General features: G+C 35.8%; 13 protein-coding genes and 2 long non-coding RNA genes across 21 annotated transcripts; 6 read left to right on the forward strand and 9 right to left on the reverse strand.

The window, feature by feature from the left end:
• Positions 1-7,170: 7,170 nt before the first annotated feature.
• On the reverse strand, positions 7,171-10,080 carry LOC144552390 (uncharacterized). 4 transcript variants are annotated; one of them, XM_078300399.1, is made up of 3 exons: positions 9,941-10,080; positions 9,337-9,448; positions 7,171-8,256 (listed from the first exon to the last, which is right to left on the reverse strand). In XM_078300399.1, the coding sequence occupies exons 2-3, from the start codon at positions 9,427-9,429 to the stop codon at positions 7,372-7,374; spliced, it is 978 nt and encodes a 325-aa protein (XP_078156525.1). In that variant the 5' UTR covers positions 9,430-9,448; positions 9,941-10,080; the 3' UTR covers positions 7,171-7,371. The 4 variants fall into 4 exon arrangements, with proteins under 4 accessions (XP_078156525.1, XP_078156523.1, XP_078156524.1 ...); XM_078300397.1 differs by having other exon boundaries at positions 9,199-9,448; XM_078300398.1 differs by lacking the exon at positions 9,941-10,080 and having other exon boundaries at positions 9,337-9,931.
• A 12,440-nt stretch (positions 10,081-22,520) lies between these two features.
• Positions 22,521-24,402, forward strand: LOC144553038 (cytochrome P450 77A4-like). Its single transcript, XM_078301109.1, has one exon. The coding sequence runs from the start codon at positions 22,638-22,640 to the stop codon at positions 24,180-24,182; it is 1,545 nt and encodes a 514-aa protein (XP_078157235.1). The 5' UTR covers positions 22,521-22,637; the 3' UTR covers positions 24,183-24,402.
• A 7,118-nt stretch (positions 24,403-31,520) lies between these two features.
• On the reverse strand, positions 31,521-36,654 carry LOC144552829 (uncharacterized). Of its 2 annotated transcripts, none has more exons than XR_013511246.1 (7): positions 36,512-36,654; positions 36,249-36,344; positions 35,596-36,118; positions 33,547-35,263; positions 33,037-33,250; positions 32,378-32,457; positions 31,521-31,784 (listed from the first exon to the last, which is right to left on the reverse strand). It is a non-coding gene; the product is annotated as an uncharacterized LOC144552829 (long non-coding RNA). The 2 variants fall into 2 exon arrangements; XR_013511247.1 differs by having other exon boundaries at positions 36,465-36,603.
• Positions 36,655-39,619: 2,965 nt separating this feature from the next.
• Positions 39,620-45,021, forward strand: LOC144553049 (putative protein phosphatase 2C 45). The gene is made up of 8 exons (XM_078301121.1): positions 39,620-39,917; positions 40,428-40,555; positions 41,109-41,207; positions 41,758-41,916; positions 42,015-42,101; positions 42,575-42,666; positions 44,071-44,145; positions 44,643-45,021. Exons 1-8 carry the CDS (start codon positions 39,850-39,852, stop codon positions 44,790-44,792), a joined length of 858 nt encoding a protein of 285 aa, XP_078157247.1. The 5' UTR covers positions 39,620-39,849; the 3' UTR covers positions 44,793-45,021.
• A 1,147-nt stretch (positions 45,022-46,168) lies between these two features.
• Positions 46,169-49,173, forward strand: LOC144552752 (cytochrome P450 77A2-like). The gene has a single exon (XM_078300748.1). The coding sequence runs from the start codon at positions 46,434-46,436 to the stop codon at positions 48,102-48,104; it is 1,671 nt and encodes a 556-aa protein (XP_078156874.1). The 5' UTR covers positions 46,169-46,433; the 3' UTR covers positions 48,105-49,173.
• Positions 49,174-52,430: 3,257 nt separating this feature from the next.
• Positions 52,431-53,809, reverse strand: LOC144553039 (uncharacterized). The gene is made up of 4 exons (XM_078301110.1): positions 53,436-53,809; positions 53,204-53,314; positions 52,910-52,990; positions 52,431-52,801 (listed from the first exon to the last, which is right to left on the reverse strand). The coding sequence occupies exons 1-4, from the start codon at positions 53,685-53,687 to the stop codon at positions 52,727-52,729; spliced, it is 519 nt and encodes a 172-aa protein (XP_078157236.1). The 5' UTR covers positions 53,688-53,809; the 3' UTR covers positions 52,431-52,726.
• Positions 53,810-54,768: 959 nt separating this feature from the next.
• On the reverse strand, positions 54,769-60,526 carry SBE2.2 (starch branching enzyme 2.2). Its single transcript, XM_078301118.1, has 21 exons — positions 59,951-60,526; positions 59,396-59,553; positions 58,917-59,167; positions 58,725-58,823; positions 58,583-58,625; positions 58,444-58,503; positions 58,268-58,348; positions 58,040-58,156; positions 57,846-57,929; positions 57,634-57,755; positions 57,415-57,534; positions 57,141-57,270; positions 56,888-56,998; positions 56,646-56,774; positions 56,438-56,541; positions 56,035-56,327; positions 55,833-55,933; positions 55,605-55,682; positions 55,366-55,521; positions 55,199-55,273; positions 54,769-55,102 (listed from the first exon to the last, which is right to left on the reverse strand). The coding sequence occupies exons 1-21, from the start codon at positions 60,084-60,086 to the stop codon at positions 55,016-55,018; spliced, it is 2,535 nt and encodes an 844-aa protein (XP_078157244.1). The 5' UTR covers positions 60,087-60,526; the 3' UTR covers positions 54,769-55,015.
• A 3,895-nt stretch (positions 60,527-64,421) lies between these two features.
• Positions 64,422-67,227, reverse strand: LOC144553370 (tyrosine-protein phosphatase RLPH2-like). The gene is made up of 4 exons (XM_078301501.1): positions 66,601-67,227; positions 65,937-66,004; positions 65,662-65,841; positions 64,422-64,961 (listed from the first exon to the last, which is right to left on the reverse strand). The coding sequence occupies exons 1-4, from the start codon at positions 67,160-67,162 to the stop codon at positions 64,800-64,802; spliced, it is 972 nt and encodes a 323-aa protein (XP_078157627.1). The 5' UTR covers positions 67,163-67,227; the 3' UTR covers positions 64,422-64,799.
• An 8,649-nt stretch (positions 67,228-75,876) lies between these two features.
• Positions 75,877-81,266, forward strand: HDA9 (histone deacetylase 9). 3 transcript variants are annotated; one of them, XR_013511308.1, is made up of 16 exons: positions 75,877-75,933; positions 76,974-77,076; positions 77,719-77,831; positions 77,928-78,045; positions 78,216-78,290; positions 78,367-78,586; positions 78,666-78,729; positions 79,306-79,398; positions 79,479-79,587; positions 79,685-79,734; positions 80,257-80,347; positions 80,440-80,510; positions 80,596-80,694; positions 80,821-80,887; positions 80,988-81,150; positions 81,187-81,266. XR_013511308.1 is itself a non-coding variant. In XM_078301119.1 (15 exons), exons 2-15 carry the CDS (start codon positions 77,040-77,042, stop codon positions 81,074-81,076), a joined length of 1,296 nt encoding a protein of 431 aa, XP_078157245.1. In that variant the 5' UTR covers positions 75,877-75,933; positions 76,974-77,039; the 3' UTR covers positions 81,077-81,266. The 3 variants fall into 3 exon arrangements, 2 of the variants coding, with proteins under 2 accessions (XP_078157245.1, XP_078157246.1); XM_078301119.1 differs by having other exon boundaries at positions 80,988-81,266; XM_078301120.1 differs by lacking the exons at positions 77,719-77,831; positions 77,928-78,045 and having other exon boundaries at positions 80,988-81,266.
• An 8,740-nt stretch (positions 81,267-90,006) lies between these two features.
• Positions 90,007-95,108, forward strand: LOC144553050 (neutral/alkaline invertase 3, chloroplastic-like). Its single transcript, XM_078301122.1, has 7 exons — positions 90,007-90,234; positions 90,754-91,431; positions 93,062-93,227; positions 93,560-93,771; positions 93,853-94,346; positions 94,426-94,474; positions 94,583-95,108. The coding sequence occupies exons 2-7, from the start codon at positions 90,787-90,789 to the stop codon at positions 94,910-94,912; spliced, it is 1,896 nt and encodes a 631-aa protein (XP_078157248.1). The 5' UTR covers positions 90,007-90,234; positions 90,754-90,786; the 3' UTR covers positions 94,913-95,108.
• A 1,211-nt stretch (positions 95,109-96,319) lies between these two features.
• LOC144553051 (serine/threonine-protein kinase D6PK-like) lies at positions 96,320-99,262 on the reverse strand. Its single transcript, XM_078301123.1, has 2 exons — positions 97,501-99,262; positions 96,320-97,348 (listed from the first exon to the last, which is right to left on the reverse strand). The coding sequence occupies exons 1-2, from the start codon at positions 98,958-98,960 to the stop codon at positions 96,496-96,498; spliced, it is 2,313 nt and encodes a 770-aa protein (XP_078157249.1). The 5' UTR covers positions 98,961-99,262; the 3' UTR covers positions 96,320-96,495.
• On the forward strand, positions 98,969-99,497 carry LOC144553052 (uncharacterized). The gene is made up of 2 exons (XR_013511309.1): positions 98,969-99,092; positions 99,417-99,497. It is a non-coding gene; the product is annotated as an uncharacterized LOC144553052 (long non-coding RNA).
• Positions 99,498-111,950: 12,453 nt separating this feature from the next.
• LOC144553053 (putative glycosyltransferase 2) lies at positions 111,951-113,791 on the reverse strand. The gene has a single exon (XM_078301125.1). The coding sequence runs from the start codon at positions 113,580-113,582 to the stop codon at positions 112,272-112,274; it is 1,311 nt and encodes a 436-aa protein (XP_078157251.1). The 5' UTR covers positions 113,583-113,791; the 3' UTR covers positions 111,951-112,271.
• Positions 113,792-115,132: 1,341 nt separating this feature from the next.
• On the reverse strand, positions 115,133-116,908 carry LOC144553054 (large ribosomal subunit protein P2B-like). Its single transcript, XM_078301126.1, has 4 exons — positions 116,751-116,908; positions 116,121-116,209; positions 115,802-116,028; positions 115,133-115,383 (listed from the first exon to the last, which is right to left on the reverse strand). The coding sequence occupies exons 2-4, from the start codon at positions 116,206-116,208 to the stop codon at positions 115,357-115,359; spliced, it is 342 nt and encodes a 113-aa protein (XP_078157252.1). The 5' UTR covers position 116,209; positions 116,751-116,908; the 3' UTR covers positions 115,133-115,356.
• Positions 116,909-120,536: 3,628 nt separating this feature from the next.
• On the reverse strand, positions 120,537-125,089 carry LOC144553040 (IQ domain-containing protein IQM3-like). Its single transcript, XM_078301111.1, has 9 exons — positions 124,647-125,089; positions 124,241-124,355; positions 122,752-122,817; positions 122,385-122,473; positions 122,138-122,225; positions 121,878-122,024; positions 121,687-121,779; positions 121,151-121,252; positions 120,537-121,062 (listed from the first exon to the last, which is right to left on the reverse strand). The coding sequence occupies exons 1-9, from the start codon at positions 124,868-124,870 to the stop codon at positions 120,676-120,678; spliced, it is 1,311 nt and encodes a 436-aa protein (XP_078157237.1). The 5' UTR covers positions 124,871-125,089; the 3' UTR covers positions 120,537-120,675.
• Between the last annotated feature and the right edge of the window lie 12,170 nt (positions 125,090-137,259).

Raw genomic sequence — 137,259 nt, forward strand, 5'->3', positions numbered from 1 at the left:
CAGGCCCTTAGTGTTTTGAACCTGATCCCAAAGTTCATTTCTAAGGTTCTCTCAAATAGGCTAAGGAAAGTGCTTCCGGATTTATCTCCTCAAATCAGACCGCCTTTGTGTAAGAAATGTTCTATAGGTCAAATAATATGGGCTGAATTAATATATTAAGTCTTATTGGGCTAGGCCCGAATTCTTGATCTTATATGATCTGATCAGATCAGATAACGTTTTCTGAAGAGATGCAACTAGATGGTGCGACTGAATTGATGCATAAGCATTATAAATATACATGCAGCAATTCGATTTTCATAGTTCCAGAAATTCTGTAATATACACATTAGAAAACGTAAGCCAAAGGAAAGAGAAAAATGGGGTTGTTGATTTGGTACTAGCATACCGAATTACAGAAGATTATCAACCTGTTCATGTGGATACTAATAGAGGCGTGACTGCTGGACTTTTGCATAAATCTGACACGAGAAGGAAATGAGAAGAAGGCTACTGCTAGACTAAACTTGAAGTTTCCGCTGCGCTGCACGTCTAGTGGTAAACTCTATTTAATCCTAGAATTAATTTTATACATGGATTCTGATTTTCAGGTAGTGAACAAATCTTAAACTATTACAAATTGTTGCACTATAACCTACCCGAAATCTTAACACTTTGTGCATGGCCATCAGATCTCAGAAAACTTCGTCACTACGAGAGAATTGCTGCATCATATCTCTTTGCAAAAGTTGACTTCAGGAAAGCCTTTTACACCGTGGAATGGGAGTTCTTAATAATGGTAATGCGTGCAAGGAGCTTTCCGAGTCGATGGATTGATTGGATAAAACAAATCTGGTACACTTCATCTTCCAAAGTGTGTGTCAATAGGGATTCTTCATATCTGTTCTTTCATCGACGAGGTCTGCAACAAGGGGACCCACTTTCCCCTATACTATTCAACCAAGCTGTTGAAGTGTATTTTCAGAGAATGATTCAGGTAGTCAATTCCTTGCTACAGCAGTTACTCTCTAACAGGATCTCGGATGCCATAATTGCGCTTCAATACGCAGATGACACGGCAATAATTGCAAGCGCACAGGTGGACACCTTAACTCCTTTAAATCGGTGCTATGCCTATTCTCAACAATCTCGAGCCTTCAAGTGAACTTTGAGAAAAGTATTTTTGTTCCACTAAATATCACAGCAGAGAGTATTCCTGGGGTCAAAGCAGTCATGGGTTTCACTCAAAAAAAATTTCCTGTTTCCTATCTCGGAATGCCTCTGACTCTAAAGAGGCCGACAAAAGACATGTATATCCCGTTAATTGAGAAAATTGAGAAAAGGTTAGAGGGTTGGAAATCCAGACTTATCTCAAGAGGAGGGAGGCTAGTGTTGGTACAAACTGTGCTATCTTCGATACTAATTTACCATATGCACTGCTTTCTCCTACCCAAATGGGTCATTGCAATGATTGACAAAGCCAGAAGATCATTTCTATGGGTAATGCTAGAAGGCAAGAAAGAGGAATATACCTTAATATTGGGAACTGGCATGTCTTCCAAAGGAATGGAGGGGGGGGGGGGGGGGAGGCTTGCCAGATCTGCATGTCAGGAACATTGCCTTACTACTAAGATGGTGGTGGAAATGTTACACGCAACCTGACTCGATAGGGGATGGCACTAAAATTTTGTTTTGGTACGACAATTGGGGAGCCGGTATCCTAGCAAAGCCGGGCACAAGACAGGTTCATCACTCACTCTCAATCTGAGAAGTATAGTTAACAATTTGGTTGCCGATCTCTCAACCTTAGTTTCACTGACAATGAGGATATGCTTAAGTGAAGATGGTCCCCAAATGGAACATACAGTGCCAAGTCAGTGTATGCTACACTATTAGGTGGGGTAGAGTAAAATGGGTTTTCAGGAAACTCTGGAAATATCCTATACCTCCCACTGTCAGGATTTATATCAACCTTCTACTACACGATAAAATTTTAACTAGGGATGTCATGGTGGAGAGGAATTTCAATTTCCCTTCACAGTGTGTGATGTGCGATAACTGTTATCTAGAATCAGCCTATCACTTGTTCTTCAAATGCAAATTTGGGGGAAATTTTCTGCTACAGTGGGTTACACACCGCTAGCTAAAGGAGGCACAATTCAGTCCACCTGGATGCTATCTTCTGAGATTGTTGTATTAGTTAATGCAAGAAGGAGATGGGAGAGTCTATTCTCAAGTGTGTGCTGGGCCATATGGAAACAAATGAATCTTAAAATTTTTGAGGGGGAAAGAAGCACATTTGGATGTAATTGTAGCATGGTTGATACATGAAACAACCCTCTGGGAAAGGCATTGCAAGTGAATATGCTAGTGAATGGTCTTTTCTGATTCTGGTTTATCCTTTGACAGCAAAATAGGTTGTAGAAGAGATGGGAAGGGTTCTTTGTATTTTGGTATGGTTTGGTTGTTTTTTACATGAATGATTTATCTGATGTAACCTATCTTTTTAGTTTTAATAAGAATTCTGGTAGCCACTGCCTGAATTGGCTCAAAAAAAAGAGTGGGTTTAAGAATATGAATTTGAGTCTTGCACGTGATCAGGATGGATGCGGAATAGATTCAACGCCCTTAATTTAGACCAAATTTCGTCCGAAGGACTCATAAATTGTCAGATTCAGTGATCAAGTAATAATAGGAAATTATCCTTTCACATCCGTCTAAATCAAATAAAGGCAACTATTTGTTTCTTGTTTGAATACTAGTTAAGCTTAACACTAAATAAATGGTCTCTGTTGCCTCTCAGATTCGTTTTTGATCTTTTTATTATAAAATACAATTGTTAATTGGTGATAATTTTATTTCAAAAATAAATGAATGAAAATATAAAGATAGAGATAACAAATAAAAATCTAATTTGTGCTTCTGATAGTTTCTAATTAACATCTGTTTTATAATTAATATTATATGCTACTCTAATTATCAATTAACCAACATGGTAGTTAATTAATATTATATCGCATGTTTTACACTAATATTTAAGTATTGAAGGAATGGACGGTTCTGTTTTAGTATAAAAATTTCTCCAATAAAAAGACGGAAATAATTAAAATCATATATCACCACCTCTGTTATTCTGAATTCGGATCACCCCAGGTTAAATCCATACCGTTCTTTTAACCATACACAAATCTTAAAGCAGATTCCCTTCAATTGTCTATTTTGCTCGCCAACCTATTCCTAGAGGCGATTTGGATTTGTTCAAGCAAACCTCTTCGCACAAACTCTAATCGGCGTTGTCTCTCTTTTTTTGAAAATGACTTGGTAGAGGCTACCAAGTTTTAATATATTAAAGTAAACAAATCAGTACACATGCACACTACATTCACACTACATCTGGACAAGCCAGTGCACGGCCACGTTCCTACAAAACGATACAATCATCTACAGCCCTCACTACATCTGTCACATAGTTATACCACACACCACATAAAGGAAAGAAATAATAAAACAAGAACAAAGACAAAACAAAACAGTAGAGCTTATGCATATTTGAGCCACAACTGACTGTCTAGATGTGCCCTGTTTGCTAGAATTGTTGGGGTCAATGGTACCCCCCAAACACCACACTGTTTCGATACTTCCAGAGTGTCCACAATGTTGCTACAAAGTGCACTACCCATTCTTTCTTCTTCCTCCGACCGCGTAATGCTCTGGAGTTCTCCCATATATCCCATGTTGTCCGTTGTGCCTGCATGAGTCTGTAGCCGAGTGAGTCAGACATGAGGAACCATACGTGCGTTGCGAATGGGCAATGGAAAAATAGGTGTATAGCAGATTCCCTAGGGCAGTTATTGCATAAAATACAATGCGGTTGACAGTGCATTTTTCCTTTTTCCCATTACATCATGTGTGAGAAGCTTGTTCCTCAAGAGCATAATCGCAAATCGGCGTTGTCTCTCTCTCTCTCTCCCTCTCTCTCTGGCACGCAGATAACTCAGAATTGCAAAAATGTTGAAATGCCAGAACTATTGGAATAGTTATGTGAAGGACTTGGAGACTTACGAGTTAGAAGAATATTATTGCGTGATAATAGGCATGCTAAACAAGATGGGCGGGCTCATAAGCTTTGAGCTGGGCTCTTGAATGAGCCGAATTGAGATGGTAGTGCGGTGATTGTTCCTAGTTTGGAGGATTGGAATGTGGCGGTAGAGATAGAAAAGTTTTTGCAGATATTTCTGGATACAACAAAGATTTTTTCAACTTTTAGGCGACCTTCTTCACATGCGTACTGTAAGAATTTCGGGTAGGTTATAGTGCAACAATTTGATTCAATTCAAGATTTGTTCACTACCTGAAAACCAAAATCCAAGTATAAAACTAATTCCATGATTAAAACAGAGTTTACCACTAGACGCGCAGCGGAAACTTCAAGTCTAGTCTAGCGGTAGCCTTCTTCTCATTTCCTTCTTCTCCTTTCCTTCCGTGTCAGATTCACATAACAGTCCAGCAGTCATGCCTCTATCAGTATCCACACGAACAGATCAAAAATCAACAATCAGTCAGTATGCTAGTATCGATCTCAATCTGAAAGCCTCGTCTTTTTCTCTTTCTTTCTCTCTTCCGTTTTCTGATATCTGTGGAACAGAATTTCTAGAACCAACCAAAAGCCGAACTGCTGCATGTATATTTATAATACTTATGCATCCATTCAGTCGCACCATCTGGCTACATCTCTTCAGATCAGATGAGATCAAGAATTCGGGCCTTAACCCAATAAGACTTAATATATTATTTTAGCCCATTTTATTTGGCCTGTAGAACATTTCTTGCACGTACTTGAAGGAGGTGTGAACTATTCGTAGCACTTTGTTGGAAGATTATACAAATCCCATTTTGCAAAGCTTATCAAAGGAGATGCTAAGAAATTCCACAAATATTGAAAAAAACCAAACGAGATACTAACATTAGTTTGTATTTTTGATCCTCGACACAAGTAAGAATGGGTGGAATTTTGCTTTGGTATTGTATATGGAGAAGGCACTGATGCGTACAAAGAAAGAATAGAATGTGTGGAGAAGTCGCTTAAAAAATGGTATAAAAAGTATGAGAGTACAACTGGCCAAACGACAACTAGTATGTCACCGCAAATGGAATGTTAAAATGAGAAACAAAAGAAGCTTGAGATCAGTTTTTAAGAATTTCGTTCTCAAAACCGTTGATCGTGACAAAAGAGATCCGAGTTGGATAAATATCTGGAAAATGTCGTGGTGTTAGAGTCGGATAAAGAATTTGATTTTTTGCAATGGTAGAGAAAAAATTCAGAATTGTATCCGACTTTGGCACAGATGGTAAGATATTTTTTAGCGGTTCAAGTGTCAATCGTTGCATCTAAGTCAGGTTTTAATGCAGCGGGTCGGTTGATAGATCACTTGCGGAGTTCTATTACACCGGAGACAATCGAGGCACTCCTTTGTTCAAAGGATTGGTTTGCCTCTATTGATGTGAGCTTCAACTTGGATCAATTTCGTCCATTCATGCCGAATTCTTAATTAGTGTTAGAGGTAAATACTTTATTTGTAATTTTCTTTAAGATTTAAAGAATTTTCTATAAATATTTTCTCTGCTTTCTTGATTGCTTTCTTTCTACTGACATGTGTATTATATGTGATCTGTATCTCCTGTTTAGTACGAACATGGATGACCAATTGGCTGTGCTGATATGTTGAAGCTTGAAGGTAAAAGAGGGCATCCATCTTTAAATGGTGTTAGTGGAGAATTATAAGTTTTAAGAGTCTTTATTGCTTAATTGTCTGTTTTAGTATTTTCGCTTTTTGTAGGGACATATTTGCACTTTGTGATTAAACTTGTTTTGTCAGATCAGATTTTTGTCAGGGGAATTAAATTTTAGTGGATTTTACTGGATTTAAATTTTACTGGATTTAAATTTTACTGGATTTAATTTTTAGTGACTTATTGCTTTTTGCTATTTGTCATTCATGTGCTTAATTTTTGAATTTTAGTGGATTTTACAACTCGAATTAAATTTGAACTTTTTCTTCATTAACCAAACTCGTTATCTTCTTTCATCTCTTTTGGATGCAATTACCATCCACATATCAATGTTTATTCACTCTTAAGAGAACCACAATATATTCTGGGCTACTGAAATTTTTTATCATATATAAGGTATGACTAAAGAACAAATTATCTTCGACTAAAGAAAAGAAAATGATGATGGCAATCTGAATGCACTCGCTCTTGTAAATTTTGTGGATAATCACATGAAAGAAACTATATTGTAAGAAAACATAAGGGAAGACGGAGTTTTAGGACTGATATGTAAATTAGACAAAGTTTAGGAGGAAGTAATTCTATTTGGGAAAAAAAATCTCTATAGAAATAAGGATAATTTGCATTAATTTTTTGGGTCCCACCCGGTTTAAATTAGGCTGAGATTCTCAAAAAATTGGGTTCGGGCCTTCGAAATATACATGCCTTTGAAATATACTACAATCAATTGGGTTTGAGCTGAGTTCGGACCGAGCCTAAAGAGTTCAATGGACCGAGCCAGTAGGGGCATTTAAAAAGATGTGGAGGGAGATCGAGAATTTTTATTTTTCTTAGGATATGAACAAAAAATCAGGAATTCTCTTCATACACTTGCCTTGTACGTACCAACATCCTTTCCAAATACTCTTATATGTGTCAATAATAGAAACAAAAATATTAAAAATATATAATTATCTGAGATGCTGGTTACAATCACTAATAGTGAGGCCAATGCAGATATTAGGTGGTGGCATTTATGTTGTTGACAATTAAAACCAATTAACTTCTAATTTCTTTAATTTTATATCTGGTTTGTGAAATTTTTGTAATTGTTTATAAGATTTTCATTTAATAGAAGTTATAGGTTGATAATTGTAAATTGTTTATTCTTTTACAAATAACAGAGAGATGAAATAAACGTTGCCAATTGCCAAAGCGTGGAATTCATAAATTGGCACGTGTTGATTCTTAAACATCCAGGTGAACAAATAGAAGTTAATATGAAGCCCAGCTGGAGAAGAATGAGCAGATAACGTTATGCAATTCTAGCCCATTCTAAAATATTTGGGCCTAGTTTCTCTTATCAGCCCATCAGAAATGGGTCGAGGGTCAACATGTTCTCATACATCTTTACGGCCCATATAAAGCCTAGCAAAACACAAATTTAATTTCTAATTTCGCAATTACAAGCAAAGGACAAGAAGCGCAGCACCAACAAGTTTCCTATATAAAAACATACACAAAACTTTCCTAGCTAGTGACACCGATGCATAACCAAAAAAAAGGATCAACTAGGAACAAGGACGGCGCTTTGACACATGCTATCCATTCCACTTGAACCCCTTATTGCGGCATCAGATCTTCAATGCTTAATTCAGACCAAATGACATCAACAAATAGTTTTGCAGGGCCATTATCATGGACAACGAAGCGGTAATAAGGACAATGCTGATTGGTGATCTCCAGAGTTGTCTTGACAAACCATTCTGATGGAGGGACCTTGTGGCCTATAAACTCATCCGGATGCATGTTGCGGGGCACATACCTGAGATCTATATCGAGTAGAAGGGATGATTTACGGGGGAAAGCCACAAAAGTTTTTGAGAAGGGAATGAGATCGCCAAGCTTAATCATGAAAAACTCATCAGACGTCTTGCCAAAGAGAGTGGTAGTAGCATCCGGATGAGTGAGTAAAGTGTTGCGAGCTGTCACTTGCCCAAAAACATGCATCCCATCTGACATGTCAATGTCAGGGTGAGGTTGGTAGAAGGTATTGGCACCTCGGCTTGTCCTTTGCCCTCTTGAACTCCCAGCGAAATAACTACGGTTCCAACCGGCAAACGTGACTTCCACACTAACTGACCTCCCATCCTCATACACTGCATACATGATCTCTAAAGAGCAACACTGGGTGGTGAGCTTCGTGCGCAACAGCTTATCAGTGGACATGTAGAAAACATCATTTTCATCCCAAAGATTAGTTATCTTACGTACTTCTGCTAGCTCAGCGGCTGTCATCTCTTCACTCTCAGATTCGCTGTCTTCCTCTTCTTCTTCTTCTTCTTCTTCTTCTTCTTCTTTTCCCTCCTCCTTTCCTATTTTTTCATCACCAAAATTCCGTTCCAACTCCAAGTTTCCATAGGATTTGTCAATCAGATCCAACTTGATGTCAACAGGACCAATCGCAGTTATAGGTAGTTCTGTTTCTCCACTCACTTCTGTAAATTTCTGTGGCATCAAACGAAAGAGGTGCTTTAATTAAATAATGGAATTAAAATTCTATGGAACTTGTAATTTTTAGTTCCATATATCATTATGTGTGATCCCCATATTTATATGTAATAATAAGAGTGGGTGAAAGATATAAAAAGCCTCATGCAACTCAGATAATTTGGACACAGCAGTAGCCATCTCAATCTAAAAAATGAGATATTACAAACTCTCAAGACAATTGTCTTGAATCCTCCATTTGAACTAGATTTACATCAAGAGGAACTATCACAACAAATACTAATGAAGATATTACCTAATCTTATTATACTCAGAAAATCATGGTCAAAAGGAACTCCATCTATTACTTTTCTTTATCATGTGGGAACTAGAATTAATTCCCATTTACTTACTTTTATCCATGTGGGGGGTGGGGGGTAAGAAGCGTCTTTACTCGGCTACTAAATTCATTTTATACACAGCAGGAGGATATATCTTTTTATTAACTGGAGTTCTAGGTATGGGTTTGTATGCTTCCAATAAACCAGTACTAGATTTTGAATGATTAATTAATCAATCATATCCTACCGTATTAGAAATCACATTTTATATCGGCTTATTATTGCATATGCTATCAAATTGCCAATTATACCCTTGCATACATGGTTACCTGATATTCACGGAGAAGCACATTATACTACATGTATGCTCTTAGCTGGGATTTTATTGAAAATGGGAGCATATGGATTAATTTGGATTAATATGGAATTATTACCCCATGCTCATTCTATATTTTCTCCTTGGTTGGTAATAATAGGAACGATACAACCTCAGGTTAGGCATCCCATTCCCCCCTGTTGATCTATTCCTCAAGCATGTGACTGCAGGTGTGTGACTGAGGATGCTACAAGTGTGTGAGTAAAATAAAGCATAAAACGGAAACTGGCTATAGATTTGTACCCCTGAATCCATTACAAGGAAGCCTTGGTCAGTTGATGTGCTAAAGATCGTGTGCACATCAGGATAGTCCATAATTGTTATCTTACCCAAAATTTCTGCTTTTTTTCTTGGACTAAAATCAAACTTAAGTGCAAATACCTCCATGAGGGGTATCCGACAATAATATTCTTCTAACTCGTAAGGCTCGAAGTCCTTCACATAACTATTCCAATCGTACTGGCATTTCACCATTTTTGCAATTCTGAGATACCTGCACATGACATAGCAACAAAGTCTAACATTTTGCAATTAAACAAAAGAGATGGATCAGGTGTGGCTTACGTACAGCAATAGTACAGTTTCGTGCTTCTGAGTTAAACCTATACTGAAGGCAGGCCTCTAAAAACTTTTCATTTATAAAAAAAACAAACGAATAAGTAAAAAACAGAATACAAATTGAACGGTGAATTTCAAAGGGGCTTAAATTGAAATCATGACCACCGTGAATCAACACGCACCAGATAAAAAGGTACTAACAAATTGCATATGATTGTGAAAATTTCTTAATCTTCTAAATTGATTTGGCACAACAAAAATGACAGACTATCTATCAGTGGTGAAACTGTTAGAGGAAGCTAAACGGAGAAACCGATGATTATCCTGGAACAACGCCCGAACAATCCTCATCACGCAAGAGCTTCAGTTTGTGGAAGAGCGCGCTCGTGCGCCAGAGAGAGACAGAGAGAAAGAGATAGAGAGAGACCTGTAGGCGGAGACGCCGATTAGAGTTTGCGGGAAGAGGTTTGCTTGGACAAATCGCCTCTAGGGTTAGGTTGGCGAGCAAAATCGATCGACCACGAGAGTTGGGACTTGGGAGTGAGTCCACGAGAACAGATTTAATCCCTGCCGCTCAATAGATTCGGTGCCTATCGAAGATGTAGAGAAACCGCTTTAAAATACGTGTGAGATTAAAATAACAGAATTTAATAATTCTACCTTGCGCTATCAAAGGATGGATCAAATTCAGGATAAAATAGCTGGTCATATATGATTTTACAGTGATGCTTTCATGGATATCAAGTTATCAACTATTTAACAAAAAAAATGTTTGAATCAATTACACCCTTTGATTTCTGGAAGGGCAATTTTAGTATAATATTTTGTGTTAATCTATCTATTGCGAAATTTTATAAAGTACTCTTCTTTTTTAAAACGTAGAACAAAATATCTTTCTTCTAAAATTCTTAACAAAATGTCCTTATGGACCCACTTATTTCCTCTCTCTTTCTTCTTCCTATTTACTCTTATCTATTATTTGTTTATGTAAAATATACAATTGTGATTTTATTTATATTTTGAATAATTTTTATTTTTTATGTGTATAAATGATTTAAAATAAAAAATTAAGTGGGAAATTTTATTTGCTAAAATCATAAAGTATAGTATTAGTGTATATACATGTACTAAGTGAATTTAAAACTTTAAATTTTTTGCATGTACATACATCACTCACGAAATACTTGAATTTTAACAATTTGGATTCGTAGATCAAAATCAATCCTATAGTCTTTTGGAGGTGTGCTCACTAACTCCTCTTGGTAAGCACATCACACCTTAGTTTTTCTCTAAACACATTATTCGTGAAATAGATCAGTTTCAACATATTGAATATTTGCAGTCGATTAACTATGTTTTTAGTTAAGCTCAACAACCATCTTAATAAGATTAAGTTCATATGGACTTTTAACCTCTTAAATTCATCCCGTATTTTAGGATGGAGACTAGCCAGTTTATCGCAATTAAAAGAAAATTAAACTTCAGTTTCAATGTATTTTGAGAGGATTTAACTGGAGTAGTGCCTTCATAATTTCAATTTTTTATGACCTCAAAAAAGATATAACAGCAGAAATGAGAATGATTTGAGCAACCCAAAAATAAGCCTATAATCACTTCCACAAAAGCTATGTAAATTTTTTTGTATGAGACGATCCTTTTGTTCGCTCCGTAACGGCCCTTATGATTTAAACATGTACATTGTTGGATCTTTCGGCCTAGTGTTGTGCTCGACTTTATTATATTTGATTTCCCTTCTTTTTGTAGTGAATTTTACGCCTATGATTTTTTGAAAATTAAATTGGGCCTTGACGGGCTGACAGTTCTCTTTGTTTCAAAACTTGAAATCTGGACGGGCTGACGATCTAGCTTAACTTGACCATTGAGGTTGTTCCTAAAGTTGTGGTGGTTTCGTTGATTGTCGGTTGATTTATAGTTCCGGTTTAGTTTGATTTAGTGTCTTCTGCACTATATATATCTTTGATTGGTGTCGACTTTGAAAAATAAAAGATGGTTCATGCACCTGAAGGGTTTGATCTGGTGTCATCTGTTAGCAGGAATATGACAGACTATGCGCACGGAGAAAATCACTAGGTTCTTATTCATTACAATCAAGCAATGATAATTAAATTTGTGTCCACATAATATATATATCCCGTGTGTTTTTAGTTAGTTTATAGCTGAATATTTTCAAAAACACTCGTTATCTCATTTTATGTCTCAACTTAATATTCTGATGATACATACTGTAAACACTACGATGTAACTTTTCAGATGTAAAACTCTTATACTCTTATATACTTACGGGCGGTTTGACCCAAACAAAAGTTTAGTTGGTTGTGTTCATGTCATGATGAAGACATGATTTTATTATTTTTATTAAAATTAAAAATAATTAATCATAAATTGCTGGAAACGGAAATCAAATTTGAGACGTCCAAATTGAATATCAAGCACACTTACATTACATAGATACATAAAAATATTAAATCCGACCGCTAAAAGATCCAGTAGGCAAAGTCCACATAAATAGCTTGCTGAATTTTGCCCACGTAAATAGCTCGTTGAATTATCTAGCAGACCAAGTCATGCATTTAATTTCGAAACAATGTTATATATTTAATTTTAATTTTTTTTTTCAGAGTATGGATATGTGAATATTTAATAGTTTGATGAATCGAGTTCTGTTAAAAAAAAATAAAAAATATAATAGCAATCTAGAAAAACACAATGTAAGAACTCTGCGTCTCTGCCTGTTCACCGCTTCAGCTTGTACTGTTGTACGAAATTCGTCATCTGGTCCCAGTCACATCTTAACGCCCTCCAAATTACACGATACAAATCACTGATCAATACCTCTAAACTACATCAATTAATTTAAGATATCAGTAAATCAGGTACAGGCAGCAAGAATAAACATAACCTCGTGAACCCAATCAAATCTGACAGAAGAGAAGAAGTGCAGAGATGTTCAGATCTGAATCCCAGAATCGAATTGCAGAGCTGTCAGTAGGGATAAAATTAAATAATACCCTGGATTCTATGCTACACATCTCTTTAGTACTCTGTAGATATCCATGTGTGATGTGTCCCTCACACACTTGACAATTGCCACTTCGGAAAATATGAATTGTGATAAAATGGTAAAAGCAATAATTGTAGATAGTAGTTGTAAACCAGTTAAAATTTCCGTGACATTTATTGAATTATGGTTGTAATAATGATGTAAAAGACTATATAAGCCAGGTGGCTCAACAGTAACCAGACTGCATCTCCCACCTTCTGAGTTTGGGCAGTATTATCTCTTCTTGCTTTATTTACATTTATGCAATATATTGTTTAGCACGTGCTTCGAGGTTAATCGGGTGTTAGACACTTATTTTACATATTGCCTGCCATTGAGTAACTAATCAATATGCAATTAATTCAGGTAAATTTTTACAAACAAATATATGCTCGGTTAATCTCTGTATAACATTTTTTTTGGTGGAATGTAAATATCTTTGTCTTATCTCAATGGTAATGTGTATTATAAATATGCAATTAATTATTGTGATTTTTTACAAACAATTATATGTTCGGTTAATCTCAATGGTAATGTGTATTATAATTGAGGAGGGATCCAATTACACTATTTTATAGTGACGTCACATCTTGATACCACATGTTTGTAAGTCATTTTTGCGATTTTAAAATTTAAACAGTCGATCCGAACCATTCTACATGATCTTCATATTAAGAAGTGTTTGGAGACCAAATTTTATATTTTTTAAAATTTGTTTAGTATTTATTAAGATGTGTACAAAATTGTTATTTTTAGACAATTCTGGACCATTAAAGAATATTTTTTTATCAAAAATTCTAAATAAATACTAAGAAGTTTTCAAAAATATAAAATTTGGCCTCCAAGCACATTTTGATATGGAGATCACGTTGAATGGTTCGGATCGACTATTTGGATTATAAAATCATAGAAATAACTTATAAACATATGATGTCAAGATGTGACACTATAAAATGGTGTAATTGAATCCCTCCTCATTATAATTATGCAAAGAATAAAAATTATATAAATTAACAAGAGATACTTTGAATATTAAAAATATTATAAAAGTTGAAAGTGAAACTACACAATCATTTTAATATTCAGAAGAATTTACTATGAGTATGAAAAATATTGCGTACCGCGAGTTGTTATCCATGCACGCATTAAAATTTTAAAACAATTGTACATCAAAACTATCAAATACGTTTATTTTACATTCTAAGTGCAAAATACTTAATGGTCCATATTTAACCGTATAATGATAAAATTGCAAGACTTAAACAAATACTAGATATCCACACTTCATATATATTACAACCATACGATATTCCAAAACTATAAAATCCAAATATGAAAACAAAATACTACCAGAAAATTAAAAAAGAACCTGAAAAATCTTGTTATTTCTTTCGAGAGCAAATTCACCACCAACTCTTTTTATTATCTTATTAATATATTTAATCTATCGATCGGTAATCTGTAACTCCAAAACTTAAGACTAACTAATTGGTCTTAATATATTCGACTTGATTGTAATTTGATTTTTATATTCGTAAAATATCTCACCGAATACCATTTATTGACACGTGGGTTCCACATATGGTACGAACCCATACATGAACCATGATTCCATCAATTCCATGAATCACGACCAGTCTACTAAACAAAAATAAATACACAAAAGAAAACGCGATCAGGTAAAAGGAAAGAACACGTAGGGCCCGTTAGAAAATTCCAGAGGTGCCCACCGTTTCAGTTTCAAGTCTTTGGGTTTTTTTTTTTTTTACCTTGACAAAAGCTTTTAAAGCCTGTAACTGTGAGCCCAGTTTGTACTTGTTACGCTCGAGAGAATTACTGTACTTCACATGGGCCGTTTAATTCTGCTGGGGCAAATAAATGTGGTGTCGGAAATCAATGTTTCCAGAGAGAGGTAGTTGGCGACTTGGCGCTGGCCGTTGGGACACAGCAGCGCTCATCTTACACCCTGTTTGGATGGAGAGTAGAGGAAGAAGAGGTGAAGAATAGAAGAGGATGGAATGACATAGAAATGAAGATTAATATTTTTTTTTTTGTGTTTGAATGATTAATGAAAGAAAATAAATTTAATTTTTTTTTCCTTCTCATTTCTTGTTTGATTGATTAAAATTTAAAAGGTTAATGAGAAATTTGATAGTTGTTGTAAGTTTGTGTAAAAAACTTGTATGAAAATTATATTAGTAAGATATAGATTTGGACATTTGTGTTATTTTTTTTAGAAATTGCAACAATTTTTTTTTTCCATCCATTACATTTCAAATTGGGAGGGAAACCAATTATATTAATTACAATGATATAAGATTAAACCTTTCACAGTTTCATCTCCTGTACTCTTCATCTCCGATATAATTTTATCAACCAAACATAATTCGACGAAAAGTTCTCTTTTCTTTCCATTCCGTCCCTTCCTCTACTCTCTATCCAAAGACCAGACTTCTTTTCCCAACCCTTGTTATTTTGGTAAATACAAACTCTTACTGCTAGAAATGACCTATTCCTAGAACTAGTAGTACAACAAGCCTATCCTCCCATCTAGTTTTTCTCAAGTAGTAGTAGTTTCCGGGCACTCTATGTAAGAACAGAAGTATTGCATCCGATAGCACTAGTTATTTATTAGAAAGGTACAGTTGAACAGAGCAAAGCTATTCCCCACCGACCTCAATCCAAAAAATGCTATCCTGGCACCGTAATTATTCTCCCTCAAATTTAAGGCCCGCGATTGATATCGCTTACTTTTTCAACTCTGCTATTGTAAATTGAATCATATAATTGAAATGAATGGATCGATTTATATAAAACAAAAGCTCCTAAATTCTAAATTAGATCGATGCGGTCCTTTCTAGGGGTGTCAATGACACCCGTTTACCCGTTTACCCGTTTACCCTACCCGTATCGTATTTGATAAGACGGGTATGGATAATTTTTTTTTTTTTTCATTAGTTTATTGGGTATGGGTAAATATTTTTTTTCGTTAGATAAACAGGTATGGGAACGGGTAAAGGTTATTTCGTACCCGTTGGATAATGGGTAATTATATGAAATATATTATATATAAATATATCAATATTATATTCAATTTATTTTTTTTTATTTTTTTCATATTGTTGTATGCCTGTATCAACGCTAGAGACATATATATCAACGAATTCATTTCCTTGTTTTCTTCCTTATTCATTGTTATTGTCTTTTTCTCAATTCTACAAATGAAAATATTCCATGTTTCAAAGAAAATATATCCTCACCTTATTTTCTGGCAATAATGTATTGTTTGGTCTAAATAAGTAATCCATTAATGTCAGCTCAGGTGTTAGCGTCTGAATTTTGCATTACATGTTAGCTTTCTCAAGGTTATACTATGAATATATATATTTAATAATTGAATGAGATGAAATGAAATGTTAGAAGAAAGAATGTAACAAATGACAAAATTGACCATATGCTTTCCGAACCATTATATTGGTATTTTCGTTATTCGCTCACTACCGTTTCGTTACCCGTTAATCATAACGTGTATGGGTAGGGTAGGGTAAGACAAATTCTTAACGGACGTGGGTAAGGTCAATTCTTAGTGGGTATGGGTATGAAAATGGTTCCACCCTCCCCGTATCGTACCCATTGACACCCCTAGTCCTTTCTTTTTTAAAAGGAAATAGCAATTAAAAACTCAACATCTGACTAACTTAGAAGTGACAAAAGAGTAGTTATTTTTTTGAAACCTTGACAGTGACTATCAAGTATAATTTTTATTAATTTAAACGTAAAATACACCCATTGTTCTATATTCAAAACATCATCCAAACTATATCAACATCTAAAAAACATCCACATCTAAACATCAACATCTAACAACACAAACACTAAAAAAAAACAAAAAAAAACAAACCATATCTTTTAGTGGTAGACACCGATAACCTTCAGTATTGGCTGGCTAGCGACAAAAAAGTAGTTATTGAAAAAGAAAAAATATTGGCAATCATAATTATTAGCAATTAAACTAGGAACTTGGCACAATAACACAAATTTGTCTCTCTACACAAAAGTGCTGGTTTAATTCTTGAAAGAACATCTAAAAGAATGCCGGACTGTATGACCTTTAATAAAAAATGAATAATAAATTCGCAATTGGGGCAACATAATGAATATTTAATGAATAAATTTAATTATTCATATGTTGTCTATAATTTAAATATGTTGTTTATCACATTTAATGTAATTTGACAATCATTTGGAGATTGATTGTATGCTAATAATTTGAACCTTTAAAGAAGTTTCTTGGAAATATTTTTTTTTAATAAAAAGTTTAATGGATTGTTATCGTTGTTAAATTAATTTATCTTCAATATAATATAATATTTTATTGGTTAGATTGGATACTTATTGACAGGGGCGGTCCCAGGATTTTCGTCAGGGGGTAAAAAAATATCGAATCGGGTTTAAATAGTTTATCGGATTTAAATCCATTAACTAATTAGGTACTTGATAAAAAAACAATGTTTTGACTTATATTTTCTAATACCTCAACTTATAATTTATGATCCTATAACTTATAATTAATATTACAAATCAAAATTCAAGAAATTTATTTTGACTAAAACTCAAAATTCAGGGAAAGGCGGCTGCCCTCCCCTGTGCTACAGTAGATCCTCCACTGCTTATTAAAGTAGGGAAGAAAAAGTTGATATTTCTATGGACTGCCAGATTTATTCTTAAATTTTCATATTGTAATAAACTTACTCCGTTACTAGAGCCAATATTTAAAAATGTGGTTTAGTTCAGGAACCAAATCCTCTGCCCCTGGGGGCAAGAATTTTCTACCTCCAGAGTCACTATGTGTCGGTCCAAGGTGGGCCCCAGTTCAAAAATTAAAAGTGATCGACCCCCTTTAACAGTGACCGGCCCCACACGCAGTGACTGAGGGGGTAGAAAATTCCTGCACCCAGGGAGGCAGAGGATTCAGAGTCTTTAGTTCATGCACGCGAAATGTTACTGTATCGCATATGCGGATTTTAATGCGAACTTATATATGCGAATGTTTGAATGAATTGTTATTGGACTCTAAATAGTATAGAAATATGTCTAAGGAATTTACCACATTATTTTCTTGGAAATTAGATGAGAAAAATATCCTAAAATTCAAATTTCTTGAAAGTCACTAATAATGGACAATAATTTTCATGATAAAATTCTACATAAAAAAAATCATAAATTTTGATTTAAAAGAACCTAAAAACTAAAAAAAGGTGAATTTATATGAATTTTTGAAGTTTTGGAGACAATTCTGAATGTACAAAATGTGGTACCCTAACAAAAATCATAATCTAACTTCTAAATATCTGCATGACTGTATATTCAAATCCGTATATAAATAACTGTATAACATTTTAAACACGGCAACAGACTGCATAGTGCATACACATCTATGATTCATGCGGAGTAATAGATGTGTATAAAAGAGCTTTAGGTTGTGGACTAAAGTTAATGAGACCTAACTTGGTTATTCCAACTTAGGTTGATTTAAATTATTCGTATTTGATTGATATCTAAAGTTATACCTTGACTTAAATTATTTCTAGTTTGATAAGAATTTGATAGCTTAAGACATGATTTAATATTACAAATTATTTTGTCCTACAAAATTTGTAATAACAACAATAAAACTATTCTTTGTATTTTTTTTTTCTTTTCATTTTGATTGAAAGAAATTGTACAAGAAAACGAGTTATGTATAAATTAATTCTATATCTTAGAAAAACACATTGTATTTAATGAATCTTATTTAATTAATGTTATATGTGTACTAATTTTATTTGTCAAAAATGTGTTAGGTTGATGGACAAAAAAATTATTATTTTGTAGTACAATTTAAAAAATATTTTATTTATTTATTTTTTAGATTACATATTTTGTTGATTTAGAAAGTTATGCCATTTTAAAAAAATTATTGATTCTATAATTGATAAAGTTATAAGTTTTCTTATACGCAAATGAAAAAAAAATTGCTTATTTTATATTTCTTAAAAAGTGATTAAAAATAATAAAAATAATGAAAAATTAGGTCTCATACTCAATTAAAATTAAACCACTTAAAGAGGTGGTTTAGTTTAGGCCAATTTAGTTCGGCCTAAAGATCGGCTTATTCCGTCTTAATTCGGCTCAATTAAACCACGTTTAGTGGAATAAGTGAGACCTAAAGCCCTTATTCCACTGTTTAGTCCACAACCAAACATGACCTGTGCGAATTTCACAATTATCCCTAACATATCCCAAATTAACTAAAACCATGGCTTTTCCTTTCTTTTCGCCTTACAGGCAAGTAAATGCCATGTAATGGAAATAATTAATTATTTATGGGTTTCTATCATTTACGAAGAATGAACCGAATCTTGCTTTGATAGGAAAGAAATAATTAAAAGGGTCTAAGCCATTGGGCTCATCATGCGAGGAACAAATAAATTTGAAATTTTCGAAAATTGGACCCGTAATTTCTCTGTACCATTTTGTTTGGTTCGAACTTCGAAATGAATTAATTGTTGTGTAATTCGTCATAACAAATTATGCAGATAACTATTGATCCAAATAAAAAATAATACTTTTACCAATCTCTTTCTTTAAAAAAAAAAAATGACGTCATAACAAATTATGCAGATAACTTCTATTTTATAACAACCACAACTCTAAAGTAATGCATTCACGTCAAAAATCGTAAAGTAATATTTTTATATTCTCATTTTTAAAATAATGTATTTACGTCAAATCGTAAAATTTTGAATTTATTTTGTAAAATATAAAAAAGTAAAAAAAAAACTAACAATTTAAATAACATAAACCGGTGATCTTTTGACTTCTTAATCTTACGGAGAACAAATTACTCGAATTTTCTAATTTTCAATGCAAATGCATATTATTATAAAATTTTCTTGCTTGCAATTTATATTTGAATTAATAATGAAAAAAATGAGTTGTGTTCGTAATTTGACATCAAACTCGCTTCTTCTAATAGGACCCCTCGTACATTTTTACTCATTATTAATTTTGCGCATAAGGAGCTTTTTGTTTATCGTTTAGTAATTTATTGTTTATACTTCTAATTAAACTATAGTTTAGGCAAAAGTAGCCAAAATATTTTCAAATTGAATTAAATATCCACTAAAACTGTTAAACGTGAAGAACTCATCAACTACTTAAATACAATGTGGGTTGGTGGTTTTAAACTTAAATGCTTAACTAATTGTGGGCTAAAAAAATTAAGAATCCTACTACTTTTGGACGGGATACAAAACATATAGCACAAAACCAACACGACCTACACCACACCACTCATTATCCAATTAAATGTCTTTATGTGTAGACTCATTACAGTTAGTTACAAATAGTAATTATTTCCACTAATTATCGGATATATAAATCAAGAGCTATATTAATTATTATTAAACTTGCATTATTAGTGGGAAGGTGACGTGTGTATTAGAACCATATATATATATATATATATTTTTTTTTTTTTTGAAAGAAGAATAGGGGTCATGCAGTCATGCCCCTATTTGCTTAATTGATTGATAAATAAAACAAAGTTCGGTCTTTATAGAAACATAAATTTTAATCTGTGGTATATAATAGTGGGGGCAAGTAATTAAATTAAATAAGATAGAGAGATTCATGCAAGTTTATATATGCTGCTGATTTCTTCGATCTTTCCTTGTGTTAAAGAAAGAAAGAAGAAATGAGAAGAGTGCATTTAGTTTGCAAACCAAAACAAGTATTCTCATAAATGTTGTAGGTCCCCTTTTGTTTCTGCACTGCAGCTAGCTCATTCTTCTTTGCTGTCGGTAGTCAGATACTTACCAGTTACAGTCAAACAGCAATAGTAATTAGGATTATATATATAATTTTATGAACTGCAGAGTTATAATATTTTTTTTGGAAACCTGCTAATAATTAATCATTGAGGATATTGTTTTCGTCATGAATTTGGCCGTCGATATATAGTGTTCTATGGATCTCTAACATTACCAGCTAACAGTTGATTCAAAATTTCACTAACATCTGATATATTACTAATTGTTATTTAATTATTTTATTTTTGTACATGATTCACATTTTTTACAATACATACTTCACAGTTTTAAAGTAATAAACTGCCAGTGATTTGTGCGAGCGAAATTTCTCTGGTGAGAAGAATCACTGTTCTAAATTGCGACTAATTTTGTGCTAGCGAATTCTACACGAAATTTCTATGACGAGAAGAATAACTCTAAAATCTAATTAATTTGAATAATTTCAAATTTGGATTAAATTGGACATGCATTGTTCAAATCTAACATATTATATTCAAGTTTTCTCTTCAATCTTCTACTATTATCCCAACTAAATGACACGGTCTCTTTAGCTGAAATGTATTGAGCTCGCATTTGTTTCTTATTTTACCAGTAAGTTACCGGCTCTATGTAACTTTCTTATTTCAATAGAATGTGGGAATGACCCCCATTTTTTCTCAAAAAAAAAAAAAAAATGATACTGTCTCAATGTCACCACTGGAGATCGCAGGTGAATAAAATATTAAATTAAGACACACTACGTCTCAGCGGGGATGCTGGTTTAATTAGGTACCAGCTGTGACTGGTTTGTCTGTGTGACTGTGTTGGGATTGCCTACAGATTAATTTGTTTAGAAAAAAATATTGTACCAATTAATCACTTAGAGGTACTCAGGATCACCATAAAAAGTACAAGTGAAAACTACAACATCTGAGCATGCATAGTTCTATGTAACATATTTCCCTGCTGAGATGGAAAATGCTATACCCTACTAATTTATTAGAAGGGTTATGACTTAATTATGAGCAATCTTGCTAGCAGCCGTTCCAATAACTTAGCCCACAGATCCAGCAGACATTTTAATGTTACACAACTACTATTTTGCGGTGATCTCTTCATAATGAAACGCATATAATTTCTCAATATATATCAAATGTTAGATGACTAGTATTTTGTTCAAAATTAAAGATTGCTTATGCAAGATTTTATAGACCCAGCCAAATGTTATTTTGATCAGACAAAATAGTAAATTCTTCATGGAAAAGTTAGTAATTATGAGCGTCTTTGCAGTACGCACGAATTATATACAATTTATTCATTGTTATTGGAAACTTTTAAAATTTTGCATTTGTTTGAAAAGATATATATTTATTATTTATATAAATAAATTTTATTTAAAAAATGAATTATTGTCGTATTATATTCAAATCACAAATTTTACAAATTACCAAATTATTCTCGCTATAAATAATTCTTACTATTCCAGTGTGGTTTAATTTCTTCATGAATGTTGTAATTGCAAAACTTTAATGTTTCTTTAGCAGGTAGATCTTACCGTTCTTTTATTTATTTATTTGCTAATTAGTGTGCTTTTCTATGCATGTGATTACTATACTATGGGAATAAATCTGCTGTTATTCCTTTGAGATAACAGGAACCTGTTATTCTTCATCCAGCCATTCAAATTTTTTCATGTGCCAATCTCAATAAAGATACTTTATCATATACAAATCTCAACGAAATTAAACGGCCAGATAAGGAATAACAGGTCCTGTTATCTCAAAGGATTAACAGCAGATTTATTTCCACTGTACTATATCTGTTACTGGCAAATGGAGACCTAACTATGACTAGCAAAAGATCTATTAGGCTATCCTAAATATAGAATTAGTTGTAAAGTACATGGAATTATGGGTATGATTTCTTTTAAATTATACAGTGCATTTGCTATTTTGCTGCCAAGTTGGTGTTGGTGCCGTTCAGCAATAAAAAATATGGCACTGCTTTTGTCTTCCCGTGGGTGGAGCATTTAATGAGACCGGTAGTAGATGCGCTACTGAGTACTGAACCAGACCTCCTAGTAACTCACCTGCCCTTCTATTTAAACCGCTTAACAACGATCTTTCATGCCTCAATTACTCACTCCACCTCCCCTCCACATACACTGACTCCAACCCACCTACACACACACACACACATTCAATTCTCATCTCCACCACTTTGATCACATTATGGCTGTTTCCTTTCTCTCGGTAATTGCATCCCTAGTTGCCACCTTTCTCACTATCATTCTAGTTCAAATTTTACGTTATAACCTCCGGTACAGGGGTCTCCGTCTCCCCCCCGGCCCACCGGGATGGCCCATCATAGGCAACCTCTTTCATGTCGCCTTTTCTGGCAAGCATTTCATCCACTACATCCGAGACGTCCGTAAAGAATATGGTCCGATCGTGACCCTCCGTATGGGGGTCAAAACTCTGATCGTGATAAGCAGCCCCGAGCTTGCTTACGAGGCGTTAATTGAGAAGGGTCAACAATTCGCTAACCGGCCAGCTGAGAACTACACCAGAAATATATTCAGCTCCAACAAATTCACTGTCAATTCGTCTGTGTATGGACCTGAATGGCGGGGTCTTCGCCGAAACATGGTATCCGGTATGCTAAGTGTCACACGACTGAAGGAGTTCAGCCCTGTAAGGGCCCGTGCCATGGACCGGTTCATTGCACGTATCCGATCTGATGCAGCTGGGTCACCCGACGGTAAGTCAGTTTGGGTTTTGCGCAATGCCCGTTTCGCGGTGTTCTGCATTCTGTTAGACATGACATTTGGTCTTTTGGACCTAGACGAGTCGCATATCGTGCACATCGATTCGGTCATGAAGCAAGTCCTGCTCTCTATCGGGGCTGGCATGGATGACTACCTGCCATTCCTCCGTCCCTTCTTTTATAAGAACCAGGCCAAGGTGCTAGCAACCAGAAAAGAACAGGTCAAAACCATACTGCCACTAATCAACCGGCGGCGTGCAATCCTTAAGGACTGCTCAGTGGACCCCAGTGCCGCACCATTCTCATACCTCGACTCGCTTATTGACCTGCAAGTTGACGGACGCGATAAACCCCCCACAGATGATGAACTTGTTACCCTCTGTTCTGAATTACTCAATGGAGGCACTGATACTACCGCGACCGCCATTGAATGGGCAGTTGCACGAATTATCGATAACCCATCGATCCAGTCTCGTCTGTACGAAGAGATCCAAACACAAGTCGGCCAATCTCGTCCGGTTGATGAGAGGGATACAGAGAACATGCATTTCCTACAGGCATTTGTCAAGGAGCTTTTACGAAAGCATCCTCCAACCTACTTCTCTCTGACTCACGCCGCAGTTAAGGCAGGATCTACACTTGGTGGTTATGATGTTCCCACAGATGCAAATCTGGACATCTTTTACCCTACAATTGCCGAAGACCCAAAATTGTGGGCCAAGCCCAATGAGTTTAACCCGGACCGGTTCTTGACAGGTGGCGAAACTGCTGACATAACTGGGTCAGCTGGGATCCGAATGATACCATTTGGTGCAGGGAGAAGGATTTGTCCTGGGCTGGCAATGGGGACCACACATATTGCATTGCTTGTGGCAAGAATGGTGCAGGCGTTTGAGTGGGGGAACCACCCGTCACAGCCACCACTGGATTTCAAGGATAAGGTTGAGTTCACAGTTGTTATGAACACCCCACTTCTTGCTATGGTGAAGCCTAGGGTATGTTGTTTTTGATTGATTGTATGGTATGTATGTAAGAGAAATAAGTGTGGTTAATTATATTAGGGGATCAACTGGAAACAGTTCCTAATATCCCCATAAAGTACTTGTTTGCAGTTTTTCTTTTTGGCTAATTAATTAAGCCTGTAGTTTAGTTTAAGAATGTAAAAGGATATGGTGTAGATTGGTATTTAGTTTCTTAGTAAATTAAGGATGTCTGTTTGGTTTATTGGCATTGTTTGTTTTTGTTTATATCACTTAATTATGTCTGATACTAAATGGAGTTACGAGAGTTGCACAAAGTGAATCTAGCTAGGTGCAAATGAAAACGGGGAAACACAATGAAGAAAGAACGCATTAGGATTTCAGTGGTACTGGTACCGGCCACATTTTCGTTTTTCTTTTTTAAATTACTGGGGGTTTGGGGGGCTTTCTTTTCTGAGCTTTTTCGCTCAGTAACTTTTCAGCTTGGGTTTTGGATTTAGTATTTTATTTTGTTAGTTTCTACTTTTATTTTCCTTTCTGTAGTTTCTTTCTTTTTGTGTCCTTTTTTGCACTCTGGTACATATCTTATTGCAACAAAACCTTTTCTATCAATTAAATGAAGGCTTGACCTCTATTTTTGCTCAAAAAAAAAATTAGGATTTCATTGTCGGTGCTTGTTACCTTTGGTACAGTAAACACCCGATTCTTCAACGAAATTTATTGATTGCCGAGCTGTCATGATTTTATTGTCTGTTGATTTCAAGATAAGCTAAATTGAGTCATGTTGAAGAGAAAAAATGAATCATGAATCATGAGAAATATATATATTGAAGAAACTGCATGGCTGTATGGCTGTATGCCCACCAATTTTATTGGAAACAAATAAAGAGTTTAGATCTGAACATAACTCCAAACTATTGGAGTTAAATCAGATGATTACAGTCAGAATTACATCAAGTAAAAGTTTTAGAGCCCTAACAAGTAGCAACACAAGTACAACCCACCAAACATAAAATCACAAAACCAATAAACACAAACATTAATGCATACACTGATACACAAAGGTCAGATGCAACTGGCAAAGACAGAAACTGGTAAAGCAGCTACAGGGAGTCGAGCAGTCTGTTCAAGGATTTGGTTCTCATATCATGCGAAATCTGATTAAGGTATTTGTTACAAGTGTAAAATTGTTCTTTTAAACTCGACCACAAAACGGTAATTTCATCAGATTGTGTATCTTTCATTTTCAATATTCCTTTTGTCAAATAAGAATGATATCACATGAAAATACTAATGCTACGTCTATCTATGTTTTGAATTTTGAGAAAAGAGTAAAATTGTCAAGGTAATTAACGAATAAGATTTTTACATATTATTTGTATAGAATAACGATATATATATATATATATGGGTCCGGCTAATTTGCTGCCGGCAGCATTTTAGCCGGAGGTGCTGCCCCCTTTTTTTTAATTTTGTGATGTTCAAACAACACATCCAAACCGTTAGATGTTTAATCTATATTATAATCTACTTGGAGACCAAATTTTACATTTTTTGAATTTTTTTACTATTTATTAAGCTGGTTTGAAAACCGCTGATTTCAATGTTGCAGAAATTTACTGAAATCAGCGGTTTTCAAACCAGCTTAATAAATAGTAAAAAAATTCCAAAAAATGTAAAATTTGGTCTCCAAGTAGATTATAATATAAATTAAACATCTAATAGTTTGGATTTGTTGTTTGGACATCACAAAAAAAAGGGGCGGCAACACCTCCGGCTAAAATGTTGCCGGCAGCAAATTAGCCGGACTATATATATATATATATATATATATGTAGTAGTGTTGGAGTATAATTCAATCAACCAATGGTATTGGATGATTCAGAATTAAAAAAAAATAGTAAATTATAAGAGATGAGGAAATTTGATTTATAACAAGATATCAAAATATAAATCACATTCATGTATTATGAGTAATTGAGTATAACTAGTTATCTCGTTGCGGCTCCGCCGCAATTTGTTCTTTGGTGTTATATAGGGGTGGCAACGAACCGAACCGAACCGAACTTACCTTAGGTTTGAGTTTGGTTTGAATTAATTTTGAACTGAACCTGGTTTGATTCGTTTTGAACCGAACCCATTTCGAATCGAATTAATTGCGAACTACACATTTTTCGAATTGAACCCGAATCGAATCACGAACTAAATTATTTTTAGTAGCCCTAGTTATACCGGTAGTTTATACATTAATTTTTTCTCGCGAGACAAAATTCACATGGCTTCCTTTTACCGGTATGAACTATGAAATAAGTGTTTTTAAGTTGAAAAATTGTTCATGAAAAAATATATCAGAGATGGCTTTCCTGGTATGAACTATAAGAGACGACCGAAGAGAGAGGAAAGACAGTCATCTAGGCCGGAGAGAGAAGTGACAGCCGGAGAGACAGCCAGTCGCCGAGAGTGTCGGCTAGATTTTAGAGCTAGAGGGAGAGTGAGTTAGAGAGAACTTAGTTATTGAGATTTGAGAGCGAGGGAGTGTCGGCTAAGTTAAATTATGACTCTCTATCTTGGATTTTAATTTCATCAGATAAATGGATGGCCGGTGATTTTATGAGATTCGAACCACAAAAAAATCACGAACCTATTTCGATCGAACCAGGCTAGGTTTGAGTTTGGTTTGAATTAATTCTGAACCGAACCTGGTTTGGTTTGTTTCAATTCGAACCCATTTCGAATCGAATTAAACTCAAATCAAACCCGAATCGAATCACAAACCTCGAATTTTTTTGCCAGCCCTAGTGTTATATGCCACAACTGTTTTGTTGGATTGTGCATCAATTTAGTGCAATTTTAGGATATTGTTGGATATTCCGTTTTTTTTGTACCACTCTGAAAAATCGGAATAAAATAAACACCATCCGAAAATTCCGAATTGAGATTCCGCCACGTTCGCGTAGTGGATCTGCGAACGGATCCGCGGACTGACCCGCCAGCGCCATGACTCGCCAGACTGACCCGTCCGCGTGGTGGATCCGCGCACCGACCCGTGCGCACGGTGGATCTGCGCACGTGGTAGAAATGCATAAATCCGGCTCCGCAGGCCATTTTCCCTGTCCCTGTCTCCGCAAAACACAGGTATTTTTCTTTTTTTTTTAATTAAAATTTGTTATTTAATTTTTTATTTAGTAGTAGTAATTGTATAAATATTTGTGTAGTTTTAGTTTTAGTTTAGAATATCAAATATTTGTGTAGTTTTAGTTTTAATTTAGAATACCAAATATTTGTGTAGTTTTAGTTTTAGTTTAGAATACTAAATATTTGTTTAGTTTTAGTTTAGAATACCAAATATTTGTGTAGTTTTTAGTTGGTATATTTTTGTGTAATATTTGTATAGTTATTTTATTTAAGTAGTATATTTTTTAGTAGACAAAAATAGTAGAAATGGATCAATTTAGACAAAAATAATATTTATGTAGTTTTTAGTTGGTACATTTTTTATTTAGTTTAATTTAGTTGTGTACCAATTTAGAAATGGATCAATTTAGGAATGTCAAAAAATGGTAATATATTATTAGACCAAAATTGTTATATTTAGACCAAAAATGGATCACATTGTTATATTTAGACCAAAATTGAGTAGAAATGCATCAAATCATAAATTTATCGTTATGCACTATTGTATGGTTTTACCAATTCATCCAAGAATGATATATTATTGGTAATTACCATAAATATTTGTATTATTGTTAGATTTGTACTGTTCCTGAAATTATTGATAGAGGCCAAAACTGACAAAATTGATAAATTTAATGTTAGTATGGCGTCAACCAGCGGTAGTAATGAAAACCGTACGCAAGATGATTTACAGCTGAATTTATCACTGGCCCGTACCATATTTCCAAATATGACGAAAGAGAGTATCAGCCCTCTTTGCTGGTATAAATTCGAGGAGCACAAGATGAGAAACGCATATGTAAGTTTACGTTTTGAGAAATGCAAATAATTTTCATTTTCATTTAGATAAAAATAAGTAAGTTATATATTTGTTTGTTTTGAAATTAAATGCAGACTCATACCATGACGGGGACGCGGAACAATCAGATGAGTATCCTCTATGACGAGCGATACGCTCCTGCGTTGAAGAGTTTGGGTTTGTGGCATGTTTCACAGCTGACCCCCATTGTTGCATATGCCGCTCTTCTATCTGCGTTGGTCGAGAGGTGGCGGCCGGAGACACACACATTCCACCTGCCCGTTGGAGAGATTACGGTGTCTCTTTAGGATGTCAGTTGTCTATGGGGACTGCCTATTACTGGACAGGCTGTGACGGGTGTGGAGTACGGGGACTTCACAAAGGACGTTGAGGAACTGTTGGGACCCAACCTGATGAAAGAAAGGTCTCTCAAGAGGTCGAAGGTTGCATCAAAAAACGACATCAGTATCCCGCGTTTGCGGGCGGCATTCAAGTAAGTTGCATTTTTTTAATAGTAAGTATTTGATTGTGATGCTTTAGACTCTGTACTAAATTAGTTCGTATTTTGTAGTGGAAAATTGGAAGAAGAGGCAGATGAGGAGAAGATAGATCGGTGGACACGGGCTTACATCATGGAGCTGTTCTCTTGCTGGTTGTTCCCAGATTCCTCTGGGAACACCGTCCCTGCTTGTATGTTGCAGTGGCTGAGGGACTTGGCAGACCCTCCACAGATGAATTGGGGTGCGGCAGTTTTGGCATGTCTATACCGAGCCTTATGCATTGCGTGCCGGGTATACATTACTCTCTATTCTTTTTGTAAATAAATTGTTTTCTCTTATTACATTGCAAATAACCGCAACTTGTATGAAAATAGGTCGAAAAAGCTGGTCTGTATGGACCGATTGGTCTACTTCAACATTGGTCGTGGACGAGATTTCCATTTGGTCGTCCGCAACCACAAGAGGATGGTTGGGCTCCAAACTGGGGTCATCCGGACCGGGAGACCTGTCCTGCGTATGCTCAGAGATTCTGTGCTAAAAAGACCTTTGTCGCCACCCCTCACGACAAGCCTTCTGGAGTTTGGTTTTTCAGGACTCAGTTCGAGCAGATGACTCCAGATCTACATGTTGAGTGGAGGCCGTATGATTTTCGCGTTGAGGTTTTCGAAGAAGATGAAGAACCTTACTCTTTCCTCACAAAACTTCCTTCGATCTGCAGTCGTGAGCGAGAATACTGGTTTGCTCAGGTGCGAGTTATTTTTCTATTTTGTAGTTTACAATTTCATAATCCTACTGTAGTTTAAAATTGAAACTTAGACTATGAAAATATTTGCAGGTACCGCTTATCTACTACCAGGTTGTTGAGCATTATTACCCTGGACGGGTAATGAGACAGTTTGGTATGGCCCAGTATCTTCCAGTCCCGGATCCTATCACAAAGGACAGCTGGTATGAGCTTCACCAACCGTTATGCACTGCGGTGGGGAAGAATTGGCGGACGGAGCACGCCTTGCATGTACAGCGACTGGAGGATATGAGTCAGGATGACATGGTTCCTTATATGTATCAGGTATATGCTTTCGAGGAGTGGGACCAGCAGTATCGACAGTGGTATCAAGAAAATTGTGCATTCACAGTGTACATGTTCGGTCAGATGTCAGAGATCAACAAGAAGCCGCTTCATGTACCACGCGACTCGACATCTCCTTTTCTAGGTTTCATCCCTAACGGTGGTCCGGCTGCACAGATTGTAAGTTTTTTATATTATTTTATATTTATTTCAGTACATGTACGGTAATCATCTTTTGAAATATTGATCAAATGATTTATTCGCAGGTACTTATGAATATCAAGCAAGTTTTGAGAGCTACAAGATATGGGATCACAAGAGGCTGGAAGAAGATAGGTAAGATTTTGTTGTGCACATCTGCACCTCCGGTAGTCGTCGCTGGGTACAAAGACCAACTAGACAAGATATTGAGGCTAGCGGATCTTCCAAAATACGAGGATTTACACGAAATGGATGACAAAGATTCTGCAGAGCAGATGAGCACACCAGAGCCGGATTTTTCAGAGATCTTGTCCGCACCGACGCCTGAGGCAGCATTTGAGCAATTTGGAGATCGAGTGGTACGTGTTCTTCTAATAACTTACATATTGAGAAATGAGTCCCGGATTTTATTAACTATCTATTTTCAGGGATATGAGCCCCGGTTTGAGCAGACTCAGACATCGCAGGATTTCGAGTTCAATTTTGGGACCCAGTACACTCAGGATTACCCATCTCCTCAGTTTTTCACACAGGATGAGCCACCACCACAGGACGATGCAGTTCCATCCTATGCAGAGACGTTCGCAGATTCTATTTTCGATCCTACCATTCCACCTTGTTCATCTGAGGAGCCTTTGTTTGGACATATACCAGAGGAGACCCCACCACAGCCATCGCGGCAGTATACTCGGCTAGAGGACGAAGATGGAATCTGAGGTCGACCCCTGTCAGATTGAACTCTACTAGGACCCGCTACACATGGGGGCCGACTAGGACCCGCTACAGATGGGGTCCGGCTAGGACTCGTTACAGATTGCTCGAGCCCTAAACCCTGAGTCAAGTGCAACAATTGTCTGGTATTCTGTCTGGAGTTCTGTCTAGAATTTTGTCTGGGGTTGGCTACCACATATAACTCTAGAAACTTGAAAGGAGTGGCCATATTCATTGTCATTTGGAGATATAACTCCCAACTGCTATCGTCTTGTACCGGAAACTGTTGGAACCAGGTTTGGTTGCCTTGACCAATATTGATCATTGCGTTAATTACCAGTTCATAATTACGGTGGTCAATATCGAGTTGTTGGTACACTTCCCTATTTATACTTCTAAAATCCAAACCTAAGCCGATATTGAACATTTTCGGCATTTGGTGGCTATAATAAGCGCCATTTGGTCCTTGTAATACTTCACCACCAAAATAACAAGCAATTCCAATCATAATTGGTTGAATGAACCTAATATTACAAAAAATATTATAAAATAATGCACTAAATTAAATAATACTACAGAAAATATTTTTTTTGAAAAAAATAATGGAAATAAAACGCACCTTGGCGGCTGTCTTTGGTGAACAATTGAAACAGAAGCAATCTGATTTGTATACAGCAAACCTAATGAGTGCGCAGATCCACCGTGCGCACGGGTCGGTGCGCAAATCCACCACGCGGACGGGTCAGTCTGGCGGGTCATGGCGCTGGCGGGTCAGTCCGCGGATCCGTTACGCGAACGGGTCGGCGATCCGTTCGCATAGTGGCGGAATCTCAATTCGGAATTTTCGGATGGTGTTTATTTTATTCCGATTTTTCAGAGTGGTACAAAAAAAAAAAAAAGGTTGGATATTTCAACAAAAGCCAATGGATAATATTCTAAACATTGGGTTATGAAATTAAAAGTTATTTTTTACAGTACTCAAGATTGTCAAGGTAAATCTGTTGTAAACAAATCTCAACTATATAATGAATTAATACATTTATACAAACAAAAAATTATTTTTTTGCAGTAAACATATTTGAAACAACACCGAATATATTTATGTTAGCGCTAAGCCGGTAAATACTCTTTTCTTCAAGTTATTCCTCTACTGAATCAACCTCCTTGAAATGAGCTTCCTATTACACCAAAAGCAAAACTAAACATTAAAATTTAGAGCTAATACTCATTTTGGGGTGAGGCTACGGTACTATGCATAGTGCACATTGGTTCGGGCTATGGTACCATATTTTGTTTTCCAAAGTACAAACAATCAATTTGAATTGATCAACATGATCTCCATATAAAATATGTACTTGTAGATAAAAAATTTCACGTTTTTACTTTCCTTTTAGATAGGTAGAAAATCACTTGATTTGAATATTCTATAGGCCAATCGGAAGTAGTGGTTTTCTACATATCTTAAAAAATAGTTAAAAAATTGTAAAAAAATGAAATTTTTTAGTCTTCAAGTACATTTTCATATGAAGATCATGTTGAACAATTCAGATCGATTATTTGGTCTCCAAAAACAAAAACATTGATCGGTAGTACGGACCAATTTGTGCTATGCATTGTACTGTAGCATCCCTCTTCATTTGGAGGTAACAACAATGGCAAGAACAATTCAACATGGCCAAAAGATGGAAATTGACTGGATCAAAATAATTACAAGACTAGAAATAAAGACTAAAGAATACTAAAGAAAATGAACAAAAAAAATAGAAAAAACCTTGGAGGCGGCATTGTCTCATCAGATAAAATCTTCTCAAGTCTCTCTTCAAATATAGCATGCCACTTTACCTGTTGATCCTGTATAATTTAAAAATGTAAGGTCTAGCAGTGACAAGTAAAAAATAGTATACATTTAATTTGGGATCCAACATATGCTTATTTTCGTTAATTTTTTTTATATAGAAATTATTATTAGATATTAAAGAAAAACAGAAAATAATATGTATCGAGTTTTCCAGTGGCATGAATGGATCCGAGAAAAAATTTCAGCTCCAAAAGAGCTGAATTTTTTTTTATTGAAAACAGATTTCTTTGTGGCCGTTGGAGTGTGAAGCTATGGGCATTATGAAAAAAAATAAAAAAAACTTGGGATCTCAAACAAAATTACGGCTTCAAACTTTTAAAATGAAATTCTCTTTCAGATCCATCTATGCCATCGAAGATCCAAGGTACTCTTTTTGGTTCCCTATATTATTTAATGATTATTTCTAGAAATGAGATATTTTCCTTAATTTCAGCATACATACTGGCTGTAACAGGATGTACCAGGTAAGTCTCATACCAACTGATCACTGTGGAAATTGGTGTACGTACCGGTACCAATCTCGTTATACGTATTAAATTTAAAACCAATCACATGAGAAGTGGGGGTTGAACCTTTTCCTCCTGACGTCAGTGCTTGATATAAAAAGTGGGGTTGAACCTTTTTCTCCTACCATCTCATCTTCTTTTCTCCTGGGCTCATGAAGTCACGGAGGAACTGTTACATAGGTTGTTTGAAAAGGGTGCAAGCAAGTGATCCGAAAGCGGAATTCCTGCGCCATTGCTGACCTGGGTCTGATCCAATTTGCAATCTCTCGTCTCTTCAGAACTATTGCGATTATCAAAAAGATAAATTATAATCTTTTTTCCCTCTCCAACTGCTACCAGTACCACATTTACAAATTAAATCATAACTGCAAATTAGGGTTTTATGTACCGTTTAAGGTATTTACATTACACTAACATACTTTGAGACATTTGCAAATGACAACCAACTATTTGATTACACGGTTGTTTTATGTACTTGTTCCCATACGGATAAAAACTGGATAAATATTTCACAAAAAGTGTAATTTAAATTATAATTTTTGTACTAAATTATATGTATCCTGTGAAATTTTTTACCTTTCAGTGCCAGGGATGCTCTGATGAGAAGTTGAGTTTTCCTTGCCTAGACTTGGTGTACTCATTATTGCTTGGTCAGCGCTGTTTTCTTGCTCACAATGTGCCACCGACTGGATCTTCTTATTGGACAAGTTATGAGCAAACTTTGAAGACTGATCCGCCCCGTTAAGCTCTTGGGAAGCTACCTTTTTTTCCAAATGAAAATTTTCCATTGCGGTTTTGTGTTTCTCATCGCATGACTTTAATTCCTTGGCCATTTTTAAAAAAAATATGGTAATTATTTTTGTATACTTTTTTTTTAATATGACAATGGAACCTAATACCAGTATAACAAAAATGCATGGGTTTGTTGTTACTAGTAAAAGGTAGTCATTTACCTTTTGCATTTTTCATTTTTTTATTTATTTATTTTGACACTATTGGCTGGATGTGGAATATGTTCATGACAAGCACAACGTAATCAGATTGCACAAATAAAAACCGAAAGAAAATCCGAGTTCTCTAAATTTTTTTTAACACTAAAACTGAATTGATCTAAAAAGAAAAATTGAAATGGAAATTATACATTTTGCCATCATGGAAAATTGAACTCCAATTAAATAATCACTTGCATTAAAAAAAGGAAACTGAGTAGAAAATTAAACTCCAAAAAGGGAATTGAAGTAGGAACTGGACATTTTTCCATTGTAAAAAAATCAGTTGCCTTGATAAGTCTGATTTAGCTATAATTCCTCAACCAAACAACACCTTAGAAAAATAAAAATTATAGTTAAAAGACATACCTCTTGTGTAAGCTTTCCTAAACTCTCATGCAATAAAAGTATAACAAAAATTATTATTTATCATTTTGTTTTAAGAACAAATCAAGTAGAACTGAAATTAAAGAAAACCTAATCAGGTCATCATAAGAATCTAAGTTAGCGCGAGTAGGAGGCCTTAATTCAATCTTCTTCTCTTGATCCTTGCTTTCAAAGCATGAGAGAAAACATCCCATGAAAGCTGAGAACTGATAGTACGAAACCTAAATGTTCCTCTCTCAATCCTTTTCATGGTGCTCTTCTGTTGTTACTTTGTTGTTAATGTAGCAGTTCATATTTAACAATAATGATACATTGGCAATACCATGAGATTGAGGCATACCTTTCAATAGGCACGACAAACAATACATGTAGATGTATAAACATGAACATGTGCAGAAAATAGTAATAATTTGAAAGCTACAAGAAACTTCTATGGTATTTGTCTATTACTGCAACAATGGAGACCTTTTTCTATTTTTTTTTTTTAAAAAAAAAATTCCACTGGTGCTGTAGTGGTTAGTTATTTACCAATAAGTGTTCTCTGGTATGATAAAGAGGTCACTCAGAGAGGAGAATATATGTTCAAAAGATGTGATGTAAACTCTGTGTGTAAGAAATACATGAGAGTAATGTGTACGGAAAAGTAAATTATATTGATATTCGACCATATAGTATATTACATTATGCAAAATGTGGTCACAAAAAAGGTGTTTACATCTCCGGAAGTAGTAAGAAGCCAACACAGCAGTGCAACTGCAGGAGAGGTAAAGCTTTAAAAAAAAGGGGGGGAAAAGAAGGAAAAAATATTCAAAGCTTAAAAGGGCAGAGGTTGTCAGACTTTCAGGTGAGGTCAAAAGCAAACATGGCATCTTTTGAAAAGGCTGTTGGTAAAAGATCTTTAATTTTTAGGAGAAGTCCTGAAAATTACAATTAACAGTTAGGTTAGTGACATAGAAAAGGCATATTCGGTTGAATTTTCAGACATTATCATTTTATCAATTGAGTGTAACTTCCAAATTAAATTTCATTACTATTGTCTAAGTGGCAATTTCACGACATATTTCTTAAGATCACCTCACAACTCACGTAATACTAATGCTTATCGACCTTGTCCAGTAACACTGTAGCAGAATGTAATATATGTGGCAGTATGGAAAAATTTGAGTAACTACAAATCATGGTTTATCAGTTGGTACGCAGCAAAAATTGATGTTGTTGAACTTTATACAAAAAGAAAATAAGATATTACCAGATTCTTAACTGCCGTATGACCAGCTAGCTGCGGCAACACAGCTATCTAAGCTAAGAAATCAACTCCTAGTCTTGCAAAAAACATTGATTTATGTACTAAATGTGATCAAATCTGACTTTATGTTTCTTCTCATCATCTCTTGACGCGAAACTTTGATCTCCCCTTGTTTGCAATGCCCATCAATCAATGCAATCAAAGTCACAGTATTAGGAACCAACCCACTAAGGAGCATTTCAGCAAACAGTTGACTTGTGTGACTTAGACTCCCAAATTTATATAAACCCTTGATCAAATGCGTACGAGCAAACACATCAGACCAGATTCCTTGATCGGCCATTGTTAATTAGAACTCTAACCCATAACCCAAATTTCACCAAACAACCGACTCAGCAAAAAAGAAATTAAAAAGGAAAGATAAAAAATAAGAGATTAAATCCAAACCTTTCTCGACAATTAATGAGTCATCCTATGCAACAATGCACTGCTTTACTTGGATCGAACGGAACAGCTCAGTAGCTCACTTCAATTAAAGCCAAAGAAATTATCAATTCTTATAATTTGAACCCCCCTCGAAGCCCTCATGCCAAGGAAACCCTAAACAGAGAATTAAGAATCCAAAAAATCAAGAAAATCAAAGGATTGTAAATTACTCGAGTGTACTTCAAGTTGGTCCAGATGCAGGTTGGCCCCTTCCATCCCGATTGGCCGGTGCGAAACGACCTCGCTACTTGACAGTCTGGACGGGGCTGTAGCAGCGGTGCAGAATAGCGGGGGAGAAAGATGAGGCAAAGGGAAGAGAATACAGATTAGCAACTGTTGTTAAATGAGAAGAGAACAATCGATAAGGTAAAGGGGAAAACACCGACCAAAGAGAAGAGAAGGAGGCGCGGAGCGAGGGAGGAGAGACACGTACCGGGGGAGCTTACGACGTGGCGATAGCAGAGATGGGTCATACTGCGAGCAGCGGCATCTGTTGCGCTATCTTGAGCAAAATCGCAGGATCTGTAGAGGCTGTTGTCGGTGGTCTGAAGATGACGGGAGGCGGCGCCTTAAAACAATCTCACTCATGGAAATCACATCAGATGGTACAAAGAGGTGGTTAGACTGTTCATTGCTGACCTCACAGCTCATTGAAAATTAAGGTAGTATAGTTTCCAAACACATATTAATATGGAGAACAAGATAAACGGTTCGGATCGACCGTTAGAATTTGAAAACTCGAATATAGAGCCGTAACACGGTAACAACCCGTGATATACATAGTACCATATACTCACTCATAGTATAATGTATAGTTGCTTAACCCACTGTAAGATAAAATATTTATGGGCCATTGAGATGGGAGAGCCCAAAATAGCTTCGTTTTTTGACCTCTTCCCTCTTGTAATAGAGACTCGTAATATATCCAAGAAACATGTTATTGATTCTCAGACCACAACAAAATTTGGCCCTTTTGTCTTGCATAGAGATATATCTTATATGGGTTTAAAATGTCATTAAGAATGGCATTAAAATGTCATAAATAAGTAGAGATAATTCCTTCATCGATTAAATATATAAGATTGGACTTTGCCAAAGACACTTTGGAGGATGTGTAACACCTACTTAAAGCAATACAACAAACCCGAGTTTTAGCGTCCATAGTAGGGGTGAGTAAATCGCTCATAACTCATGAGCCGCTTATAACTCACTCATTAAATGCTTATTTAAACTCGCTCATTTATCAACTCGCTTAAACTCGCTCATTTATTAAATGAGCAAGCATGAGCATGCCCCAATTCGCTCATAACTCGCTCATTTAGGATTTGCCACATCTAATTCCTGCCACATTCAATCCCAAATAAATTTCTGCCACACCAGCCTTGCCTCATTAAATCCTATGTAATATTCATAATTTCTGCCACGATAGCTGTTGAATTTTTACTAGTGCTGTTGTTAGTTTCTGTTGAATTATTCTATTTTTGTAATATGTTAATTGTTGTCTATTGATGCTATTTTGAAAGTATTACACTTTGTTGGATGATACTATTAATTTTTGTTATATTCTATTGTTGTTTGTAGGACGATAGCTGTGAAAGTATCATTGTTGAAGTATTGACGACACTGTTGATTTTTGTAATATGATTATATTTTTGTTGGATTTTTATTATATTTTATATAAATGAATGAGTGAGTCTATGGTACTATGCATATTACGATTTGGCACTGTGCTATGGCTTTATATTCGAGTTTTCAAATCCTAACGGTCGATCCGAACCGTTCATCTTGTTCTCCATATTAATATGTGTTTGGAGACCAAATTTTACATTTTTTTGAAATTTTTTTACTATTTTTTAAAATTTATTGAAAATCACTGTTTTTGGATGGTCCAAAATTTTCAGATCAAGTGATTTTCTAAATATCTAAAAAAATAGTAAATTTTTTAAAAAAAATATAAAATTTGGTCTCCAAAAACATATTAATATGGAGAACAGGATGAACGGTTCGGATTGACCGTTAGGATTTGAAAACTCAAATATAGAGCCGTAGCACGGTGCCAAATCGTAATATGCATAGTACCATAGACTCACTCTAAATGAATTATGACAATTTATTAAATTTTAGTACTCATAACTCATAATTCGCTCATTTATCAACTCGCTTAAACTCACTCATTTAGTAAATGAGCGAGCATGAACATACTCTAATTCGCTCATGCTCGCTCATTAATTACCCCTAGCCCATAATAATAGTTCACATGGTATATTTTTCTTTGCTCGGATTCAATGAAACTCGCCCCTTGCTCTTTTTGTGGCCTTGAATTAAAAATACAAGAAAAAGTAGTCTTTCAGTTGTAGAAAAATACTTGCATTATGTTTAATTGAATTATGATCATTCATTATATCAATATTGAAGTTTTCGTAATTGTATGACAGTTGCATTTTTAGTTCTTAGAAAGTACTTGAGAGTATCTACATCTCTAGTATTATTAGAATTTATAATATAATGTAGTTTCAGAAATGTGACAGAGTTTATTATTTAGTAACTATATATGAAATTTTTTTATTAAGAAACTATTTATAAACTCTATACTGACCAAATAATTAGTTCAAATTATTCCTTATTTTCAATTTACCGCTGATATAGTTTAAATAGAAATTTTAAAATTAATTTCAGATATGTGAGAGTTTAGAAATTTAGCGACATTAAATTTTAAAAAGTGATTAACAATTATTTAGAAATTCATTTGAGTTGTTGGAATGTAAATATTCTAATGTCTCAAATCGTACTCATGCTAAATTGGACGCCTCCAATTGATTTTTCTTTCTTTCAAATTTCGATAATCACTTTGTTATTGCTTCGGATTTACCATCATAATTTTAGTATGCATTATGTATTCAGGTTTTTTTTTTTTGTAACTTGAAAATAATAATCAAGAATATGAATAAAATTGTTTTAATTTAGTACAGATTTTAATAATAAAAACCGTATTTTGTTTCAGTAAAATAAAACTGAGCCTCGGCATTTTTAATAAATAATAATAAAAAGTGTAGTATTGTCATGATTTTTTTTTTTTTTTAAAATGTATAAACCTGTGCCATTAACCTCAGAGAGAAGTCTCTGCTTTCGAATTCGTATGATCGTATCGTATCCTTTCCTCTCCACCGCTGATCGATCGATGGATCGATCTCTTATTAGAGTTTTGAATATTGTATTTATTTAATAAATGAAATGAAAGGAATGAATAATGTATTTGATTAAGCTTCTTGTATTTGACTACTACGAGTATCGACAGTGTTAACTTTTGTTACTTTTGAAAATAAAATTGATTAAATATTTTTTTTTTTTTTGAAGGTCAGCTGGCTTCTTATTAAATATTTATAAATTACCTTTGATTTAAGAATGAAATACTAAGTGATTGTTGTCGAAGAAGAGAAAAATATTTGTTCTCTTCTATTCGGCCAAAAAAGCTAATCAGCAGAATTGGTCAATTAAAGAAATAATTATCAATTGATTATACTTCAATTAATGAGGTGTTAAGGAGTAAATGGTCATTTCTAAAAAGTTTTTTTCGCTGTTAAAATCTACGCCCATCATTTCGATCAGCGGTGGAGAGGAGAGGAGATGATACGATGATGCGAATTGGATAGCGGAGACTTTTCTCTTTACTATTTTTCGTCAAACTTGACAAACCTCTCTCTCTCTCTCTCTTAATTCCCCAGTATTACAGTAACCCTCTCCATCTCTGGATCCGTTGTCTCGAAGATATTGATGGGGCACTTGACCTCAATCTCTGGAGTTCATGTTGATGGGTCACCCGTTAGTGGTGGTGGTCTCAGGTGCTTTGCTTTACTTTACCTTTTTTTTGTTAAATTAAATTTAAGTTTCTTGCTATTTAGATTTAGGCTTACTGGTAGATATGTTCATCTCAACACAACACACTTGGTGTTTCTTACTTCTTTAAATTAATTTAATTAGTTAGTTCATTTTCTTTTTTAGATTATTTAGCTGATCTACTTTAATCTTTGCTCTATGTAAAGAACTAAACTAATCTTAAGATCAGTATGGTGCAAAAAGAGTTTTTTCTGATAGCCAATTCATCTATGTACCAGACCTGTTTGTAAAAAAAAAATACTGATTACTGTGGTATTGAATTCATTTTGTCAGGTTCTGACCTAAAATGACCTGCTGTCAAAGGTCAAGGCAAATTTAGCCTGATCTAAACCCAAATTCACTCAACAGGAAACAGAGCAAAGTATTTTTATTTTTCGAGCCCCTTTGTTTGTTGTCTCAAGCTATCATGAACTTACATCCTACCTCTATTCTTGTTATTGTTTTTTTTTTTTCAGTGAAAACGGCAAGTTCTCTTATGGATATGCCAGCTCAACTGGAAAAAGGTCTTCTATGGAGGATTTCTATGAAACTAGAATTGCTTCTGTTGATAATCAAATTGTTGGTTTGTTTGGCGTGTTTGACGGTATTGTACTTCAAATTTCATTTGTAATCCAGTTAAAAAGTTGTTGAAATATCTATATTTCTTACTACGAGAATCATTATACGAATTGGGTTTTGTATCTTGAGATTTATCTATTGTGGGTTTATTTGAGGCCATCATGTCTGGTAAGGTTCCATAGTTGTCAGATATGGCACCTCAGTTGCTGGCATCAACTATTGTTCCCATGTTATCATAATCATAATCTTAATCAGAATCAAGTAACTACTATATTGCTTGATCAAACCAGCAAAAAACTAAAATGTGTCTTCACACTGTGTTCATATAATTGTTTGTGGAATATAACTATACTTTGATTCTAGCATTTAGAGATTCGAAATTTGCTAATTGTGGCAATAAACAGTACTGTGAGTTATATATAAGTTTCCTTTGCCATACCACTTGTCCTTGTAATTGAACAAAGCTTACTTCATGGGTTACCTACTGGTTTTAAAAGGTCCTTTTTTGTTTTCAAAATCTGAGAGAGCATAGAGGGTTCATTAAAATTATGTTATTTGTTTGTTATATACATATATAGGTCATGGAGGTGCAAGAGTGGCAGAGTATGTAAAGGAGCACTTAATAAGCAACTTGATAAGGCACCCTAATTTCATTAGCGATACCAAGAAGGCTATAGGTGATCTTTAATTATTTTGTTATTTAATTATCTTCCATATTCTTTTTCTTTTTGACTTTTTTTTAAAGGTGTATTTGTAGTTTTGTGCCACCTATTTCCTTCGCTTAAAATGACAAACCCTCCCTAAGGACCCTACCTAAAACCAATTTGAACCAACATATATAGAAAATGGCTTAGACGCTTTGTTTATATTAGAAGAATAACAGTGCTGACCAAGTTAATAGGAGCAAACAAGATTTGACCAATTCAAACTGGAGCAAGCAAGATTGATTAGGACTGTTAACAGTAGTTAGTTAGATTAAATAGTTTGTTACAGGATTGTTATACTTGTAAACCATGGCTATAAATACATGATGTATATGTACTAAATATTGAATAAATGAAAATACAATTCCATTCTCCCTCTTCCTAAAATCCTGTATGGTATCAGAGCTGGAATAAGGCTAACGCCTATTCCAGGAATTATGCCTCAAATCCTTTAGTTAATCAAGAAGATAAAATAGAGAGGCAGTGGTTTTTAAGCTAGACCCCTTGATGGTTTTTGTTACAGCGGATGCATACAAGCAGACAGATCAGGACTTCCTTGCAGCAGACAACAGCCAGAACAGGGATGCGGGGTCCACTGCTTCAACAGCCGTGCTGGTTGGGAACCGCCTTGTTGTTGCTAATGTGGGGGATTCCCGGGTCGTCATATGCAGGGGAGGAGATGGTCAGTAAAACCTAATGCTAATGCTTCACAAATTAACTCTAGTACATGACTATATGTGGGGCACACTTGAACATGATTTTGTGTTGTGCGCAATGCAGCAATAGCAGTGTCAAGGGACCACAAGCCAGACCAGACTGACGAGCGTCAGAGAATTGAGGAGGCAGGGGGATTTGTCATGTGGGCTGGTATGTTCCTTTTTCCTCATCTTATTTCAATTATTTGGTGGTGCTTACTGGTGTTTACTGGTAATTTGAGTTATTCTCCTACCAAGAAAAAAGAAGAAGATAAAATAAGTACTTTCTGGTGCTTACAAAAAGGGATTGTTGCCTGTAGATATTTCATGCATAAGCTTCTCTTTTTCGGTGATAAGAGAGTTTTTAATTCCTATATATCCCATACATAGATTTTTAGGGCACAATTTTGTCCCAGAAAAGACAAGTCCAGAGTCAAATAGGACATTATTGTTGTTTATTCCTTATTATATGTGCAGCATTGTTACTTTGCTGAACAAAGTATTATTGTTATACTCGTTGCAAAAGAACAATTAAAAATAGAGTGGAAATTGCAACTCAGCAATTTAAATTGCTAATTACTTATAACTTCAGTTGTACTTTTTTTACCCTAAAATCTAACTCTACTGCTGGAAAAAATAAACTAGGCACATGGCGTGTTGGAGGTGTACTTGCAGTTTCTAGAGCATTTGGTGATAAGCTCCTCAAGCAATATGTTGTTGTCGATCCTGAGATACGGGTACACATTTGACCTGTTATATATATATATATTTTTTTGGATTTAGTGGTGCATGGTTTTCCTTTTTTGAGGGTTAGTGGTTAAATACCACTAACAAATATATTGATAAAGAAAAATGTTATATACAAGTTCCTAATTTCTAACCCCTCGCCTTACAGAAAGCTATTTACATCACTCTTAAATTGTGAAAAGGGTTTCCAAAAGCGTGACAAACACATTGGCCTGATCAAGACCCCCTTTTCTTCCTCTATTCCTAACAGAATAGCAACCAGTTGTGTACATCCATGGCTGTGTCATTTATAAGGCAGTGCAGCGGCTTGTTCTGCTGAGAGAATGTCCTCCTATTTCTTTCTCTCCAGATGACCAATGAGCCTTCTGCACAGGCCATGTCCCATTGCGTTCTCAGCCACAGGGGCATGTTGGCACATCCCTTCCACCAGATGTCCCGTATGTTGGTACCCACTATCATTGGGATATTGATCTGAGCACAAAAACCTCTCAACCTAGACGCATACATGCATTCCAGAATTAAGTGGTCCCTTGTCTCCAGGAGCCCATTGTTCCAAAGGAACACCCATGCGCCACCGTACATCCCCTTGCTGCTAGAATCTCTTGTGTCAGGATCTTGTTGTCCTTCAAAAGCCACACAAATATTTTAACTTTCATGGGAGTTGTGCATGGTTTTCAGTTTCACTGTTTTTTTTATTGTTCAATAATTTGGGTTTTCCGTACCGTCGAGAGCATGGTTTGCGAAATCGGAATAAGAATCAGTCACTTGATCGTGGAATCAGAGGTGAATCGGTTGGAATCGGCAGAATCGGAAACTCGGATTTTTTTGGCAGAAGCTTGTTTTGTACTAAAAAAGGAAAAAAACTTGAAAAAAAATATTAATTTGTCAAAAAAATATATTCAAATAATCACTTACCCTAATCTCACAGGTGAACTGTAAACCAAGTAGAGAGCTTTATATAATAGGAATTTGTATCAATACTAAAATTGTGCTCATTGGCCCGCTGTTGGCCCAATAATGAGCTAAGACTCTAAGAGTTAATCTGCTGAAATTTTCAAAATTGGTTCAATTCAACCGATTCCATTCCGATTCAACCGATTTTCAATGAAAAAATCATCCAGCATGTAACTCTGTCCAAATTCGGCTTGCCATGGACCGATTCCGGTCCGAATCGGCCGATTTTGCATACCATGGTTGAGAGTGCATATAGAGGTTTGACCATAGAATAATTCTGAAAAGATCGATTAGCAAACTTAGTTACTAATTATCCCACTTATTTCTATTAAAATATGATACTGCCTTGTTTTGGTCTGTCAAATTTCCAAAAGTTTACTTCTTTCTGGAAAGTTCTGAAGCTTTTTTTTGATTGATTAGAAAAACTTTTTTTCGTGTAGGAAGAGGTGATTGACAATACTCTTGAGTTCCTCATTCTCGCTAGTGATGGCCTTTGGGATGTCGTCTCAAACGAGGTATGTGCTTAAAATTCTATGTTTACCTTTCTAAATTCATTTATCGTCTCAAAATATTACTCTTTTAGCATGGTGATCATGGTGAATCTTTTTGCAGGGTATATATAAATTATGTTAACACATGGGTAAATGGGTAGTTTTAACATAGGCATATCCGACACGATATAGGCATATGAATAAGCACATTATTTTATAAAAGATTATGGAGAACAACAACTCATTTGTAGACTGTAGACAAACAAGGATAAAAGAGGGGGAGTATTACTTGAACAAATTAGGAGAGGACTTGACAGCCCTAAGTGATATTCTCCTGATTTGGGGTTCTCCTTTTTGTTGAACTTAATAGGGGTATTCATGAACTAATTCAAAAGGGTTATGCCAAATTAAAAAGTTTATTTTATAGACAGGATTAATTTCTGTGCTTCTTTCAATTAGTAACTTGCCAGATGGAAAATGGGGGAAAGTAGAAAATTTACTATGATTATTAACAACCTCAGGAAGCGGTTAAAATGGTGAGGCCTGTGGCAGACCCAGAACAGGCGGCAAAGATGCTTCTAGAAGAGGCATACAAGAGAGAGAGCTCTGACAACATTACATGTGTTGTTGTGCGCTTTATATATGGCCAAAATAGTACCAACTCTGGCTAAACAGATCGCGATCTTAATTTCTTGGACATATGTTGTACATATATGTGTAAAGGAAATCCAATAATCCATGCTTAGTATTTTTATTCTGGAAGGAATTTTTAATTTGATGAACTTGTGATCAAATGGATATGGTATGGTATTATTGTATGAACCTATGGAGTAATCGAGTCACAAAAGGCTCGTCGCGCTATTATATTAAATTCCAAGATCAATTTGAGTAACACTATAATCATGCGCGGGCTTATAAATTAGATATGGTGTTTATTTTGTAATGCTGATTATTGGTCTGTATGCAGATTTATCTAAACTGTTTTTTATTTTTATTTTTGGCATAGTACGTGCCTTTTTACCGTAATCCATGTCAACTGTCAACTGCATCCACATGTATATGCCATGTAGTTTGATAAAGGTATCCTCTTTGGCTCCTAAAGTGGCTAAAGTGGACAAGGAAAGAACAAATCTTGATCAATACTTGAAAAGTTCAATGATTGGTTGTTTTTCACTGAAAATTCTAAAAATTTATTTGCCGATAGCTTTAAATTGTTATCAAATTTCCTGTTCTCATCTTTTTAAGTTCCGCTTTTCAAATTGTCAAATAGCAGAAATTGATGGACTTCGATCACTTTTTTTTAACTTCTAGAGCATATCTTTCGGATGAAATTCGCAGTATAATGTGATGAGTTGGCAACGCAAATGAACAAGTTTGAAGTCCATCTTGATGTATCATCACATCTCAAATGTTTTGATTAATAAAACCATCTGGGCCAGAGGATTACAAAATAATACTACTTTATTTAATATCTTAAAATACAAAAAGCTGTTTTAAAATTGTTGTCGTTTCATTGTTATAGTACCTAATAACTCGAGAAATAATATATTCTAAATATAATAGCTCGTAATAAATCCTGATAATAATAAATTATATGTTTTTAAGTATAATATGATCAAACACCTTAACTCTATTTATCTCTAGGGGTCCGCTTTGAGATTCATGCCAAGTTAAAAGAACGGTCCGGATTTACTTATTGCTCCTCAGGTACCTGGGAGGACCCGAATTCACTTGAAGCAATACAGTCATGCAACAATCCTGAGTTTTAGCGCCCCTAATAATAGTTCACATGGTATCTTTTCTTTGCTCGGATTCATTGAATTTGTAACTCACTTGTAGAAAAATACTTGCATTATGTTTTATTGAATTACGATCATTCATTACATCGACATTGAACTTTTTGTAACTGTACTAGTATGTGTATTGGTTGGAAATTCCATTTTAGTTCTCACAAGTACTCGGCGTAACAAAGAATGCATTAATGTCTCATCTCAATTCTACATATATTTAATGAGTCAGGTAACAGATGAGCTACTGGTCTAGCCAGCCTAGTAAGTAGTAAACTACTTCATGCTCCTTTTGGTAACCTATTTAAAATATAAAATGGCTTCCCAACCATTTATTCAGGGCCCCCATTTATGCAAGCAAGTGCACATCTTGTGCTATTCAAGTTGAGAAAGCTGGATATAGCTTTTTTGAATTTGAACCATTTACTATCATATCAATCCAACGGCTAAGATCAATCAGGTTAGAAACCAATATGGTTTGGTCTTTTCAATCAATTTAATTGAAGAGTCCGAATTTGGGATAGCATGGGCCTGCTACACAGGCAAAGAGAATCAAATCCTATTTATACAACTCCACAGTCTTTTCACTGTATTGCCACTGTTTCTCTATCCAATTCATTACTTTTTTCTCATATTATCTATCATCACATCATGTCTGGTTCCCTTCTCGCCATTTTCACAGCTCTTCTAGTCACTGTGATTACCATCATTCTTGTTCAAATTATACGGTACAACCACAGATACACCAGCCTTCACCTTCCCCCGGGCCCATCAGGCTGGCCCATTGTAGGCAACCTATTTGAAGTAGCATTTTCTGGTAAACACTTCATCCACTACATGCGAGACCTTCGCAAAGAGTACGGTCCAATCTTAACCCTTCGTATGGGTGTCAAAACTATTATCGTCATAAGCAGTCCCGATCTTGCATATGAGGCATTGATTGACAAAAGTCAACAATTCGCTAGCCGGCCGGCTGAGAGCTATGCTAGAAGGTTATTTAGTTCCAACAAATTCACCGTGAACTCGTCTCTTTATGGACCAGAATGGCGATCACTACGCCGCAACATGGTCTCTGGCATGCTTAGTATGGTGCGAATAAAGGAGTTGAGGCCCACCCGGTCCCGCGCCATGGACCGGTTTATTGAACGTATCCGCTCTGAAGCTGCCGCATCACCAGATGGTAACTCTGTTTGGGTTCTGCGGAACACCCGTTTTGCAGTGTTTTGTATTCTTTTGGACATGACCTTTGGTGTTTTAGACATAACTGAAGAACATATTGCGCAGATAGATGCGGTCATGAAGCGGGTCCTGCTCTCGACAGGATCCCGCATCGATGACTACCTGCCATTTCTCCGGCCATTTTTCTATTGGCACCAGGCCAAGGTTTTAGCAGTCAGAAAAGAACAGATCAATACGTTAATGCCTCTAATCAACCGTCGGCGTGCTATTTTGAAAGACTGCTCTGCTGATCCAAATGCCGCACCATTCTCGTACCTCGACTCGCTTCTTGACCTGCGAGTAGACGGTCGGGATAAGCCACCGACAGATGATGAACTTGTTTCTCTATGCTCTGAGTTCATAAATGGAGGCACTGATACCACTGCCACTGCTATTGAATGGGCTATCGCACGAATTGCCAACGACCCATCAATCCAGTCCAGACTCTATAAGGAGATCCTAACACATGTCGGTCAATCCCGGCCGGTAGATGAGAAGGATACAGAGAGCATGCCTTATTTGCAGGCATTTATCAAGGAGGTTTTAAGAAAGCACCCTCCGACGCACTTTTCTTTGACTCATGCACCGGTACAACCGGTTTCTAAACTAGCTGGCTATGACTTTCCGGCAGATGCAGGTCTGGAAATCTTTCTCCCTGCAATATCAGAAGACCCTAAACTGTGGGCCCGTCCCAACGAGTTTGACCCAGACCGGTTCTTGACCGGTGGGGAAATTGCTGATATAACTGGCTCAGCTGGGATCCGAATGATACCATTTGGCGCAGGGAGAAGGATATGTCCTGGGCTGTCAGTAGGAACCATGCACATTTCTTTGCTTGTGGCCAGAATGGTGCAGTCTTTCGTGTGGTGGAACCACCCGTCACAGCCACCTCTTGATTTCAAGGATAAGTTCGAGTTCACTGTTGTCATGAAAACACCACTTCTAGCTATGATCAAGCCTCGGGTATGTTCCTTTTGATAGTATGGTATGTATGGTATGATAAATAATGCTGTGCTAGCTCCTTAAAATATATTATGTTTAGTTGGTACCATTTTTTCTTGATTTTTACCATGTGCTTCAAATTAGATGCTAGTTTAGAGCAGTATGAAGTGTTCCAGCTTATTGTGATGTATAGTTATGACAATATTGTATCTATAGTAATAAGTCAATTAAAAAATAATAAAGAATGTTTAGTTGTGCAAATTTCTCGTGGAGAGTAAAGAAACTTGATGTGGAATTAATACCATGCTTATTATGCAAAACCAAACTAAGTTATTTTGCCACATTTTAGGTTCCTTGACGAGTTCTATGTATATCTACTTCAATCCCTTTAATGCCAATCCAAATTTACCAACTTTACTAGAACCAGATCATAAGCTAATGTAGGGAGTAGCACACACTGCTCTACTGATGGGTAAAAGAACAGTAAAATTAAATGAATCATGCCTGAACCTAAGTACAACTAGAATGAAAGAAGTTTTTTAATAATTCAATATCACATGCCCAGTGATAGTGTACCGCTATGTACCAGACCCGAGACCTCAACTAACAATTCTCAGCACTGAAGGAGCCATATTTCACCCTTGTCTTCCCCTTCAAATTTCAGTCAATAATTACTTCTTCTTCTTTTTTTTTAAATTGTCAGCACTGAAGGAACAATTGGCTCACTAATTCCCATGATAAAGGTTAAATGCTTCAAAAAAATAGCTGAATGTTCAAGTAAAAACTCAGTTGGGCTCACTACCATGCATTGGTGAAATTAGAAATCAGGCAAAGCTGAACTTAGATATAATAGCTGAAAGCAATTAAGATGACCAAATTAGGACCACGAGTTGTTACAGGTCAGAACACATAATGTTCGTCGTTAGTTAAATTTGCAAATATTTGGCAACCATTATCATATCATTATCACTGATTAAATAATTTATGAAAGTAGATGGGACTGCACAAGAAAATTACTAAGGTAGTCATGACTGCAGCTAACTATTTATAATCTTTAGATAATAAAAAAAATATACAAAATCAATGCTGACATCAATTGAAGTAGAAGCATGTTGAGTGTTGCTTTAACCACTGGTCTATGCACCCAAGGTGAAAATGTGTGAGCACAACTACTAAGGATGCAAAACATGTCTTCCTCCTTGGAATCTGTAAGACAAACGGTATACCTACATGGAACAAGCCTATGAGTGAGTGAACAAGGCAATTAATGTGATTATGCAAAGAATTACCTTTCAAATAATTACAATTGATGGATTAGTGGAGCATGATTACTGGTCATGAAAAAACGACCCAGAAATGTTGTGCAGCATCTGAGATTTGATCGACTTAGTTGCTAATACTAGTAGATAATAAAAGCCATAACTGTACTAAAGTGCCTTATTTTTGCAGTTGCATAAGCAGCAAGGCACAATGTCGTACAACCAGAAATAAGGTTTTTCTTGTCTGGTCCTTTAATTTCACTTCTCTTGGAGCACTTTAAGAAAGTTACCATGAATGAACAGAACAGAACTTTCACCTAGGGCTGCTAATGAGTTGAGCCGGCTCGCGAATCAATGAGTTGAGCGACTCAATATTTTATAACGAATCGGACTCGAAACTAAAAAATGTTCTAACTCGACTTGACTCATTTTTGAAAGAAAAAAGCTCGGCTCGGCTCGACTCATGTAAACACTTGACTCGACTCGGCTCGACTCGTGAGCTCGTGAGCCGGCTCATATTACATGTTAAAAAAATGATCATTTAATTATTTTAAAGAAATGATTGAAGTGGGATAGAGATATTCTTGTGACTTTAAATTACATGTTGAAAAACTTTGATTATTTTTTAAAGAAATTTGAAAAAAAATCATTTCTTTAAAATAATTTCAAAATGCCGGGTCATATTACATGTTGAAAAACTTTGAAATTTGAAATCTGAAAAATTTAAAATCTGAAAAAATTTGAAATTTCAAAAAAAATTGGAATTTGAACTTTTTTCAAATTTCAATTTTTTTTTAAATTTCAAATTTTTTCAGATTTCAAATTTTTTTTAGATTTCAAATTTTTTTTAGATTTCAAATTTTTTGAGATTTCAATTTTTTTCAAATTTCAAATTTTTCCTTTTTAAAATTTTAAAGTTTTTCAACATGTAATATGAGCCGTCATTTTGAAATTATTTTAAAGAAATGATCTTTTTTTCAAATTTTTTTAAATCATTTTTTTTAAAAATAATCAAAGTTTTTCAACATGTAATTTAAATTCACAAGAATATCTCTATCCCACTTCGATCATTTCTTTAAAATAGTTAAGTGATCATTTTTTCAACATGTAATATGAGTCAGCTCGCGAGCTCACGAACCGAGTCGAGCCAAGTGTTTACATGAGCCAAACCGAGTTGAGCCAAGTGCTTACATGAGCTGAGCCGAGCTGATCTTTTTTCTTTTAAAAGTGAGCTGAGTTAGAGCCGAATCATATTGCTTCTCATTGAGCTGAGCCGAGTTTGAGCCGAACCTTAATCATTAGCAGCCCTACTTTCACCAGGGACCTAAATGCAAATTAATAGAGTTTACAAGGGCCGAAAACTTAACTGGGAGAGCGAAAGACTATTGAGAAGACGCTGATAGCGAATTCGATCAGAGTGCTTATCATATTTATCTCCGCTGCCGTTTCCTCTCACTCAGTCACTCAACAACTCCAACAAATTGCTTTTACGACAAGAAAACAATAAATATATATATATATTAATGTAAAAGCCCTTCCCTGCGCAAGCACGGCTCCACAATAACTGTTTGGCTTTGTTTGTGAACTTAGATTCTCTGTACAGATTTCTACTTTAAAATTTGTATCGGGTCGTGAATGGGGGCGTAAAAAAGAGTGAGAAAATGGGGTGTGTTTAGTTGTGCGGAGGATTTAGACTGTGAAAGATAGTGGGAGTGAGTATGAGTGCGTATCCTCTGAGATATCTCACATTTTGCGGTGAAAATTTCCAAAAAGTCACGCAAAATATGATATATGAGGATGCGAATTCGAGTATTCCCTCGGAACCGTACGAATACGACTATATGAGTACGTACGTATATATGAAGAATTTAGATGCACTAGAATCTTTAAGATTCGTATCAGATTAAAATAAATAGTTCAGATATATATATTTTTGTTTTGCTTTCAATAGTTCAGATATTATTCTATCAGATTAGGACGATAAATTTTTTTTTTTTTTTTTGAAAACTTGACAGAAGCTGTCAAGTGATTAATATATACCCTATGAGTTACATCACAGCTATTCCCGGCACCTCAATGTACCAGGTTGTAATTCAACAGAAAAACAACCACAATTTCATTTCATCTATACATCTCTTAGCTATTACTAGAGCAGCAGTCTCTATGTTGTTGAACACCACATTGTTCCTTTGTTTCCAAATGTGCCACGCTACGCATGAGAACTTGACCACCCATTCTTTCATCGACAGATAGCCTCTCTGTTTGATCATTTCCCATGATGCATTCCATATCTCCTTCACATTTTCCATTGGTTTCATTATCGGGTATCCAAGCAGAGTTGCAACATGGAACCATACCGATACGGCATATGGGCATAGGTATAGAAGAACTATGGCCAATGGAAGATTACACTATAGGGCGTTTTTCAATTGTAGAGAAAGGTGGAAAGAAAAGAGAGGAGACGCGCAGAGGAGTCCACCTTTCTCTACACCTCTGATTCAAGGACGAATAAAATTTTTACACTGAACTCATGTCTGCTCTCCTTCACTGATTCACTCTCTTTACACCTTGTTTGGATGGAGAGTAGAGGACGGGAGGTAATGAAAAGAAAAAAAAAAAATTCATTGAATTGTATTTTGTTGATAAAATTATATCGAAAGTGAATGATACACGAGGTGAAAGATTTAACCTTATATCATTATAATTTATAGAATTAGTTCTCCTTCTAATTTGAAATGTAATGGATGAAAAAAAAATTGTTACAATAAATACTTTTAGAAAAAATAATACAAATATCCAATACTATATCTTACTTCTATAATATTAATATAAATTTTTTATCACAATCCTATAACAGTCATTGAATTTCTCATTAATCTTCTAAACTTTAATCAACTAAACAGAAAATAAAACATAAAAAAATTAAATTTATTAACCATTCAAACACAAAAAAATTAAATATATTAATCTTTCTTTCTATTACATTTCATTCCCTTCTATTCTTCATCTCCCCTTTCTCTATAAACCAACCATAGGTTATAAATCAAACGATTTAAAAATTATGATACAAGACAATATTAATTAGACAAGAAAATACTGAAACTTAGTAAACCCAACACTTTAGCTTTATAAAAAAAAATCCATAATATATATTAATTACAGAAACACATTACGTGCATAGAGATATTTAATCTAGTACTCTACATCTCTACTACACAGAAACCTGATTGAGGAAATGCATTTTCATTTCCTTGTTGCAGAGCATTAAAGGTGATTCATACATTATGCACGCCACGCAAAGAAAAAATTTAAATCAACACAGATAGATCATCAAGTAGAATGAAAGGCAATAGAATTAAAAACATAAAGACAAATAATTTGGTGACAACATATGAAGTTTTAGCCAAGCGAGTCGATGGTTTTGCACAATTCTTCCAGCTTTTTCATCCTTAATCTTTCGCTTTCAGCAACCAACTGTTTAGATTAAGCATAAAGATAAAGTAAATATAGATGTTAGTTTAAATTGCACATAATTTTACAAAATCCCTTGAATATTTGTCATATTGAAAATATGTGTATCACCTCCCTGAGCCTGTTGACCAGTAAAGCCTTCTCCTTGGTTTTTTCATTAAAAGCCTCAAGTGCTTCTTTGTATTCTTTCTCCTATACATAGCAAACAACTAATTATTAATGACCTATTGACCTTTCCTCTTATTTTTTTTTTCAAATGGGGGAAAAAAAAGGCAGGCTTCCTAGCTTTCAAATTTACTTTTCAAACAATCGAGGGCTTAAAATCATTTATCAACAGAGTTATTTTCTTAAAAAAAAGTTTTCACTTTAATATTAGATAATTCATTTTTTGATTTTTTTTTTAACCTTCTTTATGCAGCTTTGTCCAAGAGGCTTTAGCTGACGGTTTACCGAGTCAATTCTCTTACGGGTGGACTCAATTTCTTTTCTTGTCGGATCCGCCATTCCTTCAAGTTCCTGCAATTCAACTTGCAGCTCAATTAATGCAGTCAAATTTATAATCTTTCTTTCATCAATATGTATTAATATTTGAAATTACTTAAAATTTCTTTCATATAGAGCTTATATTATTGCTTACTTGCTTAACAATGGACAATCGCTTGGATTCTTCTTCGACACGGCCTAATTGTGCAAAAACTTTCTCCCTCACTTCCAACTTCTTTCTCTCAATTTGTTCTTCCTTGGCACGAAACACGGAAAGAGCCGACCTAGCCGAATCATCATCTTCTCTTTCCTCTTGATCGACCGAAGTGCCCCTGTTATTATGCGAAGTGTTATTGACTCGCATCAACTGGAGTTGCTGCTCTCTCGCTTGTGTTTCGTTCTGCATCTCTACTTGTGCTTACTCTGTCACTCAACAATCCACCAATCTCTTTGTATCTACCTAATTGGTTAAATAAGAGATGGCTTTCTTCCAACAAAAGAATGATAGTGACTTCAGCTGGTAAAATGGAAGTGTGAAAATGCAGCATCCTGGTAAAATAGTTGTATCCCACAAAGGTTCAGGTCCAACATCATTGCCTCACATGTGGTTCCTCACAGGTACAGCTAGTTAATTGATTTACATAAAGATAAACTAATTAAAACGGCCCCCAATTAATTAATGCTATATTTCATATAGATAGTAACATTAGCTTGGTGTCCAATATAAGCTTATGATTAGGTGGTATTCCCATCACCATCCTTAGCCCTTATCAAAATTGTTCTACAAGTTTTACTTCTTTTGAAAAATCTTACACATAAAATTTTAAAATTATATAAAGCTTTTGCAAAGAAAGGCTGTTCTACGCGATAGGTCTCAGTTGCAAAGTCATATGGAAAGTTTTGGTAGAGAATGTGATGTGAGGCAAGTGCTTTCAGGTAAAGAGTAGAGAGAGAGTAGCCAGAAAGGGAGCCTTGATGTATGCAGATTACAGGATAGACGTAGTCTTCAAGGTATAGAGAACTGTATAAATATTACTGTACATTGGCAACCACCACCTTATCGCAATAAAAAAAAATTGTTATAAAGTACAGCCCAACTCAAGTTAATGGCAAATATCTTGTATTTTTATAGTAAATAATATATTAAGATAGCCTTTGTTGATTGCAATCAGATCTTTCCCCGAAAGAGAGATATCATTTGCATTTTGCTTACATCTCAAGGCACGTGTCAGACAATAGCTCAGACACTTCTAAAACCATGCTCTGTCCATGCCCGACACAATACTAGCACTCGAATCTCAATTAAAATTCAATCTAAAAGGACACGTTATAGCGTATTGTATCAGAGACACCTGTGTCCATATTCGTGCTACAAAGGCTCAAAGTGATATCAGCAAAGACACCTACGATGTCATCTAAACAAAATATCATCTAAGCTAACAACAAGCATTAAGCATCAAAATGCTAGCTTATTCTCTATAAGCAGCTTTATTAGTCAACTAAGAAAATATATTAATCATAGTTAATACACACTAGTGCTTAAGTTTTAACAATTTTAGAACTACAAAAGGTTGGAATTTACAAACCGCTAAAGCAGTTGCGGAATGTTAAACCAGTTCGGCTCAGAATAGAACCTTAAATCTCACTAAAGGAGGCTGCACAACAGATGAATAATCTCAATTTCTCCACCTTTTTATCACAAATTCTCTAGCTTTTTATAGTCAGTTTCCAAAATCACTCCTCACAGAGAGCATAAACAACAGCAGTTCTGCTAGGAGCATACACTAAGAAAGAGTTAGGCCTGTTGTCATAATGCCCTTCCTGCAATAGTAAAAAATGAAAAAATAATGATAAATAAATAATTCATCTTTTGTTTTTGGTCAAGGATAAATGGAATATCCATAAACAAATGCTTACAATGGAAAAGAACTCTGCATTGTGATCTATACGGCTAAATCCACCAAACAGCGGGTCATCCGAGTCCAAAACCACCTGAAAAGGTAAAAAGAAAAAAAATTGCATACATGATTACCATTTCATCATCCACTTACTCTTGATTTGTATTTAAAGAAGAAAAAAAATACCTTGTATTTGCCAGGCTTAAGGCAGCCAACACGATAGTCAAAATAACTGCTGTTCCAGTGGAAGTTGAAAACAAAGACGAGATCGCCCCTCTCAAAAACTATCATCTTGTCACCTTCATCTTTTCTTGAGACATATTGGTGAGGGGATGTCATGAACTGCACATATTGTATATAATCAACAATGCATCCTTCAAAATCAAATTGCAAAATCCATCGAGAGAGAGAGAAACAGTACGTACACCATATTTTTCCTCGAGATGCTGCATTGCCTGATCAAACTCTTGCAGTCCACGATATCTCAGATAATTAGCATCGCCCTAATCAAGTGGATTGAAACAAAAAATAATAATTAACAACTTGAAATACCTCAAATATTGCGGGACTGAAACAAGAGCCACTATGAACTTACAAAAAGAAACTTTAGTATTCTTAGAGACTAGAGATATAAACTGAATTATGGTACTTACAAGATCAAACCTGCGACGACACTTGTCATAACTGTTATTATTACCGGGGACGAATTTACCGTCTGGAAGGAACTGTTCACTTCTAGGGAAGTCTATCCATTCTGTCATCATAAGAACAAAAATACATATCAACATCAATCATATCATGCCAGTAGCATGGGATAGAGAGAGAAAACAAACAAAAAATAAATGAAGCAAATACCAGGATGACCAAACTCATTGCCCATGAAATTGAGGTACCCTTCACCACCCAAACCCATGGTTACAAGCCTGATCATTTTATGAAGAGCAATGCCACGATCAATTCGAGGTGTAGAGGGGCGATCAAGGGCCATGAAGTCATACATGTCCTTGTCCATCAGCCAGAAGGCAATAGTTTTGTCACCTACAAGGGCCTGATCATGACTCTCTGCGTAGGCGACACATTTCTCTGACCACCTCCTGTTTGTCATTGTGTGCACAATGTCTCCCATCTTCCATGACTCATCTGGCTGCCTGTATTTTTTTTTTATATTGCAAAATTCAAAACAGCTCAAAAACAAGAGAAACAATAATATTACACCATAAGCACAATAGTGTTATATATGTCGCTTAAAAATGCTCACTTGAGAAGCTCAATCCATTTGTCGGCAATTGCCATTTGAAGGCGATAGTCAAAACCCACACCCCCGTCTTGAACTGGAATGCAGAATGTTGGCATGCCACTCACCTGGAAATAAACACACACACAAAATCACAAAAAATTTCAATTTGTTTGCATTCAATATTTTTAAAATCAACATATAAACCAAACAAGAATGAATATATGCATACATCTTCACCAATTGAGACAGCCTCAGGGTAAAGACCATGAATCATGTCATTGACCAGCATGAGGTACACAACTGCATCGACATCAGTTGCAAATCCAAAATACTCATTGTAGTTGCCAGTAAACGCGACCTACATTTGCAATGCAGCAATTCACAATCACACAAGGGCAAAAAAGAGAATGCCTCAAGTTGCTCTTGGGTAATATTATCTCGTAAGGAAAATGGAATCAGATGCTTAATTACTTGTAAACCATGGTGTGTATACATCATAGAAGTGACGCCATCAAAACGGAAACCATCAAACTTGTACTCCTCGAGCCACCATCTTGCATTTGACAGTAGGAACCTCAGCACCTATAAGTAGATCAGAAAACATTGGAACTTTTCAATCAACAGATAGTGCTCAGAAAATATTTTTTTCTTATATTTTCCTATAAAGAAAGAAGATTTAAATTGAAAAATTGCACAGACAGTTTGGACAGGTTTAAAATTGTACCTCCCAACTACCGTAGTTGAAAAGGCGGGAATCCCACATCCAGTGATAGCCACGTGCACCGGAGTGGAAGTAATGGGCATCTGTCCCATCAAACCCATTCAATCCATCCAATGTATTGTTTGATGAATGGCTGGATATACAACAAAAATGCCTCAACAAAAGCCCTTTAATTTATTTAGATCTATTTAGGAAAGAAACTAAATAGTCAACAGCACAGCAATATAATAAAAGATCAATTATAATCAACATCTATTGACAGAAAATTTGGAATAACCTGTGTACAATATCCATGAGAACAAGTATACCAAGCTCGTGAGCCCGATCAATGAGTGACTTGAGATCTTCTGGAGTACCAAATCGGCTGCTTGGTGCAAAGAAATTTGTGACATGGTACCTGAAAAAATAAGTAAAAAGAAAAATTAAGTTAAAAATGGAATTATGGCCATTGCAAAACACACTCAAACAAAATATAGTGGAGGGAACAAGAATTTACCCAAAGCTAGCATAGTAAGAGTGCTCCTGTATCGCCATAATCTGAACAGCATTATATCCAAGTTTTTTTATCCGAGGCAACACATCATCCCTAAAACTAGCATAGGTGTTTATCTTGGGCTCCTGTTAAAGCATAATTTCATCACCACCTCAGATCAAATTTCATAAACTTCAAGGGATCGATATAAAAAATTTGTTAAGTTAGGTACTAACAGGGCTGCTCATGCCAACATGAGACTCATAAATACGCAGTGAGTTTGGTCTTTTTGGTTGAGGGTGCTGGAATACATACTTTTCCTGCAAAATCATGCACATATTATAAGTACGAGAACAGTAAGTTTCTTGATTTGTGAAATAATGATCGAAAAAATGAATGCAAGCACATGAGAGAGAGAGAGAGAGAGTACATCTTCAGGAGGATCATAATAGATGGCAGTGTAAGGAATTTCTCCTGGGTACTGCACTGAGTACTTTATCCATGCAGGAATAGAGTCTTTCAAACCAGAAGGGGTATCCATCCTTATCTGCAACAGATTGAACAAATTTTGACAATAAAGCACACATTTATTCCACTAAACCAAAGAAAGGGAAACTAGCTAAATGGAAAAGTGCTACAGTATAAGTTAAATGGTTACCTTCACACGTGATCCGTGTGCAATTGGCGGTGACCCATCAGCATTGTTAGGCAAAAATATTTCCCAGACACCAAATTCATTCTGTAAGTTCATTAAATATTAGAATTACATAAAAGTAAATCTATCATTCCTATATTACCAAATTAATTTGTCTAATAAATGAGGAATCAACATACTCGAGTCATAACGTCAGCATTTGGATTCCAATTGTTAAAGTCTCCTACCAATGATGCAGCCTGAAACAAAATCAAGTTGTCAAACCCATAGCAGGCAATTATTCAAACTATGTACAAACAAAGAGGGGAATATACATACATTTGCTCCAGGAGCCCATTCCCGGTATGTAATACCCTCAGCACTGTAATTAAAAAAGGGAGCAATTTGAGTTTACTTTAATAAATAATTGCACACTAAAGCTCTTTTATTATTAATGTTCTTGAAGTAGAGTAAATTGTACCTGCGAGTAAATCCAAGTTTTTCATAACCACGCGAGAATGCATCCAAGCCACCTTCATGCTGATCAATGAGCGACCGCATTTCCCTGTACCGGCTATACCTGCTTTCACCCAATTAAGTACAACAAACTTCACTACTTGCTATAGCAAAGATCTCTCTGCGGCATTTAATAAACAGTAAACTAGAAAGTAACCTGTATTCAAGATGTGTTCTGTGACCTTCTAACATGGGATCGATTTCATAAATTCTCTGGCCATTGCCAGGCGGTGGAACCTCTCTGGGTTTATCAGTCATACTTTCCTCTGCAGTGGTCACTACTTTTGTACCAGTTGTTCCTTCGATGCTGCTATCAGTTTTGTCAACTTCAGTTGTAGCTTCTTCTACAGGTGCAGTTGTCTCTATTGTTTCAACCTTACTCTCGTCTTCTACAGTTTCACTTGTTTCCTGGGATTAAGATGATAATGTGATTTAATAACGGCAATCCTTTTAATTTATTATGTTGTTAGAGAACTCCTTTGAAAAAAAATGAGTTCTCCAACAAGCTCTTTACAAGAAATATGCATAATCCATTACCATTTATTTGTATTTTGGAAATGCATTAGTTGCATTTTGGCAGATTAAATTAATTAAAATTAGATGTCATAAAATCTGCTGGTAAAATTTGATATAAACCTGGGGATTTTCGGTTTGAACTTCGGTACTTGAAACAGAATCAGAAGAGGGTGACCAGCCGTCGCTTTCACTGCCAGGAATAAGAACCTTTCCCGATGCAGCAACAATTTTTGATGTAGAAATGCTCTCATTTGATGTATTAACAGACAGTATAGTCCCTATCGAAGGAAAGTTATCAGTTAATCAGATAACAAGTCCAATTTTTTAGCAGAATATTGTTAGCTCTGTAGTTTGAACGCATATTTTTAATTATTTAGATATCAAAAGTAAGTTCTTCTCAAGCATAGAACAAAATTTAGGATGAATTTGAGGATACAGAATTCACCGGATCAACAAATCATAATAACCAGCATTTAATTCCCAATCAAAGTTTTTCCGTTTGCTATCTTAAATTCTTGTTTCAAACATTTAGTCTACAACAACACAAACTGTTGCTACGTTCAAACAAAAAACTAGAAATTCAGCTAATTTTGAAAGACCTTAAAAATCAATAAAAAAAAATGAGAAAGAATTGAGAATTAACCCTAAAAGAAAAGGAATAGTAAAAAAACATACTCGGAAAGGAATCCTTTCTGAGAAGGAGAGAGAGATCAAGAGAGCTCCTCCGATCAGCCTGGCCACCTGATCGAGCCCCTGGGGCCCGCGCAACTCCGCCAAATCGAATCCCCGATCCCGATAGCGCGAATGCCATCCTTTTAGCAAGAGGTTTTAATAGGGTATAATAAATAAGGAAGAAGAAAAGAAATAGAAGAAGAAGAAGAAACAATTTTTCGAGATCACCGACAAAGAAGGGAGGAGAGAAGTAAATATGGGAGAGGTGGGTTTTGTTTGGGGTGCTCTCAATCGTAAGTCAGTAATTCTAATTCAGGCCAGGGACAAGCTGAAACGTGTCCGGCGGAGACGCATGGCTATATTTGGGATGGGACCCATGAATTATGTCGTTTTCAGAAATAGCACGAGAGAGAGAGAGAGAGACTAGAGGTGATGGAGAATGGAAGATATTCAAGGAAATATAAGAGAGATGTTAAAATAAGGAGGAGATGGAAAATAGAAGTAGAGAGAGTGAGGTGGTGGGAGAGTGTGTGTAATAGTGTATGTGGTAGGGGGAGATCAGGAACGAACGGCCAAACCTTTTCTGCTGGCGCTGCCCAAGGCCGTTACCAATTCCCACCTCTTTTTTCATTTTTCTAAAGCCCCCTTGAACATTTTTAATTTCACATTATCAAATCTCCTATTTATTTACATCAGGTGAGATTATAATAAAGCTAGGGTGTGATGTGCTCACTAAGAGAGTTTGGTGAGCACAACTTCAAAAGCACATCAGATCGACTTCAAACACTGAATCTAAACTGTTGAAATTCATGTACTTCATGAGTGATGCATGTCCACGCAAAATTTTGAAAGTTTAGAGTTTGTTTGCTACAAGGTTAAATGGTCAAAGGAATGAACATTTTATAAATTAATTTATAAGTTGTTTTATATATTCAATTTTTGTCATTTCTTTGACCGCTTGATTTTGTAGCAAATAAACTCAAAACTTTCAAAATTTTGCATGTACATGCATCACTCATAAAGTACATGAATTTCAATGGTTTGAATTCAACGTTTGAAGTCGATCCGATATATTTTTGAAGTTGTGCTCATCAAACCCTCTTGGTGAGCACATCACACCCTACCTTTAATATATTCATACTTAAAATTTGTAATATGATATAATCCGGATTCTTCGTCTTACTAAACATCCAATTTTGTGAAGAGGAGAGATTCACAACTATCTATATTTGATCAGACTTATAAAAGATAAATTTATATATATTATATTCAAATCTATATTTGATCAGACTTAAAAAAAGGTAAATTTATATAAATTGTAATTCAATCTGATCAGCAATCAAGTGTATAAAATTTAACTATTATTTTTCAAACCAGATCACTTATTAATTCTTAAATTAAATCAAATATAAACACAATCTATCTAAAATTTTTAAATTCTAAAATTTTACATTTTGAATATAAATAACTATATAATTGATTGTTAAGTCTCAACTATCAAATAAGTTCATTGTCAATATAATCGAGAAAAAAAAAAGTCCAGCAAATTTAAATCTCAAATTTGCAATTTAAATTGTCGATTCAGACCAGCCCAATATGATTTATATATTAGCATTGGAAAATATCTATATATTAACATTGGAGATCAAATTTTATATCTTGTACTATTTTTCTAATAGATAGAAAATTATTTCTATTGGACGGTGCATAAACGATTTTAATAAAATAATGTATAAATCACATTGAATGGAATGTCTCGTTATTTTGGTTCCTAAATTGTGCCCTGCATTTTTTTTTTCTTTTCATTTTTAAGGTCCAAATTTTCAATTCGAATCGCTCATATGATCTTCATTATAAAATGTGCTTGAAGACCAAATTTTATATATATATTTTTAAAAAAAAATTGTTATATTATTAGATAGGTATAAAATTATTTTTCAAGTATAGTATGATAATACGAAAATGTTGCTTGCAAGAATTATAAGCACAAATATAAATGTTTAGAAGGTTGAGATGCAAAAGTATTAAATCTTTTGGTTTTTCTCATGAAACGGGGAAAGGCCCTCCTCTTTTTGGCGCTAATGCAAAGTTTACAGGTCGTATATAGGACACTTTATATTGTCCTCTCCATGAACCAACGAAATTGCGAGAAAATTCTCGTAAGAAAAACCGTCCGATTCATTTTAACTGACGCAGATCGTACCAATCCAAGCACTTGAGGATCAATGATATCTCCAGTACTAAAAACTGGAGAGGAAGGAAGTCTTCGTCGTGGGAGTGACGAGAGACTTTCGCCTTTGCGTGAGTGCCTGGAATTTCTCACTAGCTAAGTACAATATTCCTCACGCCGTTTCATTTCACCAAAACGGTGTTCTCCAAAAAGGCCCAGATAAACATTCTAATTTTTTGTGTGATTCATCTCCGATTTTTTTGTTTGTTTGTAGCGTTTTAAAAAAATAATTTAAACTTGTGACAATGTATTTAAAAAAAATAATTACATTTTCACTATATGTGTGCTGAATATTTTTTTATAAATAAACCAATTGGCAATGTATATAAAGCTAAATACGATAATACAGTGCTACAATATTTTACTAAATAATTATAAAATTACAAACAATGAAAATATCCTAATTTGGATTCACTAAAAGATAATACAACACTACAATTAGCAAAATCTACATTTCACTAATTATCATGCTGCAATGCGCTATAAAAAAAATTAATTTGATATGCACGTTTTGTAATTAAAGTAGGTTACAATACACACACATGTAAACTCTTAGTAGATTTGGTCTATACAAACTACAACTTCATTAAATTATAAACAAGATTCTAAATAGCGCGCGATAGCGTCGCTATAACGATTTCGGACCATAAAAGCTATAGCGCTATCAGCGCTATATGGCCATAGTGCCATTTTTTTAACCATGCCGTTATGACACGATAAACGCTATTTAAACCTTTTATTATAAAGATGTAATTGGATCCCTCCTCAATTATAAATTGTATATTCATAAATTTTAATCAGTATCTGGTCTATATAATTTTAATTTAAAATCTAAATTTAAGGTAAAAAACAATGTCTGAGCTGCATTTGTTCTATGTAATCCATCGGAAATTATTTTTATGATGTCAACAAATTTAACCTTCTTCGAGACTATTTTTCTCTTAAGAAAGACAATGTCCAAACAGCATTTGTGCTATGTAGTCCATCGGAAATTATTTTTATGATGTCAACAAATTTAATCTTCTTTGAGACTATTTTTCTCTTAAGAAAGACAATGTCCAAACAACATTTGTGCTATGTAATCTGTCATAAATTATTTTTATGACGTTGGCAAATTTAACATTTTTTGCACCAACATTCTTCAAAGAGAAGAACAAAAAAACACTAGATTAAATTTACGGAAGAGTAAATGTAAAATTGTCTGCAAGTACAAAGTTAAAAAAAATTGGGGCCGGTCACTGCGTCTGGGGCCGGTCACTTTTAATTTTCGAATTGGGGCCCACCCTGCCCCCAAGGGGGCATTGCAGCATCATAATTAGTGAAATGTAGATTTTACTAATTGTAGTGTTGTATTATCTTTTAGTGAATCCAAATTAGGGAATTTTCGTTGTTTGTAATTTTATACTTATTTAGTAAAATATTGTAGTACTGTATTATCGTATTTAGCTTTATATACATTGTCAATTGGTTTATTTATAAAAAAATATTCAGCACATATATAGTGAAAATGTAATTAGTTTTTTTAAATACATTGTCACAAGTTTAAATTTTTTTTTAAAACGCTACAAACAAACAAAAAAATCGGAGATGAAGCACACAGAAAATTAGAATGTTTATCTGGGCCTTTTCGGAGAACACCGTTTTGGTGAAATGAAACGGCGTGAGGAATTCCAGGCACTCACGCGAAGGCGAAAGCCTCTCGTCACTCCCACGACGAAGACTTCCTTCCTCTCCAGTTTTCAGTACTGGAGATATCATTGATCCTCAAGTGCTTGGATTGGTACGATCTGCGTCAGTTAAAATGAATCGGACGGTTTTGCTTAGGAGAATTTTCTCACAATTTCGTTGGCTCATGGAGAGGACAATATAAAGTGTCCTATACTACCTGTAAACTCTGTATTAGCGCCAAAACGAGGACTCCGAATCCTCTGTCCCTCTCTGTCCCTCTGGGTGCATGAATTTCCTCCCCCTCGGTCACTGTTCCTAAATACATATATCCTCTGGAAAAAACCTATTAGCATATAATTTGCCTAAAATACAAGAACTAAAATCAACAGACCGATATTTTGATTGCTAGTTCTGACATCAAATTTCGTATAAATTCACACTTTCAGGCCCACAAACAGCAACAAAACAAGCTGTTTGCTGGAATCTTGCAATCTGCTAATCAGCAAATGGGGTCACGGCCATGGGTCATGTTCTCTCGCGTACAACAAAGAAAAATCCAAATTTCCAAACCCATTGTATATATTCTATTTATATAAAAGATCGTACCACATATAAGCGTCTAAGAAATCTACTTAAAGAGTACAAAATTTTGAAAACCAGAGACAAATCCAGCTCTAGTTAGGTATGAATACCTGTAATATTTCTACACTAAATTACAAATCCCAATGAAAAAGAATGTACATAATTAGTTCTTGAGTGTATTCATTCACTATAAAGAAGTGTACTTTTAATGGTTCTAATATTACATAGGAACAAAATAGAGATCAATTTAACGAGGATTCATTTTTTCCCAGTACAGCACGGCATCTTTTAGATGTTATTTCCGAGAGTTGAATCCGTCTCTCCGCAGAGAGACGGAGCTCATGTCGCTGCACTAAGCCGGCGGTTCTATAATCATGATTCATGATCACGAACAATTTGCTGAGAAGGAAAAATAATGGCAGCAACGGGGAGGTGCTCCAACCCTCCACTCTCATCTATTATAAACCGAAGCCCTTCTATATGCAGCTTGCCATGGTGCCCACTTACCAGTATTGTTGGATTTTCTAATTGCTCCTGTATAACCCAACAGAATAGGTAGATCAAGATGGACAGCTTAAAATATAAGCCCACCAGCTGTTACTCTAGATATACTGATCCAAGCTATGAGATCTTGATCAAACAGTTCATATTTGTTGCTTTATGTTATTTTCTGTTTTGAAATTAGAGTAGATACTTACATGATCCAGCATATGAAATGTGTCAGTGACACACCACCTGCTACCCAGAAAAAGAACCAGTTGGTACGATACCAAGATGGTAAGTAAATTACTCTTCTAAATGGTTTTGTTGTTTAGAACGGAATATGACATTCAGTGAAACTGCTGGAACAGTTAAAAAAAAATACTACAATAAAATCAAATTCAACAGGAACCTAAAAATGTATGGGTCCAGTGCAGGTTGGTACATTCCACTATTCCAGTATCAAACCTGATTGGTTAAGGTACAAGATCATCAATATCTGGTTGTGGACATTGAGTAAATTTAAATATAATGATGATATCAACTTGGGAGCAAAATATTGGAGTAAACCTTACAAAAAAAAGCAATAAACAGAGATATATATTTGCAGAGTGAACAATCTTATTATCAATCTGTATATTTGAGATAAAGCAACCCTTGATTTTAAGTGAGCAGCTAAGACTCAAAAATTGAATTGCATTGCCTTTGACTAATAAAAGAGAAGGAATATAAATGAAGTGATAGTGGTGATTACCTTGGGAATATCCCACACGTTCATTCGGCCACGGAGCTCTTGAACAGTAGGCAAGCTAGTGTCTCGAGCCCTTAAAACCTGTAGCCTCTCTTCAACCTTCTTTGTTTTTTCTAATCCTGCATGCACTGCTATTAAATGGCACTTTATCCTGCCTTTATCTGTATAGATGGCTACATTTTCCTAAAATTGGTACTGGTAAGTTAGTACGAAGGGGGGTGGTCATAAAGGCAGTTAAGTAGAAAGTAATCATCTGCTTTGTATGAAGAAATTAGTACCTCCTCATGGACCCACACTAAGTCGCGCAAAAACTTCTTATGCTCATCTGGAACCGCTTTCACAAGATCTATGGCAAACAAAAGGTTAGGTTGTTTTTACATTTGCTAATGGGGGTCAATTGACCATTTGACCCCCATTCAATAAAAGATAAAATTGCTATATGTATGTTAAATTTGACCCTCATAGATTAAAATCCTTGTGCTCATATTGACCCTCATAAATTAAAATATCCTGCCTCGGCCTCTAGTTAGGTTAATATAGAAATAATGCTATCAGCACAAATCCAATTTTGTTGAAGACCATTTAATGAAGATTCCAAAAGCCTTTTGTAAGCTATGTTTTACTGACAGAAACAAAATCCCAGAAATCAACCATAAATACTAATTAGTAAGACTAAATTTCAGCTAATATTCGTAATTTCAGAGTTGTGCGTTAATTGAATCATGGTTTACTTGGTCCTAACAAAAATAATCTAAGATTGGGCATCTTTATCTGCCTCTCGTGTAATAAGTAATTCAATGTACATATCTAATTTGAAATCCTTCATAATACATTACTTGAGAAAGATTTCATGAGACCAAGCAATTGGGGTCTGTAGATTCTTATCTTCTTTGCGTAATTTAAGTGAAAAGAAAATTAACACTCTCAAAAGTAAACACTCACCGGGTGAAGCATGGGGAACACCATAAGAATCAAATGTAGGTGCAGCATCATAGATAGATCCCTTATAAGCCATCCCCTTTTTGGAGTTGAACCGATCGACTGTGCCACCCCACCGCCTCCCTTGCACGTGCATCTCACTGTACCCTTCTCCTTTGTACCACCCCTCTCTCTCCTCATTCTCTGCGTACTCCTCCCACGTGTCAGACCACACAGTGGACCCGTCTGGCCGGGGCGGCAAAGCTCCTACGAAAGCAGCAAAGGCGAAGTCGTGGTTACCGCATAGGAACACATGGCGCTGACGTGGATACTTTGATGGGAGCTGTATGAGAAAGTCGATGACATGGCGCGTGTGGGGCCCACGGTCGTTGTAGTCACCGAGGAATATGATGAGCGCGGTTTGGAAGGAGGCGGGACCTACAACGGACTGCAGGTTGGACCAGAGACGGAGGAGCTTGGAGTGGTAACCGTGGATGTCTCCGACGCAGATGACCGTTCGATCGGAAGCATCGGACGGTGCGGGTAGTTGCATGGGTGAGGAAGCGTCGCTATTCTTCTCGGTCATCCCGAAGCAAGAAGGCTGCGAGTGCGAGAAGATTATGATTATCCCCTGGGAAACTGGCGCCAAGGAAATCGGAAAATATTTATTTATTTTGATGGACGGTGAAGATTCTGCTTGTGACTAGAGAGTGACTTATTTAGTTTGGACCTCCTCTTTTGTTTATCTTTACATGAGAACGAATAAATAACGAGACATAATAACAAGAGTGGGGACTATGCTACTGTCTTGTTTTTTTTTCGTTTTCAAATGAAAACGTCAAATAGTCGATAAATGAAATAAATCAGCTGTTATTCTAAGAATAACAGAAACATTTTAATTCGATTTCAATCGTTCAATTTTTTAATACGTGAATTTTAATGAAGAAATTCTTTTATTTGCAAGTTTCAACGGAATCAACGATTGAGATCGGAATAACATGTTCATGTTATTCCAAAGAATAACAATAGATTTATTTCCATCAATAATCGTCCATTGTGATCTCTATATACAAAATATACTTGTACACTAAATTTTATATATTTTTTAATTTCTTACTATATTTTTTAAATAGATAATGTCATTTTTAAATGATTTAGAATTTTTTTTATCAAAAAATGATATTTTGCCTGTTTTAGAAAAGATAACAAAAAGTTTTAAAATAATATAAAGTTAGATATACAGATAATTTTTAATTGAAGATCATGCTCAACGATTAATCAATATGGTTTGAATTTTGGAAAAAGAGATACCAGTTCGTGGTACGAACTACGAACCATCAATAGAGTACCGTAGCTTCACTCCAATAACAATAAGTATAATTTTTCGAACTTTTTTTTTTTGTTGGTTTGAGTCCTCTGAAGTAACTCAACGTTCTGAGTTTAGATCTGGACCGTCCGATGTAGAATGCACCGAGTCCTTTAGTATTCATGCTAAAACATGTTGGATGGTTCTAATCTAAACACAAAGGGGCTGTTCGGCAAGACTTCCTTAAGTCTCCTTAAGACTAAAGGAGACTCATTTAGCTTCCTTAGCCGTTTAATTCTGCTGAATACTGGTTCCTTAGCACGAATTAATATTATATCCCTTAGCCTCATTTTGCCCGAATCTCAATTCTCTGCCCGGATCTTAAGACACCTCTATCTCTTCCTTTAGCCTCCTTAGCTATCATTCACGGATTAAAATAACCGAACATCGATTCTTTAAGTTCCCTTAAGACTTAATCTTAACTAGAATTAAGAGGTGTTGCCGACAGCCCCAAAGGTGACATGAGTTTTTTCTTCAGTAATGATACGGTGTCTTCCTTTCCCCTTCTATTTTAAATTCTTATCTACCACCCACCACTTATAGGATTATAGCTATTTAGTCGCGCACAATAATGAATCTCATCCCATCATAGATGTTAGATGAAATGAGAACAAGAGATAAGACATATATTTGATATTGTACTACATCAGTAATTTAAGCTTTATATCTGAACTATTTTATCTTCTTTATTTATTTATTTTTTTTTTTTTTGAAGACTTGACAGTGGCTGTCAAGGTTACATAAAGAAAAGTTCATATTACATCATGATCCCTGTGCTGAATCATATTAACAACTAGCATACCATAAAGCCCCTTCCTGCAAAATTTTTCTACCCAAAACAGCCCAATTCATTCTCACCCCTCTGAAGACCACATCGTTTCTATGGCGCCAGATCCACCAACAACAACACAGCACTCGATTCATCCATTCCTTTTTCCCCAAATGCCCCGTGGCCCTAATTTCTTCCCATGAGCATTCCCAGAACTCCGGCACCGTTAGTTCTGATACCGTTGCCTGACTTATTAATTTTTTCCCGGTCGTTGCCTGAATGAAGCTCCACACTGCTGAGGCAAAGGGGCAGTAAAAGAAGAGGTGTGAGCTCGTTTCCATCTGTCCGGATCCGCAAACCTCACATCTCAAGTCGCAATTGAGTCCCCTTCGGAGCAACACCTCCCTTGTCAGTAGGCGATCATTGAGCAAGAGGAAAGCAAAGATTCGAATTGATGGAGGGACCTTAGCTGACCAGATCTTTCTGTGTTGCCAGGTGGTTTTACTGATACCCCTCAGCACTCTGTACAGGGACTTGGATGAATAAATTCCACTTCCCGTCAATTTCCAAAAGATTGCGTCTTTTTCGTTCGAGAATTGTATTGTGAAATTCGGTGCCACTGAGTTGAGGAGAGGCATGGCTTCATTGAGAGATATGAGGACAAAGGGGGGTCTATTGTTTTCACAGTAGTTGATTAGTGGAGTCCCATCCCAGCTATCGAACCAAAGTGAAATGGATTTTCCATTGCCAATTTCCCACCCTGTGCATCGTGAGAACAAAGGCTTCAACTTTATGAGAAGAGACCAGAAGAAAGACCCCGACAGTCTCCACACTTTAGGTCCCCCTGCTCCATCACCTCTTGCATAAAGATGAACAACTGTCCGTTCCCATAGCTGTTCCCCTGACTGGTACAATCGCCATAGCCATCGCATCAGGAGCGCTGTGTTTTGCAATGCAAGGTCAGATATACCAAGGCCCCCCTGTGGTTTCGGCAGCCGACATGCATCCCAATTCAATAGTGAAACGCCATTGGCCCCTTGCGTCCCTCTGCCCCATAGGAAGTGTCTTCTGATTCTATCCAATTTGGCAATAACCCATGCCGGTAGCTTGAAACAGCTCATGAAGTAAATCGAAATTGATGAGAGTACCGAGTTTAGGAGTTGCAAACGACCACCCCTTGTCAAAAGCTTGCCTTGCCAGCCCATCAACCTGCTCTGGACCTTCTCAATTAGCGGCATGTAGGATTGCTTGTCTGGTTTTCTAACCGTCAGTGGCATACCTAAATAGGTAATTGGCAACTGTGATACCCCACATCCAGTGAGTGCCTGATAGCGTTCTATCTGATCTGGGGTAAGATTGAATGGGACAATTGCACTCTTTGAATAATTTATCATCAATCCAGAGATTCTTGAGAAGATTCTTAGGATCACCTTGAAATTGACCACCGTTTCATCATCGCCTTTAAGTATGAAGGCGGTGTCATCAGCGTACTGAAGGGCAATAATTGTGTCCTTAATTCTCGGTGACAGTTGAGAAGAGGAAATGAGATTCATGTTATTCACTAGGCGCTGTAATACGTCAACTGCCAGGTTGAACAATAAAGGGGAGAGGGGGTCCCCTTGGCGGAGACCCCTCCTGTGCTGAAAATACTCGGATTGCGTTCCATTCAAAAGGATTCGCGAGGTACTTGAGGACAGAATTATAGTGATCCATTCTACCCACCTAGGTGGGAAACCTCAGCCTATCAGCACCCTCAATAAGAAAGCCCAGTTTATCGAGTCGAAGGCTTTAGAGAAGTCAACTTTGGCCAGTAATGCCGGGTGCTTGTTTGAGGAAAGGTAATGTAGAATCTCTCTTGTGGATAGGAAGTTTTCTGCAATGTAGCGGCCTTGCATAAATGCCGTCTGGTTTACTGAAATAAGATCAGGTAGCACCTTTGCCAGTCGGGATGCCAGCAGTTTAGAAATTAATTTGGGGATTAGATTTATAATACTGATAGGTCTGTAATCATTTATTTCGATTGCTGCATCCTTCTTGGGTATTAAAATCAGATTTTCCCTATTAATTTCTTTGAGGTCAAGGCTGTTGTTGTAGAATCCGTTAATCATAGGCATGACACTGCTTTTGAGAAGGGGCCAGAAATCTTTTAGGAACTCATTTGGAAGGCCGTCAGGGCCGCTCGCCTTATTCAACGCTAGATTACCAATTGCAGTTTGCACTTCTGTTTCAGAGAAAGGGACCACGAGTTGTTCTAGATCTGAGTTCTGAGGGTATAGCTTGCTGACTTCAAAGGTCAAAACCTCCGAATCAGTGCCTAGTACCTGCTTCAGATTGTCAAAGAAAGCCCTCCTGATGGCCTCCTCCTCTGTAAGGACAACTCCCTCGCATTTCAATTGCAGCACCATATTTCGTCTTGCCCTTGATGAAGCGAAATTATGGAAATATGACGTATTTCGGTCCCCAAATTTTACCCATCTGCATCTGGATCTCTGGTGCCATTTGATCTCCTCAAAATTCGCCAATTCAAAGACTCTTTCTTTGAGTTTAATTCTTAAGTGGAACTCCCTGCGATCCAGTCTTCTTCTCTCTTCAATTTTGTCGAAAAAAAGAACAGCTTTTTTACAAAATTCTAACTGTTCGTTTAATTTTCCAAAATTTTGGATATGCCAGGATCGCATGTCCTTATGCAACCGGTCACATCTTGCTTGAAAAGAGGTGGGGTCCTGTGCCCCCCGTGCCCCGTCCTCCTCCCATATTATCTGTACCACCTCACTGAGGAAGGGGTATTGAAACCATGCTTTTTCCAACCTTTGTGGGGCGGGGGTGGATTGCAGCTGCTTACACGATAGAAGAAGAGGTACGTGGTCAGAGGCTGCCATTTCAAGGGCCTGAAGAGTTATTGATGGAAAATTGGTAGACCATTCTGTGCTTAGAAATAGTCTATCCAATTTGGAGAAAACGGGTTGGGGTCTTTTACTAGACCAGGTGTAGGCTCTGTTCTTCAAGGGGATTTCTAAGATTTGAAGGAGGTCGATCACTTCATTAAACCGATCCATCAACCCGAATTCTTCTAATTCACCCGATCTATCTATTAGCCATCGAACCACATTAAAATCCCCCATTAGCATCCACGGTACCTTGACCCACTGCTTCAAGTTTAGAATTTCCTGTAAAAAAAACATCTTTTTATTAGCATCAACGGAGGGGCCGTAAACGTTGGTAACCAAAAATATTGAACCCGTTGCTATCTGGAGTAGCAGCGCTGAGCATGTGTGGCGAGTGGTCCAGCAATTAAGTAATGTATAGTTTCTTTTCCATGCGATTAGAAGGCCCCCTTTTGAACCAATTGCATTTAAAGTCACACAGTTTCGATCAAAAAAAGTTGGTAAGATCCTACCCACATAATCTAAATCATATGAGTTCCATTTTGTCTCCTGCAAACAACAAATTTCACATCTTGAAGTTCTTATCAAATCCCTCACCACATTACACTTTGCGGGACTCCCCAACCCTCTAATGTTCCAGGACACTAATTTGAATTTTTTGCAACCTATCATTAAAATTAAAAAGAGGACAACTGATAATCCCTAATCCCCTGGCTTGAACTCAAAAGAGTTCCTCAGCCTCTTCCTCAGATTCCCACTCCTCTTCAGATGATGAGAAGTGAATCCTATCCGCCCTGAGTGGATCATCTGTATGTGGGATCAAGTCATTATCTTGACTCGGCTGTGTTGCAAATAGTTGAGCCCGCTCCTCGTTATCCTCTTGGACCATTTGGATTACATCTTGCTGCTGGAGGCCCGCCATGGTAGCTATGTTAGCACAGTGCGAATAGTCCACCCTAACTGCATAAAAGCCATCCGAGTCCAGCGAAACCTGGGCCTTTTCGGCCGAGTTTGAGACCCGATTTTGTCTTCCTCCTGTGGCCCGCTTTGAGGGCCCAGAACCATCCTGTTGGCCCGCACCAATTCTTTGCGCCTTCCTTTTAATTCTCAGCCCTTTACGGAAATCTCGTAGAGTCTTGTCAGTGGTGGTGACAGCTGGTGACTTCCTTTTATGTGCTGGCGGCGTGACACTTAGTGGTTGTTTGTTTTTTCTCCCAGATGCTTTGGCGATAGTGGCATCTGGCCTTCTAGAAGGATCCCTACCTGCACTAAAAACAATTCCTCTATTGGCCGACCTACTCTGTTGCCGCGTAGGTATCTGTGTGGCGAGTGGTGCCACTGTCTCGTTGTGACCCCTTTCTGGACTGTATTGAGAATCACGCCTTATTCCATCCTGCATCAGTACCCCTTTGTCCCTATTACCAAGGACAGGTCCTTTTCCTAGCCTCTCTGTGACCCGTGTCGCTGATCCGCTTGCCAAGTTTTGGCACTGTCCTCCAGAGTGGATCTTTGTGGTTGTTGTTGAAGGTGAGGCTGATTGGTTAATCCCCTTAGGCTGACCCGTTTCAAGCGCATATTGTGCAGTAGGCGTGATTGTTTTGTTCTGCGCCGCCTCACTGCGCTGCAGGATTCGCAGGCCCACTGCCCCATGCGTAGCAATTTGGGGATTGCCGCCTACTCCACCTGTGTGGGTTATCCTATTATTCTGTGGCCACGGCTGTGCTGTTTGATCGAAGAGATGGGTTGCTTGGCCCAGAAAGTGACCCGCCACATGACCCGCCACATGATCTGCGGTGTTACCTGGTGAAAGGGATGTATGGCTAGACTGAACCTGGCTTGTCAGCTGAGAAGACTGTGTCCCTATTCCAGGGATCCCCTGTGGCTGATCTTGTGTGGGGAAGGTCCTGTGTAGCATGTATGGTTTCATTGTGCCTGCTCCGGCCAGAACCGCCCTCACCGGCAATGGGAGGGTCTCAATGTCCCTTCCTTTACACAGCTCCAGCAGTGTTGCTCTGGACATTGGAACAAAGTCGTCATCCTCTTCAGATGAACTATCCAAGGGGCGTTTGAAACGCGGTGGCAGATTTGGAAGGTCTGACCTTTTGTAGATGGGGTTTCTGGTCCATGAAATCGGGTTAATGGTAACATCATATTGCAACCCACCAGCCTTCATCTCAATCGCTGCCGGAATTTGCTCGAGTTCGTCGGTGGCCACGGCTGCTCTCCATGTGGCCAAATTAGCCTGCTCCCTAGTGTTGACAGTACCGAGGTACATTCCAAACCCTGATACCGCCCGGATTATCTCTGGTTCTTTCCTGAGGTGGGGAGGGACGTCAATGAACTCAAGCAGCACCTTGTACACCGGGATTGAAACCGATGCATCCTCCAAAGGAGTCCATTGCTGGAAAGAAAGGCCTCTATCCCAGGCCTGTGCCGGTATGGCCTTGATGAAAGTATCCACTGCTAATCCTTCCAGCAAGTGCAACAGTAATCTACCCCCTGACATTTTCCCAACAGATAGTTCATGTGCCTCCACCAGGTTGGTTTGTACCGCCATTTCCACCGCATGCTCTAAGGAAAGTGGCGGGTTTACTCCTTCAGTGTAAATCACCACTGAGTGGCTAAGCCTAGCTAGTTCTTTGAAGTAGTCCTCGTCTCGATCGACATAGGACTGTGTCTTGCGAGTTCTCTCAGTGGGGAAGACGGTGTGCACCAAGGGGTTGGAAGCTGGACTCAATAGCTCTGTGAAAAGAGGTTCCTCATGTCTCGGTTTGTTTTGGCAAGCATGAAATGGTTTTGCGGCGGGGTTTAGGATCTGTTTGGTGCAATCTTTCGCTATGTGTCCTTGAAGCCAGCATTTACCGCAACGCTTAGGGTTACGACATTGGGATGAGGTATGGCCTTCCCTGCAGCAACGGAAGCATCTGCCCCGCCACTCCGGGTAGTTGGATGAGGGAGGAAAGCGGAGACGGGTTGGGCTGTGGGGGGATATGAAGTAGTGAGTGCCTTGGGGGGTGGTGGGGGAGGATGGCCTGGATGAGTTAGGTGTGGAGGATGCATTTGAGTGTGTGACAACCTGAGCAAACGAGTAGGGGACATAGGGGGTGGCCATGGAGAGGTTGTTGAGGTTGAAGCTTTTGTTGGGGTAGCGGTTCCTTCGGCGAACTATCTGCCAGCCTGCTTCGTCTACCTGGGGAAGTGTGTTTTGGTGGGTGGATAGGTGCGGGTTTGCCTTGGGTAGGTTTGGAATCGCCTTGGTTGTCGCCTCAGAGCTCCGCTCCATCTTTCCTCTTTCTTCATTTTTATCTTCTTTAAGACTGAGGATTATTTGTAGATAGAAAATTAAAAATTTGATACAACACGATTAATTAAAAAAATATATATAATTGCTGCATATGCATTGCTCGTAACATACAAGAAGATTTGCAATTTATGCTTGTATGTTTCTCATAAAATTAAACGACTAATGAATCAGATAGTTACAGATCTGTTCAAATTGAACCATAGGGTTAAGGGATTAATTTTTGTTCACAAATTCAAAACATGTTTTCAGAATGTATTTAATTTATCTTTTATTTTGCTTTACTAAAAACTTTTTTAAGATTGATGACACGACTTGTGTCATTTTTAATGGAATCTAAAAGCTAAATTCTCACATTTTCTTTAAAAAAAAAAAAACAAAACAAATTCACAACACCACGATGACCTAAACATGCAGCATAGTTACAACTCTGCTGCCTCTATCTCACAGGAAAAGCTTGTTCAAATTAGAAGCGGAGTTAGATTTTCTGATTATTGGAGGTTAACCGTAAATGGAGTCAATCATATAAAATTTTCATGTTATAAATGAAAATCAATTTACAGTACCCATAACATTTTACTCTACATTATATAGAAAACCATGTATAAAAACAAAATTTTTGAAAAAATAGAGGTTAATTGACCCCATTAGTTCTTACTCAATCTCTGATTCAACTACAACTAGTATCATAATATTCTTAATATTTTTAATCATCTATGATTTATGAAACTTGAAGGTTAGTTACTCTCTTTCAGCGCTACCATCCCATCCTTTATTAAACAATAAAATGAGAAATTCAGCTCGGCGTTCCGTTCCCTTTTTCTTTTTTCCTTTTCCAAACAATAAAAACAGAAGTATCTAGCCCTAGCTTTGGCATGCCGTGTCTTCCCGTATCTCGACCTTTTTTCTTCTCTCATTGCTTAAAAAAAAAAATCGGTACACCTCGGACAAAACCCCAAAACTGATACCGAGTCACACCGGCAAATCAAGAAGAAGAAGAAAGAAAAAAAAAAAAAATTAACTATGGAGCAGCTGCTTCTCCCGATTTTTTTAAAAATACCCAAAAAAAAATTATTTTATTAAAAATAACCAAGTTCTGAGTGGAATTTTAAAAATACCCCGGCCGCAGATTTTTTCCGCGCTCCGAAATTTTTATTCAGGGCCGTGGAAAAAAATTTACGCCCCGAATTTTTTTTTTTTTATATTTTTTTATTCCGAGCGCGGATTTTTTTTTTTTTAGAGTTTGGAGAAAGAAAATATTCATGGTTTGGTTTATTTTTTTTTATAATATATGTATAATATATGTGCATGTATATATAATATAATTACATATAATTATATATAATTAAGGTTTTTGTATAATTATATAATATAATATAATTATACAAAAACCTAAATTACTCTACATGCAAACTAAAAAATTTCACAATTAATAATTACACTACAAAAATCTGAATTATATTAAACAAAATACCGATAGTTGTACGTCTACCGTCGAATGAAAACTTAAACTGAGTTTTTGAGGCACTAAACGACGTTTTTTTGAAATTCTGATGCTTTCGATGCTCGGTGTATCATTAGGGCAAAATCGGATTCATCTCGTTCTCCCCTTTCCGAAAAGTGCTCATACGCGCAAATCCGACTTTCCTAACCAAAGTTATGGATGTTTAAAGTTTTTTCTTGCGGTAGAATTTTGGAAATTCATAACTAATTGCAGAAAAATCCAAATAAATTGAAATTTGTGTCAATTATGTGTATTTTTGAATGCTCTACATGCTGGTGTATTTTTTATAGATACATATACATATATTATACATATATTATAAAAAAAATAAACCAAACTATGAATATTTTCTTTCTCCAAACTCTAAAAAAAAGAAAAAAAAATCCGCGCTTGGAATAAAAAAATCTAAAAAAAAAAAAAAAATTCGGGGCACAAATTTTTCGCGGCCCGGAATAAAAATTCCGGAGCGCGGAAAAAATATGCGGCCGGGGTATTTTTAAAATTCCACTCAGAACCTGGTTTTTTTTAATAAAATAAATTTTTTTTTGGGTATTTTAAAAAAAATCGGCTGTTTCTCATAGCCTAGCCACAGCGCTTCCTCTTTCGGAGCTGCCGTTTGTCCTTGTTCCTCCACCAATATGCGGTCCAAGGAGAAGATTTCCTACTTCTACGATGGTAATTATTCCTCTTTTACCCCCTCTCTCTACTCCCCCTCTCGCTCAAAAGCGGAGCTCCCCGTCGTAAATTAGTTTTCTATTCGTAATTATAAAGGTTCCAAGGAACTAAATCGCTGGTTTTACAATTAATACTGAAAGGTAAGCCTAGGATTTGGTACCTCCGATCAAACACCTGGTGGGCGTCCGAGCGCATATATTTTCACAAGTTTTCTTCTCTACCTTTTTGTTGTAGGTGGTTTGATGGAATAGTTGGTTTGCCAAATTGTGCAATTTTTAGATCATTTGAGCTGAATAAAAAGCTATTTTCTGCTTTCTGGGATTTTATCAAATCATCATTGAAGGAGTTGGTTCTTCATATATGCTTGGATCATTGACTAGGTTTTCCAAGTGGCTTAAGGTGTGCTTTTGGATCCCTAAAACCTGGAAATTATGCCAGTTACTGGAGATTTAAGTTTTTACTTCTAGAGAGATTGAGTTTTGCCAACCTCAATTGAGATTATATATTTCCTGAATACAATTTGGAGATCCTAATCAGCTTAAAAAGAACCTAATTCTGCTGAAATACCAGGTTTTTCCCTTTTAGAACAATTATAACTTGATAGATAACGTGCTTATATATCAACGAAATCAATCAATGCAGGAGATGTGGGAAATGTATACTTTGGGCCAAATCACCCAATGAAGCCACATCGTCTTTGCATGACACACAGCCTTGTACTTTCTTATGGCCTTCACAAAAAGATGGAGATCTTTGTTAGTCTTCCCCCTAATCTTTTTCTTTCTCCCCTTTTGTCTCTGTGATGAGAAATGTTTTTTGTTCAAGGGAATCTAACTCGTTTCTCTGTACAGCGGCCCCACAAAGCATACCCAGTAGAACTCGCCCAATTCCATTCAGCTGATTATGTTGAATTCTTGAATAGGATAACTCCTCACACACAGCATCTATATGCAAATGAACTTGCCAGATGTAAGTAAAACTTAAAATTGTTCACGAGTACCTACATTATTCATTTTTCACATGTTGCTTAAATTAACTACCATGTGTTTTGTAGAACTTTGCTTTCTCAGGGAAGGCTTGCAAATTGATTTATGTTGGTTTCGGTGCATTTTAACAAAAATTGTATGAATTTTGAGCAGATAATCTTGGAGAAGACTGCCCAGTTTTTGAAAACATGTTTGAATTTTGTCAAATCTATGCCGGTGCTACAATAGGTAGTCTCGATTAAAACATGTTTTGTTCTCGTTTGACTTATGTTGGAAACAACTAAGACAGTGCCGTTTGCTATAGATGCTGCGAGGAGATTAAACCATGGATTATGTGATATTGCCATTAATTGGGCTGGCGGTTTGCACCATGCTAAAAAATGCGAGGCATCTGGGTTTTGTTATATCAATGACTTAGTTCTGGGAATTTTAGAGCTTTTGAAGTATCATGCAAGGGTTCTCTACATTGATATTGATGTGCATCATGGAGATGGGGTTGAGGAGGCATTTTATTTCACTGACAGGTTTAAATTCTCTCTCGAAATAAGTTCAGTATTTGATGATGCAAGCATGGTATTTTAATTTGAAAGATAATTTTTACAGGGTCATGACAGTAAGCTTTCACAAGTACGGTGATATGTTCTTCCCTGGAACCGGTGATCTGAAGGTATTTTATTTCATCACCCAATATAGTTTCCTTGAGTGATTGGGTAATTTTATGATTTATTATACAAATATAGCTTCATTGGTAAGGACCTTTATAAATAATATGCTATTAGGTAGGTAAATATTAAGCAACATGTTTCTGTTTTTGTAACCCTCGGTATAAAATAGAAAAAAAGGGAAAAACTTCTGTGGCTAACTTCCTTTGTCTATATTATTCTAAGTAATGTATTCAAATAAAAAATTGTGATACTTTTGAGTTCATGTACAATATTGAAAGGCGGAAACTCAACAGCAGAAGTTAATCAATAAAGGCTGTTGATTTTATCATTGTTCATGATCTCGTACCAAATGAAGCTCAAATTTTTCTGATTTTTTTATGTGAATCATTACTTCAGGAATACCATCAAGACCAATGGTTAACATTTGTTTTGTTTAAAAATTTAATGTTGAATTATTAATGAAAAAGGCGTTGTGGTCATGATGGGACCCCAAAAGCATGACTGTTGGATCCCTCCTCTTTTTTATGAGCTTTGTATATGTACTGCGTCTAACATGCAAAAAATTTACAACTTTGAAGGATATAGGAGAGAGGGATGGGAAATACTATGCTATAAATGTCCCACTCAAAGATGGAATAGATGACGCTTCTTTTAACCGCCTCTTCAAGAGCGTAAGTTTTGTTTAATACAACTTAATGTAAGCATTATCAATTATGATATTATTGGTATTGACTTAATGTCAGCAATGCAGATTATATCAAAGGTTGTGGAAATATACCTCCCAGGTGCAATTGTTCTTCAATGTGGTGCTGATTCATTGGCTGGTGATCGTCTCGGCTGCTTTAATCTCTCTATTGAAGGTCTATTTTTTTTTTTCATATGAGCAGATTGTGGTCTTTATCAATTAGCACAAAAAGAAAAAAAAATTGCTTATGTCTATTGTATTCTTGCATGCAGGGCATGCTGAATGTGTGAGATTTGTGAAGAAATTCAACATTCCTTTGTTGGTTAGCTTGACAGCTTTTAATCTAGCATTTAGATCATGAGTGAGTCTATTGGTACTTTGCAATGCGCAGATCAGTCTATCTCTATGCTATGGATCCAATTCTCTCTTTTCAAAGTCCAAACAGCTGATCCAAACTGCTCAACATGATCTCCACATGCAAATGTACTCACCGACCAAAATTTACATTTTTTTTAGATATGTAGAAAAATAGTCATCTATCTAAATGGTCGAGAATTTTAAAATCAGTTGATTTTCTACCTATCTAAACAAATAGTAAAAGATTCTTAAAAAATGTAAAGTTTGGTCTTTAGGTACATTTTCATATGAAGATCATGTTTAACAGTTCAGATCGACTGTTTGAACTTTAAAAACAAAAATATGGATCCGAAGCACGGAGTCACAGACCTATGTGCACATTGCAAAGTATCATAGCCTCATTCTTTATATCATATGTATACACATTTCTGTGTTATTAACATTCGTTTCTTTGTCATATGTGTAACCATGAAAACAAATATTGCAGGTGACCGGAGGTGGCGGTTATACCAAAGAAAATGTAGCTAGATGTTGGACTCTGGAAACTGGTGTTTTGGTGGGCACCCAGCTTCACAATGGTATGCTGTTTTGTTTCGTTCTAATTTTCTTTTTTTATCTTTTGAGCTGAATCTGTCAATATGCTTATTTTGCTTTCAATGTATAATTGCAGAGATTCCTGACAATGACTACAGTGAGTACTTTGCACCAGATTATACCTTGAAGATCCCAAACAGTAGCATTGTAGGCTAACTTTTCTCAATTTCCCTAATTTATTACTCAAAAAATATGAATTATTACTTAAAAGAGAATTGTTGAAACTGTGCAGGAGAATTTGAATAGCAAGTCATATCTGAGTCAAATCAAAATGCAAACAATGGAACGGCTGAGATGCATACAACATGCTCCTGGTGTTCAGATGCATGAGGCAATATTATCTTTTCATCCTTCCATTAATTAATTTTTATATATACAACCTTTTAAAGTTTCTTTGGGAGAGGTTAGAACAAACATAAGAGTGACTGCTGAAACTCGTAAAATAATTCTCATGCAGGTCCCGCCTGATTTTTTGATCCCAGAATCTGACGAAGATGAACAGGACCCTGATGAACGTGTTGATCGTAAGTATCTTTTTGCATTACAAATACCAGTAAATGCTGCATATATTACTAGTGGGACTCTTCAAGTGTTATACAAATTTTTTGTGTGTGTATTTTTCAGAGCACACAGAAGACAAGCATATTCAGAGGGATGACGAATATTATGATGGGGATAATGACAACGATCATAACATGGATGATGCACCTTGATTTTTGTACTTGAGTCTTAGTTTTACATTTGCCTAACCCTAGTGTTTAGTTACATAAAAGGTCTGTATGCATAATTTTAGTAGTTGCTAGTTGGATTCTTTTGAGCATCTTTTTTAAATTTGTAATGACATATAAGTGATTTTTTTAGAAATTAATTTTTCTGGAAAAGAATGATTTTCTTTTCTTCAAATCCTCCACCAGGTAGATTTCTTCGGTGTTTTTCAGACCTTGAATCTCATCCTGATCATATATTTGCTCAAAAACTGTTGAAACGGCATCAATATGAAGAAAAAAAAAATCAATCTTTTTTTATTTCTGAAAATTTGATTTTTTAATTTCTAAAAAATATCGGTGGTGAGTGGTTATGGGCTTATGGGGAGCCATTATGTTGATAACACAAGTCTGTACATGTGTAACCTTTTTCTTTTATCCGTTTGTTAAGTGGCATTGTCACGGAAAAATGGATAAGACTGAGAAGCCTATCCAAATTTAAAAAAGTCAAATACACAAAATTATGAGGCTGTGCACAGCCCAGGCCCCTTTCCAAATTAGTGACTGCGAAACAGGCAACGTAAATAATTTGATAAATAGAACTTGTGGGTAAGATATGCTCACCTAGTCACCTGTCAAATTTTTACAAATGATAAAGAAAACTTCAGGCTATTGTTGTTTGTATGAAAACTTGGGACACAACACATTTCAGTTGCGCCAAACTTTTACAAGGATAGATAAAGGTACTTGTAGTTGTGGGTGAGATTTGCTCACCTTTCAATAATTGATTGTTGGATACACTGCCTAAGAACTAACGCGGAGATGATGGGTAAAGATTTTAACAGAGGAGTTATGGCTTCATGCAGCGTACTAACTATATAATTAAAATAGCACGGCAAATGGTTTGTGTGCTGCATGAAGCCAAAACTACTCAGCTAAAATCTTTACCCGAGAAGATGGACAAATCAAACTGCGACCTTATCCTTGTATCATTTGGATTTGCCATTTGTGTACTAAGGTAACATTGCTCATATTAGTACATTTTGACTCGCGAATTAATGAGACGAAAAGAATAAATGAAAAAAAATAAAACGATGAATTAAAGTCATGGAAAAGGTATCTTAACTCGTTCAAGAGTAAGATGGCATTCCAATCCATTCAGTCAAGCAGTGTAGTTATTTATTCCCAAGTCAAAGAATTGCAAACTATTTTCTACCGTCTATTGACTTCGTCAAAGAATTGTTAAGATGTGGTATATAAATAATATATGCGGCCTTTCACGTTGGTCTATAGGCAATCCATGAATCCAATCTGTATTTGGATCAAGACCATTAATCACGGCTATTTGCTAATCCATTATTAATATTTATAATTCGTGAGTTGTCGGCACAATTCTTATATATTTACATGCAGTGCCCTTTAATGGACAATAGAAACTCCAGATGCACACTACTTGGTTAAATTTCTCCTCTGAATTTATATTTTATACGAGAACTCGTCTTTAATCATCAGATTAAAGACAATATTTTTTATGTGAAGACCACAAATTCCAAACTCATATGAGGTTTACTCCAATGAATACACTTGAACATAATGCTTTTATATTAAGGATACGGCATTGTTACGGCATTGTTAGTAAAACAACAGTTTTGGTTTAATCTTTTAATTTTGATCGGATTATTGAAGCAAACCCCTAAAAAGAATAGATGTGTTAATATCAGCCTTCATTTTAAGCTGTCGGACAACATTTCAAATAATCAAATCTGGAACCTCAAATGTAAAGAAAAGATTCACTCAGATGTGTGTTGCCGGTTCAATGGCTTTGTTACAATTGGTGAAGATAAAATAGTATTCGTGTGATTTCCATAAAATAAAATAAAAAGTATTTATGTGATAGCGTAGGAGATTAAACAACTTCTAACCGAGTTAAAATCACTTCACTATTTATTTCAATTACTAGTATCATACCCGTGCGTTGCAACGGAGACATATTATAAGAAAATAAATATATCAATGAAAATAATAATTATCCAAAAATTAAGACACATGTTAATAGAAAATTTATATGATTATGTATTTTTAATTAACTTTAATCGTGATCTCTAATAACAATTTGATGATGTGATGATGTGATGATTCTTTATTTTTAAGTTCCAATGATATCAAATAATAGCTCGATTCAAATCTAAAATCAAATATCGTACAACAATTCAATATCGACATATAATATGATATCAAAAAATATAAATAAAAAGTGTTATCATGTGTATCTATGGGATATATACCAGTATCATACTCGTGCGTTGCAACGGGGACATATTATAAGAAACAAATACATCAATGAAAATAATAATTATCTAAAAATTAAAACACATGTTAATAGAAAATTTATATGATTTTGCATTTTTAATTAACTTTAATCGTGATCTCTAATAACAATTTGATGATTTGATGATTTTTTATTTTAAGTACCAATGATATCAAATAATAGCTCTATTCGAATCTAATATCAAATATCATACAACAATTCAATATCAACATATAATATGATATCAAAAAACATAAATAAAAAGTGTTATCGTGTGTATGTATAGGATATATATACACACACGCATATTATAAGAAAAATATATATTCACACACACGTTCCAATTTATATTCTTCTTTGTTTCCAATTTAGAACACACACACATTGATATATTATATATCGGAAATATATTCTAAATTGCCCACACCAATATGTATAGAAATAAAGAAAGAGAAATAAGAAAATAAAAAAAATGATTTCCATTGTGATCCGTATAAAAATGAAGAAGTAAGGAAACAATAAATAAGAAAATGGAAGATGGAGTCTTCTCAACTGAAGAGGAGAAATATGGAAACAAAAAAAAGGAAACAAATAAATATATCTGCTAAATTTCAGAATTTATTCAATTTTAATTGTAACATATCGTGTGGCAGCATATGTGGTGGGTATGTTTTTTAACTAAATTTAGACTTTTATACATAAAACATATGCATTTAATCAAAAGAAGACAAAATATGTAATTAGAGAGCTGAGATCAAATCCGAAGTTTCATCTCTCAATCATAGCCGTTGGCGAATCGGAAGCCCAACGTGCTTAATAATATAATAGAGATAAGAAGTCTGCTTTGAAATCCATGTTAAGTTAAAATAAACGATACAAATCTCATTCTACACGGTAGGTACGCACTGGATCTGAACCCCACTGGGGAGATAACAGGTCAGAGTCAGGACTTGGGGGGTGAGTGCCGTACAAACAAGATCAACAAGTTCCCAAATTTCGTGGTGAAACAAAAACACGTACTCCTTTGACTTGGGACAGCGCACACACAATTTAAGTTCTTGATATGATCGTTGTGCGGCTCTTGCATTGGAAGGGGAATAATTAAACTGTGATCATTTGTAATTTTGTACATGCTATTTCCCAAGTGGCTGACATAAATGATGAGAATCTTTGCAGAGAAAATATCAGGTATAATAAGACATAGAAGACAAGAGGCATTTTAATCCTCCTTTAAAATTACAAGTACCACGTCAATATTTGCAATTACTTTGTAAGTGGAATGTAAAAGCTCTAATCCTAAATCAGTTCTAATAATCTATTTACGTATAATTACAGAAAAATAAAAAATAGCATCACTTTTTATTTTTATATGAAAATAAAAAAAATCTCTTATTAAATATTAAAGGAATACTTCTTATATATATGATATCGTACTATATAAATATGCGAGCAAAGTTAAGATATAATGTGCTCTTGAAGGGTTTGATAAAAATTGAATATAGAAAACAACTTGTAAATTAATTTATTGATAGATGTAACATAAGTTTGACCACAGTCAAAGGTTGTTAGGAAATACTGTTAGGACAGCTGTTAAGCAAGGTTGTTAGGACAGCTGTTAGGCTTTCTGTAGATGATTCTACAAGATTCTACAAGGCTATATAAAGCCTCCTTGTAAATGTAATGAGAACAAGAAATCATTAATAACAGAAATATTTCTCTTCCAATTTACTGTTCTTCTACATTTGTCATGGTATCAGACGTCTCATGGCCAACGCCTTGAACTGATCCTCTCTTTTCTTCTTTACCAGTACTCTCTTTCTCTTGGAATCATGACTGATTCCTCCACCACATCTGCCCCAATCTCTTCTTCTCTACCCACTATTATCAATCCAATTCAATTTCATTACTCAATCAATCCGAAACTTGATGGAACTAATTTCTTGCTATGGAGATCGCAAGTATTACCTGTGATTCGGGGTCATGGTCTTCTTCCCTTTCTTGATGGTACTGCTCTCACCTCCTCCAGCTCCAACCAGCAGCCTGACTCGTGGAATTGCCAAGATCAGCTCATTTTGGCTTGGCTACTCTCCAGCCTTGGCACAGATATCCTTCCTCAAGCTATTAGCTGCGATACCTCAGCTGATCTCTGGCGTATGCTCAATTCCACCTATTCCGCGCAGTCATCCTCTCGGATTCTTGAGCTCAAGCGTCAGCTTCAATCCTTGAAGAAAGGGAACCTTACCTGCACCGAGTTTCTCAACCGCCTCAACTCGGTTGCCTTGCAGCTTCGGTCTATTGGCTGTGACATTAGCGATCAAGACTTGACGCTCTATCTGTTCGCTGGATTGCCTTCTGAGTACAACTCCTTGGTGACTTCTCTCACCTCTCAATCTACATCTTTCTCAATTGCTGATCTCCATAGTCATCTCCTAAATTTTGAGGCTCGCCTAGCTTCTCAAGATCTTTGCAACCAGACAGCTCACCTCACTATTGGCGACTCTTCCAGAACAGTCCCTGTGCCTTCTTTTATTTCCAATGGGTCTGGTTCGGGTTCTAATTACTTTGGACCCGCTATTACCTCTCCTGGATCCTCCAACCCGCTTCTTCCTACCCCTATTTCCGCTGCTCTCTCTACTAGCCTACCTCCCAGGTCAAACTCTACAGCCCCAATTTTGACTGAGGTTCTGGCTCCCGCCCTTCTTTCCACTCTTCCATGGCAGACTCAGCAACAGTTGGCAACCGCCTATATTTCTCAGCAACTTACTCGTTCTAACCACCGTGGTGGCAGGGGCCGAGGCCGTAGCCGTGGTCGTGGCAACTCTTATGCATCCTCTGGAGCATCACAAGGACGAGGCAATAGGGGCTATGGAGGTTCAGGTGGTACTGGCAGCAAGGGGCCCACTATCAATCAGACTTGCCAAATCTGCTCCAAGATTGGTCATGTCGCCAAAGAATGCTGGTACAGGTATGATGATGATCCCTCTCCTGCACCTCAGGTCAACCTGGCTGAACCTTCTTCTTCCCCTACCAGTGACTGGTTTCTTGACTCCGGCGCATCTTCTCATATTGTCCCGGATCTGAACTGCCTCACTGACTACACTCCTTACCAAGGTAATGATGTAGTTCGAGTTGGTAATGGCCATGGCCTCTCTATTTTGCACTCTGGTTCCTCTTGCCTTGTCACTAATCATCATAACCTGCTTCTTAACAATGTTCTTCATGTTCCTCACATCACCAAAAAACTTATTAGCATATCTCGTCTCACTCGGGATAATAATGTCATAATTGAATTTAACCATTCTGGTTGTGTGATTAAGGATCTCAAGACCCAAAGGGTGCTGCTTGAAGGAGGAATCTCTCAAGGGCTTTATTTTCTTCCCAGTCCTGCTGCTCTTCTATCTGATGTGTCTCATGGCAACCTTTGGCACTATCGTCTTGGTCACACCTCTGCTCCTGTCATCAAGCACTTAACTTCTCATCAGCTTATCTCCTCTGGCTCACATAATTCTCCATGTGATGCTTGTAATAAATTCAAATCTCATAGACTACCTTTCTCTTTGTCTACAAATAAGACTTCTCAGCCATTAGAAATTGTGCATGTTGATGTATGGGGGCCTTCTCCCGAAATTTCTAAACTTGGCAATAGATTTTATGTGTTGTTTGTGGATGACTTTTCTCGGTTTTCTTGGCTGTTTACATGCTCTGCCAAGTCCCACGTACTCAATATTTTTGCGGGTTTTAAAACTCGAGTGGAAAATCTTCTTTCTACTTCTATAAAAACTTTACAGTGTGATGGTGGCACTGAGTTTAAGCCTCTCATGACCCGATTTCCTGAACTGACTTTTCGGGTTTCCTGCCCTTATACTCCTGAGCAGAATGGTGTTGTTGAGAGAAAGCATCGCCATGTAGTGGAGTTGGCCTTGGCCACAATGAATCATGCCTCTATTCCTCTTCTTTACTGGGATCATATCTTTGAGAGCATTGTTTTTATTATTAACCGGCTACCCTCTGCTTTGCTGAATTTTCAGTCACCATATGAGATTCTTTTTCGCCAAGCACCTGATTACTCATTTTTCAAGATTCTGGGCTGCTTATGTTACCCTTGGCTACGGCCCTATGCGAAAACCAAATTGGAACCTCGTTCTATGCCTTGCATTTTTCTTGGCTACTCTTCCCTTCACAAAGGGTATAAGTGCTTACACTTACCGACTAATCGGATTTATATTTCTCGGCATGTTGTTTTTCATGAAACCACCTTTCCTTTCTCAAATTCATCTCTACCATCTACCTCTTCTTCACCATCTTCACCCTTCTTCAATACCTTAACCATTCTACCTACTTCCCCTACTCCACCTGTTCCTTCCTCTGCACCTTCATTGCCATCTTCTACCTCTCACCCTTCTACTCCTTCTCCCCCTTCTACCTCTCCTGTTTATACCCATCATATGACCACTCGAACTAGGGATAACACCAGATCTACACGCCAATTTCCTGGTTTTGTTACCTACACAGCTTCAGATTTTTCAGAGTCTGAACCAACCTGTTTTACTCAAGCAAAAGCCTCATCTGAATGGCAACGTGCCATGGCTCTTGAACTTACTGCCCTTGCTCAAAACAACACTTGGGAACTTGTCCCACCACCTGACCACCACAACATTGTTGGCTGCAAATGGATATACAAGATTAAACGAAAATCTGATGGGTCTATTGAGCGATTCAAAGCCCGTCTTGTGGCCAAAGGCTATACTCAAGAGGAGGGTATTGACTACACCGAAACCTTTAGTCCTGTGGTGAAACCTGTGACGGTTCGCACTCTTCTCTCCTTGGCTCTCTCCAAAGGCTGGTCCATTCGTCAACTTGACGTGAATAACGCCTTTCTTCATGGCGACCTCAAAGAAGTTGTTTACATGGCACAGCCTCCTGGATTCGTTGATCCCGATTTTCCCCATCATGTGTGTAGACTAAAAAAGGCTCTATATGGTCTTAAGCAAGCCCCACGAGCATGGTTTCATCGACTTCGAGATTTTCTTGCCTCTCTCGGCTTTGTGGCATCCCAATCTGATTCTTCCCTCTTTATCAAGCGCACTTCTCATGATGCTGTCTACCTCCTTGTTTATGTCGATGATATTATTATCACCGGCACTTCCACCTCTCTTGTTGATCACCTCATCACCAAATTGCATGCCACCTTCACTATCAAAGACCTTGGCTCTCTATCTTATTTTCTGGGCATTAAAGCAACTCACTCTAGTGCTGGTCTTCTTCTTTCTCAAAGCCAGTACATTGATGATCTCTTACACCGTGCTAAAATGGAAGGTGCCAAGCCCGTTACCACTCCTATGCAAACCAGTCTTCAACTCTCTAAACATCAAGGTGATCCTATCCAAGATCCTCATTTATATCGGAGCATTGTAGGAGCACTTCAGTATGTTACCATTACCCGTCCTGAGATAGCTTTTGCGGTCAACCGTCTCTCTCTTTTCATGCATTCTCCTACAGACATCCACTGGACAGCTGTTAAGCGCCTTCTTCGTTATCTCAAAGGCTCCATCACCCATGGGTTGCTTCTTCGCCCTTCCTCAAATCTTTCTCTTCAGGTCTTTTCTGACGCTGACTGGGCTGGCAGCCCTGATGACCGCCGTTCCACTACTGGGTATTGTGTTTTTCTTGGCAGCTCTCTTGTATCCTGGTCATCTAAGAAGCAGTCAACTGTTGCCCGATCGAGTACCGAAGCTGAATACAGGGCCCTTGCTACAGCTGCTGCTGAGGTGGTATGGCTTCAAACTCTCCTTCAAGAACTCATTCCTGATTCCATTTCTCCCCCGGTTTTGTGGTGTGATAATCTGGGTGCGACCTTCCTTGCTGCCAACCCAGTACATCATGCCCGCACTAAACACATTGAAGTTGATGTTCATTTTGTTCGTGACTTGGTGGCCTCTCGTCGCCTTTCAGTTCGATTTCTATCTTCAAATGACCAAATTGCAGATGCTCTCACCAAAAGCTTGGGATCTTCTCGATTTACCGACTTACGTACCAAGCTCTGTGTTCTTCCAGCTACACAGGACTTGAGGGGGGGTGATAGATGTAACATAAGTTTGACCACAGTCAAAGGTTGTTAGGAAATACTGTTAGGACAGCTGTTAAGCAAGGTTGTTAGGACAGCTGTTAGGCTTTCTGTAGATGATTCTACAAGATTCTACAAGGCTATATAAAGCCTCCTTGTAAATGTAATGAGAACAAGAAATCATTAATAACAGAAATATTTCTCTTCCAATTTACTGTTCTTCTACATTTGTCATTTATAAAAAGTTCATTTCTTTGACGGTTTGTTCTTGTAGCAAATAAATTCGAAACTATCAAAATTTTACATGTACATAAATGACTCATGAAGTATATAGATTTCAACGGTTTAAATTCAGCATTTAAAGTTATGCTCATCAAATTATCTTAATAAGCACATCACATCCTAAATTTTCTCAATATATAAAGCTGAATAAGCGCATTTGAAAACATTGCTGAAATGCACATTACACAAAAGGAGGAAGAACAAAAAAAGTTAAAAGATATTATTGATTTTTATGGAAATTTAAAATATGGAAGGGCAGAAAAGCGAAAGGCCAAAACAATTTGTGGGAATGCGTATTATCCGTGGGAGATTTATTTGATTTTTTTCTTGCGTCCGAAAGGCTCTCCGTTTTTACTTTTATTTCTCTTTCCCCGGCCTCTCCTATTCGTCGTACGTGGTCACAGAGAAAACCTTTCTTCCCTTCTCAACCTTTGAACTGGACCCTCCATTCTTACACCAGCCTTCTCCGGAGTACGATCTCCCTGTTCATTGTGCGCTCAAACTGGACGCAAGGTTTGTTTTTAATCAAAATTTATCATTTTTTTTCTGCATATTTTTCATTCTTTTTCATCTGCGCTGCAATTCAACCGTACCAGATTATAGCTTTTATGGCCTGTTGAGTGAAGGGAAATTATAAATTGCTTAATGGGTAGTTGGCAAACTTGGTAAAAATTAGAGAAATCAGAAGGAAGTTTGTGGGAATCTGTCATGCCTTAAAGTAAGATCATTCTTCTAAATACCAAACAAGGGAAATTCGTGTGATCTGATGGAATTATCACACAGATAAATCGATTCTGAGGAGAGTTTTTGATAGAATTTGTTTTTTTTTCATTGACATTAGATAAGATGTTTAATGGGGCACCCATTTTCTAATAATTGGATAGAATATGCAAATCCTGGCCTTCTATTCGTTTTGGTCCATAGACTTGACATTTTTTCTGTAATTCAGGATTCTTTGATTGCAATTGTTCAAATTTGGTTTCCTAATTTCAGCAAACCAATATATCTTATTAGTTGTGCACTTATCTGTAGGCCTATAAACTGTTTGTTCAGCGAATATCAGAGATGTCTTTTAATGCTACTACTAAGTTATGTGCTCAGCACTTCTATACCACCTCACCATTTACTTCACCTTTGAGAAAAAGTACAAAGGTCGATCAAAAAAGATCTTTACATGCTAGGTCATGGTTGATTTCCGAAAAACCCCACAATTTCACAAAGATAAATCTGTCCCAGCTTTTTCAAACCCGTAATCGATTCACAGAGTGCCACTGTCAACGTGCCGGCGACATTACCAATTTGTCTCATGACGAAACAAATGGTACTTGGGTCAAAGATGCCATGAATAAGGCAAGTCAGGTTCTTGGTTCGCCAAATGGAAAAAGTGCGATTGGATTTGAGAATGGATCTGCTAAACATGGCGAAGAAACTATGCGGGCCATGCCTGAACCAGCAAAGGATTTACAGACAAAGAAGAGAAGAGAAGGCAGTTTAGTAGAGGAAGAAGCATGGAGGCTGTTAATAGAATCAATGGTTTACTACTGTGGTAGCCCGGTCGGTACAATTGCAGCAAACGACCCGTTAGATAGCAATAAATTGAATTATGATCAGGTGTTTATAAGGGACTTTATACCATCTGGCATTGCCTTTCTTTTGAAGGGAGAGTATGAGATTGTTCGCAACTTTATCCTGCACACTCTCCAACTTCAGGTACTATTTTTTATATTAAATAAAAGGGAAATTTCAAGTGTGCCCATACAAACTTTTGAAATAGCCAATTTCCCAATCAAAACACCCTAATATCCAAAATCCCCACAAAATCTTAACATTCTTTCTTCTATCCCCTTTTAATTATTTAATCTTTTATTTATTTTTTTTAAAAATTGAATTGACCAATACGTCCTTTAATTTTAAATGGAGGTGTCCTTTACTTCTAATTGTCTTCTGAGGTGTCCTTTACTTCTAATTGTCTTCTTTCTCCCCTACATTTCCTCCTCTCCTTCTACAGGGCTCATCAATTTGAAAAATGCTTTTAAAAGAGAATAAATTGGACCTGTAATTTTAAAACCGTCACTATTAGCTTTGACTGTTAGCTTTGACTGTTATTATTAGCAATCTTCTTCTCCATTGGACCTTTTCTCGTCTGTTCTCCCGTACTTCGACCCAATATTTCAAAAGGTCCAATGGAGGGGAAGATTGCTCTTTTGGCATCCCTGAATTGTCAAAATAGGAAAGAGAGACAAATGGAGAAATACATCCCATGTTTAGGGAGCTGTTGCTGCGTCCATTGGTGAAAATATACCACGAAAACTGTCTCCAATGTGAATGAGAAAAGGAGAGTTACGCTAACTACCCAATGCAAAATGGAAAGTGCCCATGTGTCATGCTTGGTTGGATTCAAAAACAAATCAAAGATAATATTCACTTATGCTGAATTCATGAAATACTAGAAATGAGAATGAGTAATGCCAAAGGAGTCTTCAATTCGGGGATGAGCCGAAATATCGGGTTCAAATAGGGGGGGGGCAGAGGAGAAAGGTCCAATGGAGGGGGAAGATTGCTAATAATAACAGTCCATGCTAATAGTAACAGTTTTTAAATTACAGGTCCAATTTGTTCTCTTTATGTAAGAATTTTTCAAACGGATGAGCACTGTTGAAGGAGAGGAGGAAATATAGGGGAGAAAGAAGACAATTAAAAGTAAAGGACACCTCCATTTAAAATTGAAGGACGTATTGGTCAATTCAATTTTTAAAATAATTAAATAATTCAAAGGGGATATAAGAAAGAATGTTAAGATTTTGTGGGGATCTTGGATATTAGGGTGTTTTGATGGGGAAATTGGCTATTTCAAAGTTTGTATAGGCACACTAGAAGTTTTCCATAAATAAAAAAGTATATGGGCCTTGCAGTAATACATTGCATTCCAAATATCCATCGAACACCTAAATTCTTCACATAATTGTAGTCAGCTTAGTGATATGTTATACACATGCCATTAAAAACTGGTCATGCTGCCCTAACTTGAGATTCCTGATTATTCTTTGAGCACAAATTGAACCAACATATAATGATGAGTATTGAATGTGCAGTTATATTTTTCGTTTAATTTGTGTTAACTGAATAGTTTAGTTGACCTACTTGAGGAACTTGGGCTTGATGCAGTCATTGTCTTGTCCAACTTCACCGTTCTTCAGCTATTGGCTGTTGTATGTAAATGTATTAAAATATGATGCGCTTCTTTGCAACTATGAGAAACTGTATTGTTGGCCACTGTACTCTGATATTGGAGACCTCACAATTGAGTATTCTTATTTGTACTATAATTGACGGGATGTAGAGTTGGGAGAAAACAATGGATTGCCATAGCCCCGGACAAGGGCTGATGCCAGCTAGCTTTAAGGTGCGCACTGTGCCGCTTGATGGTGATGAAAATGCAACTGAAGAAGTTCTTGACCCTGATTTTGGCGAGGCCGCAATTGGCCGTGTTGCCCCAGTTGACTCTGGTATATATGTTTATTTATTTATTTATTTATCTAATCGTATCCTGGTGAACAATTTATAAGAGTGAGGCTATGGTACTATGCATAGCACACATTGGTCCGTACTTTGGATTAAAATCTTCATTTCTAAAGTCCAAACAGTCGATCTGAACCATTCAGCATGATCTCCATATGAAAATGTACTTTTAGAGTATATTTTACATTTATTTTTTTAGATAGGTAGAAAATCACTACTTTTGAATGATCCTGGTTAACGATTTGTTATGTAGAAGGATAAATGGCATGTAATTTCTTATTTGAGCGGTTGTAATTAATAAATAAAACTGTTGATGCAGGGTTATGGTGGATTATATTGCTGAGGGCATACGGGAAATGCTCAGGAGATCTGTCAGTTCAAGAGAGGATTGATGTTCAGACGGGAATAAAAATGATTTTGAAGCTTTGCTTGGCCGATGGATTTGATATGTTCCCTACGCTACTTGTTACCGATGGTTCTTGCATGATAGATCGACGAATGGGTATTCATGGCCATCCTCTTGAAATTCAGGTATATTATACCCATCTTTTGTTCTTATTTGCTTCTGGCAACTACAAATTAATTTTTAGATAATTTATCATGTGTATGTAGGCATTGTATTATTCTGCTTTGATGTGTGCGCGTGAAATGCTCACACCTGAAGATGGCTCAGCAGATCTAATCCGTGCCATGCACAACCGTCTGATCGCACTCTCCTTTCACATAAGAGAGTACTACTGGGTCGACATGAAGAAACTGAATGAGATTTACCGTTACAAAACTGAAGAATACTCATACGATGCAGTTAACAAGTTCAACATATATCCTGACCAGATTCCTTCTTGGTTGGTCGACTGGATGCCACCCAAGGGTGGATTTTTGATTGGCAATTTACAGCCTGCTCACATGGATTTTAGGTTTTTTTCATTGGGGAATTTGTGGTCTATAGTTAGTAGTTTGGCAACAACAAACCAGTCGCATGCTATATTGGATCTGATAGAGGCAAAATGGTCTGACTTAGTGGCTGGAATGCCTCTTAAGATATGTTATCCAGCACTTGAAGGTCAGGAGTGGCGCATCATCACTGGCAGCGATCCAAAAAATACGTAAGATTTTACATTTCGATTTCTTTTGCACTCTTTTGTCAGCAATATTCTTTAATTGCTCACATGTTTTGTTTTGTAGGCCTTGGTCTTACCATAACGGAGGCTCTTGGCCAACACTACTATGGCAGGTCAGCTAATACTTTATTTCTTAATTCAAGCAAGAATGTTTTTTATTATATTGAAAAAACTAATTCACAAAAAGATTTCAATTTTTCTTTTTCTTTTTGGGATTGCAGTTGACAGTTGCATGCATAAAGATGAATAGACCAGAGATAGCTGAAAGAGCTATAGAGGTAGTGGAGAAACGCATATCAGCAGATAAATGGCCTGAATATTATGACACCAAGAGCGCGCGTTTCATAGGCAAGCAAGCACGTCTGTACCAGACTTGGTCAATTGCCGGGTACCTTGTAGCGAAGCTTTTGCTCCAGAATCCTGAACTCGCCAAAACACTGTGGAGTGAAGAGGATCCTGAGATCATTAATGCGTTTAATTGCATGATTGACCCCGCCAATGCACGCAGAAAGCGTGGCAGGAAGGTGTTGAAGAAGACTTACATCATATGATTTGAAACTCAATTTTTGCTCTGTTAGGGAAAAGGGTTGCGTTGTAAATAAGTAGTACGTTACAAAGAGAATGAGCATAAGATAAATATGTATGTTGTAGGATGCTATTATTGTGATGCATCCTAAGTTAATTAATTGATGAACTAAAATCATTTGTAAGCAACTAAACATTCTTTGATGCAATTTACACTGCAAATCTTCAGTTTTGGTCTTAGATTACTAACTTTGAAATTTTATGAATGCGATTTATAGAAGAGAATGATGTGATAATTTGTTTTATTATCGGTGTTGGTACTATGCATAGCTTTTCTACTATATTCTTAGATAGGTAGAAAATTACTAATTTTGAACGGTCTAAATTTTTTGAATCAGCTCATTTTCTACCTATCTAAAAAATTTAAAAATAAATAAAAATTTGACCTACAAATACATTTTCATATTGAAAATTATATTGAACTGCTTAGCTCTGTGTTTTAAACTTAAAACATAGAGATATTGGTCCATACTACATTTTAATGTGCTCTATGCATAGGACCATAACTTTACTGCCTTGTACGCGGCATGGTGGGGTCACGATCTGGGGCATATAAATCAGAGAATAGAATAACGTTTGGACATAGGATACTTCATTTCTACCCAAACAGAGATCGTGAGTATCGGTCACGAGGGCTATCCTGAAATAAAGATTACGCGAAGGCAGAGACGTGTATGAATTTTTGCTTTGGCATTTTGCGTAATTTAAGTTTCTAACCACCCGTTTCTAAGTTGAGTCCGTATCCTCCGAGGTAACAGAATATTTTTGTTTTGATCCGGACCACCCGATCAGAATCTGTACCGATCCGGTCTGAGGTGAAATGCTGATCGGATGGTCCGGATGGTCCGGATGGTAACAAACTATTTCTGCACGGATTCTGATTGGATGGTCTGGATCTAAACAAAAGTATTCTGTTATTCTTCTAAGTTCGCCTCTTCTTCCCAATCTCCTGATCACGATACTGATGGTCTGGAACGTCAGATCTGCTATCATCTCTAATTCAATATTAGAGGAACCAAAACTGTTAACCACAGGATTTCTGGGGTCCATAGCCTAGGTGCAACATGAAACTTCTACTATGAATTTTGCCTAGTTATCAAACTGAACCCGCATTCTTTGGATAATACATTAGTTTTATGATTGCCTAGGTTACCTATAGATGCCATTTTCAGATTTGCTTCAACCAAAATAAGCAAAAAGAAACATGCCCCTGGGAACAGAAGTACCACATGATCATTTACTATAAACCATCTAAATGAGAAAAAAAAAAAACATTCTAAAGATCATGCACAAGAAAAATGTTTTACCTCAGATGAATACATACTCTGCACATGGGAGAGCTGAGATTGAAAAATTCATAAACATAACTAAGCTACAAGATTACCTAGCATATATATAGAATAAAACCATGATGACAGTATTAACAAGGTACTGGCAGGCTTAGTGTACATCATAATCATCTCTGCATCCATTAGCCACTTGACCCTATACTACAAACTAGCAACAGTAAAAAAGGGCACAGCAGCCTTAGACAATATACCGCATTTTCCTAAAACAGCTCGAATTCTATGTTATCTCCATTACTCCCAAAATCCAAACACTTACCTTCCCTTTTCTTTTTTACCAGACCCAAATTACCCAAATCCTGATTTGTCGGTGTCTCAGGTGGAATTGCACAACGTATCAAGGCCCAATTCAATCCATCAAAGAACGGATGCTGTTTGATCTCAGCTGCACCTCTTAACGATCCAATCCTATTATCTGGCTCTTTAACAAGTAACCCCCTTATTAAATCCTTGGCATGGAAGCTCACACTTGGGCTGTCAGGAAATTTCAAACTCTGAGAAATCACATTTGCCAAGGTTTCTTCATTCCCAGGTCCCTTGAAAGGCGTACGGCCAAACAACAGCTCGTACAAAAATATCCCGAAAGTCCACCAGTCGACCGAACTGCCATGCCCATCTCCTCTTATTATTTCAGGAGCTAAATACTCGTGGGTCCCAACAAAGGAGTTTGACCGTGCGTCGGTAGGTTCAACAACAAGCTGGGGAAGTGAACCATTTTGGTGGGCTGAATCAAATTTGGGTCTGTTCCGAGCAGAATGAGAGATCAAACGGGGAGTGAAGCACGAGACTTGGGTCCAAGAGGGTTTAAGGCAAAGTGGGTCCATACAACTATTATCTGAACAAGGAAGAGAGAAGCTCTTGGCCGGGTCATCTCTGCCGAAAGAACTGGATCTGAGAAGAGTGGGGCTCACCGAACAGCGCAAAGAGAGGTCGAAGTCTGAGAGCATGATATGTCCATCTTCACGTACTAGTATGTTTTCAGGCTTTAGGTCACGATAGATCACTCCTAACATGTGAAGGTACTCCAATGCTAAAAGGACCTCAGCCACATAAAATCTGCAATTACAAGTTCTTGTTAGGTCAACAACAAACACAGATTTCAACTCTTCTCTCATCAAAAAGTAAAAATTAGATAAACATCCACGGAAATTATTATGAGAAGAGATAAATAATGCATAGTACATGATTTGAAGTAACAAATTATGTACCTGGCAGCTGGCTCAGAAAAGCATCGTGTCGGCTGTTTTTGTCTGAGCACATGTAAATCTCCACCGGGACAAAACTCCATAACCAAACAAGCTAAATTATCTGTGGTAAAATGTGCATAGAGCGTCGGTAAAAACGGGTGATCCAGCATTTGTAAAATCTCCCTCTCGGTTTGTGCTCTCATCATCTTCTTTCTACTAATGAGAAAATCCACATCCATCACCTTAAGAGCAAACATGCAACCAGAAGTCGCCAACTCAGCAAGATAAACTGTGCCTATGTCACCGCACCCCAGTCTCTTTATCAATTTAAAATTGTCCAAACCCAATGGACCATTTTGCACAATAGCACGGCGGATCGCGACCCACCTGTTATCCTTTGACATGTGGGGTCGGCTCCCAGGCCCACTTGATCCACCGAGGCTGTCCTCGCTGATGCTTGTGCTGGTACTATAGTCCCCCATGCTACTTTTGGAACTCTGAGAGCACTCCCCTTTCTCCTTCCTCTCCAGTTTTGGGACACAACTCGACGGATTAGGAATCATTTTGGGAGGTGTAATCTCAGGGGTCCTCTGTATGGCAGTTGTGGAATTTTTGCTGGTTACAGGAGGCGTAATGGGTCTACTTTGGGTAACGGGTTTATTTTTAGTTATGGGTGTTGAACATTTGGGTTTAGGGCTTTTAGTGGAATTGGGAACAGGAGTTGTTGGCTCTGGTTTAACCTTTTTCTTAACGGTGCTTTTATTCCTAAAAACAGGCTTAACAAGACGGGGGGTGGCAAAATGGCTTAAAGAACCGGCACCTGAATGAGAATTAATTAGCGAGGATTTTGGTACCATTTTCCCCTTTTTATCCTTGGACTCCTCACTAATCACATCTTGGATCCTCATTTTAGGTGACTTGGCAGGAGCAGGAGCAGGAGAAATTGATCTAGCATTGCCACCTTTACTCTTACCAACTGGTTTCAAATCACGTGACTGGGTTATTTCCCCTTTGTTTTTCGAGACATGAGGCCTCAGTTTATCAGGTACAATAGAAATCTCAACCAAATTGCTCTTCTCCTCACTTAACTCCCGACTCGATTGAACCACCACTGAGGCATACAATTTCTTATCGGAAACCCCTGCCGGTTTAGTGAGGCGCTTCATAGCCGCCATTTCTGATGCCTGTGAAATACACAGCTTTCTGAGAGCCTGTTTCAGCGTCACCGATTCAGTTATTTCAATCCGGGATAGTTGAGACGGGCCAGGTTTATTAACTGGCACCTTGTACATGTTCTTTCTCAGTACATCTCTAGAACTGGGTTTTAGATCAATCCCTTTGAGGAAATTGTTGAGGTCTTCGTCCATTGGCTGTTTTTCCTCTGATTTGACCTTCACACGCAACCGGCCGAGACTGAATGAATGGGCTCCATTGTGCTCTTCATTTAATTCGACGATTTCAGTACAGCTGGAGGAAGCCATGGCCAAACGGGGTATCAATGCCTATTCAAGTTGTGGCTAAAGTGAGGGTAGAGATCCAGCTTGAGTTAACTTCAGGTTTAGCCTTCATTTGATTATTTACACGTACTGCTACAAAGGAAAGAAAAAACAATAGTTAAATTATTACAATCTGATGGCATTTTCTTGTGTAAAAGGGATCAGTAAAGTAACCAAGAGGTGGTGGAGTGACGAATGAAAGGTAAATAAGTACAAATCTCTCCACCTACTATCAAAATACACTACAAGCAGTCGCCGATTGAACTAATCAACCTCTAGAAACCCGAAAAAGAAACAAAAAGAGAGCACTAGAAAAGGAATATACCACGTTCCACTCCATTGGAATCAACCACTTCTTAAATCGAAAGAAATAGAGACCAATCCAGTAAAAGAGAGGAAAATGTAGTTGAAAGCTAAAATAAGAAATGAAATCATACATAGACCAAATGCTGGAGAGAGAGAAAAGCGGATCAGAGGCATTAACTAGGGCGTTAGCGAGAAACTTAACCTTATTTAGGGCTAGGGTTTGGTGAACAAAAAAAAGCGGCACAGAGAGAGAGAGAGAGAGAGAGCGGAGAGAGAGAGAGAGAGAGTAGCGAGAGTAGAGACAGAGAGATGCGTATCACGAGAAAGGCACAGTATTCTGAGCGGAGAGGCGAGCGGAGCTGATAAAATCATACAATCCAGTGCGTGATTATTTTAATAAATTTATAACGTTAATTAATTTGGGATTAATTAATTAACGCGATGCAGGGGATGGAGAATAAAGGGCTGGAGGTGGTAATCTATTATATTGTGAGAGCATTTAATAAAGGAGACATGAGAATAATGCTTCGGTCACTTCCGATGTGTACCATAAACACTCATTGGAACATCTGTACTACTATATTACATGCACATATTTTATTAGAGCACTTACAACTTCGTATGATTTAATTTTGATGCTTTGTGTTTCTACTTGCTTTTTATCTCTCTTTTTTCATAATATATCTACTTCTGCTCATGTGTGTCGTGTAGTTGTCTCTTAAAGAGTTATCTCCGTTTTGTTGGTCATAATTTTAAATTCAATTTTGAAGAATTTTAGATTGAATGATCAAATTGAAAATTATAAAACATTGGTGAGAAGCAACGTTAAACTATTTCATTATATATGTCATGTCTTTTTATTCAACTTTTAGTGTCTATTTTTATCCTTACTTTTCCAGCAGTACATGTATTATATGTTGAGATTTACTTAATTTTATGTCAAGAAAATTTACAATTTTTTTTTTTACAATTTGTCAACCCATTAATAATTTTTTTGATGTTAGGTGTGGTAGAGTATCAGGATCAACTACCAAATTACAAAAAAGAATATATATATATACTCATGTCAGAGATTGTTTCAACTCAATCTGATCCAGAATATTAAGAGTCAAAGAATAGCTTCCAAAAGAAAATAACATAAATCATTTTTCATTTTTTAAATATAAAAGCTGCAGACCGAAGAATTGAATTACGAAATAATTTATTTTTTTAAAGAAATTAGGGACATTAATTGTAGGATAACCCTCAAAGCTATGCAATTATTGTGGGAATGGGTACAATATGTTGCATCAGCAATGAACGGTCATGCTACGATACCAGATTTGATCCAAGCAAGTGCTCCGAGGCTTTCCACTTTTTTTGAACAAACACTTTTTTGGGTAGTTAATCAAATCATCTTTTTGGATTAGCCTAGGTGGAGCCGAAAATAGGGGTAAAGATTTCAACAGAGCAGAGCAGTTATGGCTTCAAGGAATCATATACAGTGCAGTTTTGATTCTATAACTTGTGTGCTGCATGAAATTAAAACCGCCATGTTAAAATCTTTACTGAGAATAGAATCATAGAGGCAAATGAAATAAATATCTTTACTAAATTCCATAATCACACAGTCACTTTCAGCCACAAAAATAATAATAACAACAATTGAGTACACACCACATACCAAAATACCAAATCAATGATTTAAAACACGTGGAAATATTACATTTCATATCTATAACGAAAATAAAATTAAAAAATACTAGAATGATCTCTCGGCGAGTCGGCATTCTACATTTGTCAACTATTTTTTTACATAAGCACAAAATTTTGTCACGGCATCTAGTTCTGTCCTCAGTTCCCAATTGAAACACAATATTATTTTTTTCCGAAAAACAAAAAAAATACAGAACGATAAGCAATTATTTATTTCTAGAAAGAGAAGCAATTCATGTCAACTTAGCGAAGCAGCCTGTTGGAGCTGAAAATATCAACCAAGTGCTTTGGGGAGAGGGGGTTTCCGATGGGCATCGGACCAAATCCGGTTCGATGGGGGGTTTAAACCGTCAGATCTGCTTTAGGATTCGCACCCGCAATTTTGCGTCTGCTTTAAAATCCGTACACACGAATCCTAAAGCAGATCTGACGGTTTAAACCCCCCATCGAACCGGATTTGGTCCGATGCCCATCGGACACCCCCCTCTCCCAGTGCTTTGTACGGCAGAGATTATCATTTTTCTCATTAATTTAAGGAAAAAAATTAATGTGTCACAAACTCACAATATAGGGGGTGAATAAGAGAGAGAGAGAGAGATATTCGGCAGTATGATAGATTTATAAGATTACATTTAAATTTGTATTCATCTCACTGGTAAATAAATTAAATATAAAAAATGTAGTCATTACTGTTTTCAACAATTTTTTTCTTTCAAATCTATAGTACACGGAGTATATAAAATTCACTAAAGGAGGCTATATATAATCTTCCAGTAAGATAGTAGATCAGTCAATTTTTAATCTCCTACATACGACTAGAGATCTTATTTATCGGACCTAGATCGCTCAAATTCGCTTAAATTTCCTAAAATTCTTTCGGGGTTTTGACTGCGCGCCAATATTTCTAGTGAAAATAATCTCACGTGCACCTGGTAGTCGCTACCGGGATTTCAAAAAAAAAGAAAATAATCTCACGTGTTACATCGCTACGGTATTCCTCAAGACCTCAACTCGTACCAAATTTCATTTGAAGAGATGGTTGCTCTTTCAACAGTTCCTTGTTTCATAGAAAATTTAAAGGAAATAAGGCAATTTTGACAAATTCATAAATAACTACATGCCAACGAAATGCTAACAAAGAGATACAGGGATGTTCACTGTTCAATGTTTCTTATTTCTTAATAATCTGCTGTGCTCTTTAAATGCCTTTTCTTTTCTTTATGTTTTTGGATTGGTATGTAACTTTTTTTACCGAACTTATATGCTATCTGTTCTCGGTCTAACTCAGGCCAGATTCAAATTAGCTTCAGATTGTCGATCATTCGGGTTCACGGCAGATCTGATTTCAGATTAAGTCAAAGTCGGAATCAGGATAAGACCGAATTGTTTTTAAGTGGATTTCAATTTTTAGTCTCCCGTCAAAACAATTGAGTTATGTAAAATTTGAGTCAGAATTAGATTGGAATTAGATCGAAGAGGTGCTTTGGATCGGATTAGATTTTACATAATCACATTACTGGACTGTTAACGTGATAGAGAAAAAATCGGCTATTATTTGATTGGAATAACTATTATAACGATAATCATCGATCAATTTCGTTGAAATTCGTACATAAAAAAGTGTTTTTATTGAGATTTACGCATGGAAAAATCTGAACAGTTATTGTTAGAAGACTCTGTTATTCCAATGAAATAAATTGGAATGATAGCCGATTTGTTTCCACCATAACAATTATGGATCGATGCAGACTGATTGACTGAGTATTCACTGGGTTATAAAAAAATCAAGGTGGATTGCACCATGCTCTATTATACTAAGAGAGTAGAGTTAATTCAAAAATCAAGAGCTATTAATTATTTTTTGTTTTTCTATAGAGTAGTTCACTATTTTAGTAAATAAAAAAATTGAATTAACTCTATTCTAAGTTTTAAAGCTAACTCTGTTATTTTCACTAACCTATTTCTCCGTACAAATGCACCCGAACCAAAATATGAACCCAACATTGGTTGCAGCCTTGCAGGGGACTAGCGGATTATAGTTCGCCACGCAAATAGTTGCCACCAGATTCTAGGCTTCTCGCCTCATTACGTGGAGTCTGGTGATAACTGAGAAGTGGCTTTATAGAAACTGAAATTAATTAGAATATTTTTGTGTACGTCAATTTGGACGGATACTCGACGCTAGCACATCGGGTTGATACTTGGCTGAACGAGTTATTTTAAGAATTAATAATAAATGATCATTTGAATTCGAAAAAATACAAAAGTGACTCCCTTTATTTATACTGACATCTGAATACGCTGCTTTTTCAATCTTGTAATAATATTAAAATTAAAGTTTTTTTTTCTGCAGTTAAATTTAATACATATTTCTTGTGATTAAAATTTGCTTAATTCTGAAAGAGGGAAAAAAGAGAAAATAAATGGCAGATTCCCAGAAGAAGGCGATGAGTACATACACAGTTTAGAGTAGGAGTATGGGCCACAGAAAATAGTACCGTTAAATGCAGTGGGTCCAGTCCTATCATATACACCTCGTGTTCTCTGTGCGCCTCTGCATATACCCGGGCCCTACACCAACTCTTTGGTGCATCAATACATGGTATAGTTCCATTAATACCCCATGTACCAACAAACAATTCATACCAGTTGTTACATTGCATCTGTGGATATCAATCATCTGATAAAAGATAATTTAATATAATCCAATAAGAATAAACTGATCCTGAATAAAATTCAAAGCCACCTATTTTACTTTATTTACATTTGGATGTTTATTTATGCCATTAGAATTCTAAATTATTTCAATATTAATAAATAATTTAGAGAAAGAATATAATGCTAATTGTTATAGGTATCAAGCAATGTCAAATTTTTTTTTATCTGGATTCAATTAAAAAACTTAATAACTTCAATGTTTCATGTATCATTCAATTCCATTCACAAAAAAATGAGCGAGGCTATGGTAATATGCATATTACAGATCGATTTGTACGTGTTATGGATCCATATCTCTATTTTTAGAGTTTAAATAGTAGAACCCGATCTCCATATGAAAATGCACTTGTAGACCAAATTTTACATTTTTAGAATATTTTTATATTTTTTAATAGGCAGAAAATCACTTATTTTATATGGTCCAAATGTTTTAAATTAAGGGAATTTTTTTGTATAAAAAAATTCTGAAAAATATAAATTTGCTCTGCAAGTACATTTTAATATGAAAAAAAAATTGAACGGTTCAGAGCAACTGTTATATTTTACAAATTGACATATAAGTTCACAGTACAGACCGTAAATATGAATTTGCTCTGTAAGTACATTTTAATATGAATTTTTTTTTTAAATAATTCAGATCAATTGTTGTATTTTATAAATTGAGATATAAGTTCACAGTACAGACCATAAAAGCCTCACTAAAAAATTGTATGATTTTGATCACAGCATTTAATGCAAATATTTTTCAAACAGCATCAAATTCAAAAGATACAATTTTTTAAACAATTTAATCCCATTTGGTAGAAGATGGAGGCATTCATGGTTGGAAGTTGGAACTAACACAGCGTAGCTTCTAAAATGTACTTGTTAAATTTTTACTTCCTCGGTAAAAACACCTACTCAGAAGTCAGAACCCAGTAGACGCTACTGAGTTACACAACCTCCAAAGCCTTTTTAAACTTTACCGTGCAGAGTCCCCCCTGTTCATATCAAGCGTAATTAATCGCTCTCGCTCTCTGATGATGCAAAATAGAGATCAAAACGGTTAATAAGTGCTTTAAGATTCGTGTTGGAATACAGTAAGATTCTTGCCTCGGATGAATAAAAAGACGAGGCTGCTTTGCTTTGCTTTTTTTCCTATTGTTTATTTAGTTTCCCTCCCAGTTTGTTTTCAAATTTGCATGATAGTTAGAGCTCAGATATCATCTCAAATTCCCAACAAAAGTATATTTGTAATTTGTGGAAATTAATAGGCGCAGTGTCAGAAATCTTTTTTTTTTTTTTTTTTTTTTTTGCGTCAAATCACACTGCTATTTTAATTTAGTTAAAAAACAATCGATGTATATGTTTTTAATTTTTTGTCGTAATGCGAGTAATTTGTGGTGTATTTGCAACCAACAGAAAGTTTGCTAAAAAAAAATGGGGTTCGAGTTTTTTCTTTTTGTATCTGTCTTCAATTTCAATCTCCATTTTTTAAATATTAATAACTTAAAATTTAAAATTCAAATATCAAAATAAAACTGTTAAATTTAATCTATAACATTTTCTATACGCCCATGTAAGAAATTACAATATTTGAACTTTATTTTGATCCATATCAAGAACTTGCAAAAATATATTTATATAGATAAACTCTGAACGTTGATTTTTCAATTTCTTAATTCATATAAAATCAAAATCGGAAAGTGATAATTTTTTTATGTGCATGTAGAGAAAATAATGTAGATCGCATTTAATGGTTTTATTTTGATATATAAATTTTAAAAATTTTGTTATTAGAAAATTAAAAAGTGGAATCACAACAAAATCATAAAGAATGGAGACATTTGAACCCTCCTCATTTTCATGTAAATTGTGATTTTTTGGGGCTCTGAAAACCTTTTAGAGTGATGTTTTTAGGTTAATTTCAATGGTGTACCCAGTGGGTGATCTTTGTGCCGTTTCCTATCGTTCCAAAATTTCAAAATCACAATTTTTTGGGGCTATGAAATCTTTAAAGTAAACTTTTTACTCTCGTTATTAGGTTAATTTCAATTGGACCACTTAGATTGATTCTAAATCAAGAATTTTTTTTTGGTCAGAAGCAAAAGTCTATAACTTAATCCAACGAGGATCCGGATCGCCACATTTTTGCATTTTGTAAAATATTTTAAAAAAAATGTGGATGCTGTTCAAATTTTCTAAAACATTGATACACTGTTTGCACCAGAGCTTAATTGATGTAAGTTAGCAAGCCTCATAAAAGAAATTAGATTAAAACTTGTTGTCAATTATTTATGAGTTTGGATTTTTGTTGTCAATTATTTCTGAGTTTGGATTTTACTGTTTATTTTTATTATAATGAAGTTATTATATTTGACAATCGTGACAAGTGACAACTAACAAAATAAGAAAAATCATGTGTGTGTCTGTGTTTGTATTCGATATAATTATCAAGTGTACTGTAATTTGAAATCATTTATTCAATAATTACGTAACGATTGAACAGAAATGTTATTTTTCAAACATCTTCATAGATAATTAATCGTTTTGCAAATTATATCAGAATAAATACATAATATATATCCAAGTTCTTAAAAAAAAAGATGAACAGGTCGATTGATTATTTTTCATGTAGCCCCCAAACAGGCAAACAGTGGCCAATAAATGCCAGTACATGGGGCATTATATCATCTCATGAGAATTTCATTGGAACCATTATTCGTCCGTGTTAAATGACCAATCAAACTAGTTAATTTCCTCTGCACCAAAACTTAAAATTTTGAAATTTTGGAACGACAAGATCTGAGTATTTAAAATGCAAGCTTAATACGAATTCGAAATTGGAATAATTTAAGAGGCCAACAAAATAATAATTAAAAAAAATGCAAATCAATCTATTCATCTTTAGTTTCATCACAAGTGATGTTTGCATGTTAGAACTTCATTTTTTTTAAAATAAAATGTTAGAACTTTAATTAAAATTCTTTAACTCGTTTTATATAATTCAAATGGCCAATAAAATAATTAATAAGTTTGATCGATAAATAAATTTTAGTCTGTTCATTTTCTTCTTCTTGATCTTTAATAGAAAACAAATATATTAATATTTTTTACATGGTAACGCTCAAAAAAATATCTTCTACATTGGCACGTGATATTGCTTTGAAGATGCTAACTAGCGTTTCATATTGTTCAAAATACTATTTATTTATTTTTGAATGAATCAAGCCCGTAGGTTCAAAATGCTAGTTGCCATAAGAGTAGAAGTAGGGCTTTGTTGAGCTTACCAAGGTGCATGACTGAACTAGAAAATTTAGTTACGACGCTAAAACTTAAAATACATAATTATTAATTTGTGATTAATGAAATTTAAATTCAAAATCTCTCAGGCACAAAATAAGATCTTAATCACAAACACACAATATTTTATGAGGGAGATTGAACTATATAAAATTTTTAAGGAAATGAAAATTCAATTAAATTTCAACCTATGTGATTAAAAGTTTCAAAATTATGGGGTGGCTTAGCACCCAGAGCTAATTATAGATCTTCCCCTAAGGTGTTTAGTGAGCTTAGCTCCAAAATTTATTATATTAATTTCAAATGACGAATTAAAATTGTTGAAACTTAATTCATAAGTTATGACTTTACATGCAAGTTTTTAAAATTTCCGAATTAATTTAGTATAAAGTCAAGTAGTCAAAATTAAAAAAAATATTAATTATTTTTTTAAAGAATTTTATTAATTAATTTTTTAAAGAATTTTATTAATTAACTTTAATTCAATAATTTGTTGAACTTTTTTTACGACTCGATCTTATACTAAATTAATTAAAAAAAATTACATGTAAATTCATCACTCATGAAATAGATGTATTTTAACGGTCTAAATTCATCATTTGAAGACAATTCAATTGGCTTCAGAGTTAAGCTCATCAAACCTCTTAATGGTCATGTTCGGCAACAAGGCTTTAGCCTCCTTAGAGTGGCTTTAGCTTTCTTAGTTGCTTAAGCTAGCCGAACAACAATTCCTTAGATAAGCTTAGAGCACCTTTCTTAAGCTTCCTTAGAGCAAATTCTTAAGCAAAAAAAAACATAGACTTAAGAAAAAGTGCCTCCTTAGAGCCTTTCTTTAGCATCTTTATACACTTAAGCTTCATTACTCTAAGCCTTTGTTAGCCGAACATCTCCTCCTCAGCACAGCTTAAACTCTTAAGCTGCAACACTCTAATCTTCGTTGCTGAACATGACCATTAAAAAAAAAAAAACTGGTTAAACCTTGAAATTAGTTAAGAACACCTTAGCTCTACTCCCTAACTTTAAAAAAAAAAAAAAAACTGGTTAAACCTTGAAATTAGTTAACTAGTTTTTTCAAAAGTGTAAGAACTGATTTAGCTAGTATAAATAATTCTTTTTTTAGTAAAGTTAGAGTCAAATCACCTAATTGTATTAGGGAGAGGGGGGTGTCCGATGGGCATCGGACCAAATACAGTTCGATGGGGGGTTTAAACCGTCAGATCTGCTTTAGGATTCGTGTGTACGGATTTTAAAGCAGACGCGAAATTGCGGGTGCAAATCCTAAAGCAGATCTGACGGTTTAAGCCCCCCATCGAACTGTATTTGGTCCGATGCCCATCGGACACCCCCCTCTCCCATTGTATTAATATCTATCGGAGATATCTCATTCGGATTCAAACCCCACCTTTTTATACGGAAAGCATTATCTTTCTCATCAGATCAAACAATTAATTCTCCGGTGTCAATGAAAATTCAGGGGCTAATTATACCCATTCAAATTTGAAGGACGAGTTTCATTTTTTTTGGTAATATTTAAAGATTAAATTGATGCAAATAAAAAATTAGAAATGAAGTTCAGGAAACGAAATTGTTTCAAACAAGTGAAACATTTTGATCAACACAAATGATGCATGTGTCTTCTGGGTTACTGGATCTGCACGTGCATTGGGCATGGGACAAGTCATGATGGTAATTGTCTGTTGGAGCCTTATTTAAATTACTCTGGTGTTAGTGTGTTACACTTGTTATAGATATACCAGCCGATTTTTTTATTTATATCAAAAAATAATATAAAATTTTAAAAAATAACAAAATGTTAGGTGTATTTTCAAAACTATCTAAACCGATTTTTTTTTTCCGTTTTTAGCACCAATTACTGGAAATTGATATCTAAAACCGGAAAAAAAAATTCTGATATCCAATTTCGAAAAACAAATTCCGGTTTTTAGTCCCAAAACCGGAAAAAAATTTTCCGAAAATAAAAATTTTCAATTTTTTATTTTTATAAAACTCATTTACATATATACAGGGATGGGCTACGCTATATACATATATTATAAAAAAAATTGACGTTTATAAATAAAATATTGATTGTTATATGTCTACCGTTGAATGAAAACTTAAACTGAATTTTTGAGACACTAAATGACGTTTTTTGAAATTATGATGCTTTGGATGCTCGGGGATTCCCCCCAGGGCGATGTTCGGATTCGTCTCGTCCCCCCCTTTCTGAAAAGTGGTCACACACCCAAATCTGACTTTCCTATTATGGCTGTTTAAAGTTTTTTCGAAAGCTGAAATTTGAAAATTCATAACTAACTGTAGAAAAATCCAAATAAATTGAAATTTGTGTCAATTCTGTGTATTTTTTAATGCTCTACATGTTGGTGTAATCACTTTTGCAGTTTGATCCCTGTATCAGTCCAAACTTATTGATTTACCAGCAGAGGTCAAATTTGATATACATATAAATTTTTTATTTATATCCAAAATTTTTTTTTTAATTTTTTTCTGGTCTTAACACCAATTACCGGAAAAATTTAGTGCCTCAAAAATTCAGTTTAAGTTTTCGCTCAACGGTAGACATACAACGATTGGTATTTTATTTATAAACGTCGTTTTTTTTTATAAACTCATTTTTTTTATAATATATGTAAATGAGTTTTATAAAAAAAATATTTCGGTTTGGGTAATTTTGAAAATACACTCAACGTTTGGTTATTTTTTAAAATTTTATATTATTTTTGGATATAAATAAAAAAATCGGTATACCAGGCAGTCAGGCACATAAGCAGCTCTTGTACATTACAATAATGTTTCCTCTTTGTATTATTTCTTTAATACAATATTTCATATCGTCGGTATGTATATTTGTTATTTATTTTGTTCTGGGAAAGTATACATTAATTTGTCAAAGAGGAGGTTGCACTGTTTCTATTTATGTCTCTATTTTCATATTGTAATAATATAAAACTTATAACTTAAATCTTAAAATAAACAATTATATATGAACATATTTTTTTTTTTTCTATGCACATGTAAAAAATTACAATGTTTTAATTTAGTTTAATTGGTATATATAGAGATGTGCATGTAGATAAAATAATATATATAAATCTAAAAAGTTTTTATTTTAATGTATAATTTTAAAATTTTCAATATAAAAAAATTAGAAAACTAAAGGCACGACGAAGATACAAAAATAGAGATACTTGAACCTTCATATTTTTCTTGTACGGTAATTTATATCATAGGTATATAATGTGTATATATATAGATGTTATATCATTTTGTTGTTGGCGAAGTATAACAAGAATTTATCATAATAACAGTGATCATGGGACCAATTAGCTTTTGGACCCTTGATGTATTAGTCAATATGTTACGGTTGCCGACTGTATGGATCCTATATAATGCACCTACTTTCCTAATGGTCACAAAATAAATTAAAAAATAGAAGCACATCATGATTCTTCTCCCCTTTCTTATTTGGACTACCTGCTCCCTTCTTCACGGTTAATACTAAATGAAAGGGAAGTCAAAGAAGCAAATAATTAATTTAATACCTTAGTTTCTCTACTATTTTTTCTTCTTCTAATATCAGTAGAGGTGATTAATGAGCGAGTTAATAAATGAACGAGTCGGAAATAAACAAGTTATGAGCGGCTCACGAGTTATGAGTACTAAAATGTAATAAATTAACATAATTCATTTAAATAAAATAGAATAAAAATCCAACAAAAATATAATCATATTATAAAAATCAACAGTATCATCAATACTTTAACAGTGATACTCAACAAATATAAAGCAGATTGATGTACTTCATTAAGATGTTGAACCATTGATACTCAACAAATGTAAAAGGTAACTCGTGAGCTATGATCAACTTAGCAATTATTTCTCTACACTTCAATTGATCACAACACCCATTCGGGTTCACATCAGGTATAGGACCATCAGGTTCGAATTTAAGAAGACATTTATTTCTACCTAGTGCCCTTTTTATTTTAGAACAAGTTTTAATGTGTCGTCCAAGAGATGTTGTGGGAGAAATTTGAATGTATGATGAAACTATGAATATTGCACAGGATTTAATGAGGCAAGGCTGATGCGATAGAAATTTATTTGGAATTGAATGTGGCAGAGATTAGATATGGCAAATCCTAAATGAGCGAGTTATGAGAGAGTTGGGGCATGCTCATGCTGACTCATTTATTAAATGAGCGAGTTTAAGTGAATTGATAAATGAGCGAGTTTAAGTGAGCATTTGATGAGCGAGTTATGAGCGGCTCACGAGTTATGAGCAATTTACTCACCGCTAATTCCCTAAATATTAGCATGGTTATAGGTGCAATTGGCCACTGTAGCTGAGTCTGATATAATTTTTACTAAACGAAGTTGATCATTACTAGTGGTATCTCATTTATTTTATTTAGAAGACAATATTTATCTATTTATTTCTGTAATTTTACATAAAACTTGTTTCTTGTTTACACCTTGTTTGGCACTTTCACCTATTCTTTTTATATCATACCTGTACTGAGTAACTGAGCCATTTAATTTAATCAAAATTAAATTATAAATTGCAAAACCACCTAATCTTGTCTTGGTGTCAGAACTCCCCACCCCGGTTCCAAGCCGGGCCATGATTTCCAAACTCAGGCCTACATTATTTAAATATTATTTTGTTGGCTCGAACTTGTTAATCACGATTCCAAGTTCCTGATCAGATCTACTACATTTTAATTTTGATTAAAGAAAAAAATTTTATGATGCAGTGCTCTAACTCTCCAAGTTCTCTTCTAAAATCTAAGTAATGCAATAGAGGAAAACCGATAACATACATTTTTTATTGGAAATGAGCCCAGTGAAGGCCCATATAAACAGAGCCGAACAAATTTTGGGCTTACATTGGATCAATAAGAAAAGGCCGAGACCCAAAATATATTGGACAGAGATCTCCTATATTATCAACAAAATCTTGGCCCTGATATAAATTCTTCACAGTGCATACTATATACACACACCATCATATAGAAGAACAAAAATTAAATAGTTACTCAATGATAAACACTTAAGTAATTAATTATCGAGATTAGAAAAAAGAAAGTAAAAAATAACATCTAGGTGAAAAAAAAAAAAAAAAAAAAACAATATCATAAAGGACAAAATAACATCAGATTACCAAATTGGATAAAGACCCTACCCCATCACTTTCTCATTTCTTAACCAAAAACAAAAACCCTGATTCTTTTTTATAATTAACCCTAATTAATTACCTAGGTAAAACTAATCTCAAAAGGAAAGACTAGCTTCTAGGTTGAGATTCTCTTTAACCTCCAATGGATTTGCTGTATCTCTTCTGATCTTTTTAACCTTTGCACTCTCTAATCCCTTATGAGCAAAACCATATAATTGAAGCACTTGATTATCTGCAAAATTGATTGCTCTCTCCATGCTAGTAATACATCGCTCGACCGGGTAATCTGCATAACTGCTACAAAGTTTGCACCCGACAAAATGCGTAACAAATGGCCACCTCTCGTCACCTAGACCGGGGTGATATTTCTCCATCATTTCTTCATATTTATCTACCAAGCCAGTCCAAAAACCATGCAGATAATAACTACTCTCTATGTAGACTTTGTCTATCCATTTCTCCTTTTGTGAGAGGAGAATGTATATGAGTGCAGATTGATCGTCTGCCTCGAAATCTGGCCGACCTTCTAGATACTCCGTAAGTATCTTCCCTGCTTCATTGCGCGTGGCACCTCTTGGACCCATTAGGGCCCACGTATCAAGCAAATCGAGTGACCACTGGCAATTACGTAACAAAAAGCTCCCCGTATTGAGTGCAATCCATGATTTCTGCTTGAAAAAGAGATCATGGTAACCATGTATTATTAGATTATGATCATCATAACGAGTCATTGGGATTTCAAATGCCATGTCGGTAAAGATTGCATCACTATCCATCCACCAGATCCACTCCACTTCTGGATGGGCAAGCATCAGTTTTCGGATCAATGGCAGCTTTGTCCAGTAGCCGGACATCTCTTGGTCCAAGTGCGCCATGTTGTATGCGATCTCTATGCCATGTAACCGTGCATAGTCAATCTTGTTCTTCACTGCCTTTAGCAAGTAATGATCTCCGATAGGCTGTTCACACGGGTTTGGAGTTGATCCGGTAACTAACAAGATCTGTGGTTTATTCGGGTCTGGACTGAAACCAGGATTAAAGCTGAGCCAGTTTCGTCTGTGCTGGTCCCAGTTGGTGACCTTCAGGCCAAGAGTGTAATTGGTTTTAACTGTTTCAGTCGAATTTGAGAGCGAACTGTTATATTCAACAGCTGGATCTGAATCTGGGTCTGAATCAGATCGGATTTCACGCAAGATACGGTCGATGTCTTCTAGCATGGCAGGGTCGGTTTGCTGAGAAGGGGATGGGAGGCCAAGAAGGGTGCTTAAGCCGACAGTACCACGTAGGACAAGAATGGTTACGATACCACATAACACGGTGATCTTTATGTTGTTGAATGTACGTCGGATCTTGCGGTTATGGCTGTTTCGGGACCCGTTTGTCATCGGGTGACCCTTCACTCCCATCCTTGCAAGTGTAGCAGTAGAAATGTATGTATATGTTTAGCCTAATTATGCCTCTTTGCTTAGGCAACACCTTATTTTCTATGCTTGTTTTGCTTAGGTTTGAGGTTTGAGGTTCTTTCTTTGTGACTGGAATCTGAAAGACTGTAATAGAAGCTTCAGAACTGAGTAGAAGGACATGAAATTTGCCAAGAAAATGTTTAAAAAACAAGTCAAGGGATCCATGGCTTAGAGATTCGCGTCAAGTTGACTAAATTGCTGCTTAGAGGCGCGCCTGATATGCATCCCTCTAAGATCCGTATTAAAATACAGATATTTCTTGTGCCTTATATGCATCCCTCTAAGATCCATATTAAAAAATACTAATGTTTCTTTTGTACAATTGCACCTGGAGCACTTCCTTAGCAAAATCTCAGTGAGAGCAAGTTGTTGGGGCCCATAAAAGGCGTAATGCAGGTACAGTGATACGGAGGTATGGTTGGTCCAGGGAATGGTTTCAGAATACACAGGAGGCCAGATTAGTAGGTCTCGGGTTAAACATTGCTTAATAAATGCGCGCAACTCCCCCGGCGTGATGCACGGCACGTGCACTCAGAAATTAAGAATTTAGTTAGCCGTCGGTGGTGAGCATAAGCAAATGAAGATTTGAGGTAATATTAATAATAATTAATATAATGTTCGTATTGACATATGAGAGCAATGAAAACCCAAGCAAACTTGAAGAATCTTCAAGTTATTTCGTTAATAGCCAGTTAGCCACGGTTCATTATTCTGTTGATTGAAAATTTTATGCGATCAATAAATAAAAAATAATTAAACGAAACTGATCAAACAATTAGATCAATTAAATTATTATGATTGAACTAAAACAGATTAAATTTTAATTTGGCTAACATAAATTATGATAAATATTTTAATTACAAGCAACATCACAATTACTAGCTTAATATTTTATATATGGACATCATGACATGTCATAATGACATTACATTTATCAATATTCATGTTCATTTAGTTTGTTAGTTTATTTGAGTTTCAATTATCATAATCACTGTCCACCGATAAACAAAAAATATAAATTTTAAATCAAACCGAATCATATAAATCAAACAAAACACAACCATTTAAGGCTGTCAGACTTGAACTTTCGAATAACATTCCAGCCACATGAAACCAGTTAATTAGGCCCTAACAAATATATTTGCATGGGATAAAGCCCAATTAGGCCCCAAAACTACTTGGCTAATACTTGATTCTCGGTGAAACCAAAGAAAACATGGTTTTCATTGCAGTACTGTGTTTCTAAAACACACAATCATATAATAATTGCCATCATCCCTGTACGAATGCTGGAAAAATAAAACCGTACAATCCTTGTTTCCAAAAGAACCAATTTCACTGAAAACTTTCGGCAAATTAAAAGAAACAACAATTTACAAGGCATCATGTGTCAAAATCCCATGTTTGCCATCGAATTAGAAAAAAAAATTTCCCACTAGTATAAAAGGACCCATATTAAATTCATATTAAAACCATATAATGAAAGTAACCCATTTGGAAAAACAGATTGGAGCTTCAACCAATAAACTATTTAAAGTACAACATCTCTGCCAAAACTTTAAAAACAAGTACAAGCAACAAACTACAAAACCACATTAAAATCACAACTTATCTGTTCATTGCATCATACTGACAAATCCAAAGCATTGTTTTCATCTAACAAAGTTAACTAGAGAACTAAAACAACTTTAATTGAAGAAAAACTCTTCCGAACCGCTTAGTCAAACAGACTGAAACCCATGTCCTGCAACAAGTCGAAAAAATTATACCAATCAGTCACTTGTTTTTCAAAGCAGTTTCAAATGGGTGAATTGATGTTAAGTTAGATGATCTCATGTCAGATCCTCCAAAACATCAGATTACATACGCCAACCATATTACGCTAAATTAAGAATTCAAGTTTGTCGAGTCAAAGATCTATTTGACCCCAGTAGGCAAGGAAACAAAACCAGATGTTACCAGGATTAACCCCCTATAATAGATATATGTACAGCAGTTCAGTTTGGTGTTTTTTGTATATCTTTGACTCGACAAACTTGAATTAACCCCCTATACTTGTAGGAACATCAAATGTTTCCATTTACACAGGCTGACAGTGGCAACCTCACAGTTCTAAGAGTAAACATGAGATAACATAAACAAAGGAGATAGAAAGAACGTACATCATCAGACTCCTCTTTCTCTTCAACCTTCTCTTCTTTCTTGGCCTCAGCAGCTGCTGGAGCAGCAGCACCACCTGCAGCAGGTGCAGCGGCAGCAACAGCAACACCTCCACCTGAGGGCACTGAAGCAAACTTCTCCCTACCAGCAGCGATAACCTCAGCTAGGTCCTTGCCTTTAAGCTCAGACAAAAGGAATTCTATCCTCTTCTTGTCAGACTCAGCTCCAACTATAATAATTTTAAAACAAAATAATGTTAATTGCCAAGTTTTAACCTTTTGAGTTTATACTGTAATAAGAAATCAAGTGAAGGTTTATAACCTGATTCGAGGATGCCCTCAATATCCTCACAAGAGGGGGAGGTGTTACCACCGAGAGCTAGCAGCAGGTAAGCAGCAATAACCTTCATCCTATGAAATTTAAATATACATTATCAGTAACAATCTCAACAGACAGAATTACATGTCTGAAAAGCACCATACGTAAAGATTATACCAAACAAACAAATACACATGATCATTTCACAGAATTGTTGTGAGACAAACGTATGATTATTTTTTACACATACTGATTTTCATAAACACTCCAGGTTCAGTTTCAAGTAACATTCCATGATTAGTGCGTACTGACAGAAATTAATTGCTAATTCTGGAGTTGATAACAAATCATTTATAACTAAAATACAGCATATAAAATCTACAGATGCATCTCGAGACAACAACATAGCATTTCGAAATTTATTTCGCATTTCAAAGCAGTCTAAGCATTTAAACCAAACTGGAATCGGTGCATATGTCCTACAATGCAAAAAAAGGTTGCAAATCGATTGAATCATAAGCTAACATATCTAAATACAACACATCGAAAACAGATACTAAATCTAGAACCAGGGGAAGCCACCGATCAACAAATCGTAATAACTAACGATTAATGAAGATTAAGATTATGTACCTGATGCGTGAGTGATTCGCTTGTGCTGGTGCCGCCGCTGAGGAGGAAGGGACGATATAAATATGAGATGTTAGGGTTCACGCCAGATGGAGGAAGTCCGCTTATATAGGGCCGTCCACATACCCAAATGAAACCCTAAGCGATTTGATCATCACTGGACGTACACGATTGATTAGTGATTGGGCTCGAAGAAAGAGGCCTCATATTCAGCCCAAATTGCGGCGAGATATTGGGTCGAGATTACTGATTAAAAAATTGGGTCTCATTCAATTAAAGCTGCGTTTTGTATTTTAGGCCGTGTGAGAGCAGCCGATATAAATACGTGTTGTGCCGTGCAGTGATTAGATACGTCATAACTCGAGTCACATACTATGATATGTTGTACCGTAACTAAATTTGGAGAAAAGACCACGACTCGTTAATGGTCATAGCACGCTGTGATCACACGTGTTGTATCCACTACAGCAGGAAAGACTATCAGAGACCGGTTTTCCGGTCTCTGATAGTCACGTCGCCGGTCGCTGATAGTCATTCCGGTCTCAGAAAGCCGATTCCGGTCGCTGATACTCCGGTCGCTGAAAGCATTGTTGCAGATACTCTTCTGATGACGTCACCGGTCGCTGAATGACGTAATCCGGTCGCTGATATTTTTTTTGCGACCAATTTTTTTGGTCGCTGTTATTTTTTGCTGACGTCGGGAAAAAGATATCGGCGACCGTGAATCGACGGTCTCTGATAGTTAAATCCGGTCGCTGATACTATTTTGTCAAATTTTTTTTTGTTATTTACTTTTCTGTCAGTTTTTTGGGTTTTTTTAATTTTACTTTTCTCAAAACATACACAATAGATCGATTCAATTGTAACGTCAAATATCATACAAAATTACATTTTTGATTTGAGATACAACAGTAATAATATCAACACAACAATTCTAATTTTGCCATAGTATCAATTACAATTTCCTCAAAATTCTCAAGTCATGAAATAAAAAAAAAGCACATATTCCTCAAAATTCTCAATTCTAATTTTCCCAAATTAAGCTAGCCTATTGTTATTTTGCACAATATCAAACACTCCCATTTAACAAAACAACACATATCAATGAATTTAATAAAGCCAGGAAAATCAACAACCCGCACTCAATCGATCAATACCCCAATTCATCACAAGAACTCACAATTTATCACATCTCGAGCAACAATCAATCAAGAAAAAGGGCTTGAAATTACCCGAAAAAGGCTCCAAATGCAAAAAAAGGCAGCAACAGTCGCTTCTCTATCAACAACATATGGTGCTGTTAAATCCTTCTGCACATAACCAATTTTCAATAGCAAATATTAATCTTACCAACAATTAACCAACAAATTGTTTGACACAGGGACAGAAGTGGAAATAAAAACATAAAATGCTGATTTTGCATTTCAAACAAGCCAACTTTGAAAATGCCTAATAAATAGCAGAAAAATGCTAAAAATATGAAATCAAGTTCTAGTTGTCAAACAATCATAGGTACCTCCTTCAATAGCATACTGGTACTGAACTGGTACTGGTACAATAAAAATCATAGGTACTGAACTGGTACCAGAATCAGAAAATACTGGTACAATAAAAATCATAGGTACTGAACTGGTACCAGAATCATAGGTACTGAACTGGTACTGGTACAATAAAAATCATAGGTACCTCCTTCAATAGGCCCCTAACCGTACCAGAATCAGAAAATACTGGTACTGAACTGGTACCAGTTATAATTTATATCAATAAAAATCATAGGTACCTCCTTCAATAGCATAAATGCGTTATTCTTGCATAATTAAGCTTTAGTACAGATAGCTGTACAAAACCCTAATTGTGAATAATTAAGCTTTAGTACCAGTTTTATACAGGAAAACCCTAATTGTACTAAAGCTTGATTTGGCATCTCGTAAAAATTGAAAGTTGTACTGATAAGAATAAAATTGAAAGTTTTATTGATAAGAATAAAAGAGTAAAATAGAAAATGAGAGAAATATGTATAGCTCTGAATTGTTAAACCTTGATTTTGTGATGGTGCAAGCTCTGAAATGTTAACTATTGGAGGCAAGCTTGACAATTCTGGACGGTAAGCTTGACGGTGACACGGAGACCTTTCCAGTCCTTAGCTTGTCTTTATGCTTACCTACATATTTATTTTGACAAAAATCAAGTTTCTAGTCTTCAAGTATTGAGAAACTTGATTGAATTGGTTTAAATAAATCACTGAATTGAATTGGTTTTCTGAAAGTATTTAATATATAATTAATAAGGTTACATATAACATTCTCATAAAAATTATCATAAAACATTATCCAAACACTAAATAAATCATCAAATTAAGTTAAAATGCTGTCAAATGTTATATCCTAGACAAGTAGAGTACCAGTACAGCTTAAATTCAATGAAAAATCTTCAAATTTAGTACCGACATCTCATTTTTCTGATGGTATTTGTACCAATTGCGGTACAGGGTGTTGATAGCTAAACCTAAATCAGTCTTTATGCCGAAATAAGAGTACCAACCATGCCTTTGGAGAATAACAATTTTTTTGCCGAAATACGAGCTCCTAAATCAATCGCAATCTGTCAATCTGTCAACAGCTAAACCAAACAATCGCTAAACCAAACAATCCAAATCTAGTGACAGAATCGCTAAATCAATTCAATTCAGTGAAATACCTGGAGAAGAGACAGTGATGCGCTGGGAGGACAGAGGCGACGGCGGACAGTGGAGAGAGGCACCGGAGGAGGGAGAGGCGCCGGAGGAGATAGAGGGTTCTCTCTCTAGCAGGATGGAGGGTTTCTCTGGCGGGATCAAGGGCTTCTCAGGTGCGCAGGATGGAGGGTTTTTTCTCTGGCGTGAGTGAGAGAGAAAGGATGGTCTGGCAAGAGAGGGTCTAGCGTGGGCAAGAGAGAGCGAGAGAGAGAGAGGTGCTGAGAGCCGTCGGTCTGAGGCGATCGATTTTGGAGAAGGGGTTGGGTTCCGATCAAAAATTGAAAAAGGGTTTGGGGTTCCGATTGGAGTTCTGCCGCGGAGAAGGAGATTCTGCCGCCCGCGCGTTTTATCTCAAAATTTCAGCGATAAAAAAAAAAAAAATTCAGCGACCGGTGTTGGCGCCGGTCGCTGATACCGGTCGCTAATACAGTTGGTCGCCAGAATTTGACTAAAAATCATTATTTTTGGGAAAAAATTAGCATCAGCGACCGGCGTCACCACCAGTCGCTAATACCGGTCGCTGATACTCTGTTTTGCTGTAGTGATCTAAGCGTGACCCTCACATTTATCACTTTTGATCATATTTAACTATTTATTTTTCATAATTTAAGTAGGTTTATTTAAAATTCACCATTAAATTAAGATCTAAATGTTCTTATCACAAGTGACCTTGTGTTGTGCTGTGATCATACTAGTTCGCGTGTTGCATCGTACCAATTTTCTGAATGAACATGGTATAGGATACGTGATCAGCACACGTGCCGTGGCGTATCTAGTCACGACACGAGGTGTTTTACATCTGTATCAGTGTTGTCCAGTCCTCGCGTTTCCAAAATCCAACTCTGCACAAGAGGGATTGAACTTGAACTCGGATCATTTGGACAGGACGAAGTAGGCTGCCATGTTTTAAAAGACATTATGACAAGTTGATTTGGTTAGCCTAATTGCTTCGTAATTAATACTGTCGATGAAACGGTTCAATTTGGTTTTAAAATTGCACAAAGGGATCAAAATTTGAGCAAAGAAAATGAAAGATACCGGTCAAAGCAATAAACTGCAAACTATGTTAATTATTTATTTATTAATATAAAGGAGCGATTCCTGCTAACAGACTCATATGCACATATGCACATATACCCTCTCTTGCATACACCCAATAGAAAAAAAAATGATCAGAGAACATGTGCTTAAATTTCAAGCATGGATAAGTTTACTTGGATTGAGGTGCATAAATTCGAGAGCTTGTGCCCTCAATTCCACTGGGTAATCTGCAACACATCCAATTCTCGGGCCGGCTCCAGTCGACCAACTACGGGCTAGCTGATGGCCGAGCTGATATGAATTCATTTCTTTCCTGGAGTTGATTCTCTTCAGTATTGTTTCCTGTGTTAATTCTCGAACTTGCTTCCCGGATGTTGATCTGTAAGTTCTTGAATTTGCTACATCTTTGATATTGACCGCACATGGTTTGGCGGTTTCTTCCTCAACCGTATTTTGTTGAGGTGTTTCAGGATCATGGGATTCAAGTGCTTGTTCCTGCTTTTCTTCCTCCTCATCATCGCCGTTAGACGATCTAATCACCTGTATGTTAAGCGATCAAGTAAATCAATGGAAACATTTACCAATGATATTAGACGGAATTAAATGATGTAGGTCACACAAAAACTACCTCGACTTCATTGATGTCTATGCCATTTTCTCGAAGAAAGTCTAAGAAATTGTCAATATTCTCATCTTTTGGACGATAGTGTCCACTGTGTGCTGAGATACACTGTGATCAGTCATGTTATTATTCAATTAAGAAAAGGATAATTCTAGCATATATCTAACTTTTATGGTACATTCATTTGATACCCTTAAAATATATATTCTTCAAATTAAAAGGTTAAAATTGTAAATGCATTATGCATTGTTCATTATTTAGATAGGTGTGTATCAAAAGTGAAGTTTGATAGGACATCCATCAAAAAGCAATTAAACTCAAACTGTTTGAAAATTTAAATTTGTTTGATTGAAGGCTAATTGACTTTCAAATTTGTTTAACTTCAATAGATATCCTATTTAACTAATATAAAATACGTCTATCATTAAAATTTTTCAGTTCAAACGGTAATATTGAAGATATCAATTAGATACAGAACAACAATTGGATACATGAAGTTTGAACTTGTTTAATTAGATTGATTTTGTACAAACAATTTTCACCTTAATGTAGCCATTATGGACTGTTAGTCTTCCAGCTGCTATAGTGGCGCCTCCTGCCAGGAAACTTGAGTGGTGAAAAGCGCCTTTCATTTTCTGAAGAATATAAAGAGGTTTTTAATTGGCATGAGCATGTAGTAAATTTAATAAAAATAAAAAGTATATTTTTGACGTATAAATTTGTGTGTGCATACCACTCCAGCGTAAATTTTCTTCGCGGAACTAACAACGAAGATCCATTTCTCCTCTTTGGAATCCTTTCTGGTGTCAAGAAACACTCGGCATTGCTTGTGAACAATTCTCCCCTCTTCAATTATGTATTCATAGTGCTCTCTCTCTTGCTGCATCAAATGTCAAGTTCTTACAAATCAACCACAGTATACTATTGAAATTGAAACCTCTTTAAACAAATAATTTTGTACATGCTATGAACAGAAGTATCCTGTGAACTTACAGGGCCAAGATATGTCACACACTGCTTCTTAAGTTTAGACCTGGGGCACTCTTTGAGATCAATATTACGGCCTTCACCTGCATCTAGCCTATTCATTACAACAATAACTCATAAATTAAAAATCCACCTGATCTAAACAGAGGTGAGTACAAGTATTACAACAACAGTGGAGGAAATTTATATTAATTTTGGTAGAATTAGAATTTGACAGTAAGACGGATATAACAATTAGAGAGTTTCAAATTACCAGTAGAAAAAAGGTTCATCGGATGAGCTATTGTACCATTCCTCATAGTAGAATTCGAGGTTGTGCCCATACCTATGTCGTGGATCGATCTATTTTAGCAAAATATTTCATTAATAAGGAGAAAGTAATCTGAAAATATTCAGCATAATCAGTAGTCTTGATATAATTTGAAATATTAAACATCTATAAGCCAGTCATTTTAACTTTGGATGAAGCTTGCTATAATTGAGAAAGTATATCAATCCCAAGATTTAATTCAATCCAAAGAAGTATGGATTTGGTAAGACCAGTACAGAATCAGTACGTCTTTGTTGTCAGCTCTGTGAACAAGATACAAAGAGGCCAAATAGTAATAACAAAAACTTACAGCTTCGATCCAGTGCTGAAATGCCAGTGTCCGAGCATGATCGCCTTCGCTTAAACCGTGACCAACCTGACCAAGTATACTCATCAAGCATTACCAAACCATACTCTTAAATTAAAAATATATATATATAGAGATGGGCTATGGTGCATTGCAATGCATGAACCCTTTTATGCATTGCATTCTAAATCATGGATTTAAAGTCCAAACGACCAATCCGAACCGTTCATCTTGTTCTTCATATTAATATGTACTTGGGGACCAAATTTTACATTTTTTGGAATTTTATTACTATTTATTAAGCAATTTTGAAAGTCGCTGATCTGATGGTCTAGAAAATTTTACTGTTTTTTACTGTTCACAGCAAAACAGCAATTTTCAAAAATGCTTAATAAATAGTAAAAAAAATTCCAAAAAATGTAAAATTTGGTCTCCAAGCACATTTCTATATGGATTAAACATCTAACGGTTCGGATCGGTCGTTTGGACTTTAAATCCGTGATTATAGTGCAATGCATAAGGGGGTTCATGCATTGCAATGCACCATAGCCCATCTATATATATATATAGAGAGAGAGAGAGAGAGAGAGAGATGGGCAATGGTGCATTGCAATGCATAGGCCATGGTGTGCATTGGACCATAAATCACCGATTCAAAGTCCAAATGACCGATCCAAACCGTTCATCTTATTCTCCATATTAATATGTGCTTGGAGACCAAATTTTACATTTTTTGGAATTTTTTTACTATTTATTAAGCCACTTTGAAAATCGCTGATCCAACGGTGACTGTTTAGAACAGTAAAATCAGAAGCCACCGTTGGATCAGCGATTTTCAAAATGACTTAATAAATAGTAAAAAAATTCCAAAAAATGTAAAATTTGGTCTCCAAGCACATATTAATATGGAGAACAAGATGAACGGTTTGGATCGGTCATTTGGACTTTGAATCGGTGATTTATGGTCCAATGCACACCATGGCCTATGCATTGCAATGCACCATAGCCCATATATATATATATATAGAGAGAGAGAGAGAGAATGGCTAAGCTCAAATCGTTTGTTCCTGGGCTCAGGAACAAACGATTGGGTTCTCCAATTTCCGAAGTTCAAACGGCCGATCCAAACCGTTAGATGTTTAATCTATATTAAAATGTGCTTGGAGACCAAATTTCATATTTTTTGGAATTTTTTTACTATTTATTAAGAGGGTTTGAAAGTTGCTGTTTTTATTAAAATTCTGCACCATAAAAAAACATCGACTTTCAAACCCTCTTAATAAATAGTAAAAAAATTCCAAAAAATATAAAATTTTGTCTCCAAGTACATTTTAATATAGATTAAACATCTAACGGTTTGGATCGGCCGTTTGAACTTCGGAAATTGGAGAACCCAATCGTTTGTTCCTGAGCCCAGGAACAAACGATTTGAGCTTAGCCACTCTCTCTCTATATATATATTAAAGAGGATAGGACTGAATGAAAACCCAACCTTTGAAGCATTGATAGCGACACGTGACCACCTAGACGCAACATGCTCTCGATGGATGTGATCAAAGAATGATATCGTGTTGTGGTTCAACCGCGCATAGTCCAATGCTTGCCACCTTCATTCCACCAAATTATCAAGTTATATCAAATTACTCACTTTGACTTTGTTTCCCAAGAATTCGGCACAGCTTAAGTTTTTTTCTATAATTTGTGAATAATATATGAATTGCTATTTTACTTGGGTCTCACGGGCAAACTAATGAGCAACGGTTATAGACTTCTGGGTACTGTATGTTTGGAATTCATATCATAAGGTAACAGAAGCATGACAAAAATTACAAAAAAGAGAGGTAAAAAGTAGATTAAGTGAAAATTAAAGTAGGACTATTTATAAAAGAATCACAGACCAAAACTCTTCGGCGACGACGGCAGAGTCGGCTAACCGACGCCTGGTTCGGTAACTTCGGTACACCTTCTGTACCTTCCGTGCTGCATTCACCTCGGCCGGGCCACGTGGCTCATTTTCCACCGTTCGATTTGGCGCTTCTTCATCTATTCCATCACCTTCCAATTCCATCGGAGAGATTTCAGACCGCGAACAGACATTGAATATAAATTTGGCCAGGAACATCTAATCTAATCTACTGCAGCTTACAATGGCGCTTACAACTGCGATTTGAAAAATGAAAATGAAGAAGGGAAACTTTAAACAGCTCGCGTTAGTTGTTGTTTATATTATTAGCTTCTGGAAAGGTTGAGGCGATGGGGGATTTTTTTTTGTAGTTTTGGAGGAAAACAAAAAAGACAATGCGAGCAATGAGAAACAAATAAAGCAGATAAAGACAAAACTATAGAGGAAAGAACGTTAATTATTGATCTGTATACAGTAAATGAAGGCTGTAATTTATGTGTTCGGCTTGTTCTCCAAATGGCATTTCGGCATTTGTTGAATAATTCAATTGTTTTAGATCAATTGTCCTTAATTGGTATGGCCAGTAAGTTGCCCCTGTAACCTAACCTGTCCGTATTGTTTCATTTTCACCAGAAATAGTCATATCTTGAACAAATGAATCAAATCTACCAACTTCGAATTACTTAATTATTTGTAAAGCTGGACGTGTTTCCGTTATCATTTATAATCCGTTAGAAGATAATTTTTCAAAATAAAATTATATAATATAAAATATATTTGTATGGAGAGGATATATGATACATTAATGCTTATACTTTACAAAATTTTCATAATACAAATAAACTATATTCAATATTAATTTTTTTTGAATTTTTTTCATCAAAAGCACAAATTAAAATGTTTTTTTTTTAAATCTTTGTAGAGAGCACAAAATCATAAACAAGACTCGAACTCTCAATCTTTGAGTAACCACAATTTTAAGAATTTTTTTTTGACATATTGTGTGCTACCGTCCCAACTCCACAAATTAGAATGTCAATAATGCTTTTTATCCGTTTCGTCGATCCGTACCATATTCGAAAAGGCGGATAAGAATAAGATTTTTTTTTCGTTAACTTTTCAAGTACGGATAAGAATAAAAATATTTTGTATTGCTACGACATATACATTTATGAAAATATTTTCATCCAATCCGTATCGTGTCCGTTAACACTCCAGAGTGGAATAAGTTAGGTTTATATAATATTCATTTTTACATTAATTTTTTACAAAATTGATACTTAATTTGTACATACTTCTCACTGTGACGAGACGAGAATATAATTTCCACCAATAACATTCAGTTCGCCCGTATAATTTACATGGGTTTAAGCTTTTCAGATAGTTTTCTATTTTTATACCACTTGTTACTATTTTACCCGACTTAATTACAACCTAGAGTCTCGGACATCTTTTATTAAAAAGGATACCAGAAAAGTTTAGTAATTCCATCTAAAATAATTAAAATTGATGATAATGTTGATAATACATTTTGGGTTTAGACTTTGGCTAATCTAGTCCACCCACACACCCAACCTAATCTGTTGTACCCCGATTGTGATGTGGACAGTTTTCAATACGGGTTTGGTCGTTGCCTAATAACCTGTTCATGTTTGGTTGGATTGTGAATCTTTTTTTAAAATCTATCTTAAATCTCATTCGCCCATATCTGATAATGCACCACGTGTCTCTCTAATAGCATCACCATTAGTCAATGATGCACCACGTACTTCATTAAAATATATCTTAATCCCATCTGCCCATTTTAAAAATCTATCTTAATCCCATTAGTCAAATAGATATTAAAATGTAAATAATTACTCTATAACACGATTATAATGATTAAAAAGTTTTATGCCCGCTGCTGCGTATATCTTTAAATAATTATTTGTATTTTAAGTTGTTCCAAATTTTTAGTAAAAAAAATGCTATTTAGTCAAGTACAACTTAAATGTTTTACATTAAGTATTTATTCCTGAAGTGAAAATTTGTTTTTGATCCAACTTTTAGTTTTTACTGCTTAATTATCCTTTCCATATTTTATTTTGCATGTCCCTAACTTCAGTTGTAACATCCTTAAAAATAAAGCTAAAATAATAAGGTATATTCTTAGGACTTCAATCAAAATTATAATCCCAATTTATATAAAAATCGTATGTAAAAAAGTAGATTAGTTGAATGGGTTTAAGAATGAGTCGGTCTGGATGAATTTCCAATATGTATAATTTATTCATCCGAAATAATCAATATTATTTTTTTCTCTCTCAAGGCTCCTAAGTCCTAACTAAAAAGAAATTTTCATCTCATTTCAGTTTTTGGTGGAATTCCACTTGTAATCACTAATCTCTGGTCTCTTGCATTGCGAAAGATGACCCACCTTAACACCCACTTAATATATTTACTTGATGTAATATTTCTACTTCTTTCTCCACAAAAAGAAGTTTTTAAAGTTCGAACTTTATATTGTCGTATTTTTTCTATATTTAGCTACCTATTATAATTTTTTTTAATAGAGTTAAAATGTCCCAGTATTTCATGCTCCAAACGAGCCTTAAAATCTGGAGCCTCCAATCAGTTTGCGTACATCAGATACGAATAGTATTTTAATTTTTTAAATATATGCATATGGATACAAATATAGATAACTATATGTATCCGTATTTTTTTCATCTATTTTTTTTTAGAATTATATATGCATAGAGAGTAATATATTTTTTTTGTTAGTACCTTTTGATTAAAAATATAATTATATTGGTAATCAATATCCGTTAATGAGACATATATTTTATGTTGAAGTTACAAGCTAATACGTACAACAAGGTTCACATTTGATCCAAAAAAATGAAGAAGAAAATCAAGCAATAATTAAATTATATTTTTCTTCTTTGTTATTTGATTTGTTTCTTAGTTGTTTGTATGGAAAGATATATTGTTAGAATAGAAAAAATGAAAAAAAAGGAAGAGATTTGTATCCAGCTAGAGGCGCAGGGGCTAGCATATATTTCAGCTCTTGGTCTCTCTGAAAAAAGCATGTAAGAAAACAAAATATATTTGATTGAAATAAACAAAATACATTTGGCTCTTGGTCTCTTTGTTATATTATTATAATAATTTTGACATGGTATCAGAGCAGTGATCGATCCGAAAACCTCAACATTCCAAAACCTCACCAATAATCTCTTTCTTTTATCATGAGTGAACCTGAAGCTAGTTCTTACTCCTTACGAGATAAGAACACAACAGCATTGTTGAAAAAATTAACCCAACTTGTTGCACTACAACAAACCCAAAAAAATTTCATTCAACTCGCTGGTGTGAATTCGGCTCAACTAGAAACAGGTTTTCAGCAAGGGATTCATGGTGCAGTTCAGGCCAAAACCAGCAATGGGTCTGGATCTATTGCCCTTCATACTGCAGGTTGTTCCAGCAACTCGAGTAACAAAGAATGGGTCATTGACTCAGGAGCTTCCGAGTTCTGACCACATGACATATTATGAAAAAGATTTTATGGTGAGAAAGAAAACAAAAAAGGATGATATTTTTAATGCCAATGGAATCGCGTATCCGGTAAACGGGGCAGGAGATGTACAGATTTCTAAAACTCTTATTCTTAAAAACACCTTGATAGTGCCATCTTTATCTACAAAATTGATTTCTATTGGACAATTAACAGAAGAACAAAATTGTGTAGCTCTCATGTTTCCCAATCATTGTATTTTTCAGGATATCCTCACCAAGGAGATCATTGGCCGTGGTACTAAGCGAGATGAATTGTATTACTCGGAGGAGATGAAGACTGAAAACTCATTTCTGTCAAAAACCGATTCAAAACAACTGAGAGAGCAAGTTTTGTTATGGCAGGAGATTAGGGCATCCCTCGTTTGGGTACATGAGAAAACTCTCACCTTATTTATTTTCTGGTTTAAATGAATAATTGGTTTGTGAAACTTGTATTAAGGCTAAAAGTCATCGTACAACTTATCTTGATAGTTATCATAAAAACCTTCTTCCTTTTGATTTAGTTCATACCTATGTTACTCGGATACGTTGACTTAGGCACCGTACCCGTATCGAATACGTATCAGATACATATCGGATACCGATACACGTCCGATACGGCCACAATACGTATCTGATACGCCAACTGGCGTATCGAATGACGTGGCGTATCTCTAAACTGCTAGATACGGTCACGATACGCATTGACTCGTATTCAATACGTCTGTTTCAGCGAGATACGGGCGGGATATGTGCCTGTGATCAGCAAACCCGCGAGCCGCGTCGTGGACCAGTCCGGCCGTGTGAACCACGCCCGTGGACACCAGCCCGAGCGTGTGGACCGCGCCAGTGGACCGGAGCAGATTTTTTTTTTTCTGCTCCAAGCTGGGTTCGAACTTGGGACCTCCCAAGTGTGGGTCAAAAGCTTTAACCACTACACTAGAGCATCACATTTGACAAGATCTAGTCAATATAATATTTATCTTAAACTTTCATGAAGTCTTTATTTTTCTACAAATTTGATTTAAGTTATAATTATCTAAATACAATATATAAATTAATTAAAAATAATATATATAATAGACGTATCGTATCTTATATTTTTCAAAATTACCGTATCGCCGTACCCGTGTCATATCCGATACGATACCCGTATCCGTATCCATGCAACATAGGTTCATACTGATGTTTGGGGACCATCCCCGGTTGTCTCAAAGTCCGATTGTCGATGGTTTATTCTTTTTACCGATGACTGTACACGGATGACATGACTTTATTTACTCAAAACTAAGGATGAAGTAACGAAAGTATTTCAAGATTTTTTTAACATGATAAAAACTCAGTTTGAAAAAGAGATAAAAGTTGTTAGAAGTGGTAATGGGACAGAATATGTAAATAAAAAATTACATAATTTCATTAAAGATAAAGGGATTATACATGAGACCTTATGTGTGGGAACCCCTCAACAAAATATAGGAAAGAGGAAAAATAGGCATATTCTTGAAACCGCTTGGTCAATATTGTTTGAGAGTAATATGCCCCCGATTTTTTGGGATAATGCTGTATCGTTTGTGTACACCAACCCGAGTACATGATTACAAAACTCATCTTCAAATGTTATCATCTCATATTAGAATTCCATCTATTTTAAATTTACCTCCTAAAATTTTCGGATGCATTGCATATGTGCATGTTCAAAAGAATTTTCGGTCCAAATTAGAACCTTGTGCACAAAAATGTGTTTTTTTGGGATTCGGTACACATCAAAAATGATATAAATGTTATAATCCAAACACAAGAAAATTCTTTACAACTATGGATGTCACATTTTTAGAAGGTGAATATTTTTTTAAACAAACCGAAAGTCCAATTTAGGAGGAGAATCGGGTAGAATTGGATTTCTCTGATTTATATTTCTTAAGCTGTCATGCTGAAATCAACCTATTGCCGAAAATGCAAATACACCTACTGCCTAAAATCAATTCCCTACCTCAAATATACCTTCTGCCGAAAATCCACTTACTGTTGAATCTGAATATGAAAATCAAGCAATAAATATGCACCCTGCTCCTCATGAAAATCAACCAAATCAAAATATTACCGAATTTGGAAATCAACCAAATCAGATTCATGACCCTGCTCCTCATAAAAATCAACCAAATCAAAATATTACCGAATTTGGAAATCAACCAAATCATATTCATGACCCAACCCGGGTCATCCAAACAAATCCAATTCGGGTCATCCAACCTGACCCAATACGGGTTATTTGTTACACCAAAAAGGTATAGTCCAAAGTTTCAGTATAATCAAGATGTACTTTTATCCCTAAATACACTTTTGGTTCAGATTGCAAGTATACAATCCTACTGCGTAGTATATTATCGGGTATCGATCCACAGAGAGTATGGTTAAAAGCTAGGTTTTGTACTTTGTCAATTAATTTCAGAAAATAAAAGAAAGTAAAGTGCAATAAAAGTAAATGGGGGGTTGTTCTAACAATTCCTAAGTTTTGGGTTCAATACCCGAGAGAGAGGAATTTAAAATAATTAAAGTAAATAAATGGAAGAAAGATTGGTTTGCTTTCTAGTTGAGAAGATCTAGTTGTATTCGGTCTACAATCCCTTGTTAACTCTATCTATTCGGTATTTGTTTAGGTTCATGTATGATTTGATGAGGTTTTTAACATAATATATCATTAAGAGTCACTTTCGTGAATTAATTACGTGTCTAAGTAATTCGGACTTCACGATTAGGTCCTTCACTTAGCTACTTAGACCCATTGAGCTCTTGTTAGTCTCTCCTCTCCTCAAATATTGGTACTTCACAATTAAGTCCATCATACCAATACCCGATTCGATTTGAGATGTCCTAATTAGGGTTTGGCTTCACGGTTAGGTCCTTCACCAAGTTCATAACCTTAATTTCTATAGTTCCGGCTTAGATTACAAATTTGTTAGATCCTAATCCAAATCTAGGGTATTTGCATTCATAATTTGGTACTATCCTATTGATCCTAGTCAATTTTGGGTCTTTCGAATCCAAAACGGGATAACTACAATTCAAGTACTAATTATGTAATTAACACAAATGATAAATCATAGAAATTAACATCAAATCCCATAGAAACAATCATAAAAAAAACAAATAACCGAATAAAATACAATTAAACAAGTTCATGCATTGACCTAGACCCCTAGAGAGAGATCTACTCCCTCATGGAGAGATCAATTACAAAAGTTGGCAAAAATAAGAAGAAATGAAATAAAGAAATGATTACATTCTTTATTGGATCAAAACTCTCAATCTTGCTGACTTCTTACTCGAATCTCCTTCTTCTCCTTCCTTGAAAAGTTTTCCTTGGCTGCAGAATTTTACGCTAAGTGTGTATTTCCTTGGAAATGGACATGCACCAAGTGGTGAGAGAGAGATGAGAATTGATGATGTTTTGAATGGAAATGAACCTCCTCTTTTATAGCCAAGGACCATATCCAATTAAGAGGCTAGGAAGTGGAGTTAGTGGGTGCTATATTTGGATTATTTCACCAGGATGCCTTGTCCAAGTTTAGCTGTAAAAACGTGTCCTTGGTGCGCCAAAAATAGAAACCGTGTTGAAAACGTGTAATTTTGGCTTTCTGAGAGTTTAGTACGTCCGACTGACTCTAAATTTCATTTTTTTTAGTTTCTCATATTGTAGATCTTCTTCCTAGCTTTTCAAAAAGTGGTCGTATGTCCAAAACGGAGTTACGAGTCAAAAGTTATGGCTATTTTAAGTTCAGGCTCCAGTTATGCGTTCTGCTACAGTGCGGCCAGGCCACCCGCACTGGGCTCAGATTTTTCTGTGCGTCCAGATTTCGCCCGCATCGAAATCCGTGCGTTCGCACGGATTTTGATAAATAGCTTATTATACATTTTTAAAATTGGCGCGCGTCCAGAAATCCATCTAAGTACTTAGTGTGGCTGTATCGCAAACTGTGCATCCGCACTGGGCATTTTTCCTTTGTTTTCTTCATTTTCTGCAAATTAAAACCAAACAAACGCAGTAACTTGATCATAGGTGTATTCTATTCACTTTATATTCGAAATACAAGATATTTGGTGTTATTTCGTGATAAAAATCAGATCGAATATGTATATAATTTAGGCCTATCATTATCCAAACTGAACCGAATTTCTGGACAGAGCTAAATGATGCAGTAATACAATCCGACCAAGTATCACATGGGCCAAGATCTCCTGAGGATATTCCAGAGGTAAGTGCTCCTAACACTCTCTGTAAATTACCATATAGAAATAACCGAGGAAAACCATCAAAATGGTACGTTCCGGAAGATGGAACAAGTGAGGAAGTAAGATATCCCATTGCTAATTATACAACCACTGAAAAATTGTTAGAACTTTTGAAAGCCTTTGTGAACCAAATATCTTCGGTAAATGTACCAGAAAAAATAGAAGAAGCGTTAAAAGACCATAATTGGGTAAAAGCAATGAAAGAAGAAATGGATGCATTAGAGAAGAATGATACTTAAAAATTAGTAACATTATCAGAAGGGAAGAAAACAGTCGGGTGCAAATGGGTATATACTATAAAATACAATGCAGAGGAAAAAATTGAGAGACACAAAGCAAGATTAGTTGCAAAAGGATATACACAAACGTATGGTGTTGATTTTGAAGGATGTGTGTTTTGAAAGTTATCTTTTAATAATAATTTATGTGTTGTTCATGATTTTATTACGAATATTATTATTCTTGTTCCTTGAGATTTATATGTTATATCTTTGGAAGTATTCAAGAAGATGCTCTTGGTCTTGAATTATAGAACTCCTAAGATGACAAACATTTAATCACTAAATAAGTTCACAATCGTGGTAATTAAGGAGGAACATTAATTACCGAGGGAGATTGTCATGTAGATTAAAGTACATTGAAGTTCTATAAATGTTGATAAAGGATTATTATTTAATTACATGAATATATAAAATGTGTATTTTATATATTGAACATGACCTAAATGAATGGAACATTATATGGATTGTGTTTTGTGTCATTAATGTTTCCATTGTGTCTTTAAAATCTTAGATATGAGATGTGTAGGTTTTTCACATGAGAAGCATATAATGTGATTGCTATTTAAATACTATCTTATGATAGGAATAAAATAGCAGTTCGTTGTGTACAACTTGTGCTGGAGAAATCTATATGTTAATATTATTATTGTCCCTCAATTTGAGTTGTGATATTACTGGGCCCCTTGGTAAAGTGGAATTATATCGCATGCAATATAACTGATGTAGTTATAATTATAATTCACTTGAGAGACCAAGAAAACGAATATAATGCAAAAATGACACGATCCTATTTTGCATATTATTCATAATATTATGTGACAATGATAGACACAAAATTAGTGGATTGAGTAAATGATTACTATGTCGTTTGGATAACTATAATGTAATGATAGAACCTCTTATAGTCAATAATATAAAGTTTTATATTATTGCCAAGATGACATAGATCCTCTATACGGTTACACCAACTGAAGAGAAACAACAAGTATTTTACATTTTATAATGATGTATAAGATAAAATACATGTGATGAAATGCTAAAATAAAATGTCATAATATGACATGCTTAGACCATAAATAAATTGATGAAGTTATGCAAATATTATTTGGTATAATGTTTGAATACATTATAAGAATAATATAAATATTGTATAATAGAATAACATGAATAATATTATTTGTTCATAAATTAATTTATTGAACCAACCATAAGATGAAATTAAAGAGAGCATGAGATGGCTAAACAAGGCTAGTGGCATTTGTGTAATTGATTCAAACCTTACACAAAGGGTTGCCTTAACCCTTGCCGATTAAAGGGGACTCATTTAGGAGAAAAATATGCTAATTTTCTGCCTATAACACTTGCCAAAATCAGTCCCTTTGAGCAGCCACGTTTTTCCTTCTCCTTGATCGAAAGTTGAGAAGCTTGCTCTCTCATCTTCTCTTGTTAGGTTTAGCCACCAAGAAATCAAATAGTTTGTTGATTTAAAGATTAAGAGGTGGTTGTATCTAAGCCTTGAACTCCACATCCATCTATCTAAGAGGTGTGGTAGTTCGTTGTTTAGGTTCAAGGTGAACCAAGAGGTGCTTCTAAGAGAATGGCAGTTCCAAGAGATCTAGAAGAGAAATCGACTTCCCTCTAACAAGAGATTTGACAATCTCTTTAGGTATAAATTATTATCTCCTCTTTTATAAGAAATGAATAAATTTATTTATTTTTATTTAGTACACATTAGGTGCTTAATGAAACTATTAAGAAGTTTCTTGTTTGCTATTGTCATATAAATAACGTCCTTTGTGTTGGGTTTCGAGGAACGGTTCAAACCCATTTAATTAGCTTAAGTTGCGGAAAGAGTAAAACAAAAATTTTTACATCTAACTTAACCTACGGATTAAATGAATCAAGAAGATTCGTTTAATCCTATTTACAGATCTACTCCATAATTGATTTTCTAAAGCATTAAATCTATTTACAAATTAAATAGATTAATATAACAATTTATACCTTGATTCCAAATCTCAGTTGGAATGCAGACCGAGCGAGTAGAGTCTCACCAGGGATGGAATCGACTCGCAGTATCACACGTGTGATACCTCTATTGGTTATCCACCAGGACTAACCGGAGAGCGATTTACTTCTTCTGCCAGAAATACCGTAAACCGCGGAATTCTGCAGAAACACTATTCACCGAAATAGGGACAGATTAAATATATTTAAGACTCCAAGTTATTCAGTTTCACTTAAAAAGCAAAACACGAAATACCGCAGAGTTTGCAAAAATATATTTTTCTGAATCTCGTAATAACCGAAATCAGGGAAGAGAGAAAAACCGATTAACAAAGTAATCAGATTAACATGTGAATTAGCAAATTTTCTCTCTACCCTCACCCCTCTATTTATAGTGTTTTGAGGAGGTTCGCAAAAGACCAAAATACCCCTCAAAACAAATCTATTTACCAAAAGCCCTTGACACCTCATCCTTTAATATGTGAAAAGACCAAAATACCCCTTCCACACCCTTCCACACTCTTCTCCATGTTTCTACACCCCTAAGGTGTCATGCAAGGTGGCATAGGTGTGAAATGACCATTTTGCCCTTGGCCCATTAAGGCATGAATAGTAAAAGGATTTGATTTTGGGCTTTGACTTTGGGCCTTTATTTTTAATTAAGGCTTTGATTATTTTGGGCTTTTAAACCCATAATTCAAATCCATAATTAACAATTAAAATTCCAAATCATATATATATAATTGTCATGTACAATTATATTTCTTTTCGGTTATTGTTCGGTAACTTTTATACAACGTAACGTGTACGTTTATAAATTAACTGTTGTTTCTGCTTGTCATTCTAAATGACATTTATAATTTAATTATATCACGTATAATTAATTATAACCATCTTAATATTAATTATAATCAATTTATAATTAATCAGTAAGATTCTCCGAGTAGCTCCTATATGGTGTGACCCAATAGGATCTGTGTTATGTTGGTAAACAGAGTTAAAACTGTTTTAACTTCTGTTAGTCATGGGTGGCATCTGGCAACACATCATGACCATCCAATTACACAGATGATGCTGTACTGTACAATATCACGATCCAGTAAACAATTTACTTGTGTCAGTTCTTCTGTCTCCTTGTTAACTGTATCTTTTCTTGATCTTGAGTAGATTATCAAATATAATTACTCTTGTAATTATACCGCATGCAGATAATCTAACTCTATCAAGGGGCCCAGTGATGCTATAGCTCGTATAGAGATACGAGGGACAAATAGTATTATTGGCAGACTATCACTTCCTCAGCTAAGTTATATATATGGAAATGCTACCGTTATGGCTGCTTTTTACGGACAGCGTTAGATAACACTTACTCATATATATTTCTTAGTGGGAACGATAAATACCTCATACTGTAGAACTTTGACACTGAATGAAAACATTAATGACACGAACACAATTCTATTTAATGTTTCATTCGGGGTCTGTCAAATACCATGTTCCTAAAACATGTATCTATGTGATTAAAATGACATCTCGTGTCAAGTGGTTTGTAAAACTTAACCATCTTTTAATCCACATACTAACCTTATAGCGGTAATTAGTGTTCCTGCTAATTACCTTGGTCAGTGACCTTTTAAGAGTATATATCATCTATATTATGGAGTTTCACAATTTCAGTCATGAACTCGAAATGATCCATAAATGCAATAATACTCAAGGCAACAAAATGATATATAAATAAACATTCAATTCATGAACAAAGCTTTATGATTAATTTATCGTATTATTGACTTCTAGATTATTACAAACTAACACTTTGTGTATTGAGCCAAGTGACAATAGAAAAAATTTTAAATTCTCACCACATAGGCATACACATGAAATCCCTACAGATTTTCAGGAAACATTCTCACCCGTTGCAAAACTAAATTATGTTCGAGTTCTTTTATCTCTTGCAGCAAATCTAGACTGGCCACTACATCAATTTGATGTTAAAAATGCATTTTTGCATGGTGATCTGAAGGAGGAGATTTACATGGATATCCCACCTGGATATTGGTACCCGGAAACAACTACGAAAGTATGTAAGTTGGAGAGAGCACTCTATGGGTTGAAACAATCACCAAGAGCATGGTTCGGTCGATTTTGTCAGGCAATGAAAGATTATGGGTATACCCAGAGTGAATCTGATCACACGATGTTCTTTAAGAAATGTCGAGGTAAGATATTTGTGTTAATAATTTATGTTGATGATATGATTATTACAGGAGATGATCATATGGAGATAAAAGAATTAGAAACTAGATTGTCAAAAGAATTTGAAATGAAAAATTTGGGTGGTTTGAAATATTTTCTTGGAATAGAAGTATCACGCAACAAAGAAGGTATATTTCTCTCTCAAAGAAGGTACTGAAGTTGGGATGATAGATTGTAAACCAGCCGATACACCCATGGTTCAAAATTTGAAACTGAACATAGACCCAGATGGAAAAT

Source organism: Carex rostrata, chromosome 4, assembly GCF_964058835.1.
Source record: "Carex rostrata chromosome 4, lpCarRost1.2, whole genome shotgun sequence".
NCBI lineage: Eukaryota > Viridiplantae > Streptophyta > Magnoliopsida > Poales > Cyperaceae > Carex > Carex rostrata.

What these genes read in the sequence shown, in the direction of transcription:
- LOC144552390 (XM_078300395.1), bottom strand. Translation starts at nt 9,456, where the DNA reads ATGTGCAGGTATCTCAGAATTGCAAAAATGGTGAAATGCCAGTACGAT. An exon ending in TCCTTGTAATGGATTCAGGG is followed by an intron (nt 8,257 to 9,198) that starts GTACAAATCTAT and finishes TTGATGCCACAG; the next exon opens with AAATTTACAGAAGTGAGTGG.
- LOC144553038 (XM_078301109.1), top strand. Translation starts at nt 22,638, where the DNA reads ATGGCTGTTTCCTTTCTCTCGGTAATTGCATCCCTAGTTGCCACCTTT.
- LOC144553049 (XM_078301121.1), top strand. Translation starts at nt 39,850, where the DNA reads ATGGGGCACTTGACCTCAATCTCTGGAGTTCATGTTGATGGGTCACCC. An exon ending in TTTGTTTGGCGTGTTTGACG is followed by an intron (nt 40,556 to 41,108) that starts GTATTGTACTTC and finishes ATACATATATAG; the next exon opens with GTCATGGAGGTGCAAGAGTG. An exon ending in GGGATTTGTCATGTGGGCTG is followed by an intron (nt 42,102 to 42,574) that starts GTATGTTCCTTT and finishes AAAATAAACTAG; the next exon opens with GCACATGGCGTGTTGGAGGT.
- LOC144552752 (XM_078300748.1), top strand. Translation starts at nt 46,434, where the DNA reads ATGGGCCTGCTACACAGGCAAAGAGAATCAAATCCTATTTATACAACT.
- LOC144553039 (XM_078301110.1), bottom strand. Translation starts at nt 53,687, where the DNA reads ATGCAGAACGAAACACAAGCGAGAGAGCAGCAACTCCAGTTGATGCGA. An exon ending in GATTGTCCATTGTTAAGCAA is followed by an intron (nt 53,315 to 53,435) that starts GTAAGCAATAAT and finishes GTTGAATTGCAG; the next exon opens with GAACTTGAAGGAATGGCGGA. An exon ending in TGGTCAACAGGCTCAGGGAG is followed by an intron (nt 52,802 to 52,909) that starts GTGATACACATA and finishes TAATCTAAACAG; the next exon opens with TTGGTTGCTGAAAGCGAAAG.
- SBE2.2 (XM_078301118.1), bottom strand. Translation starts at nt 60,086, where the DNA reads ATGGCATTCGCGCTATCGGGATCGGGGATTCGATTTGGCGGAGTTGCG. An exon ending in TTCAAACCGAAAATCCCCAG is followed by an intron (nt 59,168 to 59,395) that starts GTTTATATCAAA and finishes TCTTAATCCCAG; the next exon opens with GAAACAAGTGAAACTGTAGA. An exon ending in AAATGGATTGAGCTTCTCAA is followed by an intron (nt 56,328 to 56,437) that starts GTGAGCATTTTT and finishes AAAAAAATACAG; the next exon opens with GCAGCCAGATGAGTCATGGA.
- LOC144553370 (XM_078301501.1), bottom strand. Translation starts at nt 67,162, where the DNA reads ATGACCGAGAAGAATAGCGACGCTTCCTCACCCATGCAACTACCCGCA. An exon ending in TAGTGTGGGTCCATGAGGAG is followed by an intron (nt 65,842 to 65,936) that starts GTACTAATTTCT and finishes TACCAATTTTAG; the next exon opens with GAAAATGTAGCCATCTATAC. An exon ending in ACGTGTGGGATATTCCCAAG is followed by an intron (nt 64,962 to 65,661) that starts GTAATCACCACT and finishes TGGGTTATACAG; the next exon opens with GAGCAATTAGAAAATCCAAC.
- HDA9 (XM_078301119.1), top strand. Translation starts at nt 77,040, where the DNA reads ATGCGGTCCAAGGAGAAGATTTCCTACTTCTACGATG. An exon ending in TTAACCGCCTCTTCAAGAGC is followed by an intron (nt 79,399 to 79,478) that starts GTAAGTTTTGTT and finishes TCAGCAATGCAG; the next exon opens with ATTATATCAAAGGTTGTGGA. An exon ending in CTGGTGTTCAGATGCATGAG is followed by an intron (nt 80,695 to 80,820) that starts GCAATATTATCT and finishes ATTCTCATGCAG; the next exon opens with GTCCCGCCTGATTTTTTGAT.
- LOC144553050 (XM_078301122.1), top strand. Translation starts at nt 90,787, where the DNA reads ATGTCTTTTAATGCTACTACTAAGTTATGTGCTCAGCACTTCTATACC. An exon ending in TGCACACTCTCCAACTTCAG is followed by an intron (nt 91,432 to 93,061) that starts GTACTATTTTTT and finishes GACGGGATGTAG; the next exon opens with AGTTGGGAGAAAACAATGGA. An exon ending in TGTTGCCCCAGTTGACTCTG is followed by an intron (nt 93,228 to 93,559) that starts GTATATATGTTT and finishes CTGTTGATGCAG; the next exon opens with GGTTATGGTGGATTATATTG.
- LOC144553051 (XM_078301123.1), bottom strand. Translation starts at nt 98,960, where the DNA reads ATGGCTTCCTCCAGCTGTACTGAAATCGTCGAATTAAATGAAGAGCAC. An exon ending in TTTTCTGAGCCAGCTGCCAG is followed by an intron (nt 97,349 to 97,500) that starts GTACATAATTTG and finishes TTGTAATTGCAG; the next exon opens with ATTTTATGTGGCTGAGGTCC.
- LOC144553053 (XM_078301125.1), bottom strand. Translation starts at nt 113,582, where the DNA reads ATGGGAGTGAAGGGTCACCCGATGACAAACGGGTCCCGAAACAGCCAT.
- LOC144553054 (XM_078301126.1), bottom strand. Translation starts at nt 116,208, where the DNA reads ATGAAGGTTATTGCTGCTTACCTGCTGCTAGCTCTCGGTGGTAACACC. An exon ending in TGAGGGCATCCTCGAATCAG is followed by an intron (nt 116,029 to 116,120) that starts GTTATAAACCTT and finishes AAATTATTATAG; the next exon opens with TTGGAGCTGAGTCTGACAAG. An exon ending in AGAAAGAGGAGTCTGATGAT is followed by an intron (nt 115,384 to 115,801) that starts GTACGTTCTTTC and finishes GACTTGTTGCAG; the next exon opens with GACATGGGTTTCAGTCTGTT.
- LOC144553040 (XM_078301111.1), bottom strand. Translation starts at nt 124,870, where the DNA reads ATGTTCCTGGCCAAATTTATATTCAATGTCTGTTCGCGGTCTGAAATC. An exon ending in TCGCTATCAATGCTTCAAAG is followed by an intron (nt 122,818 to 124,240) that starts GTTGGGTTTTCA and finishes ATACTTGGTCAG; the next exon opens with GTTGGTCACGGTTTAAGCGA. An exon ending in TAGACATCAATGAAGTCGAG is followed by an intron (nt 121,063 to 121,150) that starts GTAGTTTTTGTG and finishes CTTAACATACAG; the next exon opens with GTGATTAGATCGTCTAACGG.